Source organism: Musca vetustissima, unplaced genomic scaffold (assembly GCF_032173495.1).
Source record: "Musca vetustissima isolate MV318-11 ecotype Yass unplaced genomic scaffold, APGP_CSIRO_Mvet_v1 utg63975, whole genome shotgun sequence".
NCBI classification, from domain to species: Eukaryota; Metazoa; Arthropoda; class Insecta; order Diptera; family Muscidae; genus Musca; species Musca vetustissima.
In genome coordinates this window covers 77,173-221,351 of record NW_026878484.1, presented here as the reverse complement: position 1 = coordinate 221,351, position 144,179 = coordinate 77,173, and the positions used below count along the sequence as shown (strand labels likewise).

Sequence of the window (144,179 nt, the reverse complement as noted above, 5' to 3'; positions counted from 1 at the left end):
AAGTTGTTGTATTTACGATACATCACCGTTTTTTTTCATTTTAATCTTTTCTTCTTCGAGGAATATTATTTTCTTCATTTTTGAATTAATTCTTTACCAAAATGCCTTTGACTCCACTAGACTTCTTCATCAGAGCCACTGATGCTCTCGTAAAATACGACGCATGCATCACCTCCCTCCAGGAGGAAGATCTTGACGTCTATGCCTTAGAAATTCAGGCAACTGAAGCTAAGGAACTTTGGCGTAAAGTCAAAGAATGTTATGAAAAATGCATGAACGAGATTCACATCGAAGAAAACCCTTCTGAAGAAGGGTCTCGGTTGAAAGCAAATATCAGGTCGCTTTTAGAGCATATGTAAAAGTCTTATCTTCCCTCAATAGAAAGGTTGATCTACTTCGTCCTACACCTAAAACTCCAACTAAAGTTAGTAATCCACCGGTCACTTCACGAGTGAATTTGCCTTCGGTTTCTGGTGTTTCGCACCAAACAGTTACTCTTGCTGATGCTACTCATATTTCTCTTAATGATAGTTTTGCACATAGCATCAATCTTCCACCTTGTGATATTGATGTTTTCAATGGTGACATTCATACATGGCCAACCTTCCGGGATTTCTTTTCGGCTGTTTATATAAGTAATTCTCGACTTAGTGACATAGAAAAATTATGCCATTTAATCAAAAAAACTAGTGGTGATGCTCGAGATATAGTATCAAAATTCCCCTTAACTCATAAAAGTTTTAGTTTGGCATGGAAAGCTTTAAAAGAAGCTTATGATAATGTTCGCATTTTGGTTAACAACCAAATTAAATCTCTTTTTGATCTTCCAATAATAGATAATGAGACAAGCGCTGCTTTAAAGAGGTATTAATGGGTGTGTTTCTGCCATAAATTGTGCATTAATTGTTTGTCAGAAGGTCACGATGTTAGGAATTGCACAAGTTCACATAGTTGTTTAAAATGTAATAGACGTCATCATAGTTTACTTCACCAAAATACGGCACCAAACAATAATTCAAATAATACGGCTACGACCCAAGTCTCTTTACAGTCCACTCATGTTCCGCATGTCACCCCATCAACTAGTTCTAACCCAAATATGCCTTCCACCTCAACAGGTCAAACTTTTAACGCTTTAACTCGACAAGTATTCCATACTTCACAAAACAAAACTGTTCTTTTGGGCACAGCGATGGTGAATATTGCTCACCAGGGTATTACGTATCCAGCTCGTGCTTTAATAGATCCTGCTTCTGAAGCATCTTTTATAACAGAAAGGTTACAACAGCGTCTTTGCATAGCCACTACTTCAACTCAAGCTACTATTTCCGGGGTAAACCAATCTGTTTCAATAATGTCACGAAAATTGCGTTCGTTGTGTGTAGGTTCTCCCGTAGACAGTACGCTCTTTATGGAAATGACAGCATTAGTAGTTCCTACTATTTCAGGCTATCTTCCTTCGTTCTCCATCAGCAGGGAACTTGCTGCCAATATGCCAAATCTTCGTTTGGCTGATAGAAATTTGTTTGACTGTCGCCCAGTAGACATTTTAATAGGAGCGGATTTTTATCCTAAAATACTGCTGCCGGGAATCCAATCTAATATCTTAGGTTCCTTAATAGCACAGAAAACAGTATTCGGTTGTACGAGTTGTACGAAAACAGTACGAGTGGCATAGGTCTCTCGAATAACATTACAAGATTTTCAGCAAACGTTAAATTTTCTCCCGAAGATAATCTTAACCAGACTATCCTTCGTTTTTGGGAATTAGAAGAAATTCCAAAGCACACTTTATTGTTTCCAATACTGTGAAGATAATTATAAGCGCACAACATATAAGGACTCTAATGGCAGATACGTGGTATCTCTCCCAATTGAACCCGAATTTAACGGCCAAATAGATCTCGGACATTCGAGGACAAATTGTCTACAACAGTTCATTCGCAATGAGGCATCACTCCTTAGAAAACCTAATGTTAAAGAAATATATAATAAAGTAGTTCTTGAATATTTAAATTTAGACCATATGAGGCCAGTTTCGACTACGTCGACAAATTCTACAGTTTGTTATTTGCCTCATCATCCGGTCATCAACCCAGACAAACAAACTACAAAACAACGGCTTGTTTTTAATGCTTCTAACAGAACATCAAATGGGAAAAGCCTCAACGACATTTTACACGTCGGTCCGACTCTTCAACTTGACTTGGTCCTCCTAATTTTACGATGGAGATTATATCAATATGTTTTTAATTGTGACATTACTCAAATGTATCAGATACTCAAATGTCACATACGGGTAAATCCAAGCCACACGGGTCTCCAGAGAATTCTTTTCAGGGATTCTCCCAATAATCCTATCCAAGATTATGAGCTACAGCTTTAGCTATTCGAACGTTATTACAGTTGGCCGATGATATTGAATCTCAATTCCCTCATGCTGCACATATCCTACGGAAGTGCTTGTACGTTGACGAGGTCTTGACGGGATATTATGACTTGGAGACTGCGCATAAATCGAAAGACCAACTAATTAGTGCTTTAGGTTCCGCCAAATTTGAATTGCGAAAATGGACGTCTAATGTTCGCTCTATCCTAGATCCACTTCCCCTCGAATATTTAATAGATTCTCAAATACTTAATTTCGTGGAAACAAGTAGTTCCAAACCTCTGGGCATTAGATGGAATGCTCAATCGGATATTTTTTACTTTAATGTAAAGCCTCTTGTCCACAAACATAATTATACAAAATGGGAAGTGCTTTCTGCAATTGCTAAATTATTTGATCCTATAGATTGGTTAAGCCCAGTAATTATAGTAGCAAAAATTATTATGCAACGCATATGGCTTGACAAAATTGATTGGGATGATTCTCTTCCGTATTCGACGGAAAAAGAGTGGCAGAAATTCGTTGAAACATATTAGGGTGTTAATTCTATTAAAATACCTCGCTGGGTCAAATATAAGCCTGTTTGTGTAGCCGAACTTCATATTTTTTCTGATGCCTCAGAGAAGGCAATTGGCAACCCTGTCGTGAATGTTCACTAATTTTGTGGCGCTCTGTGCTCGTTTAAAAAATATTTAACAATATAATCTGTGTTTTTGTGGTAACAGTGTTTAAAAGTGTTGTGAAATAATTTTTGTGCATTTTGATATAATTGGAAGTGTGAAATATAACATATTTTTCCTAATATTAATTAATCTTTTTAATTCTAATTGGAATTTTGTTTCCATTCCCAATTTGTTCCTTTGTTACATTAGCTTATATTGTTGTTGTAACATTTCTTTTATTTTTATTTTGTTTTGTTATTTTGACATCTCAAAACAGAGTTGCCAAATTATGTGTTTCATAAGAAATTCAAGGGATAGAAATTCCAGTAAATTCATAAATTATTTAAAAATAATAATAATAATAATAAATTTTTTTTAAAATGGTTTGTCCTTACGAATTATGTAATATTTCCGCAGATGATGAGTTGTGAGTCACTTGCTGGTTTTGCCTTAATCAATGGTACGTTAAATGTGCTCGAATTAATGCAAAAGTAGTGGACACAATTAGGGATAATGTTGGTGTCCGTTGGTGCTGTGTCCATTATCGAAAACTTTCAGCCGACTTTTATAACTTTGTAAAAGACTTGCAGTCGGAGCTTAGTTCGATGAAAAAGTAATTTACATCGTTATCAAAACGTTTTGAGAATTTTTCAAATTTGTTCGACAAGTACCAAGAGCTTGATGAATTTGTATCATCACCGTCTGTGTCTGGGCAGAAACGTAAAAGGTCTGCGAAAAAGGCTCCCAATAAAATCGTGCCTAGTCGCAAACCTACAGTTTCTGTTGGGAATACAGTGCCACAATCACCTTCCGTCAATATCACAGATACAACGGAAACTGATTGTGTCCAGACATATGTTAGTGTTGCATCACATTCGGCCTCGGAAATCGTTAAGGATGTAAATGAAGTGATTAATCCAAAATCTGTGAGTATAAGTAGTGCTAGTCTGGAAAAATCGGGAATCATCAGTTCAAACATCTAATGCGTCTTCCGTAGCTGGCACTAGCAATTCCCTCCAACCTGGTCAAAGATCATTATCTATGGCTCCCACCATGAAAATGGTATTTGTATCTAGGTTTGCACCAGATACCTCGGCTGAGGATATAAATTATTCTATAAAATCAAAAATCGATGGAAATTTCTTCCTACGTTGTTATAAGCTCCGGTCTGCTTTCTCAGAAAGTAGATCATCTTTTAAAATCGTAGTACAAGAAAGTATGTTTCATCGACTAATTTCGAGAGAATTTTGGCCTGCTAATGCATTTGTAAAGGAATTTCTGGAAAGATCTGAAAACTTAGCTCATTTGCCTCAGAGGGCTGAAATATTGCCAAAAAATAAAAAATTAACTCGATTATTCTCTGATAGCCTTGGGTTTCATTATGATGTTATAGTATTTTCTGAAACTTGGTTAAAAGCATCCGTGTTAAATAGTGAAATTTTGTGTTCTAGATATCAGATATTTAGAAAAGATAGAGTTCTTAAAAAAGGTGGTGGCGTCCTTATTGCAGTTGATCGTCCGTCCGTAAAGTGGGTTTCATTGTCAGATTCTGAGGCTCTAACACCCTTGACATCTGATGCAAATGTAAACATATATACCTTTGAAATTGTAAATCGTTTTAGCGACATAAATCTTTATCAAATAAATAGCGTATCAAATTGTTATGATCGAATTCTAGATCTAGCATTTGTGAATTATACACAATATTTTGAAATTATTAGAATGCCTCCAGTATGTACTCCCGAAGATAACTACCATCCTACATTATGCATATCCATGATGCATAATAATTTAGCTACCAACAATTCTTTAATATCATTTAAATCTGTTCCTAATTATTATAAAACTGACTTCCGAAAGCTAAACGCACTTATCTCAATCGTAAATTGGAGCACATTATTTATTTGTAATTGTCATAGTGATCTAGAATTATCAGTATATAAATTTTATCATATCCTAAATAAATTTATTCTAGAATGTGTTCCCATTGTTAGAGTTAGAAACTCGGAACGATATCCATGGGTTACATCTGGGCTTTCAAGTATTAAAAATTATAAAAATAAACTTTTTAAAAAATATAAAAAATCAGGCTCCTTATAGATTATGATAAATATGCTGTCGCAAGGTCTAAATATACGTCAGAGTCCCGAAAACTTTACAATAATTATTTAAATTATTTGAGAAATAGATCACAGGTAGTTTTGTTTGATGATTGTCTCTCCAAATCCATTAATGTTCCTTCCGGTGTTCCCCAAGGAAGACATTTAGGTCCACTCCTCTTTCTTCTATTTATAAATGATATACCAAATGCAATAATCCACTCTAAATTGCTAATGTATGCTGACGATGTCAAGTTGTTTATCACCCATAACTCCATGAAGCAAGCTGATTTACTTCAAAATGATTTAAATAAACTTTTTTCAATGGTGCGAATTAAACTGTATGGATTTAAACCTAAACAAATTTAAGCATATGTGTTTTTCCAGATTTTCTACTTTAACAAGGCAATACAATATTAATGGTACTGTTTTATCAACTGTATATTCATTTGTTGATCTTGGTATTTTAATGGATCCAAAATTAAATTTTAATAATCATATCATTACTATGGTAAACATAGCCAACGGTGTCTTAGGATTTATAAAACGATGGGCTAAAGAATTCTCTGATCCCTACATTACAAAACAACTTTTTACATCTCTTGTGCGACCCATATTAGAATATGGTTCTGTTGTATGGGATCCCCAATATACAATATATTCCGATAAAATTGAATCAGTGCAGAAACAATTTCTAATTTTTGCACTGAGAGGTTTACATTGGAATAGTGACTTTTTTTCTTTTTTTCGTACGTTCCCACGCCTCACTTTCCCACCGCTGCCGACCGAGGGGGCGACCTCCCCTTTCGTAGGGATCGCGTACACACCATAATCCGCATTATGATGGAATATGAGAAGGGATAGAAAACCAGCTACAGAAAACCAATACACATTTTACTAAGTGGATCTCTCATAGAATAATTTGTGCGATGAAAATCTACGTATAATGGTTGATAATATCTACTTGATCGAAAAGGAACATTTATTCTAATGGATGAAATTAGGAAGTCTGAGGGTATATTACCGTTTAGTATTTTAATTATAGCATAGTGTTCAACATAATACGTCTACTTTTTAATGTAGGCAATCGAATTAATTTTAACCTGCTAGTGTAAGAAGGCAACACAAAGTCACTATTCCAATGTAAACCTCTCAGTGCAAAGATTAGAAATTGTTTCTGCACTGATTCAATTTTATCGGAATATATTGTATATTGGGGATCCCATACAACAGAACCATATTCTAATATGGGTCGCACAAGAGATGAAAAAAGTTGTTTTGTAATGTAGGGATCAGAGAACTCTTTAGCCCATCGTTTTATAAATCCTAAGACACCGTGGGCTTTGTTTACCATAGAAATGATATGATTATTAAAATTTAATTTTGGATGCATTAAAATACCAAGATCAACAAATGAATCTACAGTCGATAAAACAGTACCATTAATATTGTATTGTCTTGTTAAAGTAGAAGATCTGGAAATACACATTTGCTTACATTTGTTTAGGTTTAAATCCATACAGTTTAATTCGCACCATTGAAAAAGGTTATTTAAAGTCTGGCAACGCTTGTTGTGTAAAGTCGAGTTTTTGTGTTGTGTCAATACTGTGTTTCAAATTTCATTAAATTTACTTATTAATACTTTGTTATTTAAATAAATTTACAACTTTTTCGTAAATTTGTCATTTAGCAACAAAGTGGAAAGTGTTAGTTTGTGCATTTAAGTGTTAATTTGGTGATAAAGTGTTTATAGTTTTATTTCCTTATTTTTCTTTTAGAGCTTATATTCTTATTTTCTTATTATACGTGTTTGACGTTTTGCTGTCATACTGTTGTCTTTTATTCAAGCATCAACAGTTTTGGTAAAAGTTGAGCATATTTTCAGGCGCTAACTAAATTGTGATTGTTTTCGTATTAAATTTAATACTTATTATTTTAATTAAATTTACTGTAGCATAACTTTAGGCAGTTATTGTTATTTCAATGGCTTGTTTGTATAAGGGCTGTTCCATTACCAGCGTTACTGAACTTTAATAACATGCTGGCTTTGCGAAAAATTTGCTCATTTTAAGTGTGCGGGTTTTAATGGTCGTCATTTTGACTTAATTACTGATCGTCAAAATGGACTTCGTTGGTCATGCCCCGATTGCAGTTGCTTAGAAATCGATTTTTATCGACTTTTTAAGGATGCTAAAATCGAGATAGCTGCCATGAAGAAAGAGTTTAATTCTGTATGCTTACGACTATGTTTAACAAATTTGAATATGTAGATGGTTCTCCGAAACGGAAGAAGACTACTTCGGTTATTGCTCATGGTGATAATTTAATTACTTTAAATTCACCAGTTGTTTTATCGCAACGCAATAATAGCAAGAGTGCTCCTTCCGAAAACCATCTTGCGCCGCCGGCGCTATATTCACCTGTACCACCCAGTGGCTTAACCACTGCTGACTCAAACAAACAAAACGGTCCAAGTATTCAGACTGAGAACTTATCTTCTGAAGCCAAATTGACTGATTCTTCTTCTTTATGTATACCTGGTATAGAAGTTACTCCATCTGCAAATCCGGTAACTTTATCTAATCCTCCTGTCTCTGTGGACAATAGTGAACTTATCGTTGTTGCTCCTAGAAAAACTCTATTTATCTCTAGGCTCCATTCTAATACATCGGTAGATAACATCCGAAATTATATTAAATCTAAAATACATAGCCTTCATGAAAATGATTTTAAATTTTTTAAGTTTAAGTCATCAACTCCACGTGACATATCCTCATTTAAACTTGTTATTCCTCAAAAAATATTTAACGTTTTAGTCAATGAATCGTTTTGGCCTGATGGGATTTTAGTAAAAGAGTTTGAATTTAGGGAGAGATCCAACATCGCAAAACCATTGGTTATTTCCGATACGGTATCCGGTTCAAAAAACTAAGTAATTCCTTACAATTAATTCCTTACAATTATAATTCAAATACTGAATTTGTTTGTGTTCGATTAAATTATTTAGGTTTATCTTGTTCATATATAGCTCCTAACTCTGAAACCGACGTTTACCTTAGACATGCTGAATTAATAAAGCAAGCTTCAAATTCAATGCCATCTAATTGTGAAATTGTTTGTTTTGGTGACTTCAATTTGCCAAAGTTAACATGGGTTCTAGGTGACAATAATATCGATTATGTGCTACTTCATCAACATTATCAACTTTTTCTGACATGGCTATTTTCTGGGAAACAATATTTGATCAATGCTTATGCCAAATTAATAATATCTCCAACGATAAAGATAGAATATTAGACTTAGTATTTTCATCAACGATAAATATATCTATATGTAGATGTTCCCCGTTTTCTGAACCTGAAGATAAATATCACCCAACTCTTAATGTGAGTCTGGAATTCCAGCCTAAATTAACTAATGTTGATCATGTTAAACAAAAAAAGCTTAAACTAAATTTTAAGAAAGCCAACTTTGATATTCTACATTCCATTTTATCCAACACAAATTTGGATTTTAAGGGTGATATGGATTCACGCATTTCTTCTTTCTACATAACTTTAAATGAAGCGTTATCATTATCCATTCCCTTCATAGAAGTCAATCCTGATAGTGAACCATCGTGGTCATCTTCTTATCTAAGGCGCCTGCGTAATGTAAAGAGTAGATTGTTTAAAAAATTCAAAAAATATAGTTCCCCAGCAAATTACAGAAATTATTCGTTGGCTAGGTATAAGTATGATACTGAAAATAAGAAGTGTTATTCAGAATATCTAGTAAAAATGAAAAGTAGATTACAAACTAATCCAAAAGATTTTTTTTAAATTCGTAAATACTAAACGTAATATTCGGTCATTTCCCAGCTTTATGAAACTTGGTAGTATGAATTTAAATTTACTTATTAATACTTTGTTATTTAAATAAATTAAAGTGGAAAGTGTTAGTTTGTGCATTTAAGTGTTAATTTGGTGATAAAGTGTTTATAGTTTTATTTCCTTATTTTTCTTTTAGAGCTTATATTCTTATTTTCTTATTATACGTGTTTGACGTTTTGCTGTCATACTGTTGTTGTCTTTTATTCAAGCATCAACAGTTTTTGTAAAAGTTGAGCATATTTTCAGGCGCTAACTAAATTGTGATTGTTTTCGTATTAAATTTAAAGCTTATTATTTTAATTAAATTTACTGTAGCATAACTTTAGGAAGTTATTGTTATTTCAATGGCTTGTTTGTATAAGGGCTGTTCCATTACCAGCGTTACTGAACTTTAATAACATGCTGGCTTTGCGAAAAATTTGCTCATTTTAAGTGTGCGGGTTTTAATGGTCGTCATTTTGACTTAATTACTGATCGTCAAAATGGACTTCGTTGGTCATGCCCCGATTGCAGGTGCTTAGAAATCGATTTTTATCGACTTTTTAAGGATGCTAAAATCGAGATAGCTGCCATGAAGAAAGAGTTTAATTCTGTATGCTTACGACTTGATAAGTTTGAGAATATGTTTAACAAATTTGAATATGTAGATGGTTCTCCGAAACGGAAGAAGACTACTTCGGTTATTGCTCATGGTGATAATTTAATTACTTTAAATTCACCAGTTGTTTTATCGCAACGCAATAATAGCAAGAGTGCTCCTTCCGAAAACCATCTTGCGCCGCCGGCGCTATATTCACCTGTACCACCCAGTGGCTTAACCACTGCTGACTCAAACAAACAAAACGGTCCAAGTATTCAGACTGAAAACTTATCTTCTGAAGCCAAATTGACTGATTCTTCTTCTTTATGTATACCTGGTATAGAAGTTACTCCATCTGCAAATCCGGTAACTTTATCTAATCCTCCTGTCTCTGTGGACAATAGTGAACTTATCGTTGTTGCTCCTAGAAAAACTCTTTTATCTCTAGGCTCCATTCTAATACATCGGTAGATAACATCCGAAATTATATTAAATCTAAAATACATAGCCTTCATGAAAATGATTTTAAATTTTTTAAGTTTAAGTCATCAACTCCACGTGACATTTCCTCATTTAAACTTGTTATTCCTCAAAAAATATTTAACGTTTTAGTCAATGAATCGTTTTGGCCTGATGGGATTTTAGTAAAAGAGTTTGAATTTAGGGAGAGATCCAACATCGCAAAACCATTGGTTATTTCCGATAACGTATCCGGTTCAAAAAACTAAGTAATTCCTTACAATTAATTTATCAAAACGTAAGAGGTCTCAATACTAAACTAAAAAATATTTACCTTAAATCTTTCGATTGCGATTATAAAATTGTTGTCTTCTCTGAAACATGGCTTAAACCTGAGATTGGTGATACTGAAATTTTTTCAGATGAATATCAAGTGTATAGGCATGATAGACTTAATAAAATCGGCGGTGGAGTGCTGATAGCTGTACATAATTCCATTGCCTCTGAGTGCGCTTCAATAAATAATAATTCAGATACTGAATTTGTTTGTGTTCGATTAAATTATTTAGGTTTATCTTTTATCTTAACCTGTTCATATATAGCTCCTAACTCTGAAACCGACGTTTACCTTAGACATGCTGAATTAATAAAGCAAGCTTCAAATTCAATGCCATCTAATTGTGAAATTGTTTGTTTTGGTGACTTCAATTTGCCAAAGTTAACATGGGTTCTAGGTGACAATAATATCGATTATGTGCTACTTCATCAACATTATCAACTTTTTCTGACATGGCTATTTTCTGGGAAACAATATTTGATCAATGCTTATGCCAAATTAATAATATCTCCAACGATAAAGATAGAATATTAGACTTAGTATTTTCATCAACGATAAATATATCTATATGTAGATGTTCCCCGTTTTCTGAACCTGAAGATAAATATCACCCAACTCTTAATGTGAGTCTGGAATTCCCCTAAATTAACTAATGTTGATCATGTTAAACAAAAAAAGCTTAAACTAAATTTTAAGAAAGCCAACTTTGATATTCTACATTCCATTTTATCCAACACAAATTGGGATTTTAAGGGTGATATGGATTCACGCATTTCTTCTTTCTACATAACTTTAAATGAAGCGTTATCATTATCCATTCCCTTCATAGAAGTCAATCCTGATAGTGAACCATCGTGGTCATCTTCTTATCTAAGGCGCCTGCGTAATGTAAAGAGTAGATTGTTTAAAAAATTCAAAAAATATAGTTCCCCAGCAAATTACAGAAATTATTCGTTGGCTAGGTATAAGTATGATACTGAAAATAAGAAGTGTTATTCAGAATATCTAGTAAAAATGAAAAGTAGATTACAAACTAATCCAAAAGATTTTTTTTTTAATTCGTAAATACTAAACGTAATATTCGGTCATTTCCCAGCTTTATGAAACTTGGTAGTATGGGATCATCTAATAACTCTGAATTGCAAATATGTTTGCCAAATTTTTCCAGAACAATTATTCAAACATTTCGTTTAATTTTAATTATAACTACAATATGGAGAAGATAAACCATTTTCCATATTTTTTACTTTCGGAAGATGAGGTATTAAATGCCCTGAAATCTCTAAAAACCTCTAATTCTGCTGGTTCAGATGGTGTCCCATCATCTATATTAAAGTCTTGTGCATATGAATTGTACTTACCTCTAACAGAATTATTTAACTATTCCTTATCCCTTGGTTATTTTCCTCTTTACTGGAGATCTAGTTATATAATCCCTTTACACAAAACTGGTAGTCGGTGCACTATTGAAAATTATAGAGGCATCGCCAAATTGCGTGCGATTCCAAAGTTATTTGAACTCTTGGTTTCTCGAAGAATTTCCCACTTTGTCTCATCTATAGTATCTCCTTTCCAACATGGCTTTTTAAGAGGGAGGTCTACATTGACTAACCTAATGGAGCTTATGTGTCACGTTCACAATGGGTTTATCAATAAACTCCAAACTAATATAATCTATACAGATTTCAGTAAAGCGTTCGATACTGTTGTACACAGTTTATTAATTTATAAGCTTGATATTATGGGTTTCCCGACAATCCTTCTTAACTGGATTTCCTCTTATTTACAAGATCGTACTCAAAAAGTGCATTTCAATTCACTTCTCTCAGATGACATCAGTGTTTCATCTGGTGTTCCTCAGGGTAGCCACTTGGATCCATTACTCTTTGTCCTTTACTTAAATGATCTTCCATCTGTAATCCGATTTTCTAATATTTTAATGTTTGCAGATGATGTAAAACTGTTTTGTAGTCTAAATACACTTAACTCCTCATTAAATTTGCAACATGACCTACACTCATTAGTAAACTGGTGTAGTTAAAAAGTGTAAAAAAATTAAGTCTTTCTAGGACTAGTCCCATATCTATTGATTACTTTATAGGTTCTCATAAACTTGACTCTGTAGACTCGTTTACAAATCTTGGTATTATTTTAGATACCAAATTGCGTTTTCATTTACATATTGAGTCATCTGTTAATAAAGCTAAATCGTTGCTTGGTTTTATAAAGCGATGGTCTAAGGAATTTGATGATCCGTATATAACTAAACGTCTATTCATCAGCCTTGTTCGACCCACATTGGAATACGGCTGTATACTTTGGAGCCCATTTTATAAAAATTATTCTAATAAAATAGAATCGGTCCAAACCCAGTTTCTTTTATTTGCTCTTAGGGGTCTACCTTGGAATCCTCTTGAAGCACTTCCACCGTACGTTAACCGTCTGAAACTGATTGATCTTCCAACTCTTGAAAGAAGGCGATTAATGCTTAGAGCAATATTTATAATAAAATTGTTACGTGGACAAATTGACTCAAACTTTTTAACTGGGGAAATAAAATTTAATATTCCCTCCCGTAGAACACGTAATTATTTACCTCTTAACTTATCCCTAGTTAGACATAATTATGAACTAACTAATCCACTTCGCGCTTTATGTGAAATTTATAATAATTTATATAACAGAGTATAATTTTCTGACCCCATTCATGTATTAAAAAATTCTATTAATCTTCTATAATTGAGGTATAGTTGCCAGACAATTGTGTATGTAATATTTCTGTTTGCATGTTTTGTCAAAACTATGGTGTTTTTGTTTATGGTTAACAACTAATATAAGACTGGCTGATGTTAATTCCGTAGCCAGTAATTTTCCTTCACTACTTACCCTCCATAGTCCGGACTATGGGGTGTACGTTCTCTCCACGTTATGGGGAGGTGGCCCCCTCGGTCGGCAGGGGCGGGTGTGAGTGGCGTGGGAACGTTCGAAAGAAATCATTTTGAAGTAAATCAGCTTGCTTCATGGAGTTATGGGTGATAAACAACTTGAAATCGTCAGCATACATTAGCAATTTGGAGTGGATTATTGCATTTGGTAAATCATTTATAAATAGAAGAAAGAGGAGTGGACCTAAATGACTTCCTTGGGGAACACCGGAAGGAACATTAATGGATTTGGAGAGACAATCATCAAACAAAACTACCTGTGATCTATTTCTCAAATAAGATGATATCCATTTAACTAAATTTATACTGAAACCAATTTGATTTAATTTATATATTAAAAGTTAATGGTTAACCCTGTCAAAAGCTTTACTGAAGTCAGTGTAAATCGTGTCGGTTTGATTACGCTGAATAAAACCTTTTATGACGGTTGAGGAAAATTGAATAAGATTGGTAATGGTTGAGAGGCCACTACGAAAATCATGTTGATATGGACTTAAGATTGGCTGAACTTTATGAGAAATTACATCAGTAATCAGTTTTTCGAATAATTTTGGAATTGCACTCAATTTAGCAATTCCTCTATAATTCGAGACATTAGTTAAGCTACCAGATTTGTGTAAAGGAACTATATAGGATTTCTTCCAGAAGGTCGGAAAATGACAATATTTCAGGGAATAATTAAACAATAGCGTTAAAGGGATAGCTAATGTATCTGAACAGTACTTTAGAATTATGCTAGGAATGCCATCCGGACCTGGACTTTCAATTGATCTTAAATTACGTAGATTTTTAGAAACATATTGACTTTGTAAAAAAGGCATAGATATTTGATCTATCGTCGATAATTTATAACTATATGTATCTTTATTTGGACAGGGTGAATATGAATATGTTGTAGCGAAAAAATTTGCAAAGCACTCTGAAATTTCAGAGTTTTTCTCAAATGTCTGATTATTGAATTTCAAGATGGTGGGCTTTGACGTAGCTTTTCTTTCTATATTAACAAAGTCATAAAAAGATTTAGGATTGGATTTGAAATTAAGTTTAATCTTGTTTAAATAAAGATTGTAAAGTTTTCGGGACTCTGACGTATATTTAGACCTTGCGACAGCATACTTAGCATAATCTATAGAGGAGCCTGATTTTTTATATTTTTTAAAAAGTTTATTTTTATAATTTTTAATACTTGAAAGCCCAGATGTGACCCATGGATATCGTTCCGAGTTTCTAACTCTAACAATGGGAACACGTTCTAGAATAAATTTATTTAGGATATCATAAAAATTTTTTTACTGATAATTCTAGATCACTATGACTCTTACAAATAAATAATGTGCTCCAATTTACGGTTGAGATAAGTGCGTTTAGCTTTCGGAAGTCAGTTTTATTATAATTAGGAACAGATTTAAATGATATTAAAGAATTGTTGGTAGCTAAATTATTATGCATCATGGATATGCATAATGTTGGATGGTAGTTATCTTCGGGAGTACATACTGGAGGTATTCTAATAATTTCAAAATATTGTGTATAATTCACAAATACTAAATCTAGAATTCGATCATAAAAATTTGATACGCTATTTATTTGATAAAGATTTATGTCGCTAAAACTATTTACAATTTCAAAGGTATATAAGTTTACATTTGCATCAGATGTCAAGGTGTTAGAGCCTCAGAATCTGGCAATGAAAGCCACTTTACGGACGGCAGATTAAAATCGCCGAGAACTAATATTTTGTCAGAGTCATTCATTTTGTTAGTGATTGAATTTATTGCTAACAGATGCTGATTATAAATATCAAGTTGCGATGAGGGAGGAATGTATGAGCAAGTCACAAATAATTTAAAATTTTCTAATTCAATGGATATGCAAATAAATTCGATATCAAAACAGCTTAATTCAATTAAATTAGTGGAATATGTGGCATCAACTGCAATAAGGACGCCACCACCTTTTTTAAGAACTCTATCTTTTCTAAATATTTGATATCTAGAACACAAAATGTCACTATTTAACACGGATGCTTTTAACCAAGTTTCAGAAAATACTATAACATCATAATTAAACCCAAGGCTATCAGAGAATAATCGAGTTAATTTTGTGTTTAATCCTCTTACATTCTGATAGCAAACATTGAGAAACATATTTAATTTTTTGGCAATATTTCAGCCCTCTGAGGCAAATGAGCTAAGTTTTCAGATCTTTCCAGAAATTCCTTTACAAATGCATTAGCAGGCCAAAATTCTCTCGATGAAACATACTTTCTTGTACTACGATTTTAAAAGATGATCTACTTTCTGAGAGAGCAGACCGGAGCTTATAACAACGTAGAAAGAAATTTCCATCGATTTTTGATTTGTTGCCTTCTTACACTAGCAGGTTAAAATTAATTCGATTGTCTACATTAAAAAGTAGACGTATTATGTTGAACACTATGATAGTAATTAAAATAATAAACGGTAATATACCCTCAGACTTCCTAATTTCATCCATTAGAATAAATGTTCCTTTTCGATCAAGTAGATATTACCAACCATTATAGGCGAGACTGGGGCACCTTCGGCACTTTTTTAGAGCTCTATATCTCAGTACTTATTCAACATATATAACAACTTTATGGCTGATTTTTGTCCTCTGACACATAATTATAAAAAATAGTACCAAAAAGATATAAAAAAATAGTATTAGTTAACAAATTTTACAGTTTTGTAAAAAAAGTCAAATTCCCCGAATGTGCCCCATCCCGGGGTAGCTTCGGCATTTTACGGGGCACATTCGGCACCATAGTCATAGCCGGGTAATTGTCATCGCTATCAGTCTGGTTGAAATTCTGATCCTCTAAAGGCTCTATTAGGTTTTAATACGCCACACAATGTTTGAATTATATGGCTTTATTTTCGAGCGGCGGACGTTTACATCTCAAGGTCGCACACACCATCAGAAATAGGGGTTTTCTATCGCATTTTCGTCAATACAAGCACGTTTGATCTTATATATGCAATTTCGAACCATATTAAAGGATTAGTTTTAAAAACAAACTCAAAAACCTTTTACGGAAATAATATTGCACAATCTGTATATGGCCGAATGTGCCCCACTTTGAAATGCCGAATGTACCCCGAATGTACCCCGAATGTACTTTTTATAGTTTTTTTCATTTTTTTCAATCAGATTTGTAAAAAGATTATATTTTTAAATATTTTTATAATAATACACATCGTCGTTAACCACTTTTTAATAATATTGTCTTAAAAATTTTAAAAGTTTTATACACGAAATACTTACGAAATGGAATTGAAATATTACAGAAACATCTATAAAAATACAAAAACCTATGTATCTAAATAAGCTTATTAGCTAGAAATTTCAAACTTTGTGTCAGTTATTTATTTCGATATTCGATACCTATGTATCGAAACTAGTGATGTACGGTGAGAACTTCATATCGAAAACGCGATTGCCGAAGGTGCCCCAGTCTCCCCTACGTAGATTTTCATCGCACAAATTATTCTATGGGAGATCCACTTAGTAAAATGTGTATTGATTTCAATTCTGTGTATTCTAACGTAGACTTTTGCATGAATATAGAACTAATAATATCTAATATAATCTTATTTTTAAATTAATAATACAACTTAATAACAAACTGGCTGTTGAAGTAGATTTCTGTAGCTGGTTTTCTATCCCTTCTCATATTCCATCATAATGCGGATTATGGTGTGTACGCGATCCCTACGAAAGGGGAGGTCGCCCCCTCGGAAGCAATTCATCTTGAAGCTACATCAGATTTGTCAACGGCAACATTTTTGGCCGATTTTCATAGATTTAATTCACGGCGCGGGTGCCCTAGAACTATTTTTTTCCGACAATGGTACCAACTTTGTCGAGAATTCAAAATTGTATTTCTGGAAAGTCGTGATAGGATTTGTTCTCATTATAACCACCAGCAGCTTTTATGGAAATTCATCCCAGCTGGAGCACCACATATGGGTGGGCTCTGGGAAGCTGCAGTTAAAAGTTTTAAGATACATTTTCGCAAACACGCTAGTCACTTTAAATATACATTCGAGGAGTTATCAACGATACTTTCTCGAATTGAAGATTGTTTAAATTCAAGGCCATTGTGTCCTATGAATGATTGTGCAGAAAATCAGATAGCATTAACTCCAGGTCATTTTCTAATAGGGTCTCCTATTCTGGCTCCTGTCGAACCATTAATCGAAGAATCTCCCTTGCATATCGTCAATCGGTATCGTAAATTAAAAGCGCTTACTCAGCAATTCTGCCTCCGGTGGAAAGAAGAGTATCTTAAAAGTCTCCATAAACGTTATAAATGGCAGTATCCCGAGCGCGATATACAAACGGACGATGTTGTAGTAATTCGTCACGAACAATTACCCCCCACCGCGTGGAAATTAGGTCGTGTAACTAATGTTTATCCGGGAACCGACGGTCGCGTTAGAGTAGTCGATGTAAAAACGGAAAACGGGATTGTAAGACGACCAGTAGCCAAGTTGGTCATTCTGAACAATTAAAAATTGTTTAAATTTCTTAAATTCGCAGCCTCTCTATTTTTTCGTAGAATGGAAAATTTAAATGAGATGGTTGCCACTCCTCTGCCTGACTATAAGGATGATGTTCCCATGTCGGATGAGGACAGAGATGACGACATTATTATGGTTCCGCTCACCGATATGGACCCCTCTCCTGAAAATAACAAGCATTCTGAAGCTGCAGCTGCCGCTCCTCCTAATGAGGTTGCTCCCGCAGAAAAATTAGTAGTCCAACCTGCTGTGACCGGGATGTCTTCTGAGCCAGCAGCTCCTCTACGGGAGACTGCACCTGCTGGTTCAGTTGTACGCTCCTCTGGAAGCGACCCAAAAGCGAATTCATGTGAGGGCTCCGCAGGTTCCAGAAAGTGTAGTATGTGTCATCAGAAACACCACCTAAGGCACTGTGGTAGTTTTAGAAGGCAAACGCATCCGGACCGTGGTCAAAATTCAGGTTTGTTCCAACTGTTTGTGTGCCGGTCACGTGCTCCGGAATTGCAGGACTGCATCAGCATGCAGTCCTGCAAGGGCAGACACCACACCCTACTACATCCGTCCGATGCTTCTTCTCCTTCCGCAAGGAATCGTCGTCCGCGTTCCCATAGACGTAAACGTTCGTCCGCTTCTGCTGGTCCGTCCGTTCCAGCGACTCCAGTGAACCCCGTCCGCAGTCTGGCAATACAGCCAATTGTTACTTTGGGCCCTACTATAATTGTACAAATTTTCCTGGGTTCACGGCGGGTCCCCGTCCGAGCACTTCTGGACCCATGTGCAGGTAACAGCCGTATCTGCAGTTCATTTGTCCAGTCGTTGCGACTACCTTCCATTCCCGTAGGACCTGATCGATTTTCCCAGATCACGTTGGGCTCGTCCTACAATACGTCGACAAAGTTGTTAATGTCTGCCCGGGTGATGAACCTCACCCATTTAATTTCTCCCACCGAATCCGCTTCAGCGAACGCAGCTTCGCAATTTGAAGTTATGATGCTAGCCGATCCGCAATTCTTCCGAGCGTCACGGGTTGCCTTGGTGTTGGGTGCCGAAGTGTACCCTAAAAGCATGAAAATTCAAACATGTACTACACCGGGAAGCCTATGGGCCCAATTGACCATCTTCGGATGGATTGTGTCGGGTCGAACAAATGTGTAATCGAACGAATATATTTTATTGTCAATTTTGAATAATTAAATTGCAACATAGTGAGATGTTGCAAGGCCGGCGGCAAATGTTTAATCTAAACCTATTTTTTATTAATTTCATTCCTTTTGTACGTTAGAATTTGACTACCTACTATTTGTATGCATCTTTGTGATTTCCATCACAAATATGCATTGTCAAATTCTAACGAGTGACATCTACGATTAAGCGCCACTTTGCCACTCTCTCGCTTCTCTCGTTGCTTTAACCGTCACTTTTACTTCTCGTTTTGTTTTATTTATTTTTTTTTGGTAGTGTTGGCGGGTTATTTGGGATACCATTTGTATTTTGTTTTTGCAAAATAGTCAGGCTTAATTCCAGTTTGTTGTTTTTATAAAAAACAACTATTTATTAGTGGGGAATTTATGGCATTGTCCGCCGAGGGGTAAGGCAGGGAAGACTATAGTTTCGGATCTCGCCACTGATCCTCATCAGTTCCCTTAGTTTTTTGTTGGGATATTCTCCCCAGAAGCTATTAATAGCTTCTTTACAAAAAACCTTTCAAACCCAAATGTCGCTTGTGACAATTCGAAGTTCTTACGTTACCAGCGATACGACCCCAATGAGAAGTTCGTTTCGTTGGCGCCTGACTTCGTGGTCAACAAGGCATTTACCGAATTTCAAAACTGATTTCATTAGTTTTATTTATGGCGGTATCAAGGTATATAAAATCTGATATCATCAGAATGGTCTTCTCACAATTTAATGCCAGACACTCTTTGGCAGACTCCTTTTCAATTTGTTCAAAGGTGGTTGTTACCGCTCCAATTTTCGACCCATTATATCGATGTCATCGGCGTAGGCGAGTAACATGTGATGTTTGGTGTACAGCGTGTCATTTATTTTAACCTTTGGGTCTCGTATGACCTTTCCAGCAGAATGTTGAAAAGATTAAACGACAAACTGTCACCTTGTCTGAATCCTCGTTCGGTATTGAAGGGCTCCGATAGGTCCTTTTAGACTTTAACTGCTGACCTTGTGCCATCTAAACTTATCCTGCATAGCCGTACTAACTTTGCAGGAATGGCGAACACAGACATAGCTTTAAATACCTCTTATAAATTCCTCTATAGTAGGCACATATCGTCTTGTCACATTTATTGTGCACGGGACACAGGATGCTGAGGTTCCAATCATTGGACATGCATTCCTCTAGCCAAATTGTACTAATCAGCTGGTGCATGCCCAGACCAGCATCAGACCACCAGTCTTGAATAGTTCGGCTGGTAACCCCTCGGCTCCTGCTGCTTTACTACTCTTCAGCCGACTGATTACTATTCTGACTTCATCTTGGCAAGGGGGTATACACTCTATACCATAATTTTTTATTGGTTCTGGGGTATTTTCTCTGCTACCTGCTGTGTTTGCAGCTTTCCGACGTCGAGTTTCCGTGTTGTGTTAGATCGCACCTTTGCTGTTACATTAAGACGGGTGCGAACCTTGGCTGCAACAAAGTAGTGGTTCATGGAGGGTGAATTTTCCTACGGTGCGGCCTAAGATATTTTCCCATCCGATTTTTGCATTAAAATCTACTAGCAGAATTTCAATGTCATGGCCAGGACAGCGGTCATATGCTCTTTCGTGGGCGCTCGTAATATATGTCTTTGGTCTGTTCATTTGTGTCTTCCGTCGGAGCATGGGCGCAAATAAGACTGATGTAGAATAATTTCGCTTTTATACGGATTATAGCAATTCGCTCATCTACTGGAGTGAATCTGGAGACGAGTACTTTTATTCTCCTGTCTCGCCTAGAAGCATCTCGATATACACAAGGCCACCTGGATCTCTCCTGATCAAGCAACGAGAAACCAAATTGATCATGTTGTGATAGACGGAAGGCATTCATCCATCGTTTTAGACGTCCGATCGATCCGAGGAGCGAATATCGATTCGGACCATTACCTTGTGGCAGCCAAGGTACGAACCTGTCTTAATGTAGCAGCAAGGTGCGATCTACTGTAACACGGAAATTTGACGTCGAAAAGCTGCAAACACAACAGATAGCAGAAGCATACTCCGCTCAACTTACCCAACTGCTTGACGAAAGCACCCCTTGTACCGATAAAAATACAGAAGCACAATGGCAGAAAATTGCCCACTCCCTACAAACTGCAGCAATAGCAACACTTGGGTACCAAACACCACCATCAAGAAATCCGTGGTACGATCGGGAGTGTCGTAATGCTACTGATAAGAAAAACACAGCGTATAGGGCAACCCCGCGTACAGTAGCAACACGTAATGCGATGGAGAACTATCGGGAGAAAAAGAGAGAGGATAAACTCATTTTCAGAAAAAAGGAGAGAGAGCAAGAAAAACGTGAGCGCGAGCAAATCGAGATGTACAGGAGTCAGAATGAAGTCCGAAAATTCTACCAACGGGTAAAACACTAAACCGAAGGCTTTGGTGCAGGCATATCCTTCTATTGAGATAAAGAAGGAACCCTGGTGCAGATACAGACAACGTGCTGAGGATCTGGAAGGAGCATTTTGAAAAACTTCTGGTATCAAATAGTATAAGTGAAGTGGATACCCCAGAACCAATAATACATGACGGTATATAGTGTATACCACCTAGCCAAAATGAAGTCAGATCAGCAATCAATATATAACTGGGTTGGCAGCCGCTGGCCAACGTGAATCGGGTAGCTCAGACAGCAGGTTCTACGATACAGGTGGCTGGTTGTTTCTGCAGTTTGGTATAAACTGCTACACAGTAAGCCTACTATGAGGCATCCACAATTGTTAAAACCATTGCTTCTTTGTGTAAAACCACCAGCAAATATTTGCTGCGAACTTTATGACGTTTTTCCAATTAATTCAAATTCATGAAATTTTTTAAAATTAATTTTATCATCCGTTATTTACAGAATGTTGAGCAGTTAAATGACACAGCTGCAAAAAACGGGATTTGTCCGAACATTATATCTGGTTCAACTCAAATAGGCTTTTCCGATTGTGAGATCAATGTTCAATTAAGTCTAGAAGTGAAATCCAATACCATGAAACCCCAATTGCGGACGACTTAAAAAACAGCTGTATTTTAATACATGGACTGCCTGTGAAATATGTTCCGATGGTTTTCCTTGGACCGCATATTTAGAGGTTCTTTTTGTAAAGTCTGCATCATATTTTCAAATAAAGGAGGGCGCGGAAAGGGCAACCATCAAGTCTCAATATTACTTCTGTCTCACTCTAGAAATTGGAAACCTAACGTATTTTATGAATTTGAAATGAAACCGCGTAATAAATAAAATTTAAAATAAAATATTAAAGGCAAACTTGATAACGATAACTCCGAAGAATAAATAATTCAAGATAATAAATAATTCGAGAAACCCCAAACATATCGAAAATACCAACCAAGAGCCATTTCAATCTATAAAACAAAGGCTTAGATCTCGGATTTAAGAAATAACAATAAATCCTCGAATACATACTTACTTTGGTGACTTGTTACAGAACGGTTGTTCCATAAGCCGAGCTTAAAAAACGACTTCCAAACGCGTCGGTCCTCCAATTTGGAAGACTAAGTCTTGAGATGCCTTCTGCGTGAACCATCAGTGGGCTTGCTTTTATATGACTTTTGAGCTGGGGCATTCTCATTCATTCACACAACATGGCTCAATACGATTGACTATGTCGATGTCCGCGTATGGATTTTAAAGCTCGTGGTTCATTCGACGTCGATATTCACCGTCGACGCAGATCGGGTCGTAGATCTTTCGCAGAATTTTTGTCTCAAACACCCCAAGAGCTGCTTCATCTGCTTGCCCCATGCTTCAGATCCATATAACAACCCGGGTAGTATCAGCGTCTTGTAGAGTGTGAGCTTGGTCTAGCAGTTGTTTCTAAACTGCTTACTTAGACCGAATTTCAAAACTGATTTCAATAGTTTTATTTATGGCGGTATCAAGGTATATAACATCTTTAACTATCTCGAAGCTGTAGTTCTCATCAGATACCATCAGAATGGTATTCTCGTCATTTAATGCCAGACCCTCTTTGGCAGACTCCTTTTCAATTTGTTCAAAGGTGGTTGTTACCGCTCGCAATTTTCGACCCGTTATATCGATGTCATCGGCGTAGGCGAGTAACATGTGTTGTTTGGTGTACAGCGTGCCATTTATTTTCACCTTTGGGTCTCGTATGACCTTTTCCAGCAGAATGTTGAAAAGATTAAACGACAAACTGTCACCTTGTCTGAATCCTCGTTCGGTATTGAAGGGCTCCGATAGGTCCTTTCCGAATTTAATACAGCGTGCTGACTTTAAGACAATTGTTAAAACCATTGCTTCTTTGTGTAAAACCACCAGCAACTATTTGCTGCGAACTTTATGACGTTTTTCCAATTAATTCAAATTCATGAAATTTTTTAAAATTAATTTTATCATCCGTTATTTACCGAATGTTGAGCAGTTAAATGACACAGCTAAAAAAACGGGATTTGTCCGAACATTATATCTGGTTCATCTCAAATAGGCTCTTCCGATTGTGAGATCAATGTTCAATTAAGTCTAGAAGTGAAATCCAATACCATGAAACCCCAATTGCGGACGTCTTAAAAAACAGCTGTATTTTAATACATGGACTGCCTGTGAAATATGTTCCGATGGTTTTCCTTGGACCGCATATTTAGAGGTTATTTTTGTAAAGTCTGCATCATATTTTCAAATAAAGGAGGGCGCGAAAAGGGCAACCATCAAGTCCCAAAATTACTTCTGTCTCACCCTTCTAGAAATTGGAAACCTAACGTATTTTATGTATTTGAAATGAAACCGCGTAATAATTAAATTTAAATTAAAATATTAAAGGCAAACGTGGTAACGATAACTCCGAAGAATAAATAATTCAAGATAATAAATAATTCGAGAAACCCCAAACATATCGAAAATACCAACCAAGAGTCATTTCAATCTTTAAAACAAAGGTTTAGATCTCGGATTTAAGAAATAACAATATTTTGAATTCTTCCAAGCGCGTCGGTCCTCCAACCGGAGACGAGCTTTTGGAATCGAATTTCTAATTGGCATTTTTCGTTTGCATCTTTCAACAGCAAAAAAACAACAACACAACATCATCATCCCCATACCTCATCATTAATATCATCTTCATTAACTAAACAGGTAGGTCAGGGCAGTGTTTTTTTTATTTTGTGAGCTCGCGAAAAAAATAATAACAATAATAAACAAACATAATAATAACTAAAACAAAACAAAAACATAAACAAATTCGACGGTCTATTTGCAACAACAAATACAACGGCCGCTTTACAACGTTTTGTCGTTTCGTTTGTCTTTCCGTCTGTATTAGTCGCGGACGAACTAATCACGATCAGTGAAAAAAAAATTGTTAAAGATTTTCGTAATTAGTCTGAGTGGTTAATATTTAATAAATTTTCTATTAAAAGATTTAAGAAATAACAATAAATCGTCGAATACTTACTTACTTTGCTGACTTGTTACAGAACGGTTGTTCCATAAGCCGAGCTTAAAAAAAGAAAATTTGAAAATTTTTGTTTATTGAATTAGTAGTGTGTGTATGATTATTTGAAATATAGTTGTGTATAATAACGCCTTACACCTTACGGTCCGCATTGGTAGAAATTTATATAAATAATAATTTTTCGTAATATTTATATTGAATTTAATTAAAAATAATATAATTTTGATATTATTTGCTTTGCTATATATTTATAAAATATTTATTTTTCCAAATTGAGTGGAAAATTTATAAATTTGTTAAACCTTTTTCGAAATTTTGTCGATTTTTCGTTAATTTTTCTTGAAAATTAAGCTTTTTTCGTGTACAATTTTGATATTTCGTTCAAATTTCGGCATTTTTCGAAAATTATTTGCTCTATTTTTTGGATTTTGGTAACCTTTTGTGGTTTTTAAATATATTCTTTGGAAAATTTTGGAATTTTTTCGTAATTTCTTGAAATTTGTTGACAATTGGACAATTTTGGTTTGTTTTTTGAACAATTTTTATCGGTTTTCAAATGTTATTTCGAATATTTGGATTGTTTGAGGTATATTCTCATTGGAAATCGTGGTAAATTTTTCGGAATTCGGAATTTTGTGGAATTTTATTCAAATATTGGAAAATTTGTTCAATTTTTTAATTTTTATTTCGATTTGTGGTATTTTCCTTGAAGAATTTTGATTTTTCGGGAATATTTCGGTCGAATTTTGGTCGAAAATTTAAATCGTTCTTGATTGAGAAAATCATCACATTTTGGAATTTTTAATAATCCTTCTGATTGTTGAGCGGATTTGGCATTTAATACTCCAAGATGTTTACTCCATTGGATAGTTTTATCAGAGTTTTTGACTCTTTTTTCAAATTCGTTGAATATATCCGGGCAATGAAACCCGAAGATACTAATATTTTTGCTTTGGAAGTCCGAAGCGTCGAACTAGAAAAAGTTTGGAAAGAAACAGAGGATAAGTTTAGAACGTGTATTCTCTATTTGGAAACCTCTGAAGAGACGACTAAAGAAATTCTCGAGTCGGCTGATAGGAAATTTGAGGTAGTGTATCAAAAATATATGGAATGTTTATCAAACTTGAATTGTAAGGTGGCAAAATTAAAGCGCGAACAACAATTGTTGAACTCCTCTCGTAGTAGTTCAGTAGCTTCTCTAACGCAGCATCACTGTGATATTCCTGAGGAAGCGCAGCCATCAGATGTAGCGGTAGGAAAATCGAGGTCTTCTCCCCACACTCGTTCGGAAGTGGTTAATTCAGCTACTAGCTCTCCAATATTGCGTATTGAAGATCCCAGTACTCCCCAGACCTTCACAATGCCCCCAAATTTAGACAGTGTACATAGTCTAACATTACCTCCATGTGATACCGATATTTTCGAAGGATATTTTCAGTCATGGCCTACGTTTAGAGACCTATTCAGCACGGTGTATATAAATAAGCGCGAACAACAATTGTTGAACTCCTCTCGTAGTAGTTCAGTAGCTTCTCTAACGCAGCATCACTGTGATATTCCTGAGGAAGCGCAGCCATCAGATGTAGCGGTAGGAAAATCGAGGTCTTCTCCCCACACTCGTTCGGAAGTGGTTAATTCACCTACTAGCTCTCCAATATTGCGTATTGAAGATCCTAGTACTACCCAGACCTTCACAATGCCCCCAAATTTAGACAGTGTACATAGTCTAGCATTACCTCCATGTGATACCGATATTTTCGAAGGATATTTTCAGTCATGGCCTACGTTTAGAGACCTTTTCAGCACGGTGTATATAAATAATACGCGTTTGAGCGATATTGAGATATTGAGCGTCTTAGCCATTTAGTGCGCAAAACCAGTGGAGAAGCTCGGGAAATTGTATCGAAGTTTCGGTCCAGCGTGGAATGCGCTGAAAGACACGTATGATAATCTGCGTTTACTTGTCCACAATCAAATAAAAACCATGTTTGCTCTGCCGGTACTTCAATATGAATCAACTTCGGGTCTTAAAATTATCCAAAGAGGAATTAATGGTTGTTTGTCAGCGATGTCTATCTATGACATTCCCACAGAAAATTGGGACCCATTTTTAGTGTTCTTGGGTCTTCAACGGCTACCCAAAATCACACAAACCTTGTGGGAGCAAAGCGTTAGGGACAAAGCAGCTATTTCAATTTGGAAAGATTTAGATAGCTTCCTAACTGAGAGAATTATAACTCTAATGTGCCTCCATGATATGAGAGGAAGTGAGCAGGCGTCCAAATGGAATGTAAAACGGGTCCACACACATTTGACTAAATCGGATACGTCAAAAACTTTCAAATCGCCACAAAAAATGGATTGTATTCTTTGTCCGAAACACGACCATCAACTTCTTGAATGCCCTCGTTTTAGAAATATGTCGATTTCTACTAGATTCTCAATCGTTAAGCATCATCGCCTATGTGTCAATTGTTTGCGAAAGGGGCACGAGGTTAAAACTTGTCGAAGTGAGCATCGATGTTCTCAATATAGCAGAACACATCACACTTTGAAAAGACTCTTCACCAAATAAGTCAAGTACTACGGTTTGTTCGGTAAACCGGAGTCCCAGTAATTCGCCAACTTTTGCACCTGCCAATCCTACTGTCGCATCCCCCACATCTCTTGTTTCTCGGCAAGTCTTCCACACTTCCCAAAATAAATCGGTATTACTGGGTACCGCTACAGTAAATATTCTCCATGATGGTGTTTCTTATCCTGCTAGGGCTTTGATAGACCCCGCGTCAGAGTCTTCATTTTTGTCTGAGCGGCTTCAAAAACGTTTGAAACTCTCTGTCTCTACAACTAATGTTTGTATTTCGGGAGAGAATTGTACAATTTCGGCCAATTCTCGTAAAGTTTGTTCTTTGAAAATTGGAAGTCCTTGTGATCCCACAGTAAAGCTAGAAACTCGTGCATTGGTGTTGCCGTCAATTTCGGGTAATCTGCCCTCATTTACAGTTACGTCTGATTTAAGAGCCCAAATGCCAAGTATTCGTCTGGCAGATGCTAATTTGTTTGATTCACGTCCCGTGGATCATCATTTAGGTGCAGATTTGTTCCCAAAAATATTGATAGAATCGGTTGGGGCGACCCTCTTGTGGAAGCCAGGTTCGTAGAATGGCTTAAATTTGTGGACACATTTCCCCAAGCAATTCCAATTTATCAGTGTGTTCGGTACACTTCTCAATGTTCGGCGGAATTGCATTTAATTTCTAATGCCTCAGTTAAGGCTGGGGTGTATATATTCGAATTGAAGTCCCATTTCAGAATGTGTTCGTGCATTTACTATCTAGTTATACAAAAGTAGCTGCTATTAAATCATTTTTACTACCTCGTTTGGAACTTTGCAGTTTTAGCCTCTTAACTTTTGAAAGTTATTGGAAAAGAGATCGTTGTAGAATTTCGTCAGGTTTATTGTGGGACGGATTCTATTATTGTTTTGTCATGGCCAATATCCATGATCTTGTTAATAATTCTCTTAGACTATTCGAGATTTACTTCGACTGGAGACACATTGAAATGAGTTCGGTGCATTTTCATTTGTCTTTTGTTCCTTCTCATTCGTAAAAATCATGGATAAATATTCCTCCTTTGTAATAGGCAGTCATGCAATTGCATATTTGTTATGGTTCATTCGTCGAACTTGTGGTCGATACCGTTGTATATATTTTTACCTCGATAAATAGTTATGTCGTTGAAATTTGAGGAGGTTCGACTTCTCCTTCACTCAGAATACCGCACAGTGGTCGAGCTTGTAGAATTCCAAAATGATATGTTTGTGTGTTCATTTGTTTTTCGACTAAGGCTATTCATATGGAAGCAGAATTTGAGTTGTCCACTGCTAACTTCATTGTATCGTTTTATTGCTCGTCGAGGTTGTCAACGTCGGATAGTCCAGTTGAATTTGTAGTTATAACACCCGGTCATCTTTTTTGATAGAAGCTCCTTTAGTTGCTCCGCTTGGTCCTCTTATTTTTGGACAACCGATATCGCTCGTGAATCTGCTTAGAAACTCAGTTTTGTATCATATGAGGTATAAGTCGAAATTTCCACAAAGAAATGTTGTAAAGGACGATTTAGTCGTGGTTCGGCACGAGAATCTCCGTCCGACCTCATGGAAGTTAGGTCGTGTAGAAAATGTTTACCCGGGTGTAGATATTCGTAATGCAAACGGCATTGTAAAGCGGCCTATATCCAAGTTGGTCATTCTGACCGATCATTCGTCGAAGGAAGAAAATCATTAAAATATTTTTTTTCTCATAGTACCATGGACTTCGGAACTTTGGGATGAGTTGGTTCGTCCAATAGCTGCGGTTAAAATAACAGAGTCCGAGACGGAATCCGTAACTGCGGGTTCTTCATAGACAAGTTCGGTATCCAGGCAAGATCCCATAACTGTAGGTGACTCGTTTTTTGTTCCATGATCGGAGTCCGTATCTGCGGGCTCTTCGAATTTAAATAAAAATTGTTGTCGCGTTTGTAATCGCCGGCACTCGATTGGTACGTGCCGAGATTTTCTTGCGATGTCCATTGAAGCTCGCATACATATTATAAACGTAAACCGGGCAGCGTGTGCAGTGCCTGGCCAAATGGCATCAAGCCAATGACTGTCATAGTCAAAAAGTGTGTTTGAAGTGTGGAGGTAGACACAACACACTATTACACAAAGATTCGGCGGATAACGGCCATGTAACTAAAATGTCCGTCCGTTCTCGTGAAAACATAAGGTCTCGTCCGTATCGCAGTCCGATGTCAGGTCCGATATGGAGATCCGATTCAACATCGTCCGTTGATAGTCGCCATGTTGCTAAATTTGTTGGTAACTCACTCGGGACATTACCCTTGCAACAGGTGTCGACCATATCCCCCAGTCTTATCGTAAGACTTCAGCATGTCGGCCCTTCCATTCCAATTCGTGCAATATTGGATCCTTGTGGTAGGCAAAGCCTAATATGTGCCTCAATGGTGTCTGACCTGAGGCTTCCCACATCCAATTTCGATGGGATCCCTTTCTGTCGCATTTCGGTGACATCGACCTACGACCCATCTCAAAACCTCTCGGTCATGGCTCGGGTAACGGATTTACGACACGTCGTTACCCCGTTGGAAGCCATCCCTGAACGAACAAGAGTCATTCCTTTGGCTACTGATGGCAGACCCATGCTTTTTTAGGCCAGGCCGCGTGGCTTTAGTATTTGGTCCTGAAATGTATAGTACAATCGTCACCAATCAGGTGCAAGCGATGCCGGGCCTTCCGATAGCCGATTATACTATGTTTGGTTGGGTACTTTCTGGAGTATGCCACACTTAATTTTGTATTTATTGAATAATTTGGAAAAAATAATAAAATATAATGAATTGCTCACACTGCACTGTCCTACTCTATATTTCTACTCATAAATTATATTCTATAGATTAAGTAATCTTGAGTGTTACAACATTAATAATGTTGCAAGGGGGTCGCTAATGTTTAATTTATTGTGTTTGAAAACGCGTTGAATTCCATATTCGTTATAATCTGCCTACTCCTTAATATTACAACATTGAAATGTCAAATTGCAGATTCTAACGAGTATGGAATTAGCGCCGACGCCACCTTCCTTTATTGGCCTACCTTTTTCGTTGGCCTACCAATCAACAGGTAATCTGTCATACTCTATATTTTCCACTCAACTATTTTCCTTAATAAAGCAACTGCTTTTATTTTAATTTAAATCTAAAAAGTTTGTGTTTTAATTCTTTTATTTGCACGCAATTTCGGCGTCAATACATATCGGGTCGTAGATTCATCTGGTTGCCCCATGCTTCAGATCCATATAACAGCCCGGGTAGTACCAGCGTCTTGTAGAGTGTGAGTTTGGTCTAGCAGTTGTTTCTAAACTGCTTACTAAGACCATCCATAGTAGCATCTGTTGGCCAACACTAACCTTCTCCGAATTTCAAAACTGATTTCATTAGTTTTATTTATGGCGGTATCAAGGTATATAAAATCTTTAACTATCTCCAAGTTGTAATTCTCATCTGATACCATCAGAATGGTCTTCTCGTCATTTAATGCCAGACCCTCTTTGGCAGACTCCTTTTCAATTTGTTCAAAGGTGGTTGTTACCGCTCGCAATTTTCGGCCCATTATATCGATGCCATCGGCGTAGGCGAGTAACATGTGTTGTTTGGTGTACAGCGTGTCATTTATTTTCACCTTTGGGTCTCGTATGACCTTTTACAGCAGAATGTTGAAAAGATTAAACGACAAACTGTCACCTTGTCTGAATCCTCGTTCGGTATTGAAGGGCTCCGATAGGTCCTTTTCGACTTTAAGACAGCGTGCTGAGGATCTGGAAGGAGCATTTTGAAAACCTTTTGGTATCAAATAGTAGCAGTGAAGTGGATACCCCAGAACCAATAATAGATGACGGTATATGGTGTATACCACCTAGCCAAGATGAAGTCAGAATAGCAATCAATATATAACTGGGTTGGCAGCCGCTGGCCAACGTGAATCGGGTAGCTCCGACAGCAGATTCTACGATACAGGTGGCTGGTTGTTTCTGCAATTTGGTATAAACTGCTGCACAGTAAGCCTACTATGAGGCATCCACAATTGTTAAAACCATTGCTTCTTTGTGTATGGTGGTTTTACTTTGCTTCTTTGTGTATGGTGGTTTTACACAAAGAAGCAATGGTTTTAACAATTGTGGATGCCTCATAGTAGGCTTACTGTGCAGCAGTTTATACCAAACTGCAGAAACAACCCGCCACCTGTATCGTAGAACCTGCTGTCGGAGCTACCCGATTCACGTTGGCCAGCGGCTGCCAACCCTGTTATATATTGATTGCTATTCTGACTTCATCTTGACTATTTGCTGCGAACTTTATGGCGTTTTTCCAATTAATTCAAATTCATGATTTTTTTTTTTAATTAATTTTATCATCCGTTATTTACAGAATGTTGGGCAGTTAAATGACACAGTTGCAAAAAACGGGATTTGTCCGAGCATTATATCTGGTTCAACTCAAATAGGCTCTTCCGATTGTGAGATCAATGTTCAATTAAGTCTAAAAGTGAAATCCAATACCTTGAAACCCCCATTGCGGACGTCTTAAAAAAAGCTGTACTTTAATACATGGACTGCCTGTGAAATATGTTCCGATGGGTTTTCTTGGACCGCATATTCAGAGGTTCTTTTTGTAATGTCTGCATCAAAGATATTTTCATCAAAGATATTTTCCCTTCCGATTTTTGTATTAAAATCTCCTAGCAGAATTTTAATGTCATGGCCAGGACAGCGGTCATATGCTATTTCGTGGGCGCTCGTAAAATATGTTTTTGGTCTGTTCATCTGTGTCTTCCGTCGGAGCATGATGTAGAATAACTTCGCTTTTATATGGATTATAGCAATTCGCCCATTTACTGGAGTTAATCTAGAGACGAGGTCTTTTATTCTCCTGTTAACCATAAATCCGCTGTCAATTCCATGTCTCGTTTCATGGCAACAATAATACAGTGCGTCAACGTTAGGGGGGTTTGTTTTATTTTTCTTAGCTTTTGCATCATAGGGGGGTTTCTGAGTGTGGGCAACTAACCCGACGCCTCAACTTATTTTTTTATAGTTCTTATGAGTGAACGGCCTGCAGTGACTTAGCGAGGCTTCTCAGGAAGTTGGCTGTCGAAACAGATGCCGGCACCGATGAGGCTCCCATCGTTAAGATGGATGATTCATCGGAACCAGTATCTGCTAGGCAAGCTGACGCTAAGGAGATCGCTGCCAAGAAAATGTATCGGAGAGCAGTAAATTTCTGCAAACGATACTTTGGACAGGATAGCGACTCCATCACGGGGAAGGAGTTCCTGTTAATCAAGAGGAACGCCAAACTCATTAGGAAGTTCTCTAGGAACTATCCTCATGATATTGAGAGGGACTTCTTGATTGATAGGATCCCCCGACCCAGTACTAGGACCACAGCGGTAGTCCCTTCTAAGAAGGAGAAACCTGCTGATGGCCCCGGTACATCCAGGAAGCTGATGCCTGAGACGTCTAAGCCCTCCGCACCCCCTAAGGGTAAACTGAGTACTGAGACGTCTCAGACATCAGAATCCACAAAGACAGAAGGCAGGGAACTGTCGAAATCGGTCCGAAAGAGAGCCCGTAAGAAGGCCTCCAAGAAGACCGACAAGGCACAACCGCCCTCTGTCAATCCACCTTCTGCCGAATTGCCAAAGCTGACAGCCAAGGCGGTGACAATTGGGCAGTCGTTAGTGGACAAGCAGAAGGTAGCGGACGTGAATCAGGTGCCTGCGTCGCTGGGCATACCTCTGCAGTAGCTGCTACCCCGGGCGCCAAATCTCGGCCACAGCCCACGGCTGTCAAGAGAATGAGGTCCACGGAGGAGCAACAACCTGCTGCAAAGAGGCCCACGCAGTCGTCGGCCATACAGAGCTCTGCTTCCTTTGCTTCAGTGGTAGCGTCGAAGGAGAAACCTGCCAAGAGCAGCGATTGTGGGGTGAAAACCAAACACGCTGTCTAGAAACAGGTAGCCCAGACACCTACAACGGAGCAAAGCGACTCTGCTGATCCGAAAGAGGTTCCGGAAGATCTGCGGGTAGCGATCATCGACCGAGCTGACCCCGACGGGTTTATCAGTGAGGATAGATGGGAGCTGGTCGACAGCTATCTGAAGGACCTCTTCCTGTCCGACGAGGTTGATCGAGAGAGCCTGCGGTTTGGCCTGACCTCCTCTTACAAAGGGGTAAAGGTTGTTGATTGTCGCACTAAGAAGACTTCAGATTTTCTTAAGAAGACAATCAACAGCCTGGACCCCCTGTGGGATGGTGGTCGTCTGGCAGCTGTAGCGGTCCGAGAGATACCGAGCGGTATGGTAACCTCGGTGTTTATCCCAAAACCTTTCAAGGGGCTGGAGAAGACACTGAGGTTATTGGAGAAGCAGAACGACGGCCTTCAGACGAGGAGGTGGAGAATCCTCGCCTCGTTTGAAAGGAACGGCGGTGTAGTCGCGAAGTTCGCTACTGATTCTGCGGGAGAGGATTATTTGAGGAAGAACAAGGGTGAGCTTGTTTATGAAATGGGGAAACTTTGTTTCCGCCTCACAACTCCAAAACAATAAGCAGTCAGCAGCAAGCGCTTAACGTGATTCAGATTAATCTGCATCACTGTAGAGCAGCAGCTGCTGAACTGCTACTCACCCTCTCTTCCTCAAACATCGACGTGGCGTTCATTCAGGAACCTTACCTGTACAAGGCAAGGTGACTGGACTGGGCGACACAACATACACGCTTTTGTCTACCTCCAATGGAGAGAAGGTGAGAACGTGTATTCTTTCTAAAAAGGAGTTAAATTTAATGCTTCTTTCTAATTTCAGCAATGGAGATATGACGACAGCAAGACTAGACAGAGGTACCACGAAGCCACTGATAGTCTCTGCCGTCTATCTTCCCTATGAGGCTCCTGACCCACCCGGTACTGTGGTATGCCGCCTATTGGAGGAGATGGGTAGAGTTTTGATATCATCATCGGATGTGACGCCAACGCACATCACTTCCATTGGGGAAGCAGCAACACAAATACAAGAGGTGAGTCCATTTTCTTAGCTATAATCTTAGAATTTGCAATAGAGGCAATACACCAACTTTTGTTAATAGGGTGAGAGGTGAAGTCATCGACATAACCCTCACAAATATGGACGACTCTGGGGTCGTAAACTGGGAGGTGTCTGAGAAATGTTCCTTTTCGGATCATAGACTCATATCCTTCCAGATTCCTACCTCGAGAGCTAAACAGAAACCCTATAGGAATCCTCGGAAGACGAACTGGGACAAATTCAAAGCTAAAACAGCAGTCTCTTTTCGGGATCGTAATGATCTCAAAACGACTGAGGATGTTGAATTAGCTGTGAAAAATGTCACGGCCACTCTTCTAAAGAGCTATGAGGCTTCTTGTCCTCTAACATACCCTGGGAAGAAATCTCAGCCGGTATGGTGGTCACAAGACCTTGCAACCTTGCGGAAGGCTGCAAGGAAAGCTTATAATAGAGCTAGTAAGACAAAGCTCAGTACAGATTGGGATGTTTATAAAAGACAATTCAATAGGTACAAAGGCGAAATCAAGAAAGCTAAACGTGAGTCTTGGGTCTGCTATAGTGAGTCGATCGAATGAGTCAACGAAGCGGCCAGATTCCGCAGAGTACTATCTAAGGATCCAAAATCCATAGGAAGTATTAAGCGAAGTGATGGTACGTGGACAAACTCTGGTAGTGAGACTCTCGATCTTCTATCATCAACCCACTTTCCTGGTGGTAAGGACTATAGGGAAGCTGCGCAGTGTGTGCATCGGCCTACAGTTCGGACGAGGGAAGAGGAGAAGATGATAGAAGACACTATAAGATACCCAAAACTGATATGGGCGATAAACAGTTTTCAACCCTATAAATCTCCTGGTCCAGATGGTATAATACCGGCCATGCTGCAACACGCAGATGAACGAGTAATATCATTTCTGCAGGACATTTTTAGGGCTTGTTTACTTCTGTCGTACATACCAAGTATATGGAAAGAGGTTACCGTGACCTTCATCCCGAAAGCCGGGAAGCCGAGTCATACGTTACCTAAAGACTATAGACCGATTAGCCTTTCTTCTTTTCTATTAAAAACTTTATACCATAGACAGACGACAGCCTTAATTTGCATTAAAAAATTCTTAATTTGAATTAATATTTACCCCTGACAGACGAGAGTTTCTGCATTTACAAAACAATTTTTTTGATTCAAAACAATTGTTTGTCTGTATGTATATGTTGAAGATGTTGGCATTCGTTTCCAATATTTTATCGGGATTGGATCTTTAAGAATATATACATGGCATAAAGGAAGAATATCAGCTAGGATGTTGCAAAACAGCTCCCAATTTGAAAGAATGTTGAAATTTGCCTTTATTTATAATTTTTATTTTTATAAACGTAAACAAATTTGACAACAATTAATTGATTTTCGACAGCATTGCCATATTGAAATTGGTTAATTCAGTATAAATTCAGTTTGAATATGTGCATTAAAAATGAGGATAATGTACAAGTTAATTTGAATTAAGGCTGTTAATTCAAATTAAGGCGGTCGTCTGTCTAGGCTATTAGAAAGGTTACTAGACTCAGAAATTAGAAATACCATCGACCGTAATAAACTTAGTAAATCCCAGCATGCCTACATCAAAGGCAGATCAGTGGATACAGCTCTGCATGAGGTGGTTGGATGTATCGAGAAGAATATGGAGTCCTCTGGCTACACGTTGGCAGCATTCCTCGATATCGTAGGAGCTTTCAACAATGTGAAGCTAGAGGCAATCCATTCTGCTCTTGTAGACATAGGTATCCCCTCACACCTTACGGAATGGATTGATAAAATGCTGGAAAGCAGAATTATCAACTCATCCTTAGGAGAGAGTTCCGTGTGGAAATCTGTCAACAGAGGCACACCTCAGGGAGGAGTACTTTCCCCCCTTTTGTGACTTCTGGTGATAAAAGAGATACTTTTGAAATTCAAACATCTCAGGATAAAGGTTGTAGCCTATGCCGATGATGTAGTCTTGTTGGTTGGGGGTAAGTTTATAACGACAATATCAGACATCCTGGAGGGTGCGCTTTCAACCCTGTCAAATTGGGCTTGCACCAAAGGTCTTGGTGTAAACCCCACTGAAACCGAATTGGTGCTCTTCACTAGGAAATACAAAATTCCTAGTTTCCGCCTGCCATCACTTGGTGGAGTGACTTTAACCCTTTCTGATGAAGCTAAATATCTCGGTACTGTCCTAGACCGCAAGTTACTGTGGAATAGGAATGTCGAGGAACGCTCCAAGAAGGGATTGCTGGCACTCTATTCATGCAAGAACTCCATAGGCAAGAGTTGGGGATTGAGACCCGGAATTATACACTGGCTGTATACGACGATCGTCTTACCCATACTTACTTATGGATGTCTTGTCTGGTGGCAGGGGGTGAATAAAAAGAAGCTGCTGGCAAAACTGAGCCTAGTACAGCGATCGGCTTCGATTCTGATCACCGGAGCACTAAGAAGCACACCACAGGCAGCCTTGAATGCAATCTTGAATCTCCAACCTTTGGATATTCTGATCAAATTCCAGGCGGCAAGGTGTGCCCTGAGACTCCGGGAAACAGATGCCTTGAAATCGCTGAACTATGGTCATGCCAGCATCCTAAACATAACGCCAGGTTATGGCCTTTTTAGGGGGGATAGTCATAACAGTGATTATATTCCCCCTCATAGGGACTTTAATGACATAAAAGTTGAATTTCCTAGCAGGCAATCCTACCTCTACCAGGTCTGTCAATCTTCACAGACGGGTCCAAGATGGAGGAAGGCACTGGCGCAGGCGTCTACTGCAGGGAATTAGGTATACAGAACTCATATAAACTCAACAATGATTGTAGCGTTTTTCAAGCAGAGATTCTTGCAATCACGAAAGCGGCCGAGATAGTAAAAGCACTTAATACCGACATTACGGGACCGGTGACTATCTACGTAGATAGTCAGGCGGCCCTGAAAGCGGTGAAGTCGCATACTATAAACTCGAAAGCAGTTCATGATTGTAAGACCGCTCTGAATGATATACGACAGATAGTTGGGCTATGCTGGGTTCCAGGGCATAATGATATTGAAGGGAATGAAATAGCCGACGAGCTTGCTCGAGGGGGGTCACAGTCGTCCAGTCTTCTGATTGAGAGATCTATTTCATTGGCAGAATCCGCGCGTTCCATTGCGAGGTAGTCGGCAACAGATGGCTGAGGGAACCTGCTTGCAGAATCTCTAAATCTATCTGGCCAGAATTCTCTCGTAAAAGAACGTCTTCGCTGCTGGATCACAGCAAGAGGGAGATCAAAATCGTTGTGGGGATCATTGCTGGTCACTGCAAAGTTAGATCTCTCACTTCTAAGTGGGACCCCAGTGGAGAGGATTACTGTCGTCTATGTGAGGCAAATGTCCATCGCTAATCAGCAGAAGACATAAACAGTTTGGATGCTATGAAATTGATAATCTAGTCTTCTTCTCCAAAATAGACCCTAAACAAATTCTAGGCTTTCTCAAAAAATTGACTTGGCTAAAATAATGTCTCTTCCGCTTCCCCTTTCTCACTATTTCTCTCTCTACTCTTCCACTATTTTTTTTTTTTCTTCTCTTTATTGGTATACCTATACGGCTGTTATAACAGCCGTACATCCCTAATCTAACCTATGAGTGAACTCGCGGCACATATCAATCGAATATGGTTGATGAAAAAAGTTGGATCCATACTTTTTTCATCAACCATATTCGATTGATATGTCAATTAAAGAAGCTTTGTCATCAAGTCATGCTGAATATGAAATTAGAAAAAGAACCACAAATTGTAGGAGAAAATGAAACAGTTGACGAAATGCTATATCAAGAACTAATTAGATATTTATTGTACATATCACTGCATAGTAGGCTTGTTAATATGTTGTCGCAATTTTCTACAAATCCGAGAAAACAACATTATAATTAGACCTCGGATTTTGCATATTTGCATATTTTTTAATAATGAAGATATCGAAATTCTGATTGGACACAAATTCGTTTCAAAGGATTTAGAATTATTTGAAGGGTTCATATTTTTTAATTTTTTGCATATTTGCATATTTTGCATATGCACGAGATATGCAAAAAATATGCAAAATATGCAAAAAATATGCAAAATATGCAAAAAATATGCAAAATATGCAAAAAATATGCAAAATATATGCAAAATATGCTAGGTCGATATGCAATAAATATGCAAAATATAAGCATAAAATATGCAAAATATAGGCAAAATATGCAAAAACCTATAGAAATCTAATTGTGTATGTATGCGTTTCATGGTTCAACTGTTAGATTTTTGGGGCATTATGAAAAATTTGCTAAATATATGTATAAAACATGCAAACATATATAACCGTTATATGGCGATATACTAAAACGTGGACCGATATATCCCATTTCCAATACCAAACATCCTAGGAGTAATAATAATATATGTGCAAAATTTCAAAGTTCTATCTTTAATATTGCGACCTAGCATACCGTGCATATTTTTTGCATATTTTTGCATATTTTGCATATATTTTGCATATTTTTGCATATTTTGCATATGTTTGCATATTTTTGCATATTTTGCATATGTTTGCATATTTTGCATATGTTTGCATATGTTTGCATATTTTGCATATTTTTGCATATTTTGCATATGTTTGCATATTTTGCATATGTTTGCATATTTTGCATATTTTTGCATATTTTGCATATTTTTGCATATTTTGCATATTTTTGCATATGTTTGCATATGTTTGCATATTTTGCATATTTTTGCATATTTTTGCATATTTTTGCATATGTTTGCATATTTTGCATATATTTTGCATATTTTGCATATTTTTGCATATTTTGCATATTTTTGCATATTTTTGCATATTTTGCATATTTTTGCATATGTTTGCATATTTTGCATATGTTTGCATATATTTTGCATATTTTGCATATTTTTGCATATTTTGCATATTTTTGCATATTTTGCATATTTTTGCATATTTTGCATATGTTTGCATATTTTGCATATGTTTGCATATATTTTGCATATTTTTGCATATTTTGCATATGTTTGCATATTTTTGCATATTTTGCATATTTTTGCATATTTTGCATATATTTTGCATATTTTTGCATATTTTGCATATTTTTGCATATTTTGCATATGTTTGCATATTTTTGCATATTTTGCATATCGACAATGCATATTTTGTATATTTTTTGCATATATTTATCGACCTAGCATACCGTGCATATTTTTTGCATATTTTGCATATTTTTGCATATTTTGCATATTTTTTGCATATTTTGCATATTTTTGCATATTTTGCATATTTTTTGCATATTTTGCATATTTTTTGCATATTTTGCATATTTTTTGCATATATTTTGCATATTTTTTGCATATATTTTGCATATTTTTTGCATATTTTTTGCATATTTTTGACATGACCCCAAATATCGATCAATTAAAGCATGAAACGCCTAAATACAAAATTTGAGTCCAATCGGATAAAGCATAAAAAATATGCAAAAATCCGAGGTCTAATTATAATGCAGCTATACACGTACTTAAATATCTAATAATGAAATGAAACTTCAGCTGTTTCAGAATGATTTTTCGATGCCAATTGGGCTCACAATCTGGATTCTGTTTTCTTCTTGGAGGTGGTGGTGTGGTATCTTGGGAGTTTAAAAACCAGAAAGTGGTGGCCACTTCCAGTGCGGAATAATCGAAAGAACACGTAAGAGTAGACAATTTCTCACCAAATGGGTTTCACTATAACGAACGTTATAAGAACGAAAATGTCAAAATCACTTATTCGATTCATAGCAGGTTTATTCACAAGGTTAACAGGGAGGCGTTGACTGTCAAATTTAATATTTGAAGAATAAATAAACAAAAAATATTTTTATTCCAACCAAAATATACATATGTGCACATTACTATAATTACGTTTTCCAGAAGGATATTTTTAGTTTTTATCCTGTTCTGGTTGGTATTTCGCGATTAAAATGTTGACAGTGAGAGAAGGCTGAGACATGAATACGCCTGTCTGTTAACCTTATGAATATACCTTGATTCATAGCTTTCGAATCAAGGCCTATATAAGGTCGGCCAGTAAACACAGGTGAGTATAAAGTTTCTTGTCAAATCATATTTTGAAACCTATACATATTGTCTTTGCGAAGCACATCTTGACTATTTCAAAAGTTTAAAGAAGATTTTCAAGTAAATTATCCTACAAATTATAGATTGTGTTGTGTTTTGGCTGTGTTTTTCATTTAAAGGCGAAACAATTAGTTTTCGCCTCGGCAAAAAAAAAATTGACGTTAAACTTAAGTTTTCTCTACGAATTCGCTTACTGGCCGACCTTATATAGGCCTTGATATAGGCCATGTTTCGAATCGATTGTAAAGAGGTGAATTAAGCACATAAATTTTTTCCACGTATGTATTTTAAGAAAATACAATTGTTTTTATTTCTCATTTATATCATAACTGAAAAAAATTAATAGAGAAACAGGCTTGGTATTCATGGGCCGAAGGATGAAGCTATCTATATTGGGAATACAAATTAACTAAAGTTTGTAGAAGATATCCTCAGCTCTCTTACAATATCTATATAATTTTGCCTAAATCAGAAGACAAAACAACCACTCTATGGCGATGAACTTTTTATTTTGTGAAATAACATACATATTATGTTCAAGCGGGTAATAAATCGAAATCGTCGTTAACATGAACTATTGGAACATGTTCACTATCAATTTTATGCTGTCTCTCGAGATCAATGAGTTCATATTTTTTAAGTGCAAGTTCCCAATCCATTAATTGAACTGCATGCAGGCTTTCAGCTTCATTATGATGGCGCAGAACCATAGATTCCTGTAAGTAAAACAATATTAACAATATTAGGTATTTGATAATTGTTGTTGATAATTGTTGGAACTATAAGGGTAGTAGGTAACAAAGTAATTAATATGTAGTGCTATTAATGAAAATCTTCGGCATGTACCTATTCTATATTTTATTGTTTGTTCATGATTTCAATATTCACGAATTATGTACGAGTCTTCAATTTGTATACGTATGAGCTCAATTACGATCTAAGGTGACCCTATTTTTATCACTATATAACTTTATTAACGTATAATATATATGATAGATCGCCAATCGTAACACAGGTAATCTGTTCTTCTTAATTTTCTCCTTTTTATATTATTTACTTTTGTCATTAAATTATTGAAACAAAAACAAAAACGTTCGTGTCTAATTTTCGAAACGGCTCTTTTGCATTTTGATGCATTCGAAACAGACGCGAGCCTTTTGAAAAAACTTTCTAAGAATTTGTTCATCATTATTAAACTTGTTCATCATTATTAAAATCCATCATTCAAACAAAAGATAGGTGAGTGCAGTGTTTTTCAAAAAGATTTAAGCTAGAGAAAATAAAAATAATAATCAAAAAATTCAAAATACCAGAAAAAATATAATTTTAAAACAACAAGGGCCGATTTACAACGCGTCGCTAATCCCTAAATTTCTGAGGTGAACTGCGCAATTTAATTTTCTCCTTTTTATATTATTTACTTTTGTCATTAAATTATTGAAACAAAAACAAAAACGTTCGTGTCTAATTTTCGAAACGGCTCTTTTGCATTTTGATGCATTCGAAACAGACACGAGCCTTTTGAAAAAACTTTCTAAGAATTTGTTCATCATTATTAAAATCCATCATTCAAACAAAAGATAGGTGAGTGCAGTGTTTTTCAAAAAAATTTAAGCTAGGGAAAATAAAAATAATAATCAAAAAATTCAAAATACCAGAAAAAATATAATTTTAAAACAACAAAGGCCGATTTACAACGCGTCGCTAATCCCTAAATTTCTGAGGTGAATTGCGCAATTTAAGCCAATACTAGTAAATTTTGTTTCTTGAATATTGGATGTCAGTGCGATCCCACAAACTCGTATAACAAATGCCAAGTTTTCGTCTGGTAGATGTTAATTTGGTTTATTCTCGTCCTATGGACCTTCTTTTGGTTGTAGACTTGTTGGAGAGACCATCATTTAAGTATGGTCAAATGTACTAAAATTAGGAATTCATGATATTTAAGACTAATAAATTTATTTAAGGCTAATTAATTGTGGTTAAGCTAGAGAATGTAAATGACGCACTAATGGACAGAAAGACTCCAAAAAGGGGATGATAACTCGAGCACATTCTCTTTAAGGACTACTCCAAAAAATGGTATTTTGTCGGATATCATTGGGATTACGCTTAGATATTTCCCAAGAACCGTGCATTATTTAATTCTGGGGGTCTCTGCCAATTACTCCGTCGACTTTCTTATATGTAAAGGGGTTAGGATTTCTGTCGCCCTATTTCAAATTATTTCCGGAAATTAAACGGAGTTTAAACGAAGAATCGTGTTTTTCAGACTAATTGCTTTGTAGACAATTAATAATGCGAATTCGCGAGGATAGGACGTTTTTTGTGCTGGCGCTATCATTCGACATATTCCATCACTAATTTCCTCTCTTATGTTCGGATCTGTTATGGTGAATGAAATTCCAGATTGAGATCTCCATCGACATATCTAAAAAGTCGCACTATTTGGACTAGCTCGTATAAGCTCGTAAATGTTGCAACACGTTTGAACATGTGTATTCCTTTAAATAAAATAATAAATTCATCTTCATATCGATTCATGTGTTAATAAAGCCAAGACTTTATTATGTTTCATTAAACGCTGGTCTAAAGAGTTTGATGACCCTTAAGATACCAAAAGATTATTTGTTAGTATTGTCCGCCCAGTCCTAGAATATGGTTGCATTCTTTTGAGTCCGTTTTATAAATGTCACTGTGATATAATTGAGTCAGTTCAAGTTTAGTTTCTTTGCCTTGGGTGGCCTAAATTGGAATTCATCGGAATTACTTCCACCTTATAAAAGTCGCTTATTGTTAATTAATCCTCCAACACTAGAAAAAAGACGTTTTATGTTAAGAGCATTATTTATTATTAAATTACGAAACAGGAAGAAGGGGAAGTCAGCGAAGGAACCATCGTCTGCTGGGAGAGCAGATGTCGCCCCACAGAATAAATCTGTGAAGCGTATCCGCTCTTCGGAGGGTCCTCAACCCTCACCCAAGAAGACGATGACTTCTCGTCTGGTAGATCCTTCTACCTCCTATGCGGCTTGTGTTGGACTACAAACTGCGGAGAAACGACCGAGTACGGAGAAGGCTTCAACCTCCTCTGAAAAGGCGACCTCCAAGGCTCGTAGTCAACGACGTAAGCCGTATGATAGACCAACTAAGGTAGCCACCGATGAAGACCTTCTTGTGGCAATCATAGACAAAGCTGATCCTCAGGGTAGAATCAGTGAGAGTCATTGGCTGCTATTTGAAGGAGCCCTTCGGTCGGCTATCGTCTGCAGGACGGACCAAGGGGACCGACAGTTTGGTAGTGCCTTCATGCAGAAGGTTGCCAAAGTCATTAACTGTTTAAAAAAGAAATCCTAGGATTTCCTTGTGGAAACCGTTAGTGGCTTTGGCGCGCTCTGGGAAGGAGCTAACCTTGCAGCGGTCTCCCTAGCAGAAATCCCGACAAGACGGGTCCTTTCGGCCTGGGTTCCCCCACCTTCTGTGGATAAGGAGCTCCTGCTGAAGATGCTGGCGCTACAAAACCCCAGCCTCACTACATCGAGTTGGATTGTGGTCAATCTAACTCCCTGTAACGAGAATGGTGGTATGGTGGCGGTTGACCCACCAGGGGAGAAATATCTCAGGGAGCGTGAGGGAAAACTGAACTTCGGTTCAGGATGGGTTCGGTTTCGACTGAACACATCCACCGAAACTCAGTAGGAGTGGGGAAGCGGCGTAGGCTGCGCATAATGCAGATCAATCTACATCATTGCAAGGCCGCAGCCGCCGAACTACTCCTGTCCCTCACGAAGTGGAAGTGGACATTGCCTTAGTTCAGGAGCCATATATTTATAAAAATATGGTTTCTGGACTAAGGAATGCTAACTTTGATATCTTCGCCACGTCCACGGGGGACAAGGTGAGAACATGTATAGTAGGTAAGAAGAGCTTAAATTTAATCTATCTATCTAATTACAGCAATGGTGACATGTGCACTGTGAGACTCGAGCACAAGACGGGGAAGGCCACCCTGCTCTCCTCAGTCTATATGCCCTTTGAGGAGAGGGATCCACCAGGCACATGTGTACGGAAGATGAAATGATGAGCACCTGCAATGTTATCTTGGGATGCGAAGCAAATGCTCACCATTTTCAATGGGGTAGCAAGGACACAAAGAAACAAGGTGAGTCCGATTTTGATTTCATTTTATTCTATGATTTACGTATATGTAATAGGAGTAGTGACCCGACTTTTAAAGTTAGGGGTAGAGAGGAGGTCATCGACTTAACCCTCTCAAATCTAGACGACTCCGTCATCAGAAATTGGAGGGTATCTGATGAATGTTCCTTCTCGAATCATTTAAAGATTCTCTTCGAGTACTCTTTTGACGGAGATAGACAACAGCCTTATCGGAATCCAAGGAGAACAAACTGGAAGAAATTCACGGAGCTAACGAACTCCCAGCTGACTCTTAACACAAACTTAGGAACAGCTGTGGAACTCAACGGGGCCATGAAAAATCTAACGGACGTTCTCCTATGTTGCTGTAAGGAATCCTGTCCGCTCACACATCCTGGGAAGAAATCTCGGCCAGTGTGGTGGAACAAGGAACTTGGTGAGCTCAGGAAAGCGACCAGACGACTGTATAACGGGGCGCATAAGTCTAAACTCGACACTGATTGGAACTCCTATAGAGTTAGTTTCAATAAATACAAGAGTGAGATAAAACGCGCGAAGAAAAAGTCATGGGTAAGTTTCTGTGAGTCGATAGAAGGAGTCAACGACGCTGCTGGGTTTCGAAAACTACTATCCAAGGACCCGAAGTCCATCGGTAGTATTAAGAAGCAAGATGGAGCGTGGACGGACTCAGGTTCTGAGACTCTAAATCTCCTAGCCGAGACTCATTTCCCGGGTTGCAAGGACACACTCGGCCTTTTGCCACCCCGGATCTGGATTTCATTAGCAGGGTGGTTAACAGAAATAAGATATGATGGGCGGTCAACACATTTAAGCCTTATAAATCGCCAGGACCGGATGGTATTCTTCCGGCGATGCTTCAATATGCCTCGCCAAGTATTTATCTGATCCTTGAGAAGATTTACACTGCGTGTCTGACTCTCTCGTGTGTTCCGGATCTATGGAACGAGGTAAAGGTCACTTATATTCCCAAAGCAGGGAACCAAGCCACTCTGCACCAAAAGACTATAGACCCATTAGTCTATCATCCTTTCTCCTCAAGACTCTCGAAAGACTGATCGACCTGGAGATTAGGAGTCGTATAGACACCACTTCTCTCAGCAGCTCACAACACGCATACATAAAGGGCAAGTCTGTGGAATCTGCACTGCACGAAGTGGTGGGCTATATTGAGAGGAACATGGAAAACTCAAATTTTACGCTGGCCGCCTTCTTAGATATAGAGGGAGCCTTTAACAACGTAAAACTTGAATCCATAAACCACTCACTTAGGGAAGTTGGCATTCCTGATACCCTGACATATTGGATAAATAAAATGCTTAACAGCAGAATTATAAATTCAAGTGTGGGGGATACAAAAATCAGGAAAACGGTAACTAGAGGCACACCTCAAGGACGGGTGCTTTCGCCGTTACTATGGCTACTGGTAATTAATATCGTATTGAGGGAATTGGACGGGGAAGGTATCAAAGTTGTAGCTTACGCGGACGACGTGGTGATATTGATTTCCGGAAAATTTCCGTCTACAATTTCTGAGCTTATGCAAAGAGCTTATGCAAAGAGCTTATGGGAAAAGCTGGGGGGCTTAAACCATCGGCTATACACTGGTTGTATAACACTGTGGTGAAGCCCATCTTGTCCTATGGCTCTCTTGTTTGGTGGAACTGTTTGAGCCTCAAGTCGACATCTAGTAAATTAGACAAGGTACAAAGAGCCGCCGCGATTTTAGTTACAGGAGCCAGAAGGAGTACGTCACAAGCAGCTCTGAACGCAATGCTGTATTTCAAGCCTTTGGGCCTCAGCATTAAGTGTCAGGCTGCGCGTAGCGCCCTAAGGCTACACGAACAAAAACTCTGGCGGAACTGTACCTTTGGGCATAGTAGTGTTCTAAATGAACCAGGTATAGCATTGGACCAACACGCTAAACTAAGCGACTATATATCACCAATCCTTAGATTTGACGATGTAGATGTCGTTATCCCTAGTAGAGACGACTGGAAAAGAAGTAACCCTCCTCTGGACGGTCTGGCCTTCTATACAGACGGATCCAAGATGGAAGAAGGTACTGGGGCAGGCGTCTACTGTGAAAGGTTAGGCCTTGAGTTGACCTACAAGCTGGATAGTAATTGTAGTGTTTTCCAAGCTGAAATCTTCGCGATCTGGAAGGCAGCGGAATTGATAAAAAACCTGGATGCTGAGGTCGTTGAACCGGTGACTATCTTTGTGGATAGTCAAGCGGCTCTTAAAGCCATCAAATCTTGCCACATCAAATCCGAAGCCGTCCTCAAGTGTAGAGCAGCTCTGGAAGAACTTAACCATAGCTATCGGTTGTGTTGGGTACCAGGACATTGTGACATCTTGGGTAATGAAAGAACGGACGAACTAGCTAGACGAGGATCTCAATCCACCGATCTAGAAACTGATGACTCACTCAAACCACCCATTTGTCTTTTCTATAGGAACTTTGAGGCATTCTTTGACGAAACAGCCCGCGAACTTTGGCACATCGAACCTAGGTGCAACGTGTCAAGATCAATCTGGCCGACTCTGTCTAACAAAAGAACGCACTCACTATTGAACCTGAACAAAGCTTAAATTAGAGTGATGACGGGAATCATCACTGGTCACTGCAACATCAGGGCCTTTACTAGTAAATGGGATCTTGATGCAACTGATTACTGTAGACTCTGTGTTGACGAGGAGGAGACGGAGACAATTGAGCATCTCCTGTGTCACTGCCCAGCCCTGGCTTACAGGCGACACTGACTAATGGGTACTAATTTTCTACCGGATCTCAGCTTCTTCTCATCAAGCGAACCTGCTCTAATCTACAGCATAATTAGAAACATAAACTGGTTAGGAGCATATAACCTTGGCACGTAACACTTTTTCTGTCTGACTCATAGGGCCATCGACCTTCACTCATTCTTCACTCCTTTAATTTACTAATCTTCTCCCCCCTACAGATCTGTCTTCTTGGTCTCTTCTCTTCACTGTATCTTCACTGTATAAACTACTTTATTTGTCTCATATTTGGATGAAATAATAGTAAATTTGACAAGCAGAGATGTGGAAATTTGCGAAATTGTACAAAAAGGGCGTCTGCTAAGCAAGATTTTTAGCAATCAAAAGGCAAATATTTTTCGTGAACCTTTTGACATTTACATACATTATATGGTAGGCATTAAAAGTAGCGATTCTTATAATATAAGTTTTTCGCCTAAAGGTAAGCTTTTATATTTTCAAAAGGCTTTAATTAATATATATTTAATTTTAGGTATTTTATATCCATTTTTTATGGGTTGGAACGTATTAATTGAACAACAAAACACAAAATGAAGCGTTTTCCCCTACATCATTTTTTTCGTTGGCAACACACAACTATAAAAACCATCCTCGGCTGGTTATACCTGGGAAATGAAATATGAATATCATAAAAAAGCTTTATTGCATTCTACGTGCTAAGAACATAAGCTCTGAACTAAAAAAAGCCGCTTGCTAATATTGTCATTAGCAGTAATTGTGTAAAACTAATGCTAATACTTTATGATGCTGCATTTTAAACTTTGCCTTCTTGAAAAGTAATCTAAAAAATCGAATTTTACAATTCTGAGATTAAAATTTACTTCATCACAACACCTTAAACACATACGTATAATTTCATATGTTAATATTAATTTTGAAAACACCTAATATGAGTATAAGTGTTGATATCCGATTAATTCTACAGCTGCATGTTATAAGAATGGTTTAGTCTAACATGCATTACTTATTTATTAGAAATAAATCCATATTAAATCTAACCATTTCCCCTATATCTTCCAACGATTATACTATTCCTTCTATAAATCCCCAACCCATCGTGTTTCACAATATGAATGTAGTCGTTTAAAATATTTATTTGCTCCTTGAAAAATTCTACATAATGTTGCAGACCTATTTGGAGATTTTATAAAGAATGAGCAAATGTCCAAAATTGTAGAAAATATCGAATCTTCGATGTTGCATTTAAACTATATTTTAAAATGTAAAGTGAACAATGTATACAGCAGAAATGAACTTTGTTTTAATAACGGTCTGCACTACATTAGACGCGCCGTCATATCCTTGTTTTGATACTTCACCTTATTATTGCATCATGCCTCAGTAGTCTTTAGTTAATACATCTCTTCTACACACATTCAGAGAGTCTCTTTGCAATCGTCATTAAATACATACTTCATTGTACATATTACATCATACTTCATTATTCCTCATAATAAAAACTTTATTTTTCATAAACACAAGTGAACGTATTATTCAATAAATGATTTGATTGTTATGTTTTAGATATCGCCTTTCATTCAATCGATCACTTCACATAACACTCACTTTATTTCTTTTTTGTTTTATTAATAAAAATACTTTTATATATATACTTTATTCATCAGCTTATATTGAAAATATATATGTGAGCTATATCAAAATCATTCTAGATTCAATTTAGTACACCATTTGCATTAAATCGGACGAAAATATAAATGGGAGATATATCTAAATCTGAACCGATTTTCTCGGAACTTAACATACATCACTCTAGACTTAATTTAATATGCCATTCCAAATTTCGTGAAAATCGAAGAATATGTAGGGACTTTGGAGCACTATTTACATAAAATCGGACGAAAAAATATATGGGAGCTATATCTATATGTGAACCGATTTTCACGAAACTTAACTTAACCAAATTGCGTGCAAATCGAAAGATATATAGGGACTTTGGTGCACCATTTAACTTAAATCGGACGAAAATATATATGAGATCTATTCTAAATCTGACCTGATTTTCACGAAACTTAGCATACATCATTCTGGAATCAAAATCGAAACATATATGGGAGCTATATCTAAATCTGAACCGATTTTCAAGAAAATTAGCACACTTTATTCTGCACCTAATTCAGTACGCTATGCCAAATTTCGTGCATGTGTCTATCTCCTTTCCTTTTGCCTGTTACAAACATATGAACAAAGACATAATACCCTGTACCACGGTTTTATGAAGGGTATAACAAAAAGAAGCTCGGTGTTTGGGTACCACACCAATTAACAGGAAAAAAAATACGATGGATCGAATTTCCATCTGCGAAGCCTTGGTCAAACTGAATGAGATAGACCCATTTCTTAAAGGGATGATGACTGGAGATGAGAAATGGATCACATACGATAACCATGTGCGAAAAGGATCGTGGTCAAAGAGCGGTGAAGCACCTCAAACGGTGGTGCTTTTTTTATGATGATGAGAGGTGATGAGAGGACTTGACACCAAGTCCGGACTATATTAAAATAATGGATTTCTTTTTTTCAACCTTATAAAATAATATATATTATCACAAAAAAATCTAAAACGTATAAAGATTCCTGCTCAGAATCTCTTCTACTAGTCTACTACTTCTTAGTAGACTGTTCTAATAAAAAATGATGTAAAATCGTTGAGATTTTTGAAGAAGTAGCCAGGTTCCCATAATTTGTTCATCGCGATATAGCAGACAAGAGGTGCATAATATCCATACAATGCACTATGGCTAAAATCGCGATTTTAGCGGCATAAAATATTTCCCGACAAGCTAGCTTTACCACATTTGGAGTGTAGAATTCTAATGTTAGAAAAATAAATTTGTAAAAAATGGGCTGGCCACGTTTATTGCATGTTGAGTATTTTGGGGATGTTGCGTTCGTTTTTCAACCGAATTGGTATTGCAATTTGGTATTTTGGGTTCTCGTTGTATAGAAAATATCCCAAAAATGATTAATATTGGACTAGTTTTTTGCATGTTGAGTATTTTGGGGATGTTGCGTTCGTTTTTCAACCGAATTGGTATTGCAATTTGGTATTTTGGGTTCTCGTTGTATAGAAAATATCCCAAAAATGATTAATATTGGACTAGTTTTTTGGGAAGCCCCCATATAACGGTATGCCCCATTATTCGGAATTTTTGAGATTTTGTGCATGTTTTTTAAACGGATTGGCTGAGTTAGGTTCTAATTGGGTAGCAAATCTTCTTACCAAAAACTATCTATATTGGACAACTTTTTAAAGTAGTCTCCATATAACGATACCTCCAAAATTCCGGTATTTTAGGGAGTTTGGGCACCTTTTTCAACCAAGTTGGCTGTATTTTTATATTTGGATTCCCATTTATTTATAGTAGGACGCATAAAAACTATATGAATAATTTTCCAAAAATGTTTGTTTAAATAACCTGTTGAACCGCCAGACTCGTAGCTTAAAACTAGGATGAATTTTTCAACATACATTCAAAAATGTATAGGTACTTTAAAATACTATCTCAGGCTTAAGTCTAGGTTAGAGGCCCCTCGAGGATCGTTTTGAAATTTTTACCACATGTAGTCCTTGGGGTTCTGATTACAACGTTATATTTTTTCTTGCGGAAATCGGTATTTCCGGAGATATGGGCCTCCAATGTTCCGTTGGGACTCTTATATTTTCTCACGGTTTTTAACAATTACTGAGGCAATATGGGTATCAATTTAAAGCGTTTGAAATACCGGAAATACCGATTTACACAAGAAAAAAAGGATACCATAGTAATCAGGGCCGCAGCATCCTGTGTCCCGCGCACTCTGTACACCAAACAACACATGTTACTCGTCTACGCCGATGACATCGACATAATGGGTCGAACATTGAGAGCGGTAACAACCACCTTTAAACCAATTGAGAAGTAGTCTGCCAAAGTTGGTCTGGCAGTAAACGGCGAGAAGACCAAGCTGATGGTATCAACGCGCAAGACGTCCAGTAGACTCGGACGAACCGTGGAACTTTTGTACTACAGCTTCGAGGTAGTCAAAGATTTTATATACCTTGGTACCGCCATAAATAAAACGAATGACATCAGTTTTGAAATTCGGAGAAGGATAGTGATGGCCAACAGATGCTACTGAGTGGTCTGAGTAAGCAACTCCAAAGCAAGGCCACGTCCCGCCACACCAAACTCACACTCTACAAGACGCTGATACTACCCATTCGCCGTCGAATGAGCCATGAGCTGTACCAGCTATTCTCGGACAACATTGCCCAATATAATCTTTCAAATTGGAAAAACTGCGCCTGGAAATCTTTTTTAAGCTCGGCTTATGGAACGAAAGTTCTGTCACAAGCCAGTTATGTTCTATTAAATTTATTTTTGTTTTTCATTTGTTTACAACTAAAATAAAGGAAATCAATTGAAAAAGGTATGTATATAACACATTTGTTGTTGTTGTATGACAAAATTATAGAATGATTTGAAAATGATGTGCGGGAAAGTTAAAGGTGAATTGGAAGAATTACAAAAACAAACATGACAAATAGATGAATGTGATTCGACGAAATTTCAATTCACTTTCAACAGTTCCATACATTGTTATTTCAATTGAAGCTGGTTGGTTTTGTTGATTGGGGTTGGACATTTTCTTGTTCAGCTTTTATATTTTTTAAATATATTAAAATTATTACTTTTTCATGAGTTTTTAATATTTATTAAGAGTAAAATTAGATTGGTTTGTTTTGTATATATAAAATTAATAGTAAATGTTGTAGCCACCCGTCTGTTGTTGATAATCTTCAATGGTATCGCCTTCTTCCATTTCCAAGAGGTTGGTGTGTCGTTTTCGTTTATAGGTTGGCCATCAAAACGAAACCGAACCACTTGCATGGATAGACCCGCTCTGTAACAGTAGGCATTCACCAACTTTCTGAGAGGAGTATGTTTCTTAATTTTGAATTGTACCACAGCGTTGTCCTGTCCCAAAACTTTAAGATTAATATGCTCGGTTTCTGATCCCTTCTTTTCGTCAGACATTTTTGTTTAATTTGTGTTTTTGGAATTTACAATGTAAAAAAATTTGTTTAACACTACTGAACTTTTATAACTCGGAACAATTTATAACTTTTATCACTTCTTGTTGCGGAACAATCAAATACTGTAAGTAGTAAGCAGAGCCCCTAAATGTTGAAAAAGTTTCAAAACAATCCGCGAGGGGCGGTTTTTTTAATTATTCTGTACTGGTTTTTTAATTATTCTATGGCATAATCACTACAAGATTAATACCGTTCAAAACTTTCTGGAATTTCTCTTCAGTTCATTAAAATAGTGAAATCATGTGTCTATCTGGTTTTCTTTTGCCTGTTACAAGCATATGCACAAAGACTTAATACCCTTTACCACAGTGTGGTGAAGGGTATAAATATAAAACAGTAATTCGCATTCACAAACAGACATTCAGAGAGCATTAGCAACCCAAAAATTGCTACAGCTAGAAATTTAAAGATTAATGAATCTAAACGACGGCAGGAATATACCGAAATACGAACACAACCGCATTATTCAATGATAAAAATTAAAAATTGAAATATCAGAGAAGAAAAAACATTTTACTACTTCGTTTGCGGATGAATATTTTATTTTGTTTTTACAGAAAACTGCATATGTCAGAACAGCTAATCAACATAAACACCAATATTTAAATAATTACAATTTTGGTACTTATTTCCAAAATTAGTTCCAAATTTCATGATTCGATGATGCATAGGTTCAGCCAAATCTTAAATTTACCAAATTTATCTTAAATTAAACAAATTAGTATGAATTTTCAAAACTTCCTATATATTCCAATCCTACACCCAGTCATCCTAATTTCAAATTTCACGATTCCAGCACTATCGGTTCATCCAAATCCACATTTGGTACACGTTAGTACAAATTTCCAAATCTTCCTACATATTCCCATCCTACTCTCCAACATTGACCCTAACTCCATATTTCAGAATTCCAACCAAAATTTAAATTGTAACAAATTTTAGTACGCATTAGTTCGAATTCTACACCCCAATAGTGCCGACATGTCATGATTCCAGCTCCATGGGCTCACCGAAATCCACAATTGGTACCATTGGGAACACATTAGTACAAATTTCCAAAACTTCCTACATATCCCCATCCTACACCCGAACAGTGATCCTAATTTCAAATTACTAGATTCCAGATCAATCGGTTCACCCAAATCCACATTTCGTACGAATTAGTAAAAATTTCCAAAACTTCCTACAGACCACAATCTTAAACTCCAACAATGATCCTAACTCCAAATTTCAGGCTTCCAGCTCTGCCAGTTCAGCCAAAATTCAAATTATACCAAATGAATTTCCAAAACTACAACCATACCCCAATCCTACACTCCAAGAGTAACATTATTTCCAATTTTCAGTGTTCCAGCTCTAACGGTTCACCAAAAATCCAAATTTGGTACCATACGCATTAGTACGAATTTCCAAAACTTCCTGCATATTCCCAACCTACACCTCAACATCGATTCAAACGTCAAGTTTCAAGATTCCAGCTTTATTGGTTCACCCAAAATGCACATTTATACCATTTTGTACACATTAGTACAGATTTCCAAAATGTTCTACATATTCCCATCCTCAACTCTGTCGTGATTGTTGATCAATTTTATTGTGCTCCGTAGCCTTTTTAAAAATATATATTAATATTTTGTGATAAAATAAGTGTCTGTGTATTAAAAAGTGTTTGAAAGTGTTTTTTTTAATAATTTTGTGCATATTGTACTAATTGGTGTGGTAAATCATTTTTGATTAGTGCTAAAATAATTGTATTTTTTCAGTATAATAGTCATCTTTTTTTGTTTCATTACCTGTGTGTTCCTTCTGTTACATTATTTTTTTTTGTTGTTGTAACATAACATTTTTTTCTCTTCTTTCTTTTTGTTTAGTTGTCATTACAGAGTTGCCAACACTTTGCTTTTATAAAAAAATTAAGGAATATAAATCCCATATATTTTTTATGTCTAACATCATTAATTAGTAAAAAAACTCAAAAAATAAACTTTTTACAAAATATAAAAAAATCAGGATCCCCTATAGACTATGCTAACTATTCAGTTGCTAGATCAAAATATACAATAGAATCCCGAAGGTTGTATAATCTTTATCTTAACAAGATTACGGATAATTTTAAATCGAATCCAAAATCATTTTATGAATTTGTTAATCTAAAAAGAAAAGTTTCTTCTAAGCCTACAATTTTACAATTTCAAGAATTTTCGAAAAACTCCGAAATTGTAGAATGTTTTGCAAATTTTTTGCCACGACTTATAAACTATCAAAGATAGATAAAATATTTATGCCCTTCTTACAAATTACCTATTAAATGTCTAGGCCCTGATGGTTTACCCAGCATAATTGTAAAGAATTGTTCAGATACATTAGCATTACCCCTAACGTTATTATTTAATTATTCCCTTAAATATGGTTATGTTCCTACTTGTTGGAAGAAGTCTTATATAATACCCTTACACAAGTCTGGTAGTCTAACAAATGTCTCGAATTATAGGGGAACTGCAAAATTAAGTGCTATTCCAAAATTGTTCGAAAAGTTAATTACTACCGTTATTTCACACAGAATTCAACCCTTGTTAAGTCCATATCAAAATGGTTTTCGTAGTGGTCTTTCAACTATTACCAATCTTATACACTTTACTTCTACTGTGATAAAGGGAAATTGTTCTTCGATTAGACATTACTATATTAATTGTTCGGTTTTATCAACTGTATTCTTTCGTTTATCTTGGTATTCTAATGGATCCAAAATTAAATTTTAACAATCATGTTATATCTATGGTAAATAAAGCTTATGGTGTCCTAGGATTTATAAAACGGTGGGCCAAAGAATTCTCGGATCCATATATAGCGAAACAACTATTTACGTCTCTTGTTAGACCTATTTTAGAATATGGTTCTGTTGTATGGGATCCCCAATATGCAATATATTCTGATAAAATCGAATCCGTGCAGAAACAATTTTTACTTTTTGCACTGAGAGGATTACATTGGAATAGTAGTTTTGTATTGCCATCATATACTCGAAGGTTAAAATTAATTCGTTTACCTACATTTAAAAGTAGACGTATTATGTTGAATACTATGATGGTACTAAAAATATTAAATGGTAATATACCTTCGGATTTCCTAATTTCTTCTATTAGAATAAATGTTCCTGTCCGGTCTAGTAGACACTATCAACTGTTATATGTAGATTTCCACCGCACGAATTGCTCTATGGGAGATCCTCTTAGTAAGATGTGTATCGACTTTAACTCTGTATACTCTAATGTAGATTTTTGCTTGAGCGTAGAACAAATAAAATCTAATATTATTGTATTTTTAAATGAGTAGTAAAACATAATAACAAACTGTCTTTTGAAGTAGATTCTGTACCTGGTTTTTCTTTTCCACTCTCAAATCCTCCTCATGGTGTGTGCGGGATCCCTACGATCGCCCCCTCGGTCGGCAGTGGTGGGAATGAGAGGCGTGGGAACGTCGAAACAAAAAGAAAAAAACTCCAAAAAAAAGAAAAAAAACTCCAAATATCAGGATCCCAGCTCTATCGGTTCACCCAAAATCCAAATTGTACCATTCGTAAACATAAGTACAAATTTCTAAAACTACCTACATATTGCTATCCTACACTCCGGCAGTAATGTTAATTTCAAATTTCATGATTTCAGCTCTGTTTCTCCAAATTCAAATTTTTCCAAATATGGTACTGTTTAGTACTTATTGTATACATGAGTAACCTCTACCAAAACCACCTCCTTATATCGACTCTACTTCTCAACCCTATTTCGCATTCCATATTTCAAGTTTTTAACTCTATCTATTCACATGCTACGAAATTGTACCAAATTTAGTACATTTTAGTGCGTTTCTTTAGTTCGAATTTCCAAAAAACACTTTACTGCATCTATTCTACAATCCATCATTTCAAATTTAAGAGTTATAGTCTACCCGTTCGACAAAAGATGAATTGTTAAGTCAGTCAGTCAATCAGCAAGCCAGTCAATAACTTTAGCCTTTTATTAATATTGAATATACGTCTTTTGGACATTTGAATTGAGAGCTTGCGTCCGTCTAATTACAGTACTACCTTATCCGAAATTAAAAGAATCATTTGTAACAGTGGTTTGAGTACATTTGCCGTTTCTGAAACATGGTTGAAACCGTACGTCTCATCGAAAGCTGTTACCATACCTGGTTACTCATTTGTCCGCAATGACCGACTGAGCGCTAGAGGAGGAGACGTTGGTATTTACGTAATAAAAGGTGTTAAACATAGGGTTGTTTTCCGCTCTACAAATTCCGGTATTTGTGAGTCGATTTTTATTGAACTTACTTTAGGATCAAGAAAAAGTTCAAGTACCTTCCGTTTCTCACCATTCCTTAATTTTGGGTGTAATAAATATTGGCATTACTTGTCCGGATCAATTTTTTGAATTTCGAGACTACAGAAACATCGATTGGAACGGATTACATAACTATCTGGTTGAAACCGATTTTAGTTGTATTTGTAGAACGTCTGACGTAAATATGCAGCTTTCGTTTTTTAATTCCCTTTCTTGCGTGGTTCCTGGTTGAACTGTAGACCAATAATATATTCGAATTCTTTGCGAGATATGGCTTACAAGTACTATATAAAATATCCTACGCCACAAAATAGAGCAGTTTAATGCGCTCTTAGGAATAAGGACAAGTCCGTTCTTAGAAATGAGCGTAGGAAATACTACACAAAGTTCTTTAATTGACTAAATGCAACGCAGGTGTGGAAGCAGCTTCGGTCCGGTGGTATTGTTGGAAGCTACAGTAGCCTCTTAACTAATTTGGATACAAATACTATGAATTCTTATTTTGCTGAGAATAATAGTGTAAGTAATGTTCGTGTAGATTTGCCTGTTATTGATACTGAAGATTATAGATTATCATTTAATTGTGTTTTTGAGATGGATATTTTTAAAGCTTTTAATCGCGTTAAATCCCAATCGGTCGGTATAGACGGTATACCTGTTAAATTTCTAGGTATTTAACATATTTTTTCAACACTATGTTTACTACTTCTGTAGTAAACATAGTGGAGTGGAAGGTAGCTAGGGTAGCGCCTATTCCCAAAGTCAGAGATATTCAATCTATGGAAAACATGAGGCCAATTAGCATTTTGCCGGCACTTTCGAAGTTGCCGAGCACCTTATATCGGAACAAATTCAGGAATTTATTGATGACCGTAAATATATCATTATCATATATCATGATTACCAATATGGTTTCAGGCGTGGACTTAGTACTACATCTCTTTTGTTAGATTTAACTGATATGATTAGGGAGACAATAGATGAGGGTGGTAGTGGTGTTCTTGTAGCCCTTGATTTGTCGAAGGCATTTGACTGCGTTGATTATTCGATTCTAATTAAAAAATTTCGATCTAGATATGCATTTGATTGTTCTGCATGCAATCTAATTTCATCCTATTTATCTGGGCGTTCTCAATATGTTGTAATAAACGGTAATATTTCTAACAGGCTTAATATATACAGTGGTGTGCCACAGGGTTCTATTTTATGTCCTCTTCTTTTTGTTTTATACATAAATGATATTGGCGAATGTATATGTAATAGCGGATGTGAACCGTTTTTATACGCTGACGACATCCATTTATTTTTTAATGGAAAATCTGTTCCCCAACTGGAATTTAACATTAACTATACTTTATCCGCTATTTCACGCTGGCTGAGTGATAATAATCTTGTAATAAATGTTTCTAAGATTATAAACAAACACGACGAAACAAATATTCTGAATATTCTAAATTAATATGTATCATATGAAATTTCAATTTACGATTGAAAAAGAGGTCGATAATAAATTTCCATATTTGCACATGCTAATTATAAGGAATGACCACAAATTACAAACTGAATGGTACACCAAAGATACATCATCAGGACGCATTATAAACTATCACTCGACGCAACCAAGAAGTATGAAATAGAATACTTCAAGAAACCTTCTAAAGAAAATAAAGCACAAAGGGACGGAAAAACAGCACTCTCACAGCAATGTTGCCAACCATGTGAAACATTACAGAAACAATTGAAAGAAAATCAGGTTGGAACAGTTATAGATTGTGTGATCAACAGATAAGTAATTCTTTTTATTGCAGGAGTTGGCTTGTATTCGCCTGGACAACGTATACGTTTCCTCAGATGAATCATGACTTTGAAATTTTTTCTTGAGGGTAGTCTTGTGCAGGAGGCAAATGAAATTAAATACTTAGGTATACAAATGAAGAGCAATTTGAAGTGGAATGACCACATTCATTATATTAAACGGAAAATTGCTAGTGCCATTGGAGTTTTATTTAAACTAAGGAGGAAATTGAATGTGGATACAAGACTTTTGATTTACAAAGCGTTAATTCATTCTCGCCTTGAACATTTGGTCATTGTGTACGCGCATAAAGTAACAAGTGAATTAACATCTTTACAGAAATTGCAAAATAAAGCTTTGCGCTGTGTCTATAATTTGCCAAATCGGTACAACACAATGTCGTTGTATAAAGATTACGGAAAAAACATATTGCCCATTCGAGGCTTATATAGGAAACATTTACTAGTATATGTGTACAAATCAGTCAACAATATAGGTAATAGAGCAATAACGTTCAATGAAAATACAAACGTCTTTAATACCAGAAACTCGTCAAATTTAAAAATTCCAAGATGTAGACTAGATGTTACTAGACAACGCATTGAATATGCGGGCAGTGTTGAATTTAATAAATTTCCTGTGTTTATAAAACATAGTAATACTTTATCCATTTTTAAGAGTCGTTTAAAAGATTATGTGTTATCTAATTTGGGAATGCTTCTCTGACACTTTGCTATATTTAATTTTTTTTCTCATATTTAAATATTAGTAATTTTAACATTATTTGATATTTTAATAGTTTAATTCCTTTGTTGCCAACTGGCCCAATTATGTCAATTTTGGCGCGGGCCACATTGTAAATGTTTTTATAATATTTAATAAATTTGGAATAATTATAAAAAAAAAGATCTGACAATTTTTAAAAGAAGCTAGTTTAAACAATTGTATGGGTGTTATATTTAATTTTTATTGGTTTAGTGTTGTTTTGTTATAATTAATTTTTGTTGGTTTAGTGTTGCTTTGTTATCCCTTTAGAACATAACATAAACGGGTAACAAACTTAACATGTGACTCCTATTTCAATTCTTCTACAAGTACATCAGAAACATTATTGATGTCTTCGGGTAAGAAAGGGATATATTGTGCTCACGGCGAGAATTTGAATGTTTTTCATTTTATCGCGAATGATAAAGTTACACTGAATGAACAAACATATGCAATCTCTCGCGAATGTTCGCATTGCACGAAAAATTTACAAACGATAAAACGTCGTTGCAAGCGTGTTATAATTAATTTTTATTGGTTTAGTGTTGTTTTGTTATAATTAATTTTTGTTGGTTTAGTGTTGCTTTGTTATCCCTTTAGAACATAACATAAACGGGTAACAAACTTAACATGTGGCTCCTATTTCAATTCTTCTACAAGTACATCAGAAACATTATTGTGCTTACGGCGAGAATTTGAATGTTTTTCAATTTATCGCGAATGATAAAGTTACACTGAATGAACAAACATATGCAATCTCTCGCGAATGTTCGCATTGCACGAAAAATTCACAAACGATAAAACTTCGTTGCAAGCGTCGTCGATTCATTCATTCGCGAGCATTTATTTGAAAATCTCAAATAAGAATAATTCGCGAGTGCAGCAATAAACAGAAGGGTCATAAAAAATGTGTAAACAAACACAGCAAAATAATGAATGAAAGTTTATGTATGAAAGAGTTCTTCAACATGTGTGCAATCAAAACCCCTTTCTTTTATGTTGCAAATCTGTACATATTTTATGATGGGTTATTTTGTTTATATTTGGAATAGTCTTATGATGCTGTTTACAAAAATGATTTTTTTTATTGCTTGCATTTTATTGCTCGTTAGATGGGACCATAATTATTACTTTTTCTCTTTCCAATCGCCAAAGCCCAATGAAAAACAAGAGGCAACAAGAGAAAATGGACACATCACGTGTTTATATAAATGTTATTAAAAAATCTTTTTACTTCAAGTATTACAAAACATAAAGATATTGATAAAAAAGTGTAATTCAAAGTTGAATATGGATAACAAATAAATAAAAATGACTTCAAGCCATAAAAACTAGTATATAAAAAGACATTAACATTTAATTTTTCTTAAATTCCTTATGAGATATTAACTTTTTCCATTATATTGTTATTCAACTTAACAATTAATGAATTATTAACTGTGGTACTGCTTAATCTTGAGAGCTGCTTGGTAACAATTGTGGAAAGTGCACTAAATGCTCTTTCTACGGACACTTGGCTTGATTAAACAAACCCTTTTCTTTAATTGGCAGATTTTCCCATAGTTTTTATTTAATTTTGCACTAAACTGGTTAGAACGACGATTGGTTAGATTTTTCACTAATTAAATTAACATTCACTAATTAAATTAACATTCACTAATTAAATTAACATTGTGGTTATGCATGGACTCGTATTGCCTTTTAATATTTCCTAATAGGTTTTCTTTAAGTTCCTTTTGACACAAAAGGCATATCGAAATTTTTGTGTCTTTATTATATGAAACAAGCGTTTTTATCTATATTTATCACTTTGCCCATTTTACTGCGTATCAGAACAAAAATAAAAATACCGACAATAAGTAAACACAATGTGCATTCGCGAACATTCATTGCCATTGGCGAATGAATGTCAGAAATGATTTCAACCACCACCGCAACGAACGATCGTTATTGTGTGCTCTCATTCTTTTGTAATGTGTGTGCGAACATTCTTTTTGGCTAATGCTCGTTGGGTAAAGAATTTATCGTGATAAATTCATTCGCAGAAAGAGCACAAACGAAAAGAATCGTATTATTTATCATTTGCGAGGGAATTATTCAAAATACATTCTTTTCGTTTTGTGCTCATTTTATGAATGAATTTATGGCGATAAATTCATTACCAAACGAGCATGCGCCAAATAATGCTCGCACACACAAAACAAACGAGTGAGAGCACACAACAACGATCGTTCGTTTCGTTTGGTGGTTGAAATACTTTCCGACATTCTCTCACGAATGAAAACAAACGTTCCCGAATTATCGCGAATGCTCAAAACAAGCGGAGTTTTACACTTATTAGTTTCTTGAGAGTTTCTCTCTCTCTCATTGGTAAATTGTGAATTGAGTTGGAAAATATTACCACAGGTAGGAACAAAAAAGTACGAAAAGGTACCTAAAATTTAACTTCAAATGATAATAAATCATAATTATCGAGAAATATTGGCCAATACTTATACCAGTTATTTGCATAAATAATATATATTATAATTTAAGCGTAAATGTATTCACGAATAATAAAAAATCTAATTTTTGTTTTGGTACGTTTATGTCAATTCGTACATTTTGTGAACAAAAAGTACGCTTGTTACAAAATTAAAAATAGCGCAACTCTAATTACTTTCAATTTATTAATGTGAGAGAAAAAAACTCTCAACACCAATCCCAATCCCGATAAGTGTAAAACCCCGCCAACAATAACAACACACACACACACATTCTTTCGTTGTTTGTGTGTGTTTACTTTTTTTTTAATTTTTCAAAGCGTGGTTTTATATTTGTCGGGATCGGGATCGGTGTTGAGAGTTTCTCTCTCTTGAGAGAGTAATTAGAGTTGCGCTATTTTTAATTTTGTAACAAGCGTACTTTTTGTTCACAAAAGGTACGAATTGACATAAACGTACCAAAACAAAAATTAGATTTTTTTATTATTCTTGAATACATTTACGCTTAAATTATAACATATATTATTTATGCAAATAACTGGTATAAATATTTGCCAATATTTATCGATAATTATGATTTATTATCATTTGAAGTAGAATTTCAGGTACCTTTTCGTACTTTTTTGTTCCTACCTGTGGTAATGTTTTCCAACACATGTTTCCCGACAAATATAAAACCACGCAAAAGATTGCTCTTCAGCAACAAATGCTCGCGAGAGAGAGAATCGACGACGCTTGCAGCGAAATTTTATCGTTTCGTACAATGCGAACATTCGCGAGAGATTGCAAATGCTTGTTCATTCATTATAACTTTATCATTCCAGATCAATTGAAAACATTCGAATTCTCGCGCGTGAGCATTCGTGAGAAAGAGCGTATTTTAATCATTCTTCGCACCCTGGTATATACACATTCATGCGGCAAAAAAATGCCTCAGCGAAGTATTGATTTCAGACCCGTGTTTCTTTGGACTAAATCCCTTTCAGACAATTTTTCAACGTCATAGAAATGCAAAGACTAATCCCTTTCAGACAATTTTTCAAAGTCATAGAAACTGTAAAGACTCAAAAAAAAAAAAAAAAAAAAAAAGGATTTTGACAAAATAGTTTCTGAATACGTGAAAATGTGTGTAAAAATGTAAATAAAATCAGATATCTGCGCTCAAAATATATGTTTTTACTTTATAAGCTTGCGATATAACGCTTAATATTGTTTGCTATGTTTCCAGTAAAAAATACTCTCTTGCGTGACAATTTCATTGACAAAACACATGATATGTCGTCGAAAATGTCGTTCTTCTTGAAATATGAAAACAAAACAAAAATTGTCTGAATCAAACGTACTATGAAATATTGACAGAAACATAAAAAATTCTTTCTGAAAATATATATATAGGGGAGAGAGGGGCACCTTTGAACACTTTTTTCTTTCAAGCCTCATAAAATTATTTTATTATATTATTATTATTTATATATACCTTTACATTTTTTAACGGCTTGGTTTTTTAAGTGTTTGTGTTAAAATATAAATGTATTTTATTCACACATATCAGAAATGCATTTATTTCGAAAATTAAAAAAATCAGATCAAAATTTATTAAAACATAAAATGACATAAAAACAAAAATTAATATGGTGAAAAATACAGTTAATTTCGTAGTCTTATTATCCCATTTGAAATTTTCAGAAATCGAAGCCAAAAGTTAAAAACTCAATGGTGCCCTGTAGTGTCGTAATTACTTCCACATGGCAACTTCATTCTATGTTATAGAATTATATTTCTAATTGCTTTGTATCTATGTTAACATATTCGTAATTGTATTCGTTAAATTTTACATTACTGTTACTTGTAACCAATGTCTGTTTGCATAGTTACACTTGCATAGAATACTTCTACTGTACAACTTCATCAAAGCTTACTACCATCCTTAATAAATAATTAATATAGTATAATCTTATTCAACGCGTGCTTAATTTCAAATATAATACACAACAAAGAATTGGCGACGAGTATAAACTCAATCTAATTCAAGTGTGAATAAGATTTCTATGCAAAAAAATTAATTCAATTTTATAACCAAATTCAATTTTATAACCAAAAAAAAAAAAAATGGACGCAACACAGTTAGCGCAATTATTAGATGCCATAAATACAATGGCGACGGCTATGAAAAATCAACAGCCATCTTCAACTTCAACATCGACAAGTGTTAACACCATTACCAATTTCGAGGTATTCGATCCTAAAACAGAAAACTTCAACATATATAAGGAACGACTGGAGTTGCATTTGCAATTAAAAGGGGTATTTGCCGACAAAGCGACCTGTGCAAAGCTTTTGTTGCAATACATCGGATCTCCCGTCTATTCAACCCTCAATACGTTGGCGGCACCTAGAACTGTTAGTGAGTTGAACTATGAGGAGATACTTCAACTACTAGAAACGCATTTTTGCCCGAAAAAAAATGTTTTGGTTGAGCAGCATAAATTTCTGTGCGAAATTCAAAACGAAAACCAAAACATCTCCGAGTTTGTTGCTGTGCTACAACAACGATCAACTGCCTGTAAGTTTGAGTGTGAGTGTAAGAAATCTGTGGCAGAGATTTTCCTGCGTTCTCAGTTCATCAGGGGTCTGCGAGATGCTCACATACGTGAACAACTACTACAGACCCCCGACGCATCATTTACACAAATCGTCGAAAAAGCAACAACTCTGGAAGCTGCGAAATTCAACAGCAAAGTAATTGCTCAACATTCATCGACTTCAACCTCTGCCGACGTTCATCAAATTCAACAACATCGAAGAAGCAAAAATCGATCCAGAAGTCAAAGCCGCCCCCGCGCTTCAAAATCGGGGCCAAAAATCGATTACGCTGAATTGGGGTTGGAAGGTATGTGCATACGATGTGGCCGATCTAACCACTTATCGAACGATTGCAGAATCAGCAAAAATTCGCTGAAATGTCGATTATGTGGTAAAATCGGTCATGTTCAACAGGTATGCATACAACATAAACTTAAAAATAAATCGAAACCCAGTATGTATACAAACACAATCGATAATTTCAACAATGCGATCGATACACATGCCTCTGACAGACGTCAAACATGCCACACCGATGATTTCTTTGGTATCAATCAAGTTATCGATATCTACCAAAGAAATAAAGAAGTGTCAACAATAGATACACAAAAATTTTTTGCAAATTTATTAATTGAAGGAAGAAAACAATTATTCGAAGTGGATTCTGGTGCCGGGTACACATTAATACCGCAAAGTGACTTCGAGAAATTGAAATTAAATAATCCTATAAGGAAAACGAACATTGCTTTTCGTTCGTATACCGGCGATGTGTTTGTGCCAATGGGAGTCGTGGACGTCAATGTCAAATATCAAAACAAATCTTCAAAAGAAGAAATGTATATTGTTTCCTCCAAACATTCTGCGCTTTTGGGACGAGTTTGGATACGTCACCTTAAAATCAACCTCAACGATGTCGACCTGGAACGTGCTATGGACAATGAAAATTCGAATTACAAGGTGAATTCTGTCGAGGAAATCCACAGGAACTTCGCGGACATTTTCAAACAAGAGGTAGGTTGTATTCCTGATGTTGTGTGCTGCCTCAAATTACTCGAAAATGCCAAACCTGTATTCGTTCGAGAACGAATAGTGCCATTTGCACTAAGAGAAAAAGTGGAGCGTGAGTTGGACACTCTTGAGGAAGGGGGCATAATCTCCAAAGTGAACACCAGCAACTGGGGGTCACCACTGGTGGTTATTCCGAAGCCTGATGGGAATGTGAGGTTATGTGTCGACTACAAGATTGGTGTCAACCCTCAATTGGAACCAGCACACTACCCAATAAAGAGGATCGACGAAATTTTCAACACCCTAAAGAATTCAAGATATTTCTGCAGAATGGATCTCTACAAGGCGTATCTTCATGTAAAAGTGGATGAAGATGAAAAAAAAAGATAGCCAAAATATTCAAGCGATTTCAACGCACAGAGGGGTGTACCGCATGAATCGGTTGTCCTTTGGGATCAGAACAGCGCCAAGCGAATTCAACCGAATTTTGGATCAAATTCTACAGGGTCTACAAGGGACCATTTCCTATTTCGACGACATCATCATCCATGGCGCTACATTGAGTGAATGTGAAGATCGTCTCATCAAGTGCCTGGAAAGGCTAAAGCAAAACAATTTGCACCTAAATAAAGGCAAGTGTGAATTTTTCAAACCTGAAATTCAATATTTAGGCTATGTTGTCGGCTACAACAAAATTTCAAAATGCCAGAGCAAGATCGAAGCGATAGTCAAGCTACCCAGACCTCAAAACATCAACGATCTACGAAGGTTTCTTGGAATGATAACCTATTATTCCAAATTTATTCCTGACGCATCAACCCTAACATATCCATTGCGACAACTTCTAGAAGAAGGTAGGAAATTCGAATGGACGTCGAAGTGTGAAAACGCTTTTGAAAACCTCAAGAACGAAATCGTTGCTGATAGGGTATTGACTCCTTTCAACGAAGCTTTACCTGTAGTGCTAGCTTGTGATGCCAGTCCGACAGGCATAGCTGCTGTTTTGTCTCACGTTATAAAGGGAGTAGAGCGTCCCGTAGCTTTCATATCCAGAGCTTTAACCAAGGCTGAACGAAATTATAGTCAGTTAGACCGTGAGGCATTGGCTATAATCTTCGCTGTCGACAAATTCTACACATATTTGTATGGAAGACATTTTACCTTAATAACGGACAACCGTCCACTATCAAGAATATTTCACCAGAACGCCAAAACTCCAGCTATGACGTCAGCAAGACTGCTTAGATACGCATCATTTCTTCAAAATTTTAATTACAAAGTTGAACATCGCAAAGGTGAAAATAATGTAAATGCAGACTGTTTATCTCGAGCTCCCATAGAAAACAGCACAACATTCAATCACTTTCTGGATGAAGAAGTGAAAAATATCCAAGATCAAACGATCAATCAAATATCTTCGGCATCGGTTACAGCCGTAACAATAGCTTATGAGACTGAACGGGACCCTGAACTGTCTAAGTTGAAGAATGACCTCCTGAGCGGAAAAAACTTGGACCCAAGTCTTTCCCTGCAGGACGGAGTGATATTCCGGGGTGATCGCGTCGTTATTCCAGCAAATCTACGTTCGAATATACTCAACGAATTGCATCATACACACGTTGGTATTGTAAAAATGAAGCAGTTGGCGAGGAAATTTTGTTTTTGGAAAGGCATCGACGCAGATATCGAAAAATAAGTACGATCTTGTCGAAATTGTGCCAATGTCAAGAAAAGCCCTACAAAAGTCGTCACACACCAATGGGAAGAGCCAAGTGAAAACTTCCAACGAGTGCATATTGACTATGCAGGGCCTTTCCAAAACCATTTCTTTTTTGTATTGGTGGATGCAAAGTCCAAATGGCCAGAAGTAAGGGTCATCAGAGAAGCGCCAACAACAGAAACGACCATCACGTTGCTTCAAAACATTTTTGCTACACATGGTCTTCCACACATTCTTGTGTCAGACAATGCATCAATATTTCAAAGCAAAAGTTTTCATGAGTATTGTCTTCAAAACGGCATCATTCAAAAATTTATAGCTCCAGGCCATCCTGCTACCAATGGACTTGCAGAGAGATACGTGCAAACATTGAAATACAAATTAAAAGCGATGGAAGATGACGAGTCAACCATATTTGAGAAAGTCCAACAAATTGTTTTTCGGTATAGGGCAACGCCTCTGGCCGAGGGTAAAAGCCCATCTCAACTTTATCTGGGTCGAGATCTACGAATTCAACTTGATGCTATTCGTCCATGGAAAAAATCAACAGGTGATTCACCTCCTGGAAAGGTACGTCAATTAAGCCTAGGAGAGAGGGTACAGGTGCGCTGGTACGAGAAAAATAAGAATATTTGGAAATTTGGAACCGTAAAGGCAAAATTTGGTAAACTGCATTACAAAATTAAGCTAGACAATGGCTACGAGCTGAAACGCCATATTAATCAACTTTATAAATCTGGTGTTGAAGAGGAAAAGAAGACGGTTACGTTCGCCGAGTTACCACCAAAGCCAAAACGCAATTTCGACGAAATCCGAATTGAACATCAGGTCACAAATACTAATAACGAACCAGATGCCTCATTTGTCATGCTTCGCAATCGTCTACACCGCTAAGAAGATCAAGCCGAGTACGAAGACCTCCAAGCCATCTTTTGGACCATGTCCGTTTTTAGCCTGGGAGACTGTAGTGTCGTAATTACTTCCACATGGCAACTTCATTCTATGTTATAGAATTATATTTCTAATTGCTTTGTATCTATGTTAACATATTCGTAATTGTATTCGTTAAATTTTACATTACTGTTACTTGTAACCAATGTCTGTTTGCATAGTTACACTTGCATAGAATACTTCTACTGTACAACTTCATCAAAGCTTACTACCATCCTTAATAAATAATTAATATAGTATAATCTTATTCAACGCGTGCTTAATTTCAAATATAATACACAACAGTGCCCCACCCGTGGCATTTTACGGAAATGTATAATAACATTTTTTGTATGATTATTGGAATGCAAATATTTGTTTAACGAAAGAAAACTTTCTTAATGCGCCCTTACAACCAAAAGAAAAAAAGTTTACAATTACACTGCGAAAACATGGTCACCCTAGTACAAGTTGTCGACAAAAAAGCCAGCCAAAGTGGTTTATGGGGGGTTTGCCATATACAAAAATGTGGTAGCGGGTCGGAAAAAATGTAAACCAAGATTTTATGAGCACTGTTCAAAGGTGCCCCCGTTCAAAAGGTGCCCCCTCTCCCCTAGAAAATTTAGGATAAAGAAGACGTGTTTCTTGGTTAAAATAGGTAATTTTAACTGAATATATAATTGTTTATATCATTATTTAAATGCATTGTTTTACTTTTAGGATGTTTTACTTTTAGGAAGAAGTATGAAATTGTATACTTCAAGAAACCTTCTAAAGAAAATAAAGCACAAAGGGACGGAAAAACAGCACTCTCACAGCACATTAAGAAACTGGTCACACAGCTGATTTCAAGAATGTCAGAATCTTCGACAAAGCTAAAAACCAAAATAAAAGAAAGCCTAAGAATACAACAACGAATTGACAGATCAATAAACACGAAAGAAGACAAAGACAATACTATGTTTCAGTACTCAATTGCAATAACCTAAACACCAGTTCTGTGATATATTTTTATTTATTTTATTATTTAATTCATTATTTTAATAAAATTAAAGAATTGGTCAAAAACATACATAAGATTCGAATTACTGTCAAAGTGCGTTGTTTCTACTTGAATTCGATCGATGTGCAATGTTGCCAACCATGTGAAACATTACAGAAACAATTGAAAGAAAATCAGGTTGGAACAGTTATAGATTGTGTGATCAACAGATAAGTAATTCTTTTTATTGCAGGAGTTGGCTTGTATTCGCCTGGACAACGTATACGTTTCCTCAGATGAATCATGACTTTGAAATTTTTTCTTGAGGGTAGTCTTGTGCAGGAGGCAAATGAAATTAAATACTTAGGTATACAAATGAAGAGCAATTTGAAGTGGAATGACCACATTCATTATATTAAACGGAAAATTGCTAGTGCCATTGGAGTTTTATTTAAACTAAGGAGGAAATTGAATGTGGATACAAGACTTTTGATTTACAAAGCGTTAATTCATTCTCGCCTTGAACATTTGGTCATTGTGTACGCGCATAAAGTAACAAGTGAATTAACATCTTTACAGAAATTGCAAAATAAAGCTTTGCGCTGTGTCTATAATTTGCCAAATCGGTACAACACAATGTCGTTGTATAAAGATTACGGAAAAAACATATTGCCCATTCGAGGCTTATATAGGAAACATTTACTAGTATATGTGTACAAATCAGTCAACAATATAGGTAATAGAGCAATAACGTTCAATGAAAATACAAACGTCTTTAATACCAGAAACTCGTCAAATTTAAAAATTCCAAGATGTAGACTAGAAGTTACTAGACAACGCATTGAATATGCGGGCAGTGTTGAATTTAATAAATTTCCTGTGTTTATAAAACATAGTAATACATTATCCATTTTTAAGAGTCGTTTAAAAGATTATCTGTTATCTAATTTGGGAATGCTTCTCTGACACTTTGCTATATTTAATTTTTTTTTCTCATATTTAAATATTAGTAATTTTAACATTATTTGATATTTTAATGGTTTAATTCCTTTGTTGCCAACTGGCCCAATTATGTCAATTTTGGCGCGGGCCACATTGTAAATGTTTTTATAATATTTAATAAATTTGGAATAATTATAAAAAAAAATAAAAATATTTAGCAACACGACGCTATGTGCACAGAAGCAACGAAACAATGGCAATAGCCGGAAAGTTTCCGAACGTGTTGTCTCGAAGAGGTAATCAAAATTGGACGTCCAGATTTTGTGATGTGAACGTAAAAGATATCCCTTTCAGACCCAGCTTGTTCAATTGTAAGATCTGACAATTTTTAAAAGAAGCTAGTTTAAACAATTGTATGGGTGTTATAATTAATTTTTATTGGTTTAGTGTTGTTTTGTTATAATTAATTTTTGTTGGTTTAGTGTTGCTTTGTTATCTCTTTAGAACATAACTTAAACGGGTAACAAACTTAACATGTGACTCCTATTTCAATTCTTCTACAAGTACATCAGAAACATTATTGATGTCTTCGGGTAAGAAAGGGATATATTGTGCTCACGGCGAGAATTTGAATGTTTTTCAATTTATCGCGAATGATAAAGTTACACTGAATGAACAAACATATGCAATCTCTCGCGAATGTTCGCATTGCACGAAAAATTCACAAACGATAAAACTTCGTTGCAAGCGTCGTCGATTCATTCATTCGCGAGCATTTCTTTGAAAATCTCAAATAAGAATAATTCGCGAGTGCAGCAATAAACAGAAGGGTCATAAAAAATGTGTAAACAAACACAGCAAAATAATGAATGAAAGTTTATGTATGAAAGAGTTCTTCAACATGTGTGCAATCAAAACCCCTTTCTTTTATGTTGCAAATCTGTACATATTTTATGATGGGTTATTTTGTTTATATTTGGAATAGTCTTATGATGCTGTTTACAAAAATGATTTTTTTTATTGCTTGCATTTTATTGCTCGTTAGATGGGACCATAATTATTACTTTTTCTCTTTACAATCGCCAAAGCCCAATGAAAAACAACAGGCAACAAGAGAAAATGGACACATCACGTGTTTATATAAATGTTATTAAAAAATCTTTTTACTTCAAGTATTACAAAACATAAAGATATTGATAAAAAAGTGTAATTCAAAGTAGAATATGGATAACAAATAAATAAAAATGACTTCAAGCCATAAAAACTAGTATATAAAAAGACATTAACATTTAATTTTTCTTAAATTCCTTATGAGATATTAACTTTTTCCATTATATTGTTATTCAACTTAACAATTAATGAATTATTAACTGTGGTACTGCTTAATCTTGAGCGCTGCTTGGTAACAATTGTGGAAAGTGCACTAAATGCTCTTTCTACGGACACTTGGCTTGATTAAACAAACCCTTTTCTTTAATTGGCAGATTTTCCCATAGTTTTCATTTAATTTTGCACTAAACTGGTTAGAACGACGATTGGTTAGATTTTTCACTAATTAAATTAACATTCACTAATTAAATTAACATTCACTAATTAAATTAACATTCACTAATTAAATTAACATTGTGGTTATGCATGGACTCGTATTGCCTTTTAATATTTCCTAATAGGTTTTCTTTAAGTTCCTTTTGACACAAAAGGCATATCGAAATTTTTGTGTCTTTATTATATGAAACAAGCGTTTTTATCTATATTTATCACTTTGCCCATTTTACTGCGTATCAGAACAAAAATAAAAATACCGACAATAAGTAAACACAATGTGCATTCGCGAACATTCATTGCCATTGGCGAATGAATGTCAGAAATGATTTCAACCACCACCGCAACGAACGATCGTTATTGTGTGCTCTCATTCTTTTGTAATGAGTGTGCGAACATTCTTTTTGGCTAATGCTCGTTGGGTAAAGAATTTATCGTGATAAATTCATTCGCAGAAAGAGCACAAACGAAAAGAATCGTATTATTTATCATTTGCGAGGGAATTATTCAAAATACATTCTTTTCGTTTTGTGCTCATTTTATGAATGAATTTATGGCGATAAATTCATTACCAAACGAGCATGCGCCAAATAATGCTCGCACACACAAAACAAACGAGTGAGAGCACACAACAACGATCGTTCGTTTCGTTTGGTGGTTGAAATTCTTTCCGACATTCTCTCACGAATGAAAACAAACGTTCCCGAATTATCGCGAATGCTCAAAACAAGCGGAGTTTTACACTTATTAGTTTCTTGAGAGTTTCTCTCTCTCTCATTGGTAAATTGTGAATTGAGTTGGAAAATATTACCACAGGTAGGAACAAAAAAGTACGAAAAGGTACCTAAAATTTAACTTCAAATGATAATAAATCATAATTATCGAGAAATATTGGCCAATACTTATACCAGTTATTTGCATAAATAATATATATTATAATTTAAGCGTAAATGTATTCACGAATAATAAAAAATCTAATTTTTGTTTTGGTACGTTTATGTCAATTCGTACATTTTGTGAACAAAAAGTACGCTTGTTACAAAATTAAAAATAGCGCAACTCTAATTGTTTATTAAAAGATATATACAAAAATTTTCGAAAATTAAAAAAATCAGATCAAAATTTATTAAGACATAAAATGACATAAAAACAAAAATTAATATGGTGAAAAATACAGTTAATTTCGTAGTCTTATTATCCCATTTGAAATTTTCAGAAAATCGACAAAAAAGCTAGCCAAAGTGGTTTATGGGGGGTTTGCCATATACAAAAATGTGGTAGCGGGTCGGAAAAAATGTAAACCAAGATTTTATGAGCACTGTTCAAAGGTGCCCCCGTTCAAAAGGTGCCCCCGTTCAAAATGTGCCCCCTCTCCCCTAGAAAATTTAGGATAAAGAAGACGTGTTTCTTGGTTAAAATAGGTAATTTTAACTGAATATATAATTGTTTATATCATTATTTAAATGCATTGTTTTACTTTTAGGATGGTGTAGATAAATGGCAATTGGTTAAATTCATATTTCAATGAATTTTAATTTTGATGTTTCATTACAGATGTTGTTCAAATGGGGAAAATCATTACGCATACTTCTCAGGAAATGTGCTTTTTATATTATGTATTATTATATTATTATTATGTAAATACAATGATGTTTTTGTAATTTAATAAATTTCATGCTATAAAAATATGTATATATATTTTTATTTGAATTTTAAATGGGGTATGGTTGAAGACAAGATTGATGACAATAGGTATACAGTCATCAACGGATATGTAAACGACAGGAAGTGAATCCGTCGTTAACGAAAAGTAAGGAGTTTATTCGCCGAAGTTGTCATCGACGACAATATCACTTACTTGTCGCCCAAGTTGTCTTGCATGAATATTGCGACACTTGCGTGAAAATTTCGTCAACGATTTCACATTGCTGTCTGCAAAATGTCTTCAAGGAATTGCCATTGTCTTACACGATTCGTTGATGTTGTCTGCAAGACACTTTCTACTGGGTTGTTTTGATATCATAACAACAGAGGAAAATCCATCTATTGGAATTTGTCGACGTATCAATAGTCATATCTTTTTATACTTTTATGTTTTTGAATTTGTAGTCAATTTACAAATGTTCGTCCGTGTGTTTGGCGCGCACGACAATTCTCGAATGAAATAACCGATTTCATTCAATCTTTGCATTCTTACAAACTCCCTGAAACTCTGAAATGTCAAATTATATTTACTTCAATTAGAAAAAAATCAGGCCAGGACCTTCTAAATATTTGACGTTGACGTTATATGTGCGCTACTCCAAAACGTAGACCGATACATCCCCCATTCAATACTAAGCATCCTATGATATATTATAGGGAAGGTTCAAAATCCAAATAACATATTTTATATACCCTCCATAATTATAGTGCAAGGTATGCGAACAATATCATCATTTTAAATTCAGATGAGACATCAAATTGGGTACCAATTCAGGCCGCAATTCCACGCTATGGGTGGTCAAAAAGGCGCTGGTTTCAACCGATGTTCGTTTTTCGAATTTTTCGGAAAATCTCAGGCAAACAGATTTCTCATTCGACTCAGATTTGTTGAACATAATGGCATGTATCGAACGATAAGTTTTTGTTACAGAAACACTGATTCGAATTCAAGTGACAACTATTCGTTTTAAGAAACTTTCGATCGTTTTGGAGATACGTGTTTTTTGAGATACTTGTTTACTGATTTGAAACACGAACATTTTTAATACAGTTGCCCACTGGGGATATTAGGAATAGGTTAGAGCTTCAGGAAAGTATATGGCCCAAACCACAAAGCTCCCGACAGCTGACACAGTGGGTCAAATCTGTAATATTTTCAAATATGGAAAGGCCCACATTGCTAGAAAGGCAAATTGTAAATTTTTTAAAAATAGTAATTCAAAAATGACTGATTTGAACAAATTTATATTTTTATAATATTTTATTTATAAATGTTAAAATAATATATCTGTTCTTAAATCGAATTTGCAATCATTAAAATATGTTATAATGCATCTATGGCGCTTGGTCCAGATGAAATCTCCAGAGTTATGTTAAAGCAGCTTAATGTGCTAGGAGTAGATTACTTGACTAAAGTCCTCAACTTGTCGTTAGCCACCCTAATAGTTCCCTATGCTTGGAAAATGGGCAGAGTGGTCCCGCTACTGACAAGGATGCCAGCATAGGTGAGTCATACAGGCCGATCTCACTTTTGTCGCCGTTAAATAGTTGTGTCACCCGTTACATGCCAGACATTAGTCATCTTTTGGAAGGCAATAACCGTCTGGTGCTGGGGGATTTCAATGCACATAATGAATTATGTCATTACACCCTAGGTAATGACCAGAGGGGCATAGCGCTGGCCGATAGCCAAATTGATAACTCAACATTTTGCACGGTGAATAAGTGCATACCCTCCAGGATAAAGAGAGAATGCCAAAGCTCACCAGACATTTCCATTGAGTCTGACCAATGACGTGGCTTGGCAACACGTCATTTCATTGGGGTCAGATCACCTCCATATTATCGTATCCATCAGCAGACCACCCGACTTCATAACTTCTGAACGCTGTACTTTCCTTAATCATGGGAAAGCCAATTGGCAAGATTTCAGAAATTTCACCAATCGTCGGTTCAGAGAACTCATGCTCGGGTAGCAGAAAGGAATTTCCGGGTCATCATCACAACTGCAGCACAGTACAACAACAGCTTTGAACGCCATTTCCACGCATATAACAGAAGGACTAACCAGAACGGGCCGTGTAACAGGACAGTTATGGTGGCGCTGGATCTATTAAAGGCATTTAATACCGTCAGTCACGCCAATCCGTTCGAGGACGTTGAGAGGACAACCCTCATATAATTTGTTGTAATCTTCACATAAAGATCGAAAAGGTTTACTTAATTCATAATTAGATTTTGCTATGGTTAATTAAAGGTGTATGTAGTTTCGAGTACTACGGGACGGTACATTAAATTTAATTTTACCTAATAAAAACTCAGATTCAATTCGACCACGCAAGAGTTAAATAATGAAAACAGATCTGAGCATTAAGCGTCTTTTCACTAGTGTGGGAAGGTCAATTAACAAATAAAAGAAATTGAACTTGTCACGAAACAATTCGACAAAAAAGAAATACCCATCAAAAGCAGCACACAAAAAAACCAACAGAATATTTGGTCGATGTTATATTATAACGATGGGTCCGCCAAAGTTTTTCGTTGAGCTCATTTTGCGGTTTTATTTTAATACGACAAATTCTTCAGCAAAAAACCGTTTGCACACACATTACAAACGAACCCGACAGCGCAACAGCAATCGTTGACGTACATGGTGTACACAACAGCAAAGTACATTTCTGGCAATCGCTCACCAATGACAACGAATGATCGCAAATGCTTACGAGCTCTCAAAACAACAATAAACGTTTGTGAACACAATAATAGTTGGACATGTGTGGAATAACAAAAACACTTTCTGCTGCACTCTCATTCATTCGGTTTGAGTGTTTACATTTTTATGATCTTTTTGTTTTGTTGTTATTTTTATAAGCGCTCGTGAACGTTGTTTTTTTTTTTTTGAGTTTTTAAAATGAACGCTCTTCAACAACGAACGAACGTCTAACACTACTCAATGTTCTAACATTACTGCATGTTCTCCGCATGTAAAAAAGTGAGCACAGGATGACTTAAAGGTTTCAAACAACGTCACAACATATTTACTGCCACTATTTATTACATAGTTATATGAGCTTGAAAAGTTTTCCTACTGAGTTTTTATTGAACTAAATTAGCTGGTCCCATTGAGTTCGTTATAACCGTGTTCGACTGTATAACATTCTTGAAATATAAGTTATATTCACAAAAATAAAAAATTTTGACCTTGACCTCATGTCATTTGTAAACCATGAACCACAATGTTAAAAATTTGCCAAAAAGAATCGGGTTCCTGACCAATAGTGCTATGAACTTTGGGTTCATCAGAGACAAAAAGCCACATTTTAAATTAAATTATAGTGCGGTGTAACGTGGCTTCTATAAAAATGTGTGTTCAATTTTATTACTATTATACCCCTGGCATAACTATACAAGGTAGTCTCATTTAAGAAATCGATTTTGCCACTGGAAACAAGATTTGCGTACATTTCGAAGGAAGATATTTTCGTTTAAATTTTTGAAACCTGAATGTTGTCAAAAGCAAATTTATGAAAAAATTGGAAACATATGACTGCATGAGACTACTTGTATATATAAACTTAACATTTATTGTTATAATTTGTAACCGAAATTTCTATTTCTTATGCATTTTATCTCTGTACATATGTACGAAATTATAAAAAAAAATCAAAAAGATACATTTAATAAAGAACTATTTATGTTTATTACTAACAAATTAAAAATAAGTCGTTTATTTATTTAATGTTTAAACTCATTATTGATATACTGTATATACTATTCCCTTCATGAATATCATTTGCAACTAGAACAATAAAATAAACTACAGTATAATAAAAACAAATATTACCTTAATTTTTTCCCATTTGTCGTCAACATCTTGCAGCCAACTTAGTAGTAATCTGCCGTTGTATCTGTAACGTGCATTTTTTTCTTTGTCCTCTTGGTCATGTGTTAGCATATTGTAAACTTCGTCATCCTTCATATATGAACAAGCGGAGAAGGGTAACAATTGACATGCCATATTTCTAGCTGCTTTCGTGTGGATTCTCAGGATTTCTTGTTCTACATTTAAGCACAATTTTTCTCTTTCCACGATATGTCGATAGTATAATTCCAAGCGATCCTTTTGCTGAATTAAATATATGTCTTTCATTTGAGAAGATATATTTCTTGGCAAATCTGGTGATTCGACGTTTTGCTTCGATTGAAGCATATAATTTTTTGTATTTAACAAATATTCGTTAAACCCCTGCGGCGGCCTTGGTTTGACAAGAAATGCATTTTTCCACTTTTTTTCTATTTGTCTGCGTATATTCATATACATTTGAAAACAATTAGTAAACGGTAAATCATGTGGATGTGTATCCGAACATAAAACAATCTCGTTATTCCCTGTGTTTGTCTTTACTTCTTCTGTTTTTGACCTTATTTTTCGCTTTCTGGGGTGTAATTCAACATTACTTGCAGAAGCTTCTTTAGATGATGAAGTAGATGAAGTAGATGGACTCGGTAGGTTTAATATATTATCATGGTCAAAGGAAATATTTTGATGTATTGGACTTCCATTGTTATTGGAATATTGAATGGTTTTGTTGTCCACTATATCATTAGCGTTTGATGATGCCGGGGAAGGTGAATTACTTGGAATTTGTGGCGAAGAATTATTTGAATTTCTATCCGTAGCCGATAATCCCACTCTGTGCGCACTTCTCAAAACCCTCAAGTTTTTTTCTTCATTTAGCTTAGAATTTTTTTCATCGCCACTAGCACATGTATGGTTAAGCTTTATTGGACTATCTCGAGGGCTTGTGTTGGTTGTTGAAACGTCTCGGTCATTCGAGTCAGTGTTAGATGCTACAACGTATGGTAATGCTGGGTTTCTCGTCGTATTCAACTTTCCCGTACGAGAACCATTACAATCAGAGTCAATCGCGCAGTTTTGTTGGGGAATAACAATTTTTAATGGTGGTACTTTCAAACCTCCACTACAAAGGGAATCGCTTTTTGAATCATCATCGTCGAATTCCGAATCTTGTGGTTTATTTTTTAATATATCATCTTTATCATTTGTATTGCTGTTTTTATTTATTGCCGAACTAGTTTTTGAGTTATTTTGTTTAAATGATTTGTCCACTCTATTTGGAATACGTTGATTTCCTGTTTGTTTTATGTCTTTTAAAACTTCAGTCTCTTTCCGTTTCTTCTTCTTCACTTCATCAGCGTCCTCACATTCTTCTTCATCTAAATCTGAGAAATTACGTTTCATTACATTGGACGAAGAAGCTTCTGATGTGTTAATTATGTCGATATTTGTATCCTTTTTATTTTCAGAATTTAATTCTTCAGGCTTCTCTTTAGTCTCGGGTTTTTCTGTAATGTGGGATTCCTCGAAATCTTCTTCTTTTTTGTGTTCCTTGGATTTTTGAGATGAGCGTGAATTATCTAGAAATTAAGTGTCATAAGATAATATAAAAATGGTTACTTTCGAAAGGAAACTGCAAAGCTACAACAAATACAATTCAACAACAACCACATAGAAAATTGTTATTGTATGTTTGTATTATCGCAAACAAAATATACGAAATATTAATAAATTTAATTTATTTTCAAAATGAAATATTTTTGAATTTTCAGAATAAAATTCAAAAACATGAATGAAAATCTTGCAAATGTGTAATTCTATTGTTTCCAGGTCTTTCTTCTAATTAAGTCACTACAATATGTAGAGGTAATTCATACAAAAACGCTAACAACGTGCGATTAGTAATCTTTTAATTTAGCAAAAAAAAAAAAAAAAATAAATAAATAAATTGTGAAAATGAAGAGACCGCGCGACGATGACGTTTGTTGCCTCTTTAAGGCATACAAACATGACTAAAAAATTACTATCTCCCACTACAAGTTGTGGATCCGGATGATATTGATTAGATCAACGATGACACCATTAACGATGGTCCGGTCAAATAAAAATTGCCACCAATTACTATCCTGAAATGCATGAAATGACCAGAATACTAAATATCGACCAGTTTACTCTCAACACCCGTGAACATACTACTTTTTTACTCAGCACTTTTTTAAATATTTCTCTCTGATATTCATTATCTCCGCTCAAAATGTCATCCTTCTCTGGGGGCAATTATTAAACGATTTGGATCCAGATGGCGGTGCTAAATCCCAAAAGGAAAAACAGAGGACCGGAACATTGGCTTTGGGAAACTCTATAGATTTCCCGCTCTTGCATCAACATAAAAACAAAATTCAATCATGCCCCAAATACGTTGTAACGAAAAGTAAAAACAATGAAAAAACTCTAAAATCGTTCAACATATTTCTGTTATCAAAAGCAATCCAAGGAATTTCTGCGGAACCTACTCTCAAAACAATCTTCACCCATGACGGCAACCTTATGTTTTTGATAAAAAAAATGAAGCTCATGTAAACCGTTTTTTAAAAACTAAATACCTTGCTGGAATTTGTTCTATTGAATGCAGTTATCATCCCACATTATGTATTGTCAAATGTTTTGTACACTGTCATCTACTGACCGATCTTTCCTCAAAAGACATAGTAAATGGAATGAAATCACAAGGCGTTGTCGACTGTCAAAAAATAACAAATTTTAGGGATGGTACTATATTTAACACTCCCATCCCACATACTAAGTTTCAATATGTACGAACTACCCAAAACTGTTATTGGAATCATAAATTGCAAGGTTAAGGAATATATCTCTAACACATTAAAACTGCAATCACCAACATAGTGCCACCAACAAACAATGTCCAGAATTTCAACAAAGAAAAATGGTACTCAAAAACAAAAACTCTAATAAATGCTCGTTCAAAGAAGCATGGATTAATACGCCTAAAACTGTTCCAACAGAAATTCCAATTGAAAGCCTCTCCGATGCAATTGAAAAAAAGGAAAAAAGAGAATAACACGTAACGGTAAACAAAACAACACACAAAATGTCTCTAATGTTGATTCGCAAATCAACAACACCATCCACACAACACCAACAAAACTAATAAAATCCCCAATACATACTACCCTGCAAGCTACCCAGTTGTTCAATGAATAGCAATTGTCTGCATTTGTATTGTTGTATAGCTAGTTACTATGTTCTCTAGTTACTTTATAACCAAAAGTGGCACACAAAATAGACTATTGACTTCATTGTTGATTGAAAAAATTTTCTAATTCTATAGTTACTGGTAATGCAAAAAGTAATGAATCGACAAAAAAAACAGAAAAAAACAATTGTCATTTTTTTCAGACTTTTTATAATTTTCGTAATTGTGAAAGCAAAAGTTTAATAAAAATGTATGTTTAATACCAAAATATGAGTAATATATATTCACGATAAACGATATTACAAGATATTCACGATATACCAATTTCAAAAAGTCGAGAAAATACATAAGATGAATATTAAGTAAGTTTTGGTATTGCAACATAAAAAATAAATAACATAATTACACACAAACAATTGTCTTACTGATTTTCGAAAGATACCAATTCAGAAGCATCCAACAGATTGGACAAACAATTAAAGATGAATAGGTAAATATTCTACAAATATATAGTGTAGAAAAGCTTCTACATAAGAGACCCATATCTTTAGTTATAATTTGCACCTTTTTATTTCAGATGCTTCAATATTTCGAGGACAGATGCGAAAATAATATATAATATAATATAAACATTGTACAGCATAAATTTGAAATAAAAAAATAATATTCCGAATATGTGTTATATTTTCAAATTTCCAAACTGTTATAATAGCTACTTTACTATATATTGGTAACTAGGAATATAGTCTACCAAAATGACTGGTTACTGGAAGACAATTGACTTCCCCAATGGCATACCCATGTTAAATTCACCAGTCTAGGGCATGATGTGGTAACTAGTGGTAGTTACAGGTAATTAGTTAAATATCTAGTTCATAACCAGTTACTCGAACTACTGGGTAGTTCAGAGAAACCTAGCACAAGTAAAAATTATACAACCAATACATGAACAAAAACCATCACAAAGAAACAACAATAAACTCAGAACAATTACTCAATAAATTTAACTCCAAACTGGAGTCAATAAAAAATGCTAACAAAGCATACGAAGATATATTTTCAAAAAATGTATCTAAAGAATCGACGATCTTGAGGAATTAGTAATGTCAGAATAGTTTTTCTACACTCAACACTCCTATTCCTTTTATTTATTCCCAACCCAAGGAGTAATTTCAATATACTACAATGGAATATAAAAGGTTTAATTAATAATTACATTAATCTACAGTTGTTGATGCATGACCAATCACCACATTTTATTTCGCTTCAAGATACTCATATCCCGTTCCAATCCCAAGTAATAGCTCCAAATTCTTATACTGCGTACACACAGGAACCACATTCCACACCAATTCTTCGAAAATTCTGAACATCGTAATTGGGGTTACTTTACACATTAAAATAACAATAATATCACTATATATTGATCCTAATGAAATCTTCACCACAAACGACATAACCGCTTTATTTGAATACATCACAGTATTACTATGGAGTTCCATCAAAAATAACTCTAGAGGGGTTATTGTAGTAAACGCATTAAATGCCCATAACATGTATATATTAAATGATGACAATCCCACTCATCTTTCCACATTTAACACTCTTACAAGCATAGATATTGCCTGCTGCTCTACTTCACTAATGCCTTTCGCATCCAGTAAGACAATAGACGGACTATATGGCAGTGATCATATTTGGACTATTACGTCACTAAAGCACTTTCTGTCCGAAACCACACATCGATACTTGCAATTGACTTTGAAAAGGCTTTTGATCGTATCGATATGCATGTCATCTTGGATTCTTTTACATCTTGGGGCTGATATTAAATCATATCGAGAGCTTCCTATCTGATCGAAAATTTCGTGTAAAAATCAATAACTCGAAAGAGTCTTGTGACATGTCTCTATCTTTGTATAAAAAAGAGAGTACACCAAATGAAATTTACATAAAAAATTTCAAACAACTTATCGCGCAGTACCACAGCTTGGGAACACTTTTTACCGATGCTTCAAAAAACGACGATAATACTGCATATGCCGTAGTAAATAATATTGGTAAAGTTCTGACATCAAAAATAGTATCCAATTATTGCTCGATTTTAACCGCTGAAGTTGCAGGTATCCTAGAAGCCATAAATATTGCCGAAGGGAGCAAAAATAATATGTTAATATTATCCGATTGTCTATCGGCGATGATGTGTGTAGATAATAGCTCTGTCTGTTTTCTGACCAAACACAAAAATTATTTAAAACATTTTTTTTTAATATGCAATGTTCAATTTGAAGTTAATTACAGAAAATGGAAGAAAATTCGTAAGTAATGCAAAGTTTCATTAAATTAGAAACTAATTCCTTATATATTTTTAGGCAAGTTCCAGATAGAGGGCAATGTATTGATGCAGGGAGCTTAAATGTTCCCGGGGAACATACCAGATCGATTTTTCTGTTATTATTCATTTTATTTTTAATATTAAATGCAATACAAATAATTGTGTTCATCCTTTGTTTGTTATTTATTTTGGCGCAAATCAAATGTTTTCTTGAATCGGCTGTTTATTTGCTAAATCTTACTAAATGTTGTCTGTTTACTTTTTTCAGTATTATCGCAAAATAGAGTAAGAAAGGCTTACTCTCTGAAGTAGAACTTACTGAATAATTGTTACTGGAAAAGTAACCAGACACACCTAATATTGCAAATACAAAGTGGATAGGTATCAACAAAATAAAGGATAAACTTATCTCCAGTAACAACAAAATTTAACTTGTTTGGATTCCTGGTCATGTTGGAATACCAGGGAATGTTTTCGCTGATATTGCCGCAAAAAAATGCATGTAAAACATCGCTAATAATAGATAATATAATTGAATCGCTCGATATAAAAGCTCATACAATTTTTTTTTATTTATTTATTCATTTCAAAGCCAAGCCAAAAAAGCCTTATATGGCCAGTATACTACAAAATAAACTTAGACCAAATTAAAAATATAAATTTTAAACACTAGTATTTCTTTTCATGTTACATTTGTTCAAGCTCCATAAATATTCATTAAAAGTAATAGAAAAAAATCATTTGAATAAGAACTACTCTGAATTGATTTACAAAAACATTAAAGTAAAATATTAAGTAATTACAGAAATTTATCTTCAGTATTCAACTACTCAAAATAAACAAATTAAATTGTATGAAAATAACTCAAAATGGCCAAAAAATAAAGGATAGATTTAGAAGGAAATTATTATTATTATTAATCAAAACAAAATTGAATTTAATTAATATATTTAATATATGGCTAAAACTAGGGAAAAGCAAAAAAGGCTTAATTGTAGCCTTTTATTCAAGCGATTGAAGATATTGTAAGAGTTTATTGCGATATGAGTATTGGGATAAATTTAACGTTCGCAAAAAAAGTGGTAATGAATTATATACCCTAGCAACCCTAGTGCAATATGAACGTTCCAAAATTGGAGTTAATTGTGGAAAAATAAGTTGGGGATTTCTTGTGGACCTAGAGAAATTAAAAAAATTCACAAGAAATTGTGGACACTGTATTTTAATAATCTTAAAAATGAATTATAATTCGTAGATTTATAAATTGACGAAAATTGCAACCCAAAAATTGTATTACATAATTTGAAACATGTTGTCTGATATTCAAACCATATATGTATCTTATCACTCTATTAAAAACAAGGCGTATTTTCTTCATAAATGTCCCGATGGTTCCTGAATATATTTCCACACAATAAATTAAAATTGGCATTATAAGCGCATGTGCAATCTTTAATCTAATACTAAGAGGCAAATTCAATTCCACATTATATAGTTTTCTCAGAACAAAATTAATCTTTGATATTAAAGAGTTAATATGATCTTCAAAGTTAAGATGCCTGTCAATAGTTAAACCCAGACATTTTATACTGTCAACAAATTCAATATCAATGTAATCAAATTTGATTAATAAATCTTCACCATTTTTTAATCCAAATTTCATTGCCTTAGTTTTTGTTGTATTAATGGTCAATTTATTGTCTTGTAGCCAACGGGATAGAATGCACATAGATGGGTCAATGACACATTGCAAAACATCAGAATAACCCAAATCAGATTTGAGTAGGAGCTGTATGTCATCAGCGTATACAAATGGTAAACAATTTGAGCTGGAAATTAAAGGAAAGAGGTCATTTATAAACATTATAAAAATAAGCGGTCCAAGTACCGACCCTTGAGGTACACCACTAAAAACTGGCAAAAGATCAGAAAAATTTCCATTGCAGGCAACATATTGATATCTATTTGTAAGGTATGAGTTCATTAGATGACAGGCCGATTTAGAAAATTGAAAAGTTGAATGCAACTTATTAACTATGGCCGAGTGTTCAATTCTGTCAAATGCTTTCTCCATATCTAGCGACAACAGAACACAGCATCCACGGTGGCTAACAATACTACGAATATGATCCGTCAGACCAATAAGTAGGGAAGTTGTACTTCGATTACGCCTGAAACCTAGTTGAGAATCATGAAGTAGAAGCGACGAATTGAGGTGTTCAAGAATTTGTGATTTCATAAGGTATTCAAGCATTTTGGAGAGAATCGGCATCATAGAAATGGGTCTGTAAGAGTCGGTAGCATCATGCTTACGAATTGGTACAATCCTGCCTATTTTCCATAATGATGGATACATGGATGTCATTAAGATTGTGTTCACGAGATGTTTGATGTGAAATTCAACAAAAGGCCAAACAATCTTTAAAAATTTTAAAGCAAGACCATCTGATCCCACTGCTTTGGATTTAATAAGAGAAAAGGCATTCCTTATATCATTTATACCTACAGACCGAAACGAAAATGTGCCTACGAGATCAGAGTAAGCTTGAAGACATCCACCATCGATATTCTGGAATGATTGAAAAGACTCATTTAGTTCATTTACATCAACATCAATTACATCCTTTTCTTTACCTAAGCCATGTTGTTTTAATAATCCCCACATTTCCGCAGATGTTTTCCCTTCAAAAAGTTGTGAATGTACTTGTGCTTTTATTAATCTTATGACCCGCTTAGCTTTATTTCTAGACCTACAATAAATTCTCCAATTAAAAGGCGTAGGATAAAGCTTATAATTGTTCCAGGCAAGGTTCCTAAGAGACAATCTATACTTAATTTCTGGATCATTGAACCAAGTATCTTTCCGCTCAAAATTAATTTTACGTCTGTGAATTGGAAAAACAGATTGCACAGAAAACAAATTCGTATAGAATATATCCAACTGCATATCGACATTGTTCGTTGAATACATATTCGAAAAATTACAAGCCGCTAGGGCTTGTCCCACCTCATCAGAAGTTAATGCATTATAGTCCACATACTCATAAAATAATGAGGATGTACCTTTGGATATGCGTAATGAGACAAATATAAAGGAATGGTGGGAAATGCCTGGACACTGAAATTGGTTAGAAAATCGAAGTTTATCTATAGAGGATAATAGAAAAAAATCAATAAGCGATGTAGACTTATGCGCAATATCATAATGGGTAGGGATTGAATTGTGGACTACAGATAAATTTAAGTTTCTGCAAATATTTCTCACTTGAATCGATTTTTGTAAGTTAAACAAATTGTTATTAAAATCCCCCATTAATACAACATCATCATATCTTATTAGTAAATCTGATAAATATTCCTCAATATCTATAAAATCTCCATGCGGAAGATACAGTGTCCCAACCAACACTTTTTTTCTTCCAAAAATCAATTCAGCAAAAATGCACTCAATAACTCCAAACATTGTGCTTTTAAAAACAATTTTGTGTTTAATATTCTGTGAAATATAAATGGCAACGCCACCACCTCTGCCATCAGGCCTATCACTTCTGTGGCAAACGTAGCCAGGAATATCCACAACATTGTAAGAAATGTAAGGTTTTAGCCATGTTTCACTAACTCCAACGCAATCTAAATAATTTCCTTCCAAAATATCCCTGATCTCATTAACTTTAAATGAATTTTGATTGATTTTAAAACTTTGGCAATTAAAATGACCAATGTTTAAATTATCTCTATGATTTTCCAATAATGATTTTAAAAATTGATTATCTCTTGCAATATTCATAACAAAAAACTATGCGCAGAAATTTAATTTTAATTTAAAACAGCCAAGACAGGTGTTGGTGTACCGGTCTCATCCAGAAGTTGTGCACATTGGTCTATGTCCAATTCTTTATTCGAACCATCAAACATAATAACTTCCACTTTTGGTTTATCTGCATTAAATAACTTATAATATTGTATTTTGCCCAACGATTTAAGTTTCTTGCAAAGGTAAATTAATTTGGAAGAAGTCGAATTAAGATGGTCATTTAGAAAAACTCTGCTGCCTACGTCATCACCAGTGACATCCCGTAGATAAAGAGGGCCTCCTTTGTGATATTGCGCCATTAATGTATCTCGAACAAAAATTGAGTTGAATTTTATTAATACCGATTTCCCATTTAAAAAATAGCAACAATGTTGTATGTCAAGGGGACATAAATCTAAACCACACAAGGAAGCAATTTTTAGTATTGGTTGTCTGAGATCTTTAATTCCATCGGGTAATCCATTAACCACCACATTGGCTCTATTCAACCTTCTTTGCATTATATCATGCTGGATATGTAGATCTCTTATTTCTTTACATCGGCATGTATCTAAGCTTTTAGCCATATCATAACAATTTTTAAGTTCCTGGTCCAATTTCATAAATTTGGAATTAACTTCCTCCCGAAGAGCATCAACAATACGTACTATCTTTTCTTCAAAAGCCTTTATTTGCCCATTCAATTCAATTTTATAATTCTCATGCTGTGTCTCCAGAGATGTGCTGAAATCGGAAAAGCACTTGCGGAGTTCATCTGTCATATTTATATTATTATTGGAAGGTGATGAGCTATCATTGACATTAGAAGCAGCGGTGCTATCTTTAGAATTGCAACCATTACGTTTCATGCATTTTGTGCATTTAAACAAAAAATTTTTGTTTTTATACAAAAATGCATGTTGCTCCTTAGTAATCTTTAGGCAAGCAATATGGAAAAAATCATCACAAAAAGGGCAACCAATACTGTTTCCCGTAACAGTGATATTGCACTTTGGGCACTTATATACTTTTTTCTTGGGAGCCATAATCATATGGTAACAGTAACAACAACAAGCTATCAACAAAGCAGCAATAACAACAAAGCAGTACTGGAAACAGAAATATTTAAAAATCAATGGCATACGCAGAAATTATCCAGCATACAGATCCAATTTCTGTCCTTAGGTATATATTCACAATTCAACCAAGTGTGACGTTTAGTATATATTTGGACGGCAGGCAATCAACTTCAATTTTTTTTTCTCTTTTTACTTCTTCTTCTCCTTATTTCTTTTTTTTTCTACTGCCAACCACTTCAAAGATTGTGTAAATTCATATAATTCGTGTGAAAACTGCGCAAACTCCAATAATTTAATGTCCAACTATTTAACTTAATAACATTTAAAGACCATTCAGCTACTTTTCGCTGTTTTAACAATTAATTTATTAAATTTTCCGCGACGACTTTAACTTTCACACATTATCCATGCCAGAGTGTTTATGTTATCCGAATCACATTCTTAAAAAAACAGGCTATAAACAAAAACAACTATCACCACTCTCACTATGATGAAATTAACCCGCATAAAAACTCTGCAATATATCCAACTAATATCGACAAAAGGAAAATCAAGACATTCTCCCGGTTACGTATGATAAATAAGAATACCGACAATAAATGTCAAAAATGTGGCGATGTGGTTAACATTAAACATATCCTCCAAACATGCAGATCACTTTCTCGACAACAACGCACAATACTACAAAACTAAGGATTCCAAATGTTAAAACTATTAACATCCAAAACATCAACTGGATCTTTCAATATATTAAACTAAACAATATAATTATTTAAAAAGTTGATAAATACCATGTACCAGCTGATGGCCTTTGTTGCTAATGCTGTACCTTTTTTTCTTGATATTATTCTTATATTAACTACTAGCATATACCCGCTACTTCGTTAGTGAATGTGGATATATTTAAACATGTAATAACATATTATTTTATTTTCAGTACACTTTATTTCAACTGCATATGTCAGAAAAACTAAGCAATCCACACATTTATATCGACCATAAATTAAATTCGAGTACAATTTAGTACCAAATTTCATGATCCGAGCTCTAAAGGTTCTCCCAAAACCAAATTGTACCAAATATAGTTCCATTTATCACACATTATTTCCAAGTGTATCCGCCTCAATCATCCAACAAAACTTCTTGCAAACCCCTATCCTACACCCCCACAATGATTAAAAAATCAAAATTCAGGATTCCACAATTTAAATTGTATCAAATTTAGTACACAGTAGTTCGAATTTCCAATACTTCCTACTTAAACAAAACTCGCACCCACACAGTTATCCTAAATCCAAGTTTCAGAATTCCATCTCTATCGGTTCATCCACAATTCAATTTGTACCAAATTGGGTACATTTAGTAGTACGAATTTCCAAAACTTCCTACTTAACCCAAACCTACCCCCCTACAGTGATCTTAAATCCAAGTTTCTGGATTACATTTCATCAGTTCACCCACGATTCAAATTGTACCAAATTTAGTACACAGTACTACGAACTTCCAAAACGTTCTACATACTCCAAACCCTCACCCCCACAGTGATCCTAAATCCAAGTTTCAGGATTCCAATTCTATCGGTTCACCCTCAATTCAAATTGTACCAAATTTAGTACACAGTAGTATCAATTTCCAAAACTTCCTACATACCCAATCCTCAACCTTAATTTGCATTCCAAATTTAAATTTTCAATTTCAATTTAATTTATTTCATAAACGAGAGCGATTCAAAAAACAACAAAATGTAGACTACTCCAAAAGCTTAAAACTAACAACGTATTATCTTAATAATATCTTAACTTCTATTTAGTTGGAGGGGTTCAGAACCATTGTACTTCAAAAACATTTTTATTATTATAATTAGATTATTTGATGTAGCGACCTAGCACATAGGGCCAAGGACTACAATACTATATCTACTCTCAACCACTAATTACAATTTACAGGTTTAAATAACTTATTATTATATCACAATCATCAATGTAAAAGAAATATAATTTATTATGGCTATTATTACTTAAATGTTGAAATCAGTTATGCAATAAAAATACAAATAATTAAACAAACCAAATGTCAAAGTTCTAGCTATACTGCTTCCTGTCAAATGCACGGTCATTGTGCTAGCCGTTGAAAAATTAAAACGTTTTGTGAGAATTGTGCAGGTAACCATAGAAAAGAAGATTGCACAAATAATTTCCTGAAATGTGCAAACTGCAATGGTGAACACATCATTGGAATGTACGAGCCGATTAAAGTTCAAGAAATAAGAAGGTGATATGAAATCTCCAAAATTAAAAGATCATCAACTCAATTTAATAATTCGTCGAACTACAATTATAACTTCCCAAACGTATTAAATCAATCCGAAAATCCTAAATTTTCGGGATGGTATATTAACCCAAATAAATACCAGGCTAATAACTATTTATTTACCCTGGAGGAAATGAAGAGTCTTACTATGAAATTAGGTTAGGTTAGGAATGTACAGTTGTTAGTAACAACCGTCCACTCGGAGACTATTGTCCATTGTGATCATCCTTTTTACCTGCAAAGAGAAAGGGAAGAGAAGAGAGAGGAAGAGCAATAAAAATATGGTGGGAGGAAAGCGTAGAGATGGTTATTTTAGCCATGTCAGATTTTTGACAAATCCTAGGATCTGGTTGGGGTACATTTTAGAAAATAATTTAGTTCAAGCTTAAATAAATGTAATACAAAAACGATCAATTTGAGCTCTTCACCACTGTAGATACCAATTTTTTATCATTAAAGAAATTTTGCAATACAAAAAACGGTCCAGTTTTTAACAGTAGAGATCAGAATTTAGCGTTTGACCATATGGATATATATATATATAAATATATATATATATGCTACTTTCCCGGAGGAATTTCTAACGCGATAATAAAGCTAACTGGTTCCGTTCAATACTAATATAATTCAGGATGCCGTTCAGCACAGTATTCCCAAAAATATAAACAGGATCCTATGGATATCTATATGAAATTTATTCAATATAAAAATATTCATTCAACACAGATATACATATAAAAGCAATTTTAATAGATTCAGAGTATCTATATCAATGGCCTGGGTAAAAAATAAATAATAAAATAAATAAATAAATAATAAATAAAACATTATCTTAATTGGACACTTCATCGAATCCACTTTGGAAAATTTCTAAAATTTTAAAGAGGAAAAATCAAAATATACCTACTCTATCCCAAAATATTAAATTTTATTATTCCGGATATTGAAGATAACTACCTCATAAACGTTTCCTATTGATTGGAAATTTAATTTTAAAAACGATACCATTGCTTAAACCAAATAAATCTCCAGAAAATCCTGCTTCATATAGACCGATTAGTCTATTGTCATCATTAAGCAAGATAATAGAAACGATTATAAAGCATACGATTTTGAATGTTATCAACTCAAAGGATATTATCCCAATACAGCCTCCTCTTAAAATTAGGAATACGGTCTCCAAAAATGTTAATGAGGAAAAATCTACGGAAATGATTTTATTAGACATTAAAGCAGCTTTTACTCTGTTTGGCACAACGGACTTTTTCATAAATTCATAGAACTCATTAAAAAATTCAAAATTTTTTATATGGAAGATCTGAGTCTATTGTCATCATTAAGCAAGATAATAGAAACGATTATAAAGCATACGATTTTGAATGTTATCAACTCAAAGGATATTATCCCAATACAGCCTCCTCTTAAAATTAGGAATATGGTCTCCAAAAATGTTAATGAGGAAAAATCTACGGAAATGATTTTATTAGACATTAAAGCAGCTTTTACTCTGTTTGGCACAACGGACTTTTTCATAAATTCATAGAACTCATTAAAAAATTCAAATTTTTTTTTTGGAAGATCTGATGAGGTGTATGTCGGAACTACTTCTTCTGAAGTATTGTATACAAATGAAGGATGTCCCTAAAGATCTTGTTTATCGTATATTTTTACATCTGACCATACCATTGCGCCTATATACAGTGTCACGTACAACAAAATCTTAGCTGTGTGATATAGACTTATACTGGTAAAACTACCCCAATATCCATGGTCATTTAGTTTAGACTGATATTTTTTTCGATAATTTTTGTTGTTGTTCTACTCAAACAACTGATTTGATATATCAAATGTCATTACAAATTGATATTTCCTCACATAATGTAAAAATATGCCGGTTTTCTTCCCCGAAGCCATTCGATGTCAAAGGTGTCCTTCAAGTGCATTACTAACTTTTGAATTTGTATTTTGAATTTTTGTTTATTTTTATAAATATTTATCGATATCTAGTTATTCCAGCAGTTTCTGGGCCATTCGCCTCTATTATTTCTATACGGGGGTAGTGCCCTTAAATAAATTAACTACGATGGGAAAAAGAAGCAAAAATAATAAAGTTACGGTGCAGGCAGTCAATAACCCAGTACCGGCGGTTGGTGAGATCACAAGCCACGTGTCGTCGAGATCAAGCGATTGTGATCCGGCTGTTCTAGGTGTGGATGCCTTGGCACCTACAGCTGTACCTGCTACAAGTGCAGCAATTCTAAGCCAAAACGTTGACGAACCGGATACTCCTTTGACAAACGAGCATTGCAAGACTGATGAAAATCAGTCTTTGGCTGACAGGACTGCAGTTCTGGGAGGGGACGACCTACATGGGACTATACGCGCTATCCGCGATAGTCTAGAGGAACAAAGCAAGGAACTCTTCGCTCGAGAACTCGAGATGGACAAGATCTCCCTCGCACAAAAGTAGTAGAATCGGCGAATCCCACTGTCTCTGACAAAGGTGCTAAGCCGACTTCTGACCTGAAGCCCAGTTCTAACCCGAACCCGTGTAAAAATGCACATGAAAAGGCAATTGAGAGTATCCCAAAGCAAATTGTCACCCATAAGGGTGATCAACGTGCTGAGGGCTCTGTCTCAAAGCCCGATTCTGCGCCTAACGACAAGGGTGAAGCAAAAGCTCTGGGTGGATCCAAATGTGGTCGAAACAGGAAGAAGGGGAAGTCAGTAAAGGAACCATCGTCTCCTGGGGGAGCAGTACAAATCTGTGAAGTGCCTCCGCTCTTCAGAAGTTCCGCAACCCTCACCCAAGAAGACGATGACTTCTCGTCTGGTAAATCCTTCTACCTCGTATGCGGTTGACCCACCAGGGGAGGAGTATCTCAGGAAGCGTGAGGGGAAAATGAACTTCGGTTCATGATGGGTTCGGTTTCGACTGAACACATCCACCGAAACTTAGTTAGAGTGGGGAAGCAGCATAGGCTGCGCATAATGCAGATCAATCTGCGTCATTGCAAGGCCGCAGCCGCCGAACTACTCCTGTCCCTCACGAACTCGGAAGTGGGCATTGCCTTAGTTCAGGACCCACATATTTATAAAAATATGGTTTCTGGACTAAGGAATGACAACTTCGACATTTTCGCCGCGTCCATGGGGGACAAGGTGAGCACATATATACTAGGTAAGAAGAGCTTAAATATAATCTTTCTATCTAATTACAGCAATGGTGACATGTGCACCGTAAGGCTGGAGCATACGATGGGAAGGCCACCCTGCTCTCCTCAGTCTATATGCCCTTTGAGGAGATGGATCCACCAGGCACCTGTGTACGAAAAATGCTCGATGAAATGACGAGCACCTGCAATGTTATCATGGACACAAACAAACGAGGTGAGTCCGTTTTTCGATTTCATTTTATCCTATAATTTACGCATATGTAATAGGGGTAGTGATCCGACTTTTAAAGTTAGGGATAAAGAGGAGGTCATTGACTTAACCCTCTCAAATCTAGATGACTCCGTCATCAAAAATTGGAGGGTATCTGATGAATGTTCCTTCTCGGATCATTTAAAGATTCTCTTCGAGTACTCTTTTGACGGAGATAGACAACAGCCTTATCGGAATCCAAGGAGAACAAACTGGGAGAAATTCACGGAGCTAACGAACTCCCAGCTGACTCTTAACACAAACTTAGGAACAGCTGTGGAACTCAATGGGGCCGTGAAAAATCTAACAGATGTCCTCCATAGTTGCCATAAGGAATCATGTCCGCTCACATATCCCGGGAAGAAATCTCGGCCAGTGTGATGGAACACTTGGTGAGCTCAGAAAAGCGACCAGACGACTGTATAACAGGGCGCATAAGTCGAAACTCGACACTGATTGGAACTCCTATAGAGCTAGTTTCAACAAATACAAGAGTGAGATAAAACGCGCGAAGAAAAAGTCATGGGTAATTTTCTGTGAGTCGATAGAAGGAGTCAACGACACTGCTAGGTTTCGAAAACTACTATCCAAGGACCCGACATTTAAAAGTACTCTCTTTCTTTGCGATTTTTCGGTTATACTATGTACCGTTACTATTGATGTTTTTGTTTTTGCTGTAAGACAGACGAAACTGGCCGAGGGTTAAAATGACAATTGATATTTTTTCTAAACTATGTCCCTTTATATGATTATAAATGCAAAATTTTAGATTTTTATTCCGACAACAATTTTTTTGACACTGAAGCAAGATGGAGCGTGGACGGACTCAGGTTCTGAGACTCTAAATCTCCTAGCCGAGGCTCATTTCCCAGGTTGCAAAGACATGGGTACCATCGACGGTGAACGTGATGACACTCAGCCTTTTGCCACTCCCGATCTGGATCTCATTAGCAAGGTGGTTAACAGTAATAAGATACGATGGGCGGTCAACACATTCAAACCGTATAAATCGCCAGGACCAGATGGAATTCTACCGGCGATGCTTCAATATGCCTCGCCAAGTATATATCTGATCCTTGAGAAGATCTATACTGCGTCTTTGACTCTCGTACATTCCTAAAGAAGGGCAACCAAGCCACTCTGCCCCAAACGACTATAGACCCATTAGCTTATCATCCTTTCTCCTCAAGACTCTCGAAAGACTGATCGACCTGGAGATTAGGAGTCGTATAGACACCACCTTTCTTAGCAACTCAGAACACGCATACATAAAGGGCAAGTCTGTGGAATCTGCACTGTACGAAGTGGTAGGCTATATTGAGAGGAACATGGAAAATTTAAATTTTATGCTGGCCGCCTTCTTAGATATAGATGGAGCCTTTAACAACGTTAAACTTGAATCCATAAACCACTCACTTAAAGAAGTTGGCATTCCTGATACCCTGACATATTGGATAAATAAAATGCTTAACAGCAGAATTATAAATTCAAGTGTGGGTGATACAAAAATCAGGAAAAAGGTAACTAGACATAACCGCTTTATTTGAATACATCACAGTATTACTATGGAGTTCCATCAAAAATAACTCTAGAGGGGTTATTGTAGTAAACGCATTAAATGCCCATAACATGTATATATTAAATGATGACAATCCCACTCATCTTTCCACATTTAACACTCTTACAAGCATAGATATTGCCTGCTGCTCTACTTCACTAATGCCTTTCGCATCCAGTAAGACAATAGACGGACTATATGACAGTGATCACTTCCCTATTGTTACTACCATCAAAACCAACTCTACATGGTCTTCAATAAAACGACCTTTAATTTACAATTTTAAAAAGGCTAATTGGACTTCGTATTGCATAACTGTTCATGAGGAGTTGAAAACCAAATCTTGGCGGAACAATGACGAATGAAAGACAAAATCATGAAATATCGGACATTTCGAAAAAAAAAAATCAATTTCAAAGCAAAACAAGTTTGCGACGACGCTCTACTATATTTGGACTATTACGTCACTAAAGCACTTTCTGTCCGAAACCACACATCGATACTTGCAATTGACTTTGAAAAGGCTTTTGATCGTATCGATATGCATGTCATCTTGGATTCTTTTACATCTTGGGCTGCAGCTCCAAAATATTAAATCATATCGAGAGCTTCCTTTCTGATCGAAAATTTCGTGTAAAAATCAATAACTTCTATTCCCAAACATTTTCATTATAAAACGGTATACCTCAAGGATCACCACTATCGGTAGCACTCTTTCAAATAGCATTTAACCAAATAAACATTATAATCAACAAACATCAAAAAATCTACCACTGCCTCTATGCTGATGACGTGTATATCTTAAGTCAACAAAGGGATAACAACGATGCCAACAACAGTTTTTCCCAAATCATACTCGAAATTATAAACTGGTGTAAAACTTCGCCTTCTAAATCAATACTACATATATGCAGAAAACTCGTCAATAATTAATGAAGATGTTATAAAAGTAATTACATCGAAAAAGAAACCTAAAATACCATCGATATGAATGTGTTATGTATTGAATTTTTCGGATAAAATAAAAACTTTACCGAAAAATACCCAGTGTGGATGTACTCGAAAGAGTCTTGTGACATGTCTCTATCTTTGTATAAAAAAGAGAGTACACCAAATGAAATTTACATAAAAAATTTCAAACAACTTATCGCGCAGTACCACAGCTTGGGAACACTTTTTACTGATGCTTCAAAAAACGACGATAATACTTCATATGCCGTAGTAAATAATATTGGTAAAGTTCTGACATCAAAAATAGTATCCAATTATTGCTCGATTTTAACCGCTGAAGTTGCAGGTATCCTAGAAGCCATAAATATTGCCAAAGGGTAACAATTGTTACCAAATGTTACTAAATGTTGTCTGTTTACACAAAAACCCAGTAAAAGAGAGTCAAGTGAGAGAGCAAGTTTGACAGTTGAACAACAACAAAGTTGCTCGAGTTTACTGAAAGAATTTTATTCAGTAAGATTTTGCAACTCAGCCATTTTCTGGTGAGCTGTTTTCTGACCAAACACAAAAATTATTTAAAACATTTTTTTTAATATGCAATGTTCAATTTGAAGTTAATTACAGAAAATGGAAGAAAATTCGTATGTAATGCAAAGTTTCATTAAATTAGAAACTAATTCCTTATATATTTTTAGGCAAGTTCCAGATAGAGGGCAATGTATTGATGCAGGGAGCTTAAATGTTCCCAGGGAACATACCAGATCGATTTTTCAGTTATTATTCATTTTATTTTAATATTAAATGCAATACAAATAATTGTGTTCATCCTTTGTTTGTTATTTATTTTGGCGCAAATCAAATGTTTTCTTGAATCGGCTGTTTATTTGCTAAATCTTACTAAATGTTGTCTGTTTACTTTTTTCAGTATTATCGCAAAATAGAGTAAGAAAGGCTTACTCTCTGAAGTAGAACTTACTGAATAATTGTTACTGGAAAAGTAACCAGACACACCTAATATTGCAAATACAAAGTGGATAGGTATCAACAAAATAAGGGATAAACTTATCTCCAGTAACAACAAAATTTAACTTGTTTGGATTCCTGGTCATGTTGGAATACCAGGGAATGTTTTCGCTGATATTGCCGCAAAAAATAATAGATAATATAATTGAATCGCTCGATATAAAAGCTCATATAATTAATCACATTCTTAAAAAAACAGGCTATAAACAAAAATAACTATCACCACTCTCACTATGATGAAATTAACCCGCATAAAAACTCTGCAATATATCCTACTAATATCGACAAAAGGAAAATCAAGACATTCTCCCGGTTACGTATGATAAATAAGAATACCGACAATAAATGTCAAAAATGTGGCGATGTGGTTAACATTAAACATATCCTCCAAACATGCAGATCACTTTCTCGACAACAACGCACAATACTACAAAACTAAGGATTCCAAATGTTAAAACTATTAACATCCAAAACATCAACTGGATCTTTCAATATATTAAACTAAACAATATAATTATTTAAAAAGTTTATAAATACCATGTACCAGCTGATGGCCTTTGTTGCTAAAGCTGTACATTTTTTTCTTGATATTATATTATTTTATTTTCACATATTATTTTATTTTCAGTACACTTTATTTCAACTGCATATGTCAGAAAAACTAAGCAATCCACACATTAATATCGACCATAAATTAAATTCGAGTACAATTTAGTACCAAATTTCATGATCCGAGCTCTAAAGGTTCTCCCAAAACCAAATTGTACCAAATATAGTTCCATATATCACACATTATTTCCAAGTGTATCCGCCTCAATCATCCAACAAAACTTCTTGCAAACCCCTATCCTACACCCCCACAATGATTAAAAAATCAAAATTCAGGATTCCACAATTTAAATTGTATCAAATTTAGTACACAGTAGTTCGAATTTCCAATACTTCCTACTTAAACAAAACTCGCACCCACACAGTTATCCTAAATCCAAGTTTCAGAATTCCATCTCTATCGGTTCAACCACAATTCAATTTGTACCAAATTGAGTACATTTAGTAGTACGAATTTCCAAAACTTCCTACTTAACCCAAACCTACCCCCCTACAGTGATCTTAAATCCAAGTTTCAGGATTACATTTCTATCAGTTCACCCACGATTCAAATTGTACCAAATTTAGTACACAGTACTACGAACTTCCAAAACGTTCTACATACTCCAAACCCTCACCCCCACAGTGATCCTAAATCCAAGTTTCAGGATTCCAATTCTATCGGTTCACCCTCAATTCAAATTGTACCAAATTTAGTACACAGTAGTATCAATTTCCAAAACTTCCTACATACCCAATCCTCAACCTTAATTTGCATTCCAAATTTAAATTTTCAATTTCAATTTAATTTATTTCATAAACGAGAGCGATTCAAAAAACAACAAAATGTAGACTACTCCAAAAGCTTAAAACTAACAACGTATTATCTTAATAATATCTTAACTTCTATTTAGTTGGAGGGGTTCAGAACCATTGTACTTCAAAAACATTTTTATTATTATAATTAGATTATTTGATGTAGCGACCTAGCACATAGGGCCAAGGACTACAATACTATATCTACTCTCAACCACTAATTACAATTTACAGTTTTAAATAACTTATTATTATATCACAATCATCAATATAAAAGAAATATAATTTATTATGGCTATTATTACTTAAATGTTGAAATCAGTTATGCAATAAAAATACAAATAATTAAACAAAACCCATGAATTTTAAGAGGAATTGAGGCTAAAGTAATCATATAAATGAGTTCGATAACATTTTAAGGAAGAGCTAAATGTTTTTAGTTCAATCCATTCACATGCTACGAAATTGTACCAAATTTAGTACATTTCAGTACTTTTCGGATGCTTGTGCTACATCTATTCTACACTCCATCAGTAACCCTCAAACCAAATTTCAGAGTTCTAGCTATACTGCTTCCTGCCAAATGCACGGTCATTGTGCTAGCCGTTGAAAAATTAAAACGTTTTGTGAGAATTGTGCAGGTAACCATAGAAAAGAAGATTGCACAAATAATTTCCTGAAATGTGCAAACTGCAATGGTGAACACATCATTGGAATGTACGAGCCGATTAAAGTTCAAGAAATAAGAAGGTGATATGAAATCTCCAAAATTAAAAGATCATCAACTCAATTTAATAATTCGTCGAACTACAATTATAACTTCCCAAACGTATTAAATCAATCCGAAAATCCTAAATTTTCGGGATGGAATATTAACCCAAATAAATACCAGGCTAATAACTATTTATTTACCCTGGAGGAAATGAAGAGTCTTACTATGAAATTAGGTTAGGTTAGGAATGTACAGTTGTTAGTAACAACCGTCCACTCGGAGACTATTGTCCATTGTGATCATCCTTTTTACCTGCAAAGAGAAAGGGAAGAGAAGAGAGAGGAAGAGCAATAAAAATATGGTGGGAGGAAAGCGTAGAGATGGTTATTTTAGCCATGTCAGATTTTTGACAAATCCTAGGATCTGGTTGGGGTACATTTTAGAAAATAATTTAGTTCAAGCTTAAATAAATGTAATACAAAAACGATCAATTTGAGGTCTTCACCACTGTAGATACCAAATTTTTATCATTAAAGAAATTTTGCAATACAAAAAAACGGTCCAGTTTTTAACAGTAGAGATCAGAATTTAGCGTTTGACCATATGGATATAAAAATATATATATATATATAAATTCGTAATATATATATATATATATATATATATATGCTCTAGAAACAATAGTTGGGGTAATATGTCATATGACAAACTTCAGCACAATAACGTTCTCGCAAACCTCAACATACTCAATATAGCTTGCATAAAAGCCATAAACGATCTGATCTCAGACCATCTTCCGGTTTTTTGCGAAGTCAATTTAAGTGCAAATACTTCGACCCACCTTTATTACTATTACAATAAAGCTAACTGGTTCCGTTCAATACTAATATAATTCAGGATGCCGTTCAACACAGTATTCCCAAAAATATAAACAGGATCCTATGGATATCTATATGAAATTTATTCAATATAAAAATATTCATTCAACACAGATATACATATAAAAGCAATTTTAATAGATTCAGAGATGTTAGCGATCGTATCTATATCAATGGCCTGGGTAAAAAATAAATAATAAAATAAATAAATAAATAATAAATAAAACATTATCTTAATTGGACACTTCATCGAATCCACTTTGGAAAATTTCTAAAATTTTAAAGAGGAAAAATCAAAATATACCTACTCTATCCCAAAATATTAAATTGTATTATTCCGAATATTGAAGATAACTACCTCATAAACGTTTCCTATTGATTAGAAATTTAATTTTAAAAACGATACCATTGCTTAAACCAAATAAATATCCAGAAAATCCTGCTTCATATAGACCGATTAGTCTATTGTCATCATTAAGCAAGATAATAGAAACGATTATAAAGCATACGATTTTGAATGTTATCAACTCAAAGGATATTATCCCAATACAGCCTCCTCTTAAAATTAGGAATACGGTCTCCAAAAATGTTAATGAGGAAAAATCTACGGAAATGATTTTATTAGACATTAAAGCAGCTTTTACTCTGTTTGGCACAACGGACTTTTTCATAAATTCATAGAACTCATTAAAAAATTCAAAATTTTTTATATGGAAGATCTGAGTCTATTGTCATCATTAAGCAAGATAATAGAAACGATTATAAAGCATACGATTTTGAATGTTATCAACTCAAAGGATATTATCCCAATACAGCCTCCTCTTAAAATTAGGAATATGGTCTCCAAAAATGTTAATGAGGAAAAATCTACGGAAATGATTTTATTAGACATTAAAGCAGCTTTTACTCTGTTTGGCACAACGGACTTTTTCATAAATTCATAGAACTCATTAAAAAATTCAAATTTTTTTTTTTTGGAAGATCTGATGAGGTGTATGTCGGAACTACTTCTTCTGAAGTATTGTATACAAATGAAGGATGTCCCTAAAGATCTTGTTTATCGTATATTTTTACATCTGACCATACCATTGCGCCTATATACAGTGTCACGTACAACAAAATCTTAGCTGTGTGATATAGACTTATACTGGTAAAACTACCCCAATATCCATGGTCATTTAGTTTAGACTGATATTTTTTTCGATAATTTTTGTTGTTGTTCTACTCAAACAACTGATTTGATATATCAAATGTCATTACAAATTGATATTTCCTCACATAATGTAAAAATATGCCGGTTTTCTTCCCCGAAGCCATTCGATGTCAAAGGTGTCCTTCAAGTGCATTACTAACTTTTGAATTTGTATTTTGAATTTTTGTTTATTTTTATAAATATTTATCGATATCTAGTTATTCCAGCAGTTTCTGGGCCATTCGCCTCTATTATTTCTATACGGGGGTAGTGCCCTTAAATAAATTAACTACGATGGGAAAAAGAAGCAAAAATAATAAAGTTACGGTGCAGGCAGTCAATAACCCAGTACCGGCGGTTGGTGAGATCACAAGCCACGTGTCGTCGAGATCAAGCGATTGTGATCCGGCTGTTCTAGGTGTGGATGCCTTGGCACCTACAGCTGTACCTGCTACAAGTGCAGCAATTCTAAGCCAAAACGTTGACGAACCGGATACTCCTTTGACAAACGAGCATTGCAAGACTGATGAAAATCAGTCTTTGGCTGACAGGACTGTAGTTCTGGGAGGGGACGACCTACATGGGACTATACGCGCTATCCGCGATAGTCTAGAGGAACAAAGCAAGGAACTCTTCGACCAATTAGACAGACTTGTACCGGAAGAGCAATGTGGGGACACGCTTCCGGAGGAACTGCTATTAAATCTTACCCTAACTGATGATGAGCTGGACACCACGGTGATCCCAGCCAAGTCTACACAGGGGGATTGCCATAGTAGTAACGAAGGAAGTGTGGACCCCATTGTCCGACCGACCTCCAGTCTGACTCCAACAGGTCCTGTGTCGGCACCAGCCGACAAACTTCAGAAGCAATCTGCAACAGAGGTGATGTCCGACGATGGGGAATCTGTTGATCCCCCAGAAACGGAAAAGGCTCAAAGGTTGGGAAGGCCCGAGATGTGACCGATGCGAAGCATTACAAACTTGCTGTTTCGTCTCTTCGCAAATTCGTGGGGCGAGACGCGAATTTGATCGCGGAGAGGGAGGTTCACCTCATCAAGGGTAAGATGAGATATGTGAGGAAATTCGAGAGAATTTATCCTCACGCTCTCCATCGAGAACTCGAGATGGACAAGATCTCCCTCCCGAATCTCACTGCTCGCACAAAAGTAGTAGAATCGGCGAAGCCCACTGTCTCTGACAAAGGTGCTAAGCCGACTTCTGACCTGAAGCCCAGTTCTAACCCGAACCCGTGTAAAAATGCACATGAAAAGGCAATTGAGAGTATCCCAAAGCAAATTGTCACCCATAAGGGTGATCAACGTGCTGAGGGCTCTGTCTCAAAGCCCGATTCTGCGCCTAACGACAAGGGTGAAGCAAAAGCTCTGGGTGGATCCAAATGTGGTCGAAACAGGAAGAAGGGGAAGTCAGTAAAGGAACCATCGTCTCCTGGAGGAGCAGTACAAATCTGTGAAGCGCCTCCGCTCTTCAGAAGTTCCGCAACCCTCACCCAAGAAGACGATGACTTCTCGTCTGGTAAATCCTTTTACCTCGTATGCGGCTTGCGTTGGACAACAAACTGCGGAGAAACGTCTAAGTACGGAGAAGGCTTCAACCTCCTCTGGAAAGGCGACCTTCAAGGTTCGTAGTCAACGACAGCATAAGCCGTATGATAGACCAACCAAGGTAGCCGCTGAAGAAGACATTCTTGTGGCGATCATAGACAAAGCTGATCCTCAGGGCAGAATCAGTGAGAGTCATTGGTTGCTATTTGAAAGAGCTCTTCGGTCGGCTATCGTCTGTGGGACGGACCAAGGGGATCGACAGTTTGGTAGAGCCTTCATGCATGCATGCCAAAGTCATTAACTGTTTAAACAAGAAATCCAAGGATTTCCTTGTGGAAACCTTTAGTGGCTTTGGCGCGCTCTGGGAAGGAGCAAACTTTGCGGCGATTTCCCTAGCAGAAATCCCAACAAGACGGTTCCTTTCAGCCTGGGTCCCCCACCTTCAGTGGACAAGGAGCTCCTGCTGAAAATGCTGGCGCTACAAAACCCCAGCCTCACTACATCGAGCTGGACTGTGGTCAGTCTTACTCCCTGTAACGAGGATGGTGGCGAGTGTTGCGGTTGACCCACCAGGGGAGGAGTATCTCAGGAAGCGTGAGGGGAAAATGAACTTCGGTTCATGATGGGTTCGGTTTCGACTGAACACATCCACCGAAACTTAGTTAGTGGGGAAGCAGCATAGGCTGCGCATAATGCAGATCAATCTGCGTCATTTCAAGGCCGCAGCCGCCGAACTACTCCTGTCCCTCACGAACTCGGAAGTGGGCATTGCCTTAGTTCAGGACCCATATATTTATAAAAATATGGTTTCTGGACTAAGGAATGACAACTTCGACATTTTCGCCGCGTCCATGGGGGACAAGGTGAGCACATATATACTAGGTAAGAAGAGCTTAAATCTAATCTTTCTATCTAATTACAGCAATGGTGACATGTGCACCGTAAGGCTGGAGCATACGATGGGAAGGCCACCCTGCTCTCCTCAGTCTATATGCCCTTTGAGGAGATGGATCCACCAGGCACCTGTGTACGAAAAATGCTCGATGAAATGACGAGCACCTGCAATGTTATCATGGACACAAACAAACGAGGTGAGTCCGTTTTTCGATTTCATTTTATCCTATAATTTACGCATATGTAATAGGGGTAGTGATCCGACTTTTAAAGTTAGGGATAAAGAGGAGGTCATTGACTTAACCCTCTCAAATCTAGATGACTCCGTCATCAAAAATTGGAGGGTAGCTGATGAATGTTCCTTCTCGGATCATTTAAAGATTCTCTTCGAGTACTCTTTTGACGGAGATAGACAACAGCCTTATCGGAATCCAAGGAGAACAAACTGGAAGAAATTCACGGAGCTAACGAACTCCCAGCTGACTCTTAACACAAACTTAGGAACAGCTGTGGAACTCAATGGGGCCGTGAAAAATCTAACAGATGTCCTCCATAGTTGCCATAAGGAATCATGTCCGCTCACATATCATGTCCGCTCACATCTCGGCCAGTGTGATGGAACACTTGGTGAGCTCAGAAAAGCGACCAGACGACTGTATAACAGGGCGCATAAGTCGAAACTCGACACTGATTAGAACTCCTATAGAGCTAGTTTCAACAAATACAAGAGTGAGATAAAACGCGCGAAGAAAAAGTCATGGGTTAATTTCTGTGAGTCGATAGAAGGAGTCAACGACACTGCTAGGTTTCGAAAACTACTATCCAAGGACCCGAAGTCCATCGGTAGTATTAACCCTTTCAGTGTTTTTGTCGAATATATTCGACATTTAAAAGTACTCTCTTTCTTTGCGATTTTTCGGTTATACTATGTACCGTTACTATTGATGTTTTTGTTTTTGCTGTAAGACAGACGAAACTGGCCGAGGGTTAAAATGACAATTGATATTTTTTCTAAACTATGTCCCTTTATATGATTATAAATGCAAAATTTTAGATTTTTATTCCGACAACAATTTTTTTGACACTGAAGCAAGATGGAGCGTGGACGGACTCAGGTTCTGAGACTCTAAATCTCCTAGCCGAGGCTCATTTCCCAGGTTGCAAAGACATGGGTACCATCGACGGTGAACGTGATGACACTCAGCCTTTTGCCACTCCGGATCTGGATCTCATTAGCAAGGTGGTTAACAGTAATAAGATACGATGGGCGGTCTACACATTCAAACCGTATAAATCGCCAGGACCAGATGGAATTCTACCGGCGATGCTTCATGCCTCGCCAAGTATATATCTGATCCTTGAGAAGATCTATACTGCGTGTTTGACTCTCGTATGTTCCGGATCTATGGAACGAGGTAAAGGTTACTTACATTCCTAAAGCAGGGCAACCAAGCCACTCTGCACCAAACGACTATAGACCCATTAGCTTATCATCCTTTCTCCTCAAGACTCTCGAAAGACTGATCGACCTGGAGATTAGGAGTCGTATAGACACCACCTCTCTTAGCAACTCAGAACACGCATACATAAAGGGCAAGTCAGTGGAATCTGCACTGTACGAAGTGGTAGGCTATATTGAGAGTAACATGGAAAATTTAAATTTTATGCTGGCCGCCTTCTTAGATATAGATGGAGCCTTTAACAACGTTAAACTTGAATCCATAAACCACTCACTTAAAGAAGTTGGCATTCCTGAGGAGGGAGGCGCACAATCCTGGACTGTCAACTACGATGGAATAGGAACGTTGAGGAACGGGCGAAGACAGCGATGATTGCACTCTATACATACAAGTACGCCATTGGGAAAAGCTGGGGGCTAAAAACTAAGCGACTATATATCACCAATCCTTAGATTTGACGTAGATGTGGTTATTCCTAGTAGAGACGACTGGAAACGAAGTAACCCTCCTCTGGACGGTCTGGCCTTCTATACAGACGGATCCAAGATGGAAGAAGATACTGGGGCAGGCGTCTACTGTGAAAGGTTAGACCTTGAGTTAACCTACAAGCTGGATTGCAACGGTAGTGTTTTCCAAGCTGAAATCTTCGCGATCTGGAAGGCAGCGGAATTGATAAAAAGTCTGGATGCTGAGGTCGTTGAACCGGTGACTATCTTTGTGGATAGTCAAGCGGCTCTTAAAGCCATCAAATCTTGTTACATCAAATCCGAAGCCGTCCTCAAGTGTAGAGCAGCTCTGGAAGAACTTAACCATAGCTATCGGTTGTGTTGGGTACCAGGACATTGTGACATCTTGGGTAATGAAAGAGTGGACGTACTAGATAGACGAGGATCTCAATCCACCGATCTAGAAACTGATGACTCAATCAAACCACCCATATGTATTTTCTATAGGAATTTTGAGGCATTCTTTGACGAAATTGCCTATGAACTTTGGCACAACGAACCTAGATGCAACGTGTCAAGATCCACTTGGCCGACTCTGTCTACCAAAAGAACGCACTCACTGTTGAACCTGAGCAAAGCTGAAATTAGAGTGATGACGGCAATCATCACTGGTCACTGCAACATCAGGGCTTTTACTAGTAAATGGGATCTTGATGCAATTGATTACTGTAGACTCTGTGTTGACGAGGAGGAGGCGGAGACAATCGAGCATATCCTGTGTCACTGCCCAGCCCTGGCTTACAGGCGACACTGACTAATGGGTACTAATTTTCTACCGGATCTCAGCTTCTTCTCATCAAGCGAACCTGCTCTAATCTACAGCATAATTAGAAACATAAACTGGTTAGGAGCATATAACCTTGTAACACTTTTTCTGCCTCATAGGGCCATCGACCTTCACTCATTCTTCACTCCTTTAATTTACTAGGTCTCTTCTGTCTTCTTGGTCTATCTCTTCTTGTGGATGATCACAACGGACCTAACCGGTCTCAGAGTGTTGCAGTCACATATGTGACTGCACATCCCCAAACCTAACCTAACCTAAGCCTATTATACATGTATTTTAAGATAATATCTATGCAAATTAGTACACTTCAATAAAATAAAAATTATATAAAAATCTAAATATGAATGGCCCCCAATCATACGAATAGTGCAAGAATTAGCAAAGAGCTCCCTATATCAGTCAGATATAACTTAACTTTTTCTTTTGAAAAAGATTTATCAGACTTAATTTGTTAACACCAAGTATTTTTTTTTTTGTATATATTTCATAACATCAACGACATTTCATTTTAAAAATCCAGGATGTGCTAATTACGTGTCCCCCTCAAATTTGATTTATTTCGTAAATACCGTTATATATCACAAATTTCCGGGGATAATTTTCTGTTCTCACACTCAATCGATAAAGTACAGTACACATAAGCGTCTTCAATAAAAAAAAAAACTATTTAAAAATATTTTAAACGATTCGAGGGGTAATCAAAACACTTTTCCCTTCAGATGTGTGCTAATTACGTGACCGGCACTATATATATAAATAGTGGACAAACTAAAATCACCATGTTAATTAAAAAATGATTCATTTCCCTACAGAGACAAGGATGAAAACAACAAGTAACAATATTAGCATACCGTGCTGTCCTATCGGTTGTTTGATAATCGGTAGAACAGCACGGTATTTACAGTAGTAATATATTTGCTATCTTTTATGTAATTTTTTTGTAGTCAGCTTATTTCATTTTAAGATTTCGATATAATGATTTTTAAGATGTTTATAATTAATTACTTGTCTTTAACGCACATTTTTCACGTAATGTTTTAGGTGAGATTGTCAGCGATGGTGCTTTTATAAGAAAATTTTGCTCTAACGGTGATACTATTAATATCGGGTTTTTCAATGCTCAATTTCTTAATCCTAGCACCACTTCGATAAAATTTGATGAAGTTAAAAATGTTTTAAAATCTAACTTGTTACATATTGTGGGTGTGGTTGAAACTTGGTTCAAATCCCATATTACCAACAAAGCTGTTCAAGTACCGGGATATAAGATATTTCGTAATGATCGCGTAGGTCGTCGTGGAGGAGGCGTCGCATTATATATTTCTTCGCCTGTGAAAACTTAAATTGTTTCAAAGATATCAAAACCTGGTGTTTGTGAAGCTCTGTTTCTTCATGTAAGTTCAGGTACATCTAGCTTGATCATTGGTGTTGTATACTTGCCCACTGGCGATATTAATTCTTTGGAAACGTACAAGCTACGTACAATCAATGAAAGGCGATATGTAACATTTCGTGATTACAATTCAATAATTTGTGATAACTTAATATCTGACATAAATTCTATTAACTTCTCTTTTTTTTTACAATACGAACAGTTCTGATTTGCAACTAAACTATTTAAATAACACTTTGCAATATCTTTTTGAAACTCATGTACCTGAAAAAACTAGATTAATTAGAACAAATTCAAATCGATGGTTCAGTCGGCCAGAAGTTCTTTCTGCTATCAGAAATAGGGACTTAGCTTTTAGTGCCTTTATTGAGAATTCTACTGTTTACAATAAACAGGTGTATAAGAAATATAAAAATATTGCTCGTAAAGTTGTTCGACAAGTCAAGTGTCAATTTGGTAAAAGTATATTTAGTGGTATTGATAATCCTAGACCACAAAGTGTCTAGGATTTCTGATTGTGGAGCGACAAACTGTGATAGCAATAACTGTGATATAGATTTAGATCATTTAAATATTTTTCTTTACCTCCAATAATGGTGCTAATATTACTATTTCTGATAACACTTCTATGACTATGCCTCGTTCTAATATTTTAAATTTTCGCAATGTCGACATATTCCGTTACGTTTCCTTAAGCTTGTGTTTCCTTATTTGCAACACCATTTTTTACATCTTTTTAACACGATTATTACAACTAGTACATTTCCGTCTGCTTGGAAGCTAGCCAAAGTGCATCCTTTACTGGAAAAAGGCGCTACTGGATTAAAATGTGCCGATTATCGCCCAATCTCAATTCTACCAGCACTGTCAAAGGTTCTCGAAGTTTTGCTCAAAACTCAAATTTGGGAACACCTGGATGAATATTCTTTGGTTAATGTCTGTCAGGTTTTAGAAAACATCACAGCACAACCTCATTAATGCTTCGACTAACTGATGACATTCGTCGCTCGGTTGATAAAAAGTTTCCCAGTATATTAGGCATTTTAGACCTTTCTAAAGCTTTTGATTCCATCAATCACTGCATTCTCCCCTCCAAGCTATTTAATCTTTTTAATTTTTCTCTACCATCTTGCAAGCTTGTGTCTCCACTCCTCTCCAACCGCTCTCAAAAAATTGTATACGACGGTAATTCTTCTTGCGTTTGCGATATTTCGTCAGGTGTTCCACAGGGCTCAATTTTAGGTCCACACCTTTTTATCTTATACGTTAATGATGTTTGTGAATGTGTTCAGCATTCTTCTTTGAATATATATGCGGACGATTTCGGGTTGTTTATGTCTAGTCCATGTCTTGACATAAATGGTTGCATTTCTGCACTTGATAGAGGTATTTGTCGAATTTGCAGATGGGCTTCACTAAACTGTATTAATATCAATGTTGACAAAACAAAGTTAATTATTTTCCAAAGTGGTCGTGATTTACCCATTCAGCGAAGTATACCCGTGCAGGGGAAATCAATTAATTCTTTGCAGTCTGTGACTTGTCTTGGCTTTGATATTGATTGTAATCTAAAGTCTTCATCCCATATTACGAATATTTGCTCAAAAGTTAATTTTTGCCTCAAGAGATTGTACAATGTAAAATTAAATTGATGCAATATTTTTGTTCTTTGGAATAAAAGAATTATATATCTGACTCGCTTACAGCATAGAGTTGATATCTCACAAATTAGCATTACGGTTTGTTAAGCATATATGTAAGAATTGGAAATATGTGCGTTAGGGAATTTTTAGTTTGTAATTTTATAATTTTATAAGATACTTTATTATACGCCTTCTATCAATTTGTAACCCAATGAGGAGTTTTTTTGATTAATAAATTGAATTAAATATATTAGTATATCGTCACCATAAATGCAAACGGACGAAACTACACTTTTACTCAATCCAAGGGCGGCCGGTTTTATGCACCGGATTGACTCGGAGGAATTCTTCTTCGACCAGGGGCTGCCACATCAACTACTACATGTTTGTGCCGTATTTTTTACATGGGAGAGGCATTATATCCCGGGATGCTGCTCCGAACTCGGAGGTGGGGGACTTGCGTTCTTGTTACACCATTCTGTACAATACAGACCTATCTCGCCTGAGCTAGACTCTAGTGACCCATACATGGAGTGTATGGGGGTAGCAGTCAAGAGTGGTACTGCCGAGATAGAGGTGCTTGACGTGTATATCTCGCCGTTAAATAGCTGTACTCCGCGTTATTTACCCGACGTTAGTTTACTTTTGTCGGATAAATTGAAATCCCCTAGCACCAGACGAATTTCCCAAAAATTTGGGTGTAACGTTCGAGAGCTTAAGTCGTCCACGCAAGCCACCACTATTTGCGATAAGATGAGAAGCAGGAAAAAGGTCCTCACGTCGCTTGCCGGCAGCTCTTGGGGTGCTGATAAAGAGACCTCCTACAAAGCAATAGGTCGGTCGGTGGTAGGCTATGCGGCGTTGTTCGCGAATGTAAGCGATACGCAGTGGAAGAACATTCAAACCTGTCAGAATGCTGCCCTGAGAACTGCGACAGCGTGCCTCCTTATGACGCCAGCGGACCATTTACATGAGGAGGCAATGGTCTTACCGTACATCGTCACAATAGAATGTTGTTGATGCAGTACCTGATTGGGTGTTATCGCAGGAATCATCCATGCCGACATCTTATGGATAGGATTCCCCCACCCAGGCATGTAAGCAGAGACCTACATGATCTAGAGAGAGAGGTCCAACGGTATAAAAGAGAACCCCTAGATCAACAGGCTTATTGCGCAGGAATTACCGCAGGAAGCAGTGACCCAGGCAATGGACCAATACCATGTGAATAGACAAACGAGAGTGCCCTAAAATATAGAATTATGAGGTACCTCTCATTTTCAATACCAAATATAACAGAAGTAGCATTAAGATAACATCAGAATTTCTATCTTCAATATTGCGAGCTATATTTTTTAGAGGAGTGTTGTTGTTGTAGCAGCCCTATTGCTGTTGTCTAAATTTTTGTGTGAACATGTAGTTTGATTAGACGAACAATAATGAAACAAAAAGCCAATTTCGATTTTTTCTGTAGTTACGTCCGTTTGTATTTATGATGACGATATGTGCATACATTTAATTAAAAAAAACAGTTTGGAAGCCAGCGGAGAACGTTACCAAAGTTTTAATATAAATTGGAAATCACAAAAAGCTAAACACAAATTACACTTATAAAAGAAGTAAAGCGAATGTCGAATTCAGAGTTTAAATGTCAATCAAATGACTGTGTTCTTGACACCAAATGTTTCCGAGCTTAATCCCAGTGGGGAAACTTTGACCGTGTGGAACGAATTTCTAGAAATCCACTTTTGTGAAATAAATTGCACGAATGACAACCTGAGGGCATCTATATAGTTTGTGTAGTACTATTCTTTTGTGACAAAAATACAATGAGTGAAATTTTGGGCGCACAATTTACACCACCTACAATTGCAAACGAAAGAAGTTTCATGTGGCAACCTAAAATGAAAGTGAATTGGTTTCAGAGTGGTATGCTTGGTGCTTAATTGCAAGTTTGGCACACATAGTGAATCCTTTATTTTGAATCAATTTGTAATTGTCTTTCCATATTTCATTTTTGAAAGACTGTGTGAAGAAGACGATCATTTAAACATGCAAATGATGTTGCGGAAAGTTATGATTATGGAGACAAAGCATGCGTCAAGGGCGGCAAAGCAGAGTTCCGTGAAATGTTTGAACAAAATAGAATAAAAGAAGCAGCCGTAAATTAAAGCGAGAGGACGCACCTCATCAAAAGTATTGCAGGGAAGGTATTTTGTGTCATATTTAATTATGTACATTTTAATTACATTGTTGGAATTGACAAATTGTAGTAAAATAGAACATAATACCTGAAGAAGCTGTCATCTGAATTAATAGGGCCATTTGTTGTCTTTCAGACATCGGTGTATTCGGATTTGGAGCTCCAATGCTGCGTGGCCTCGGTGGTGGCATTTTATTGTTATTATTAACCAAACGTTTCCAACTGCGCAAAATGATATATACTACGGTAAGTCATTTGGGAACAAAGTAGTTCAAATGAGCGACCAAGCGAAATGAACCACCGGAACGATTTTTAGCATTCGTGATTTAAGCTGCTGGTACACGACATGCATATAACATAGTCACACGAGCAAATTTTATTGAAAGTTTTTCTTCTCAATTTGTTGTTAAAAATTACATTGTTATTTAGACACGCAAATAATGCTTGCGTCAAATTTATAAATTATAGATCTGTTAGCTTGTGTGAAATGTTGGATTGTTTATCTTTAATAAAATCAAATGCTGTGGGTTCTGATGGTTTGACCCTAAAGTTCCTTAAAATCATATTACCGTATATAGGGAATCACGTTTTACATATTATTATGTTATGTTAATCGTGACTGCACCGGATAAAAGTGTTACGGCCGTGGATTCTCAACCCTTAGTCACCTGAGGACACAAGAAGTAATCATACAGACATGAAATATGTACTACAACAACACTTGAAAATGAGTCTAAACAACCAACGTTTTCTTGGAGGATCCGAAATGTCGGTCCTCTTCAAAACCCACCCATCCTTATACTCCTGGACCACCTGGAGCCCACTTTCAGATAGGCACCAACGATCGGTATAGTTATCCCTCAGACATACCCCCTTTCTTCTGTTTTCAGACTTTACTTTGCTATTACAATAGATGAACAACACAAAAAAATATTAAATTATTAATATAGAAATAATCAAAATAATTTAAATGTTTTCCTATTCTATGTTTTATAATTAAATAAAGTGAATTATCAAAATAAATCAAGAGGATCTAGCCTTAGAGCTGATTATTTTGATTTACCCGTACCCAAAATACGAACACCTCACTAGTTTGAGCGCTCCCTAGTTGGAAGTCCTGTGGGTCTAGTAACGATATCTCTACCCTTGGATACATCCCTAACACTGGATTATGAAAAATGCGAAATACTAAAAGAATACTATAATTACTAAATATACAAAAAATAAAAATAATAAATTTATCATTATAACCAAGGTAGATATACAAGGTAGCCGCATCGGCGAATTTCTACAACAAACATCGGTTGTTGTATTTTGATATGTCAAAAATATTTTGCCAAAACAGATTGACAAGATTTTTTTACACAAATTCTAGTAGAAAATATTAATAAAAGTGTTGCAAAAAAAGCTCTTCGAAATCCGGAGATTTTCATTTATAATTTTGTTTTTTAATTTTTTGGTTCAATATTACAACAACATTTTTGACATTTATTTGTCCAACAGCTGGGCCGATGCGGCAACCTTATTAAATATACCTTGATTATAACTTAACTCTAGGACAACACAAAACGTGCCGTAATCTGGGCGCCTTTACTTATGCTACAACTTAGCTTTGGCTCCGATTTCCTTCCACAAATGGTGGATTCTATTTGGGACGTGGATACTTTTCACAGCTGTTCCTGGCCGACACTCAGCGAGTTCCACTCTAATTTCCAGGTACTGTACCGACCAACTGCTATCCGGCACTAAATCTTCAGCGGATACGCTTGTCGGTTAAACTTACGCCGATTTATTTAAAACCTTGGCCAAATTGTAGCAAACTAAATTACAAAAAAAAAAAAACGTTATTAAAAAAAGAACTACACTACGACAATCATATTCCAACTCACTTTCAGCGACTATAATGTATAGTTACGAATATAACTTTAGATTTAAGTTAATTTAGATGAATTCCGTTAATTTAAGAATTTGAATTGTAACGTAAACTTCACAACAACAACTACTGTATAGATTTTTCTACATCCTTCCATTTCCTCTTTCATTTTCTATTTTGTTATTGACGTACAATTCTTGTTAAACGTCATCATTGATGATCGCTTAATTCCTCTTTCTTTGTATGTGTTTGTTGCATTGGAAGATTGTTCGTAATCTAGGTGTTACCAGATCGTCTAGAAACTTCTGTAGCGGCAGGCAAGGCTCATATAAATAGGGGAAATGGAAAGGCAGTTAGTCAGTTGTGAATCAGATCGCGAATTGAAACCGTCGCGTAAAGTAAAGTGCAAAGTAAAGTTGTGTCAATAAAATCATTGTAATACTCGTAATCAGAAAGAACCCGCGTTTTATTTGGTACGAACTGTATTGGGAAATAAAACAACGTCTACACGGGATTAAGTAAAATCCAAGAACGTAACAGTATTGTTACGAATATAACTTTAGAATTAAGTTAATTTAGATGAATTCCGTTAATTTAAGAATTTGAATTGTAACGTAGATTTCTACTACGCAGTTTATTTGAATAACTTCACAACAACAACCACTGTATAGATTTTTCTACATCCTTCCATTTACTTCTGTAATTTTCTCGAGTTTCTCGTTCATTATTCTAGAATTTTATTTAACTTTCTGGAATTCTCTTCGAACATTCGTCTCGTGGTTTCTACTAACTTTCTTGAATTTTCCTCAAACATTTTAGCCAGCATGTCTCTGAAATCGTCAACTCTGGCAGCTACTGACGAGACTTCCCCACCGTTGGATTCGCCCATTTCCGATAAATCCACTTCATCCTTACTGTCAAACTCATATGTATCGATGTTCATACCACGGCGCTCGAACTCATCCAACAGACGTTTTTGTATCTCAGCCTTGTTGCCAGTAGAGGACAATTCCAATTTATTGAGCTCCTTCTTCAAGTCTTCCACTTGTAGATCCTTAGACTTCATCGTAGTATTATCGTAATCTCACTTCTGACACCAATTGTTACGTTCTTGGATTTTACTTAATCCCGTGTAGACGTTGTTTTACTTCCCAATACAGTTCGTACTAAATAAAACGCGGGTTCTTTCTGATTACGATTATTACAATGATTTTATTGACACAACTTTACTTTGCACGTTACGTTACTTGACTGTTTCAATTCGCGATCTGATTCCCAACTGACTACTGCCTCGCCATTTCCCCTATTTATATGAGCCTTGCCAGTCGCTACAGAAGTTTCTACACGATCTGGTAACACCTAGATTACGAACAATCTACCAATGCAACAAACACATACAAACTTACATTGAGTGAACCATAACAACAACACATATACAGGCGAGGGAGTAACAAAGAAAGAGGAATGACATTTAACAAGAATTGTACGTCAATAACAAAATAGACTATGAAAGAGGAAATGGAAGGATGTAGAAAAATCTATACAGTAGTTGTTGTTGTGAAGTTATTCAAATAAACTGCGAGTAGAAATTTACGTTACAATTCAAATTCTTAAATTAATGGAATTCATCTAAATTAACTTAAATCTAAAGTTATATTCGTAACATTGCCCCCCGCTTAAGCCTGTTCGTCCCGAATAGGCACAGTTCCCGTTCCGTAGGGGGTCAGCCGCTCCAAATGTACAACATTCATCTTCGACCTGGGACTGTCGCTCCTCTGGATGCGATAAACGACGTCATTTTTTTCGTGACAATCTTGTAGGGTCCTTCCCAGTGCGTTTGCAATTTGGGGCCGAGTCCTTTTTTCCGTTGTGGATTGAACAATAGTACCAGTTGCCCTTCTTGAAACCCATCGGTATTTGCCGCTCGATCGTACCTTGCCTTCATGCGGTTGCTAACCATTTTTGTTCGATGGCGAACTGCATCGTGGACTTTACTAAAAGAGTTTTGACTGTCTTCATCTTGGTTCACATCGTCGTTTGGGGTAGCACCGAATATCAAATCGCCCGTTGCCGTATGTACTGAGGTTCTCAATGCCGTCTCGATTTTAGATAAATTTATGACCCAGTTAGTGTGGTCATTATCCAAATAAGACCTTATTGCATTAAGTACACACTGATTTACCCTTTCGGCTGCATTAGACTGGGGTGAGTAAAAAGCTGTTTTTAAATGGTTTATTTTGTAACCCTCTAACATTTTTTTGAAGTCCTTTGACACAAATTGCTTGCCATTATCAGTATGTATTATTTCTGGTACCCCAAACTGGTGGAATACATGTTCTACTAAAAATGTAATAACGTTGCTACTGGTTGCTTCCTTCATTTGCTTTAAAAATACAAATTTGGTTAAGTGATCTACAATCACAAGGACGTACGCGTTTCCTTTACCGGACCGGGGGTATTTTCCCAAAAAGTCCACATATATTTTTTGGAAAGGACAGTTATTACCTCGTTTCCAATTTCCGGCATTAAGCGTTGATTCGAGCTCTTACATTCTTTACAGGTTTCGCAGTTCCTTATGTAATTTCGTAAATGTAATTTTAATTAACTCTAAATAATCCTCAGATTCAAATTCCACTGTCTCAAATCCCACTACATCTTCAGGCATAAGGATTTCCTCAACTATTCTTGACAAAGTGTCTGCAACGACATTTTCGGAACCCTTTTTATGTTTAATCTGGAAGTCACACATTTGTAATTGGAGTGCCAACCTCGCCAATCTGCCGTTTAGATCTCTTAGAGACATCAGCCACTTAAGACTTGCGTGGTCTGTGATGACCGTAAAGGGCATCAGTTCCACGTACGGCCTAAATCGCTGTACCGCCAATACGGCCGCCAAACATTCTTTCTCAGTAACACTATAGTTCATCTGAGCACTATTTAACTTCTGCTATAGGCCTTTCGTTTCCCTCGCTGTCAATCTGAAACAGCACCGCCCCGATTCCTACACTGGACGCATCACATTGAATGTAAAAGCGTTTTTTGAAATCCGGGTGCACCAGCACTGGTGCGTGAGTCAGGGCATGTTTAATCTTGTCGAAAGCAACGAAAGCCTCCTCGTCTATAGCAAACTGGCGACCCTTTTTAATTAAGTTTGTTAGTGGTGCCGTTAATTCGGAGAAGTTTTTGATAAACCGCCGGTACCACCCAGCGACACCTATAAAGCTACGCACTTCTCTGACATTTTTTGGTAACGAGATCTTACGAATCGCATCCACTTTATTCGGATCGGGTCTCAGTATTCCGACTTGACTTGAGCATTCCTCGATTACCCCTAACCTTAACATTTCATCCACTTCGGCGTATATAAGTTCTTGTACGGCTGGGGAAACGGGGTAGTACCGTTCCTTAACTGGCTGAGAATTCTCTACCAGTTCAATGGTGTGCTTTTCCAAACTAGTCCTGCAAGGCCGTGCTCTTCATAAGACTTGAATGATTTTTTAACTTGTTGTAACCGTTTTTGCATCTCATCTGATAGTTCATGTTCCGTATTTTCTTTTATTTGTGCTGGGTTATCTTCCAATATTTCCTGACATATTTCATATACTCCGAAAATGGTAGGAGCGAGCTGAAATGTTTTGAAAAAATCTACTCATAAGTATGCAGCTTGAATTAAGTCGGGGCACAGGTAGATAATCTCTCGTTTTATATTGTTATATTCTATCCGTACTTTAATCTTGCCAACGACTGAAAAATTATTGCCTCCTGCTGTCCCAATAGAGGTACAGAAGGGTTCAACCTCCATCTGTATCTGAGCCAATATTTTATCACAATCTTTTCCCAGAATACTAACCGAAGCACCTGAGTCTAACAGGCCTTTCATATTTGTTCCTTTTAAGTTGAAATTAATATAAGCTCTATTATCGGAAGAATCTAATACTACAGAACAACAACTTACAACTGACCGCTGAACTAATTTACATAACTTTTTTTAATTTGAACTTATTTCTTACTCTCTTAATTCTATTCGATTTGTTATTTCTGTACTCGTTTACACCTTCAACCACATTTTCGAACAACTTACATGATTTTCATTATTCTTAACAAAACTATTACTCTTTTCCTTGTTCCAATCATCCTCATTACTAATTAATTTTCTACTTTCATTCTTGGCCTTTTTATCCTCGGAAATTTCCTTTTCTTCCCTACAACTATTTCCATTATCAAAAATCCTTTTCCGAATCCTATTATAATATTCCACTCTTTGCTCATAACTAAGTTTGCTGACTGGGTTGGCCTTTCTCACAACCTCTTTACTTGGTACTCTATCTCTTTTCAGAATTTTTATATCACCTGTGACCATAATCTTCTTTGAATCATCTGACACTAATCGGGAGTTGGAGCAGAGTGTGTCTCTCCCGATTTCAACACACCCTTATGGCCATTTCCCAAACACTTCGGGCAATTGGGACATGTAACCCCTGAGCAGCTGCACCTATAGCAGAATAAGTTCCGTTGCGGGATTGGGCAATCAAAAAACGAATGTCCCGACGCCTGACAATTCCAACACGTAAGTTTAATTTGTCTTCTTTCAATCGATTTATTATGACTTACTTCTTCCACTACCATTAGGTCGTTATCTATTGGATTTTCTGTTGTCGTTTCGAGAAATACTTCATTGACGGGATACAGTCGACGAGTTGGTTGTGATGGTCTTGCTTGTGGTAGTGAGTATTTATCCTTTCTCAAATAATCCTTTTCTAGTTCTTTACACTCATCCCTCAATTGGTCAATCGTATATGTCTTCATTGAATATATAATGTGGGAAAGTTCCGGACGTAAATTTCTCTTGACTATTCTAATCATATCAGATTCTGGCAATGGGGTTCTTAATTTGGCTCTTAGCTTTTTCATCGTGTGAAAAAAATCATCTATGGATTCCCCACTTCGCTGTTTTCTCTCCTCAAGATCTCGTAGACACTCATAGTCGCTTCTATTTGACCTATATTGATGGATCAGAGCTTCCTTAAGATCTGTCCAATGGTTTATTTGCTGGTTCCCAATCAACACCCAAAACCATTCCTTAGCGTCCCCTTTAAGAAGAAGCTGGAAGTCCCGAATGACTTCACTCCACGGACAGCCATACATACGTTGAAGATGTTCAATTCTGAAGACAAAATCTTCTACATCTAAACCATCATGTTTTCCATCAAAACAAATGTTCCACTTGTCTACTACAATATGGTGCCTATTGCTGGTCGAAGAGGTCATTTCTGGCAATCCCATAGGCACATGAAGATTACTTTCTCTTTGAGTTGCTTCATTAATTTTATGATCAAAATCCAATCTTCTATGAGCTGTATTTTCTGTAATCGATCAGGTTTTGGTCGGGGCTCTATTCAGTTGATCTTGTTCTTCCGTTAAACCATATTGTCGGTGGAGGTTGGGAAAAATCAACCAACGGACTGTTGGCCACAGCCGGGTTGTTATCAGTGGACTGCCTTTGGTGATTTTAAACGAGCCTGAAAACCCTGGTTGTTCCGTTAGATTGCTCACAACACTAGGGGGTGGAGATCGCTCCATTGGCATTTTGTTGATTATTATAACTGATAAACACTAAACATAAACTCTGATATAGAAATTTGTCGAAATATCAAAAAAAAAATAAATATATATGAATTTACGCAATACGGAAATCATACACAATATTGGATATATGAGCACAAACTAAACAATTTCTATTTAGGAAAGTTGTAAAAGACATTATTCCGGGGACATGTCCTATACCGTTGGTGCCTCAACGTTGGTTATTTATTCTCATTTTATATTACACATAATATACATTCATCCGAACATCCAACATTCAGAATTGCTCGGGATTCGGTTTACTTCTTTTGTGGACATAAATCGACCGATATTGCAATTTAAATCTAAATCAGGCATCGATTTATCTCCAGGGATCATTATAGTTAATAGCTTTTGTAATCAACATGAAGAAAACAGTTATGAGAACATCCATAAGATTTTGCTTCATGCTACCTCATCAATGCTTTATATTTTGACGGTTATTACTAAAGCTACTTTTAGCTATTTCAACGCCAAAGTTACCGGGTAACTCTTAGCTCTGGAAGATGTTTTCATTGGGCGCCATTACTGTTATGTTACCCCCTTTTTAATCGTGACTGCACCGGCTAAAAGTTTTACGGGCCGTGGTTTCTCAACCCTTGGTCACCTGAGGACACAACAAGTAAACATACAGACATGAAATATGTACTACAACAACACTTGAAAATGAGTCTAAACAACCAACGTTTCCTTATACTCCTGGACCACCTGGAGCCCACTTTCAGATAGGCACCAACGATCGGTATAGTTATCCCTCAGACATACCCCCTTTTCCTTTACATCCTTCCTTATAAGTGACTTTAACACAACATCTTTCAACTAATTACCATTTATTACTTAAATAATTCTTACACTAATACTTTTCAAATCATCCTCCTTTCTTCTGTTTTCAGACTTTACTTTGCTATTACAACAGATGAACAATACAAAAAAATATTAAAGGAAATAATATAGAAATAATCAAAATAATTTAAATGTTTTCCTATTCTATGTTTTATAATTAAATAAAGAGAATTGTCAAAATAAATCAAGAGGATCTAGCCTTGGAGCTGATTATTTTGATTTACCCGTACCCAAAATACGAACCCCTCACTAGTTTGAGCTCTCCCTAGTTGGAAGTCCTGTGGGTCTAATAACGATATTTCTACCGTTGGATAAATCCCTAACACTGGATTATGAAAAATGCGAAATACTAAAAGAATACTTTAATTACTAAATATACAAAAAATAAAAATAATAAATTTATCATTATAACTTAACTCTAGGACAACACAAACACAAAACTCGCCGTAATCTGGGCGCCTTAACTTATGCTACAACTTAGCTTTGGCTCCGATTTCCTTCCACAAATAGTGGATTCTATTTGGGACGTGGATACTCTTCACAGATGTTCCCTGGCCGACTCTCAGCGAGTTTCACTCTAATTGCCAGGTACTGTACCGACCAATTGCTATCCGGCACTAAATCTTTAGCGGATACGCTTGTCGGTTAAACTTACGCCGATTTATTTAAAACCTTGGCCAAATTGTAGCAAACTAAATTACAAAAAAAAACGTTATTAAAAAAGGAACTACACTACGACAATCATATTCCAACTCACTTTCAGCGGCTATAATGTATGTTCCCGTATCAATATTTTTTTATTATATAAAAATTTGAACACTTTTCATTATTCAGTTATTTCTTATAGTTGTTTTGTTATTCTTTCTGATTTTTTCTTTATTAGATATTCCTTATAACTTATAAGGCGTAATAATACAACATTTTTAAAATGCTTTGTAAAAAATTTTAACAATCACTAATAATAAAAAGTAATGCACTATCAACAATGTTTTGCTCGGTTACTTTCTTTGATGAAATGATCTCATTAACATACGAATTACTTTCGTCTTGTCATATTTGCTGCTAACTTGCCGAGCACTCAATACTCTACATACAGGTTTCTATTTGTTCTCATGTACCTCTTAACAGTATCTCTCTTCTACCAACAAAATAGCCATGCTTGAACAACGGTCTAGGTTCAACGCTCGCCTGACCTTCAAATCTACCTTTAGACGCTCACTTTATGCGCGCGTACATTCTCTTAGTTTACGCTCTTACATACAACCCTGTTTTAACGGCGGCACTAACCCAGCCCTGAACTCTAACACATATACGTTCCACACGAACAGCTGTTTTCATACCACCACTTGGTACTGGTGGTATCTACACGTTTTCATAAGCTGGAAAAAGAAAACTACACAAAATAAGCAAAGAACGATATAAAACATATATAAAGAAACTAATTTCGCAGAGGAGTCTATTGAGTGATGCAGCGAATATATATTTATTCTTTCTTGGGGATAATTGCATGATTACTCTCACAATTACATCCTCGCTACGGACAACCCTTTGAACCCCATATACAAAATCCTACGAGGGTGTCCTACTGACAATGCATCCCGTACCAGACTCCAACCATGATTTTAGTATATTATACGCCAACGTTTATATCTCACCATCGCTAACTGAGAGTAATACCAGCACTACAGCCCGTCACGGGGATGATGGAAATAGCACCGGGCGGAGACGGAATTCTCCCCCCAGCACCGGAAATAGCACCGGGCGGAGAGGGAATTCTCCCCCCAGCAAACACGGTTTCCTACGGTTCAATTATTTTAGGTATGCCAATAAAATGAAGCAAATGTATGGTCTTTGGTGTACTATTTGTGCCCACAGACGAAACTATGTATGTAATCTACTATCTCCCCTTTTATGCAAATATATTTACCCGGCCATATTACACTATATAACTTTGTGTCCTATTTATAATGGACAGACGGACGGACTCAGGTGGGATCAGCTTGACAATTTTCGGACCCATCCCTCAACAATTAATAATAATAATGACATCGTCATTTCCTTCCTTGTGGGAAATAGCTAAAGTGATTCCTATTCGAAAGTCTGATGCTGCTAATGACTTTCGACCCATTTCGATAATGCCTATACTTTCAAAAATGGCGGAACATATATTAAAGAAACAGATTTTAGACCACATATCCTTCCCATCTTTACTTCATGATTCGCAATCTGGATTCAGGATTGATCACGAACTGCTAGTCTTTAAGCTTTGTAATTATTTTGAATTTTCTATTACATCATGTGCTTTAATTAAATCGTATCTTAGATATAGGTATCAGTACGTTTTCGCTAGTGGGAATCGTTCGAGCTTGTTGCCCGTTATAAGTAGCGTTCCTCAAGGATCCGTTCTTGGTCCGTTGTTGTTCATTTTGTTTATAAATAATTTTTTTGTTGCAATAGCTTCTGATAATTGTCTTCCTTTTGCCTTTGCTGATGACGTTCAGTTGTTGATGAAGAGTGATGCTGCTTTCCCGGATGTGTTGCAAAGTGTTGTAAATCATGTCTGTTTAACAGTGGCAGATTGGATGAAGAAAAATAGATTGTCTATTAATGTAAATAAGACCAAAGCTATGTCTTTTGGCGTATGTGTTGCTTCTGGTATAGAGGTTAAATATAATAGCGCACATATTGAATTTGTTGATTGTAAAAGTGTCTTCGAGTTCTTGTGGATAGTGGGCTTACTTTTAAGGCTCATATTAACTCATTAGTGTCAAAAGTTAACTTTATGTTAAGGAAACTTTATAGCACAGAGCTATGTCTTTCAATTGATACCAAAAAATATGTCGTAAAAGCCTTGATTATGCCGATAATCTTGTACTGTTTAGAAGTCTTTTCAGGAACATTTGGATATGTTCTTAAAAAGGTTCAAGTTGTATTTAATAGAGTGGTAAGGTTTGTTTATTCACTAAAAAGTTGGCAGCATGTTATTGATTTTTTGGGTTGCAAATTTTATGATTTTATTAAACTGAGAATGTTCCTCCTTTTTTACAAATGTTTCAAGAAACAGGTGCCGCTGTTCTTTGTAAATCTATTTATTTTTACAAGATCGCAAAGAAATCCTCAAATTCGAATTCCCTTACTAACTTCTTTAGAACGATCGTTCCTTGTCCGAGTTGCTCGAGTATATAACATATTAACAGTAACCTTAAAAACATTCAACAATTCATTAGCTTGGTTTAAAAGTAAAATGTTAGAGTATTTTATTTCCAATTACTCATGATTATATCGAGTTAATTAAATTTTACAAATTATTATTGCCCAATATTGGTCACTTATTTATTTTTTTTAATCAACGAAGAATTTATAAATCATTACGTTGTATATATATATAAATTGGAGTAGTTCAAATTCAATTTTTTAATATACGTGTGTGTGTTTAATTTTTTTATATTTGTGATACAATTTATTTAGATAAATATACAACTCATTTTTATATATAATAATTTTCCATTCCATTCCTACTGGAGTAGTCATAATCCAATTAATCAAATTTTTAAATCAGAACCTATAATAATAATCAAAAACTTTTTTTTTGTAATTTAATCGGTATAATATTCTTTAGTAGTTCAATATCCCTCCCTTTTACATTTAAGCCGCTTAATATGATATAATTTATATTTAATTGTGAAATGTAGCTTACAGCCTTAAGGTCGAAAGACTGGGCAATATGAAATATATAAATAAATAATTCTTCCCCACAGTCATTTTCTCGTTTGACCATTGTTCATGAACATTAAAAAATGGAATTAAAAGAAAAAACTTCATTATGAAAGGAACTCTAGAATTACTTGAAAAAGCTGTAGTATTGAAGCTATATTATAGTATGGTTCGACAACAAAAAATCAATTTACTTTACCACAAAATTTGCCCATGTGACTACTGACCATGGTACAATAATACAAGGTAGGGCAGCTTGAGGCGAATAACAAAAAAGCAACTATGCACGTGTGGCTTCTTCTGCCAAAAATAAAATAAATATACGCAACAAGTGTTTGTGTTTAATTGACATTTTTTCAACACAAAACTAAAAACGCGAAAAATGAATGAAAGGTTATTATTTCTTCCCAAAATCCAATTAAAGTTGAATATTTTTCAATTTATTTTGAGTTTTTTGGACATAGTATTCAAAACAATACACACATACACAAAATATGTATTTTGATTTGATGGAACAAGTCACCTTGAGAAAAAATTGTAATCAGTTGGTAGCTGTGCCCTACCTTGTAATAATTATACCATGCTACTGATTATGTAATTTAAAATTGGTACTAAAGTACATTTATAATACGTTTACATTTAACCGGATTCCGTTAACCCTGTGGGTTTCAATTGTCAATTCCTTTGCATATATCGATTTATTCTTTATGGTTTCGCCTAATTATGCAATCTTAAATTTATTGATGTTGCACAACTTTTACAAAATTAGATATAATTATTATTAAATAAAATAACATAACATTAATCAATAATGGGTAGGGCCTCCCTTATTTTGAATAAGATCAAAAATTCTATCCATCATACTCTCTATCATTTTTTTTTTTTTTTTTTTTTTTGCAAATCATCGTCGATTGACCGCCATATATCGATTATTACTTCTTTGAGGTCAAAAACAGTCTGGTATTGGCGGTTTTCCGCATAGGCACGACTAGTTAAGATTCCTCCTATGTTTTCGATCATATTCTGGTCGGAAGAACATGCGGACCAGTTCATACTTTAAATATTTTTTTTATTTCAACTATTCTAAAGTATGGCGACTTTTATGAAATGGCGCGTTGTCCTGCTGAAAAACGAGTCCTTCATCGTTTCCCGAAATGGCAATCATTTGTCTTCAAAGACTTGAATTGATGATTCTATGCATATTCTCAAAAGGAACTATGGGTCTATCTCGTTTTCTTTTGCCTGTTACAAACCTATGCACAAAGATATAATATTTTATAAACGCGAGAACTATTGTCTTCTTAAATTGCTTACCTTCTTAATTTGCTTAAATTGCTTACCTCTTCTTAAATTGCTTACCTCTTTGTTACATATGGTGTTTTTACACGATATGTATTTTACATATGTGCTGTCACTTTATTTACATATGGAAATCGAACTCATCATGTGAAACATACGGAAATTTCATTGGGTAAAAACGATATGCAATTACATATGTATTTTTTCCGATTAGGACGCGTTCTATTTTCGTATGTGAAACATAAGAAAATCAGCTGTTTGAATGAAACACATTGTTGGAAGAAAATATTAGTTGTGTTTTTTGTTTATAGGTTATGTCATATGTAAAATACATATGCCGATTTGAACACAAAAAATAAAAGTTTTGTGTACGCTGCTAATTTTGACACACATAAGGAATTACATATGGATGAAATAAGTGACAGCACATATGTAAAATACATATCGTGTAAAAACACCATTAGCATGGTGTTTAATAACATAAATCAGATTAATAACATAATATAAAACTAAATATAAATAACTTTTACCTTTTGACATATTTTGTGCCAATTTCAGCTTTTTCCGCGCAATCAAACTCATATCATTTATAAAAATGTGAAAAGTTTTTGTTCTTTATAGGTCGACTATTTTTTCCAAACTATAGTATCCCAGTTGTTCAATGAATATCAATTGTCTGCTTTTATATGGTTATATAGATAATTATGTTCTCTAGTTACTTTATACACAAAAGTGGCACATTTGTTGATTGAAAAAATTATCTAATTCTATAGTTACTGGTAATGCAAAAAGTAATGACTCGACAAACAAAACCGAAAAAACACAAATGTCATTTTCTTCAGACTTTTTATAATTTTCTTAATTGTGAAAGCAAAAGTTTAATAAAAATGTATGTGTTATACAAAAATATAAGCAATATATATTCACGATAAACAAAATTACAAGATATTCACGATAAGCAAATTTCAAGAATCGACCAAATACATATGATGAATCTTGGGTAAGTTTTGGTATTGCAACACAAAAAATACATAACATAATTACACACAAACACAATTGTCTTACAGATTTTCGAAAGATGTCAATTCAGAAGCATTCAGCAGATTGAGCAAACAATTAAAGATGAATAGGTAAATATTCCCCAAATATATAGGTAGAAAAGCTTCTACATAAGAGTCCCATATCTTTAGTTATAATTGGTACCTTTTTATTTCAGATGCTTCAATATTTCGCGGACAGATGTAAAATGCGGTCGGGAAACAACAGAAACGCGAGATAAGATGAACATAAACATTGTACAACATAAATTTGGAAATAAATAAAAAAATTCATTTTTCGAATAAGTTTTATATTTTCAATTTTCCAAACTGTTATAATAGCTACTTTGATATATATTTGTAACTAGGAATAATATTTAAAATAGTATCTACCCAAATGAATGGTTACTGGTAAGGCAGGCAGGGGACAATTGACTTCCCCAATGACATACCCATGTTAAATTCACCAGTCTAGGGAATGATGTGGTAACTAGTGGTAGTTACAGGTAATTAGTTAAATGTCTAGTTCATAACCAGTTACTCGAACTACTGGGATGCTATGTATACTTACACACACAAACTAATTTTTGAAGTTCGGGGAAAATCATGCTAAGTGAACTTAGAAACACTAAAAATAAAATTACGACAATGCCAAAAATACATAGCGAACTCGTCATTAAAAAAAGTCCGTGCTATAATATGCTAAGTCTACTTAGCATTCGAAATAGTTCAAAAAGTTCCAAGCCGAAATATGCTAAGTGTACTTACCACATTATGATATGGAAGTTTCTTAAATCTTACTTGCCATGCTAAGTACATTTTTGCTTATAATTTCGGTTTGGATTGGCCGATGGTTACCAAAATTTCAGAGAATTTAAATTAAGGACCGTAGCATCTAAAACCGTAAATAACTTTAAAACATGCTAAGTCGACTTAGAATACTATGGTTCGGAGGCCTCGATATGTCAAATAAATCCTCATAAAGTAGGTTAACCCGGTAAAAAGTTCTAATGTATACGCCGTTTTACATAGTACCGGAGTTAATACAGTGGAATTAATGTAAATTTCATTGCATATATAACAAAGAAAGCAGGTTAAGGTACGTTTAGATTTACGAAATTTACTCGATTTCAAATGTTAATTCCATAGCGTGTACCTCAAGAATAGTCCACTGGTTTTGTGATCAGGATTAACGTGACGTATACGCAATGGAATTGATGTTTGAGATCGAGTGAATTTAGTAGTCTAAACGTAGCCTTAAACCGAAAAAAAGTTATAATCCGTATGTTCGTTTACTTTTCCAGTAACATGTACTCCGTAAGAACATGGCATAATTGTACAAGGTACTCTCATGCAGTCATATGTTTCCAATTGTTTCATAAATTTGTCTTTGACAGTATTCAGCTTTCAAAATTTAAATGAATATATCTTCCTTCGAAATGTACTCATATCATGTGTTCAGTGGCAAAAATTGCTAAATCATTTATATTTATAAATATTTTGATATTCCCTGCCCCTAAAACTTATAAATATAAGATGTAATAACAATGGTATTTTGTTTAATTTATTGAAAATATGCCAATCGACATACATACAATTTCATGGAATTTATTTTTCATATTATTTAAAATTGATAGATGACAAGGTGTATTTAATAAGGTGTAAGTGACAATCATATGGTTTCAAACTTTTTTCTTTATTGTTTGTAAACTAAATTGTCAAAAACATTTTCAAAATTATATTTCGATTTCAAAAATGGTGTTTAAATTTAGCCTTTTTAAATAATAAAAATTCAAGAAAAGTACATCCAAAGAGGGGGAAAGAAAGGAAACCTAGGCTCAGTTATAACCCCGTTCGCCGATTGGTCCACATATTTTATGTTATGTATGGAAATCTGTCCAGAAATCCCAGCTACTCATAAAATCGAAGAGATTATGTTAGCCTATATTGAAATCGGTCCCTTGGTGCTTGTCACAATTCTCGGCGGAGGTTAAATACGCCTATGGAAAGATTTTATACGGTCAACACAATTTCCATGATTTAGTCTTTGGCCGGGGATTTGTGTCCTTCAATTTTCTTTAAGAAGGCAAGATTTGAAGCAACTGCATAGACAAAATAGATTGTAATTCACAATGTAAACAACATCACAAGGAGCTATGCGCTAATTGTGCGAAACTTAAAACCAGGCCTTAAACTTTATTTTTCACTGAAAAAAAACCGCCAATAACACAAATTCATTAATTATTCCTCAAAGAATAGTTCTTGACAAAAATAAATTAATAATTGTTTTTGTTTATTTTTGTCAAAAACTTATTGTCAGCATGACAATTTAATTTCTATAACAACAATGTTGTTTATGTAAAATATTTGTTGTTGTATCTGATGCATACATCTTATTATATACACCTTGATAGATGAGTTCCAAATTTGTAAAATATTTGTTGTTGTATCTGATGCATACACCTTGATAGATGAGTTCCAAATTAAAAATGGTTGCCATCGTAAAATTCTCAAATGAGACTAAAACCGCATTTACATTAGAACTTTTTACAGGGTTAAAATATTTTATGAGGATTTATTTGGAATTGACAATTTAAAACCGCTGGGTTAAAGAAATCCAATACAATGTAAACATATTGTTACGTTCTTGGATTTTACTTAATCCCGTGTAGACGTTGTTTTATTTCCCAGTACAGTTCATACTAAATAAAACGCGGGTTCTTTCTGATTACGATTATTACAATGAGTTTATTGACACACTTTACTTTGCACGTTACTTTACAGCTTTACGTTACTTGACGGTTTCAATTCGCGATCTGATTCACAACTGACTAACTGCCTTTCCATTTCCCCTATTTATATGAGCCTCGCCTGTCGCTACAGAAGTTTCTAGACGATCTGGTAACACCTAGATTACGAACAATCTGCAAATGCAACAAACACATACAACCTTACATTGAGTAAACAATAACAACAACACATATACAGGCGAGGGGGTAACAAAGAAAGAGGAATTAAGCGATCATCAATGATGACGTTTAACAAGAATTATACGTCAATAACAAAATAGAAAATGAAAGAGGAAATGGAAGGATGTAGAAAAATCTATACAGTAGTTGTTGTTGTGAAGTTATTCCAATAAACTGCGTAGTAGAAATTTACGTTACAATTCAAATTCTTAAATTAACGGAATTCATCTAAATTTACTTAAATCTAAAGTTATATTCGTAACATTGCCCCCCGCTTAAGCCTGTTCGTCCCGAATAGGCACAGTTCCCGTTCCATAGGGGGTCAGCCGCTCCAAATGTACAACTTTCATCTTCGACCTGGGACTGTCGCTCCTCTGGATGCGATAAACGACGTCATTTATTTTCGTGACAATCTTGTAGGGTCCTTCCCAGTGCGTTTGCAATTTGGGGCATAGTCCTTTTTTCCGTTGTGGGTTGAACAATAGTACCAGTTGCCCTTCTTGAAACCCATCGGTATTTGCCGCTCGATCGTACCTTGCCTTCATGCGGTTGCTAACCATTTTTATTCGATGGCGAACTGCATCATGGACTTTACTAAAAGAGTCTTGACTGCCTTCATCTTGGTTCGCATCGTCGTTTGGGGTAGCACCGAATATCAAATCGCCAGGTAGCTTTAATTCATTTCCGAACAGAACTTTGGCTGGGGTCCGGGATGTGGAATCATGAATGGCCGATCTATAAGCCAGTAAAAACTTTGGAATATGCTCATCCCAGTCTCGTTGGCCACTGTCCACCACTTTCCGTAGATGTTCTTCCAGGGTGCGATTGAATCTTTCCACCATGCCATCTGATTGTGGATGTAGGGGCGTCGTTCTGGCTTTCTTGATTCCGTAGGAGTCACACATTTCCTTGAAGATCGCTGATTCAAAATTCCTACCTTGATCGGAGTGAACCTCAGATGGAACACCATAGCGACAAATCCAATTTTTGCTGAACACATCCACAATTGTCCTGGCTTCTTGATTTGGGATAGCATAAACCTCTGGCCATTTGCTGAAGTAATCCATGACCACTAGGACGTACCGGTTCCCAGAATCGCTTGTTGGGAACGGTCCAGCTACATCCATTGCGATTCTTTCAAAAGGGGCTCCTGAATTATACTGCTGCATGTAGCCTCGACTCTTCCGTGTTGGACCTTTAGCTCTTATGCACCATTCACAATTGGCGATCAAGTCGGCAATGGATTTTTGACAGCCGACCCGGTAGAATCTCTGCTTTACCTTTTCAGCGGTTTTTGCTATGCCACGATGTCCTCCACTTGGCCCATCGTGAAACTCCGACAAGACATCTCTTATTTTGGAGTCTGGGACGACGATCAAGTTCCGGTGAGATTTACCGTCCTCACTTTCCCATTTGCGATATAGGCAACCATCTTTTTAAGTAGACTGTCCCACTGGGCCCAATAGGATTTTAAAAGAGGGCTTTCGGAGGTAATTTCTTTGCGACTAGGTCGCTTGCCCGTTTCTATGGCCGAAATTATTTTGCCCAGAATGGGATCCCCTCGTTGTTCCGTCGACCAATCTTCACCCGACTCAAACTGCAAAACTGAGCAGTGCCTGCATTCTACCTTGCATGGCCGACGAGACAGGGCATCCGCATTACCGTGTTTTCCGCCTTCTCTGTGCTCGATTCTGTTTAACGGTGACCCATTGGTGGACTGTTGAGCCATTCTTCTACCATCCTTCGTTGGAGCTGGTGACGATGACCTGGATCGTTTGCGCTTAGCTCTGCATTCGCGCGCAATATGACCTGCTTTATCGCAGTTGTAGCATCTAACCCTGGGCTTAGTCATCCCTACTAACTTTGTTTTTTCTATTACCCGCCTCATGGCGTCCTTGATCAAGTTAACGAGAGATTTGTGTTCGCAACATTCGGTCTCCAGTTGGCGAATCTTGTGGGTCTGGGGCATAACAATTATTCTTGCCGTCTCTTGGGCAAGGGCAAACGACACGGTTTCGGCAAATGACGCTTTTGGTGACGCATATGTTGCACATTTAATCTCAGGGTCACGTATGCCATTCACAAAGGTTTCGATTTTCATACGGTCCACCAATGGGTGATTCTCTCCTGGATACGTCATTAGCACCAAACGTTCCACCTCAGCTGCAAAGTCTTGTAACGTCTCGTTTGCCCTCTGTACTCTTCCCCTTAATTCCATAAGGTAGATGTTTTGTTTATGTTCGCCACCGTACTTACGTTCCAGTGCAGCAATAACATTTTCATAGTTGTTTCTAGAAGCGACAGGAATACTCTGTATAACATCAGCAGCACTGCCCTTCAATGCCAGAAGTAGTGCAACCGCTTTGTCGCTGTCGTTCCACGAATTTCTAGAAGCCACTGTCTCGAACTGTAACTTGAAAACATTGAATGACGTAGAGCCGTCGAATACAGGAGGTTTGATTTTTAGTGCGTTATCAGGAACTCGCACCGGACCACCTTTGATTTCCAGTTCCGACATTTTCTTCTCCAGATTCGTAAACCTGTGGTGGGCCAGAAATTTCTCATCCACAGACAGAATTTTCTCGTCAACCGACTGCACTTTCTTATCCAATTCTTTAATTTGGACCTCCACGGTTTCCACTCTCCTTCCAATAAATTCTGTAATGTTCTCGAGTTTCTCGTTCATTATTCTCGAATTTTCTTCTAACTTTCTGAAATTCTCTTCGCTCCTTCTGGAATTTTCCTCAAACATTTTAGCCAGCATTTCTCTTAAATCGTCACCCCTGGCAGCTACTGACGAGACTTCCCCACCGTTGGATTCGCCCATTTCCGATAAATCCACTTCATCCTTAGTCAAACTCATATGTATCGATGTTCATACCACGGCGCTCGAACTCATCCAACAGTCGTTTGTGTAGCTCAGCCTTGTTGCCAGTAGAGGACAATTCCAATTTATTGAGCTCTTTCCTCAAGTCTTCCACTCGTAGATCCTTAAACTTCATCGTAGTATTATCGTAATCCCACTTCTGACACCAATTGTTACGTTCTTGGATTTTACTTAATCCCGTGTAGACGTTGTTTTATTTCCCAGTACAGTTCGTACTAAATAAAACGCGGGTTCTTTCTGATTACGATTATTACAATGAGTTTATTGACACACTTTACTTTGCATGTTACTTTACAGCTTTACGTTACTTGACGGTTTCAATTCGCGATCTGATTCACAACTGACTAACTGCCTTTCCATTTCCCCTATTTATATGAGCCTCGCCTGTCGCTACAGAAGTTTCTAGACGATCTGGTAACACCTAGATTACGAACAATCTGCAAATGCAACAAACACATACAACCTTACATTGAGTAAACAATAACAACAACACATATACAGGCGAGGGGGTAACAAAGAAAGAGGAATTAAGCGATCATCAATGATGGCGTTTAACAAGAATTATACGTCAATAACAAAATAGAAAATGAAAGAGGAAATGGAAGGATGTAGAAAAATCTATACAGTAGTTGTTGTTGTGAAGTTATTCGAATAAACTGCGTAGTAGAAATTTACGTTACAATTCAAATTCTTAAATTAACGGAATTCATCTAAATTTACTTAAATCTAAAGTTATATTCGTAACAATATTATAAAAACGGAAAAATAGAAAGAAGAGAGTAAATTGCAAAAAGTAAATGAACGAGTGTTTAGTAAAAAAAAGTTCCATAAATACAGCGCGTTAAAATTGTCAATTCCTTTGAATACATGCCAAATAAATCCTCATAAAATAGATTAAACCGATAAAAAGTTCTAATGTAAATGCCGTTTTAGGCCCTACAAAGTTAAACTCAGTTATTTCAAACGGCAAATGTGGATTTGTGAACAGGATTAAAACGGCATTTACATCAGAAACTTTTGCAGGGCTAACCTACTTTATGAGGATTTATTTGAAAAATAGGCAATGGAATTGACAGTTGAAACCCGCTGGGTTAACTAAATCCGGTACAATGTAAACGTACTGTAAACGAACAACACCCAGAGACAATTTGTGCAAATTATTGAGTAAACGAACGTACCTAATGTTATAATAATAATGCGTCGATTTTATTCATGTCAAAAGTTAAATACATGTATTGTACAATAATACAAGGTATGGCAGCTTGAGTTGTATAACCAAAAAGCAACTATGTAGGTGGTGGTTTCTTCTGCCAAAATATAAAATAAATATAGGCAAAAATGGTTGTGTTTATTTGACATTTTTTCAACACATAAATAAAAAAGCGAAAAATGAATGAATAGTTATCATTTCTTTCCAAAACTCAGTACGGAATTCCATGAACTATTTGTTTCATCCATAACAAAGTAATTACTTCAAGACGGACGCGTTAAAAACATAATTTTTATTTCTATTAAATTTGAATATATTTCAATTCATTTTGAATTTATTTTACATATTACTCAAAACAATACATACACGAAGTATGTATTTTGATTTAATGGAACAAGCCACCTTGAAAAAGAATTGTAATCAGTTGGGCCCTACCTTTTAGTAATTATACTAATGAGTGCTACCCAAATTCGCACTGCGTATCAAAATTTTCAACATTGGCAATGCGTAATTTGGATTTTTTGTTTTTTGTTAGAATTCCGTTCGTTGAAAAATTTGTGTTTCTATAAAAGTAAAAATTTTTCTATAAATAAAATTTCATCGTTTTCAATTGGCACATTTTAAATTACAAATTTTTTCTTACTGTGGCATTTCTTTTCTTCATATACTAACATTCTGTTGAAAGTTTGTGTTTAATAACATGTTGTTAATTTGTAATGTTTGAATTGTCAAAAAACAAAGAATGTTATAAGATAATGAATGTTATTCAATATTTAAAAACTCTACATATTTTGATTAAGATAAACACTTTTATTAAAAAATAAGCTTTAAAATATGCAATATCGCTATTCCCACAAATTACGGCGTTTCTAACATGCTAATCCAATCTTTCGAAGATTTATCCTTCGAAATCGTAAGGACGACCTGTCTTTTCCGAAATGTTAAAAAAATGGATAGTTTGAGAATAACAGTTTATAATGCAATTACACATGGTAAAAAACTCAATATTTTCAAACCATCACACAATACAGATTCAGAATAACGTCTCAAACGACAGATCTGTTAATAATAGTTAATATGAGAAAATGTGGCCCTTTTTCTACTACACCAAGAATATGAAAAAAAATCCACACAACAATCCACAGGCATAATACAAAACTGATTACGAGAAAATAACTTGTTTACACAGTAAAAAGTTTTGGATTAATTTTTAAACTAGCGGAGTTAAATTAAAATAAATAGTTTATATTTTAAACCATATGGTACAAATTTAAATACTATAGGGAATTGTTTTAATACCATGAGAAATTTGAGGGTTTTTTTATTGCTTATGGTGTTTTAACACGGTATGTATTTTACATATGTGCTGTCACTTATTTCATCCATATGTAATTCCTTATGTGTGTCAAAATTAGAAGCGTACACAAAAAATTTATTTTTGTGTTCAAATCGGCATATGTATTTTACATATGACATAACCTATAAACAGAAAGGCACTTTTATTTTTTCTTAAATCAACATCATTTTTTTATTAAAAACCTACAGACGAAATAATAATTTGTAATTGTTGCCTTTATACATATGTAATTGCATATCGTTTTGACAGATTGAAATTTCCGTATGTTTCACATGACGAGCTGGATTTCCATATGTAAATAAAGTGACAGCACCTATGTAAAATACATATCGTGTAAAAACACCATTATTGGGTATAAAAATAAAAATAAAATAAAAAATAAAATAAAAATAACACCAAAATTTGATTTAACTATTTCTATAATAGAAAAACAATTCCATTTGTTTTAAATATAACACCAAAAAATTCATTAGAAATTTGTTTCTCTTTAGTTTATTACTTTAAGTTTAATTTTAACACCAAAAAGAATTAAATTTCTAGCATAGAAAAATTTTATTCCATAATGTTTAAAAACAACACCAACAGTTGTGTCTCTCTATCATGAGTTTTCTTGTTTTGTTTACATATAAAAATTTTATTCATTAATGTATAAAAACAACACCTTGTAAAGTATTAAAACAGCTGTTAAGTTGGGTCTCTCTCATGAGTACTTGTTTTGTTCACAAATAAAAGAAGAAAAATAAAAATAAGAGAAGAAAAGTAAGAAAAAAGCATTGTGGTGAAAATTTTACATAATTAAGATTTCTGATCCAGAAAGTGAGGATTTCACTCCGAAAGGAATACTACCTTCAAGTGATTAAGCGTTTACAGTGAAATACTTTGCAAATTTATGTTTTTCAATGTTAGTTGTAAACAAGCTGAATCTTAATGTAGAAGGCAGAGAATTTGTGTTTAAAGATCGCGAAGGCTTGCTTTTATGACCCCATCTTGGCTAGTTGGTATACACTATGTTGGCGTGATACCGATGAAGGGGAGAAAAACCAATAAAAAAAGAAAAACAAAATAAAACAAATTTGGTATTAGAACATATTTTCAAACTTTATTTGGCAATTTAGTGAGTTTCGACGACCGTAGCACTGGAAAGTCCTCTCTGCATCCGAACTGAGCGAATGTGACTTCTAGGAGAGAGCGTAGGAAAGAGCGGATACTCTCTCCTACAATCCGAATGTGACTCCTAGAAGAAGTGCAGAGAAGATTCCCCCATTGACTCAAATGAGTGGCCAATTAATGTGAATAATAATTGGTATACTACGGAAGGGGTGAACAACATATCGAACATATACATTGTCGTAAACAATATATCGAACCTAAACATTGCCGCCCACCTTGCAGCGCTACAATGCAATGCAACATGAATTAGACTAAATCGCGACTTGTTCTAGGTTAGTATTTGCATTGTGAATAAAATGCAGCAATATGTATGGCAGTCCAGTTTTCATTGAGCAATTTTTTTGTTAATTCAAATATGATTGTGTATTTTGCTACAACTAATTTTGACAGAAGAAACCCAAAGTATTGGTTACTATTTAGACTATTTTGTTAACTGGTCGACGAACAATTCCTTGTTGGACCTAAAGTGTTTGCTCATGGCAGAGCACAACGAGTTATTGAAATTTCATATTAGCTAAGTATAATTCGATTTTTTTTCTATCGTGCAATTGAAGTAAATATTACAAATTTTAACTAGAGAAGTCTATTGATAAGACTTAGAGGGAAATCGATTATTATTTGTTAATGTGGAGAACGAGGAAGGGCGACTAAGTAGATGGCCCGATATAAGTTGAACCGTATCGAAAGGGATCTAGAAGTTATGCAAGCCCGTGTGCGTACAAAGAAAGTAAACAGATTCTGTTATATGACAAACGCGACAACCCAAAAACGAGAAAGAGATGCCAAAAGGAAGCAGAACACAAAGGAGAAATAACTTTTAAGAAACTGCTTTAATTTAAAAGCAAAAGAAGACATATACAGGCCTTTGACGATATGGCACGCTTAATTCGTAAACAGCTTCATATCGAATGGCTCGAGAAGCTTTTTTTTCAAAAAAGAGCAACTATGAAGTCTCAAGAAGATTAAACGATTGATAACAATACGCATAATTTTAGAGAACTAAATATGTATAAGAAGGCAACGAAGCAGATTTCCACCATGAATGGAAATCGCGAGAACGAATTCTGCAAGAATACAAACAATTGGCAAGAAAACGATAACGTAATTGGTTGACGTTCAATCGATGACAGCGATAGAGAATGAGAGCTTTGGGGAGGAGTGAACTGTTCGAAAGCAAAGAGAATTACATTAGGAGAAAAGCTAAATGAATTTTGACCGGACACAACGACGATAATTCCTCTCACAGAACATGTCCGACGGCGAAGGATGCTTCAATTTGGGAACATAGGGAAGTCCTCAAAGTCGGAGTAGTGTTCTGTGGCGAGATTCATCCTCAGCAAAATCCAACGCAGTCCTGAAGACCTGGACTGAGGACGAAGGCATAGGACCAGTCAGAATCCAGCCGAATATCGTGTTTTGGGCTAAGAGGGAACCCAAAACATTTCGTTGCGTCCCTTCCTTCAAGATCTGTGGATACCAATCTGCCCCTAACAACAAATCTACAGGACTACAATTGAAGAGGTGGCATCGGCTAAAGGAAGATTGGGCAAGCAAGAAGTGAGGTTAGAACTAAGGGGCACTGAAGGAAGATTTCCAGATATTTTTGGAAGAACGAAAGCAATTGCATCAACAAATAAAGAATAATCTAAGCGAGAACCGATGCGAAATGTACAATTTCTCTTTTTCTATACTAATGAGTGCTACCCAAATTCGCACTGCGTATCAAAATTTTCAACATTGGCAATGCGTAATTTGGATTTTTTGTTTTTTGTTAGAATTCCGTTCGTTGAAAAATTTGTGTTTCTATAAAAGTAAAAATTTTTCTATAAATAAAATTTCATCGTTTTCAATTGGCACATTTTAAATTACAAATTTTTTCTTACTGTGGCGTTTTAAATTTTTTTTCATATACTAACATTCTGTTGAAAGTTTGTGTTTAATAACATGTTGTTAATTTGTAATGTTTGAATTGTCAAAAAACAAAGAATGTTATAAGATAATGAATGTTATTCAATATTTAAAAACTCCACATATTTTGATTAAAATAAACACTTTTATTAAAAAATAAGCTTTAAAATATGCAATATCGCTATTCCCACAAATTACGGCGTTTCTAACATGCTAATCCAATCTTTCGAAGATTTATCCTTCGAAATCGTAAGGACGACCTGTCTTTTCCGAAATGTTAAAAAAATGGATAGTTTGAGAATAACAGTTTATAATGCAATTACACATGGTAAAAAACTCAATATTTTCAAACCATCACACAATACAGATTCAGAATAACGTCTCAAACGACAGATCTGTTAATAATAGTTAATATGAGAAAATATGGCCCTTTTTCTACTACACCAAGAATATGAAAAAAATCCACACAACAATCCACAGGCATAATACAAAACTGATTACGAGAAAATAACTTGTTTACACAGTAAAAAGTTTTGGATTAATTTTTAAACTAGCGGAGTTAAATTAAAATAAATAGTTTATATTTTAAACCATATGGTACAAATTTAAATACTATAGGGAATTGTTTTAATACCATGAGAAATTTGAGGGTTTTTTATTGCTTATGGTGTTTTAACACGGTATGTATTTTACATATGTGCTGTCACTTATTTCATCCATATGTAATTCCTTATGTGTGTCAAAATTAGAAGCGTACACAAAAAATTTATTTTTGTGTTCAAATCGGCATATGTATTTTACATATGACATAACCTATAAACAGAAAGGCACTTTTATTTTTTCTTAAATCAACATCATTTTTTTATTAAAAACCTACAGACGAAATAATAATTTGTAATTGTTGCCTTTATACATATGTAATTGCATATCGTTTTGACAGATTGAAATTTCCGTATGTTTCACATGACGAGCTGGATTTCCATACGTAAATAAAGTGACAGCACCTATGTAAAATACATATCGTGTAAAAACACCATTATTGGGTATAAAAATAAAAATAAAATAAAAAATAAAATAAAAATAACACCAAAATTTGATTTAACTATTTCTATAATAGAAAAACAATTCCATTTGTTTTAAATATAACACCAAAAAATTCATTAGAAATTTGTTTCTCTTTAGTTTATTACTTTAAGTTTAATTTTACCACCAAAAAGAATTAAATTTCTAGCATAGAAAAATTTTATTCCATAATGTTTAAAAACAACACCAACAGTTGTGTCTCTCTATCATGAGTTTTCTTGTTTTGTTTACATATAAAAATTTTATTCATTAATGTATAAAAACAACACCTTGTAAAGTATTAAAACAGCTGTTAAGTTGGGTCTCTCTCATGAGTACTTGTTTTGTTCACAAATAAAAGAAGAAAAATAAAAATAAGAGAAAGAAAAGTAAGAAAGAAGCATTGTGGTGAAAATTTTACATAATTAAGATTTCTGATCCAGAAAGTGAGGATTTCACTCCGAAAGGAATACTACCTTCAAGTGATTAAGCGTTTACAGTGAAATACTTTGCAAATTTATGTTTTTCAATGTTAGTTGTAAACAAGCTGAATCTTAATGTAGAAGGCAGAGAATTTGTGTTGAAAGATCGCGACGGCTTGCTTTTATGACCCCATCTTGGCTAGTTGGTATACACTATGTTGGGGTGATACCGATGAAGGGGAGAAAAACCAATAAAAAAAGAAAAACAAAATAAAACAAATTTGGTATTAGAACATATTTTCAAACTTTATTTGGCAATTTAGTGAGTTTCGACGACCGTAGCACTGGAAAGTCCTCTCTGCATCCGAACTGAGCGAATGTGACTTCTAGGAGAGAGCGTAGGAAAGAGCGGATACTCTCTCCTACAATCCGAATGTGACTCCTAGAAGAAGTGCAGAGAAGATTCCCCCATTGACTCAAATGAGTGGCCAATTAATGTGAATAATAATTGGTATACTACGGAAGGGGTGAACAACATATCGAACATATACATTGTCGTAAACAATATATCGAACCTAAACATTGCCGCCCACCTTGCAGCGCTACAATGCAATGCAACATGAATTAGACTAAATCGCGACTTGTTCTAGGTTAGTATTTGCATTGTGAATAAAATGCAGCAATATGTACGGCAGTCCAGTTTTCATTGAGCATTTTTTTTGTTAATTCAAATATGATTGTGTATTTTGCTACAACTAATTTTGACAGAAGAAACCCAAAGTATTGGTTACTATTTAGACTATTTTGTTAACTGGTCGACGAACAATTCCTTGTTGGACCTAAAGTGTTTGCTCATGGCAGAGCACAACGAGTTATTGAAATTTCATATTAGCTAAGTATAATTCGATTTTTTTTCTATCGTGCAATTGAAGTAAATATTACAAATTTTAACTAGAGAAGTCTATTGATAAGACTTAGAGGGAAATCGATTATTATTTGTTAATGTGGAGAACGAGGAAGGGCGACTAAGTAGATGGCCCGATATAAGTTGAACCGTATCGAAAGGGATCTAGAAGTTATGCAAGCCCGTGTGCGTACAAAGAAAGTAAACAGATTCTGTTATATGACAAACGCGACAACCCAAAAACGAGAAAGAGATGCCAAAAGGAAGCAGAACACAAAGGAGAAATAACTTTTAAGAAACTGCTTTAATTTAAAAGCAAAAGAAGACATATACAGGCCTTTGACGATATGGCACGCTTAATTCGTAAACAGCTTCATATCGAATGGCTCGAGAAGCTTTTTTTCAAAAAAGAGCAACTATGAAGTCTCAAGAAGATTAAACGATTGATAACAATACGCATAATTTTAGAGAACTAAATATGTATAAGAAGGCAACGAAGCAGATTTCCACCATGAATGGAAATCGCGAGAACGAATTCTGCAAGAATACAAACAATTGGCAAGAAAACGATAACGTAATTGGTTGACGTTCAATCGATGACAGCGATAGAGAATGAGAGCTTTGGGGAGGAGTGAACTGTTCGAAAGCAAAGAGAATTACATTAGGAGAAAAGCTAAATGAATTTTGACCGGACACAACGACGATAATTCCTCTCACAGAACATGTCCGAGGGCGAAGGATGCTTCAATTTGGGAACATAGGGAAGTCCTCAAAGTCGGAGTAGTGTTCTGTGGCGAGATTCATCCTCAGCAAAATCCAACGCAGTCCTGAAGACCTGGACTGAGGACGAAGGCATAGGACCAGTCAGAATCCAGCCGAATATCGTGTTTTGGGCTAAGAGGGAACACAAAACATTTCGTTGCGTCCCTTCCTTCAAGATCTGTGGATACCAATCTGCCCCTAACAACAAATCTACAGGACTACAATTGAAGAAGTGGCATCGGCTAAAGGAAGATTGGGCAAGCAAGAAGTGAGGTTAGAACTAAGGGGCACTGAAGGAAGATTTCCAGATATTTTTGGAAGAACGAAAGCAATTGCATCAACAAATAAAGAATAATCTAAGCGAGAACCGATGCGAAATGTAAAATTTTTCTTAGAAGTGGCATAGTTCATATTTACACCAGAAACGGTGGCAGAGGCTGGATGAGTGGGCAAGTTGAGACGTTTTTGTAAATGTTCAGATATGAACGAAGCCTCTGAGCCAGGGTCGATAAGCGCATGATTGAGGAGAACCAATCCTAGATGATGGGGTAGAACCATTCCTAGACGATTGAGGAGTAGTAATGTTTGAATCCTTTCGGTGAGGAATTTGTTTAAGTCTTCCCACGACGATAGCGAAGATTTGCCTTTAATACTTTACTCCCACAAAGCTAGAGTTGATTTTGGTAAACGCTGTTGACAAATATATACTAAAATAGGATCCCAGTGATCCGTATCTACATCATAGACAGACATGGCAGAAATGCAGCCGTTGATACCACGCTGTAGAATTTTGAAGTTAGAACAAGATTCGGTTTCTATAAAGGGAAGGTCGAATATGATATTATGAACTAGAATACGTTTATTGTCGTACGTATCCTTCAACGACTGCCAAGCCATAGCGAAACTTTTATGGGTGAGTGGAAACTTAGACACGATTTCCCTAGCTTCACCTTTTGTTTTTTGAACTAAGTGACAAAGCCTCTCAATGTCACTTAGGCGTGTGTTATTAATAAATATTGCTGAGAACAAGTCCCGGAATGTGGGCCACGACAAGAAATCTCCATGAAATTCATCAATCTCACACGGTGGTAAGTTGAGATTATGCATGGTATTTGAAATGGTAGGTGCAAACTCCAATTAGAAATCGAGATATCTGCAGGATTTGAAAATTCAGTTTGAACCATATTTGATGAATTTAGGATATTCATATTCAAACTATTACTAGAACTATTAAGATCATGAGGAGGCCGATTAGATGCACTACCGATTTGTTGAGGATTTGGAACTAAAGTAGTTTGCGGTGTGCTAGCATTAACAACGACAGGAGTTTCAGAGGGAGATTTCACCGACTTAAGATTGTGAATCTTTTCATTGATCTCCGACAAACAATCAATGAAACTTAGGTTTGATGATTGGTACTTCGAATCGGCAGAAGAGATTTTTTCAGATGTTGTACCCTCTAGTGTCAACAAATAGTCAATACACTTGTCGTAAGTGTCTTTGACTTTAGACCATAACTCTTGAAGTTCCGAGCTTTGAATTTCGAGGCTGAAAATCGTATGACTTTCTGGCTTAAGCATATGGTATGAGGCAATAAATTTGACCACATTATCTGAAGCGTGAATAAATTGTGTCAATGGTCACTCCATTGATTCTATAGAAAAACAAACGATAGCGAAGCAAGAAAGTCAAAAAAATCTATATTTTTACTATTTAAGGTCGACTAGAACCGAATGTAGGGTACACACAGTCGAATTTACAATAAGGATCGACCAAATAATACAAAGATAGTCGATAGGAACAAATAAAAACACAAAATTGTGTGAAATTTTCAAAAAAGGAACAAAAATTGCAGAAAATAAATTGAAAATCGCAATTACCGACAGTAGGGTGCACGAAATTTCAAATTATGCTATAATTTTACAGACAAATAATTTTTGTTGTAAAAGTAAATATCTATTTTTTCGCAAAAAATTACAACAATTTTAATAAAAATTGCCCAAAATGAGTTTTTAATTAATAACAAATTAATGCTTTGAATGCGCTTGTGAAATGCCGAAAGTAGGGTACTTTTCGTTAAAAAGTCCAAAACCCTTACTAAGTATCAACAAATATGACAATAATTTTTTATAAAATATTATTTATAAAATTTCACAATTTTTTACCACGTACCCACTGTGCAGTGGTGAATAACGAATACCGCACAAAAGGGAATAAAACACAAGCAGTGTTGAGTGAGCGGCTAACGCACTACAAACAGACCAACGAATTAACAGAGATGTGTGGGGAGAGCAAGATCTTGTTGGTACGTTTGTTTCTTAGTCGGCTCACACTAAACAAGACGGCTGGAATGCGAGAATGATATTTGTTGTTGATATCACACGATCAACAGAACGATCCAACAGTGAGAGTTGGGGAATGGATATGTTGTTGGTGTGATTGAGTGTTAGCAAACAGACGTTATAAAAAGGCGCGTGGAATATTAGAATATTATTGTTGTTGATGCGATATTAGAATTGTTGGTAGGTTTGAGAATAACAAGGAAAAGTAGAAAAAGGGCAAGATGAGTATTCGGATTGTTGTTAGTGCTTTTTCTCACTAGTGGCTGTCAAAGTCAACGAGAAAGCGGAGTGTATAGGTAGCCTTTAGTGAGAAATCGCCAATAAGCACTACACAACAGATTACTAGCAAACAAATTATGGCGAGAATATGCGACAATGAGTGGACTGTATATTTAGGAAAACACGCGTTAAGGCAATTGTAAGTCGACCAGTACGTGACGTAGCGAAAAATGTAGAAACAAATATTTTTTTGTAAAGCGAGATGTAAAAACGAAAACACTCGCGGTATGCTCAATATAAAAGAAACTGAACTACGTACCTTTGAGTTTATGATGTTGTTTGTGTATGATGTTTTTGGTGATTTTGGTGACTTATGCTGATGATGAGATGTTGTGTATGGTGAGGGGTAATGATATGTTTCTCCTTTGAAATAGCGAAAAGTGCGAAATTGTTGGTAGATTATCCGACTTGATGGGATCAAAATGCAACAACAATGCTAGTAAATATCCGGCTTGAATGGATCAAAATGTTGGCGTGATACCGATGAAGGGGAGAAAACCCAATAATGAAAGAAAAACAAAATAAAACAAATTTGGTATTAGAACATATTTTCAAACTTTATTTGGCAAGTTAGTGAGTTTCGAATGAAACAAAACTTTACCTTAATGCGTGCGTGTTCGATCGAAAGCGAGATTGCAAGTTAAATCAACGAGAGTTAGAAAGCAAGTTTAATCTACGATAGGGAGAATGCAAGTGATTACAACGAGAGTTAGAATACAAGCGAGGTCGCGGTGAGCAAATGTAGCGTAAACAAGGTCGAGATCACATCGACGACCGTAGCACTGGAAAGTCCTCTCTGCATCCGAACTGAGCGAATGTGACTTCTAGGAAAGAGCGGATACTCTCTCCTACAATCCGAACCAGGCGAATGTGACTCCTAGAAGAAGTGCAGAGAAGATTCCCCAATTGACTGAAATGAGTGGCAAATTAATGTGAATAATAATTGGTATGCTACGGAAGGGGTGAACAACATATCGAACATATAAATTGTCGTAAACATGTATCGAACCTAAACACACTATATACCATCATCTCTTATTGGTTCGGGGGTACCTTCTTCATCGCACTAATTGATACCAGAAGCTTTTCAAAATATT

The 144,179-nt window shown here is 35.8% G+C and overlaps 1 protein-coding gene and 1 pseudogene across 1 annotated transcript; both read right to left on the bottom strand.

Annotated features, from left to right (window-relative positions):
* Positions 1-40,900: 40,900 nt before the first annotated feature.
* Positions 40,901-118,206, bottom strand: LOC133323240 (uncharacterized). Its single transcript, XM_061532196.1, has 6 exons — positions 117,907-118,206; positions 115,854-116,029; positions 111,511-111,644; positions 105,594-105,599; positions 77,082-78,676; positions 40,901-41,080 (listed from the first exon to the last, which is right to left on the bottom strand). Exons 1-6 carry the CDS (start codon positions 118,204-118,206, stop codon positions 40,901-40,903), a joined length of 2,391 nt encoding a protein of 796 aa, XP_061388180.1.
* Positions 52,032-52,449, bottom strand: LOC133323239 (small ubiquitin-related modifier 2-like; annotated as a pseudogene).
* Positions 118,207-144,179: the final 25,973 nt, after the last annotated feature.

Coding starts and splice junctions, on each gene's coding strand:
- LOC133323240 (XM_061532196.1), bottom strand. CDS start 118,206: ATGAAAAAGCTAAGAGCCAAATTAAGAACCCCATTGCCAGAATCTGAT. Junction 116,030..117,906: donor ACCTAATGGTAGTGGAAGAA/GTAAGTCATAAT, acceptor TGTGACTTCCAG/ATTAAACATAAAAAGGGTTC. Junction 41,081..77,081: donor ACAAATGGGAAAAAATTAAG/GTAATATTTGTT, acceptor TTTTACTTACAG/GAATCTATGGTTCTGCGCCA.